Genomic DNA, 144,179 nt, shown 5'->3' with positions numbered 1-144,179 from the left:
TATCTAATCTCACTGACTTAAAAAATGTTAATTGTTTTAGTTTGCTGTCTAATATCTTCAATAACTTGGGACAGTCAGGAGATGCTTGCATCAATGTAAAACCAAAACACCACCCTGCTTCTTCCCAAGAAGAAAACACTTCATTTTGAATTAAATAATTCTGTTTTTTCATAAAGGCCAGTCAGCTAGAAACTTGTGCAGATAATCGTCTGTCTTTTCCCAAAACTGGAGGTATAAACCTCTGTAATATATTTCCTTATCTGCAAAACTTGGTATGTACCAGCTCTGAAAGGCTGTGCAGAATGAGAGTTCATGTTGTTATGTTGGTGTTTGAAGGTAGTTGGACCCTAAGAAGACTGGGAATGGCAAAACAGAAAAAGGCAAGACAAAATGATATTACCCTTCCAGGTGACCGTTTCACTAATTGTCAGTTTTTGAATGTTTGCTGTGTTGGCTTGATCACATCCTGCCTCAGATCATCAGCTGTGTGGTTTGATAAAATTCCAAAATTCGGTGGTCTGCAATTGGCCTAATGGATTTATTTATTCATATGCAAAATAAAGTATAAACTCATCACTGATGGTTGGAACAAGTACTGTAGGCTGCTAACCATATGTGAGAGCAAAGTGCGTGACTTTCATATGATTACAATGAATCAGAGGTAGCCCACTCTTGTGTATTGCAGTGACACTCGTATTAAATGAATTCGTAAAAGCTGAGGGTTTGGAGTGCTTTAGATGATATTAACCATAGATCTTTTAGAATGAGGTTGTTTCTGTTTACAGCACCTTGATTAATGTGTAGCATGTGGTCTGTCCCTTCAGATTCTTAGTGATTGCTGCATTTGAATGAGGCCATAAAGGAAAGAAAAGATACAGATGCTTTTCAAGTATATGGACGTCAAATGGAGCTGAAGTCACTGAACATGGCATTTCGGTATATCCACAGGCTTGCAACATAAGAATCTAAATATAGAAATAATTAAAGGCTTGCTTGTAATTTCACTAAAATAAGTGCCAAGGTTCCTGTAGTGTCTGATGGGAGCAAGATCAGACCCTTATTGTCCTCAGTCATTGTTACACAATATAGAAAGATATTGCTAGGTAATTAGGAGACTTGGGCTTTTCCCATTTTTAATTCTGTGAAATTTTTGACTATTATTATGTGTGGTATTTTTTTAACTCTTGATGCATGCATGTTGTTCTGTAAGCCCCATATCAAACATCTGCAAGAATTTGGAGGTCAAAGTGTTGTGAAAATACACCGGGTCTAGAATTAATAAACGTACACAAATTTATTAGATCTGTGAGTATTAAATGAATTGTGATTTTTTTTTCTCTTAGAAAAAAACAAGTGCAAATCATTGTCATGAAAGTAAGTAATTGGTATGTAACAACCCACCTCCTCATGAAGAGTAGTTTTCAAAAAGATGCCTGTCAAAAATGAGGTCTCAAATGTCTCCAGTTTCCCACTGAAAAAAGTGGAATGTATAGCTGTTGTCAAGTGATAGAGGAATAATGAATTCAAGCAAACAACAACTAAAAAATCCCTGCCACCACAGAAGCAGCAAACTAAGGAATCAAAACTAGAGCTAACTGAATGGCACTCAGAAAGCAAGAGGTAAAATTCACTATGCAGTCAACACAGTCAGCCATGCATTTATCTGGGGCTCATAATCCTAAAGCAGAATTGAATTAAAGAAGTTAACCTTCCAGAGGTTGTCTCTAAATTGAGAATATTTCAGTTTGAGTCCCCTTCAGGTGGTCTTTCTTTTTGTCTTCACCTCCTCTAATTTTTTAATCTTGTTTTCTGATGCTTGTCACCACATAGGTTTCTGCAGTGATCTTTTTTGTAAGAGAAGCCCTCCCATCAAAAAGTAGTTTTTCTGACTCATGCCATCAGCTTCTAGTTATACAACTAACATAATTTTAATTTAATATTAAGCTTGGGCATAAGACTCTGTGTACATTTGTATAGGCAAAACTACCCAAGCTCACACATTGCCTAAATCTTGACATTTGTCTTCAGAGCAGTCATTAAAAAAGAAGAGGCTGGATTGAATTTACTCCTGTTTTACTTTGTGTTATGGGAATTAGGTGGCAAGTAGGGAAGATACGTATCTTAGTTATAAAACAGCTGGACATCAGTGTGGTGTCACCACTGTTTTAAGCTGGAGTAGCCCTGGAAGGCATATTGCAGTGTACAGTCCTTGTGCAGGAATGCACCACTGGGATAACCTCCTTGTCTCACCCTGTCTTGAATCACAGAATCATCTAGGTTGGAAAGGACCTTGAAGATCATCTAGTCCAACCATTAACCTAACACTGACCATTCCCAACTACACCATATCCCTAAGCGCTAAGTCGACCCGACTCTTAAACAGCTCCAGGGATGGGGACTCCACCACCTCCCCGGGCAGCCCATTCCAACGCCTAACAACCCATTCTGTAAAGAAATGCTTCCTAATATCTAGTCTAAACCTTCCCTGGTGCGACTTGAGGCCATTACCTCTTGTTCTATTGCTTATTACTTGGTAGAGACTCATCCCCAGCTCTCTGCAACCTCCTTTCAGGTAGTTGTAGAGGGCGATGAGGTCTCCCCTCAGCCTTCTCCTCTCCAGACTAAACAACCCCAGTTCCCTCAGCCGCTCCTCGTACGACATGTGCTCCAGACCCTTCACCAGCTTCGTTGCCCTTCTCTGGACACGCTCGAGTAATTCAATGTCCTTTTTGTAGTGAGGGGCCCAAAACTGAACCCAGTAATCAAGGTGCGGCCTCACCAGTGCCGAGTACAGGGGCAAGATCACTTCCCTGTCCCTGCTGGCCACGCTAATTCTGATACAAGCCAGGATGCCGTTGGCCTTCTTGGCCACCTGCGCACACTGCTGGCTCATGTTCATCCGGCTGTGAATCAACACCCCCAGGTCCCTCTCTGACTGGCAGCTCTCCAGCCACTCCTCCCCAAGCCTGTAGCGCTGCTGGGGGTTGTTGTGGCCCAAGTGCAGCACCCGGAATTTGGGCTTATTGAAACTCCTACAGTTGGCCTTAGCCCATCGCTCCAGCCTGTCCAGATCTCTCTGCAGAGCCTCCCTACCCTTGAGCTGATCAACAGTCCCACCCAACTTGGTGTCATCTGCAAACTTACTGAGGGTGTACTCGATCCCCTCGTCTAGATCATCAATAAAGATGTTAAACAGGAGTGGCCCCAAAACTGAGCCCTGGGGGACACCACTTGTGATCGGCCGCCAACTGGATTTAACTCCGTTCACCACAACTCTTTGGGCCCGGCCATCCAGACAGTTTTTACCCAGCAAAGCGTGTGCCCGTCCAAGCTGCGAGCAGCCAGTTTTGCCAGGAGAATGCTGTGGGAAACAGTGTCAAAGGCCTTACTAAAGTCAAGGTAGACAACATCCACAGCCTTTCCCTCATTCAATAAGCGGGTCACCCTGTCATAGAAGATCAGGTTTGTCAAGCAGGACCTGCCTTTCATAAACCCATGCTGACTGGGCCTGATCATCTGGTTGTCCCGCATGTGTTGTGTGATGGTACTCAGGATGAGCCGCTCCATCAGCTTCCTGGGCACCAAAGTCAAGCTGACAGGCCTGTAATTTCCCGGATCATCCTTCCGACTCTTCTTATAGATGGGCGTCACATTGGCCAATTTCCAATCTGTCGGGACCTCCCTCATCAGCCAGGACTGCTGGTAAATGACAGAAAGCGAGAAGCATTAGTCGCTTGGACCATATTTCATATGTTACTGCACTTAAACCACAATAGATCGTGTTTGGCTCCACATATTCTATTCTTCATGTCTTCATAAAAGAACAGGATATAGCTGCAGCTGGCAAGTGTTTGGTTAATCACACATATTTTCATGTGATCAGTTTGCACCCTTACAAAAATGTAGTGCTTGAAAATGCATCCTTTAAGTAATGAGAGACAGAGACAAGGGATGTATTGGGAAGAGAAAGAAGGCTGTGGGGACTTAGGAGTGGGAAGGTAGGAGGAAGGGTGGTCTCTTGGGTAACCTTTATATCACACTTACAATCCATGCTGGTAGATTTTTGTTTTTTCACAGGTAGCTTGTGGGATATGCATGCGAAAATGTGATATTTTTAAACAGAACCTCACACTGAAAGCACTTTAGAAAGTCTGGGGGATATAGATGGAGGGATAGGAAACATGAGAAGGCAATACTCTCTAGGTACCATCTAACAGGTTATAGCCAGAGCCAGTAATAGATCTTAAATTTCCTGACTTTTATCAGGTGCCTATTCCACTAGATACCACTTATTTAGGTAATACTGACACATTTAATATGGACTGATATATCAGCTTCTTCTGTGGTCCTTTAGCGTCTGGCACATTTACTCATATTTACTCTGAGTCTGAATTTTGCAGCTTCAGAACAAGTTGGATATTGGTGAGATACATATTTGAGAAAAGTCTCTCATATTAATATTGCTGACATTAGCTCTAAGTCTTGTCAGGACATTTAACTTACTTCTAGGTTAAGAAATGAACTGTTTTTGGAAGATAGCTTAGGTATAATTTTCAAAGTTGATCTAACAGGAGATTGTTCTGAGCACTTTTACCTATGCCTGGCATCATATAGAGATGAACTAAACATCTGCAAAATCCTGCTGCATTCAATGGAAGGAGATAACATTAAGGTTCTACTGCTATGCTGCATCTCAGGTTATTTCCCCACGGATAGTTTAAACTGAGAAGGATTTGCCTAAAATAATCAGCATCTTTTTTTTTGGCGTGTCTACAGGAAGCAATTAGCAGTGATTGGATATACTGTTCTTGCCAAGGGGAAATAAGAAACTGCATACATTGTTTGTGGAAGATACTCCTCTGGAAGTCGTAATTCAATACTGTTCCTGTCGAGCAGGAAGACTCCCTGTAATTTTGCTTGTAATGTGCTTGTAAATTTTATCCATTGATAGAAAAGGCATCCCAGTGTCAATGGCAAGAAAAAGCAGCTGGACAGTGAAAGAGTGGCTGCCAAGCACACAGTAGAAGGCACTTCAGACTGTGCCACAGGAAAGAATTAAAATAAAAAATAAACCTAGTGTGGCAGGAAAATATTAAACTCACTGAGAAAGCTGTGGCTTAAGTCTCCATCCAAAGAAAACAGCCTTTTTTTCCCCCTCAAGACCTGCAGGGTTAATCTGTTTCTTTGCTTGTCAGCGTATACATCTTACAGTTTGCATGTATACTTAGACATGAATAAGATATTTTGAGAGTCTCTGTGTGCCCAAGTGTTGGTTGCCTGGAGTAGGTATGGTAGAATTTTGTGGGGAGAAGTAATAAGGATTGCTTATGTTTATACCCACTGGGCCTTGAGATGAACTTCAAAGATAACATGTAGAACATTGCTTTTTGAATTCAGTAGTTACAGATGTACTCCTAACGTCTGGGTTTAGTAGCAGCTTCCCAGGAGGGAATACTCTCTCTGATGCCTGGTTCACTTGGAGGCTTGAGGAAATAACTTTCTTGTTTCAAACTTCTCAGAAGCAGACATGACATAAAGAGGGCTTTTCTGACCCAAAGCACTCTCCATGCAGCCTGTTTTCTGATGTGTATTATTCAAAGTAGCTCAGGGATCTCAGTGATATGAAAATACAGAAATCACCATTTGTAAAGAACTCTGTATATAGAAATCTGTATACACAGATTTTAATTTTTCAGTGGTGGGAAAAATAATCCAATCATACTGGCTTTTGGTTGAAGTATCTCCTACCCTGCAACTAGTAACAGTGTTTACAAACTACTGTTGTATCTCATAGCATGAGATATTATGATTATTAACAGTATAAACACAGTATAGTTACAATATAGTCAGTCTGTTGAACTTCTGAGGAAAAATCTTGCTTTATTTGCAGATCAATATATTTTAAGGCTAAGTATGTCTCTAAAGTATAAAGCAGAATAAAGGTCAGCCCCACTTGGAAATTATAGAGGTGAAATTGTCTCGTATTTCACGTAGTTGCTGAGCTATATAGTGTACTCTGAGTACAGTAGTATACTACAGTACTTAGAACTGATGATAATTTTGCTTGGAATGTTTAATTTTAAATGCAAACCCTGGTCTTCCTCAAAAGGACAAGGAAAGAAGAAAAAGCTAAGAAAGGCAAAAAGCTAAGAAAAGAAGCAAATTTCACATCAGATAAAAATATATTTTTTCCAGTAGTTACTTAAATAGTGCTGTACTTAATGTTTTGTCTTTTCTCTCTCAAAAGAAAAATAGCATGTAAACAAGAAGTTTCACTTCAGTGGGAACTAATTGTTAAACTGATTAATACAGCTATGGTTGGTTGACCCTGTCTGGGCACCAGGTGCCCACCAAAGCCACTCTATCATTCCCCTCCTCATCTGGAGAGGGGAGGGAAAATATAATTAAAGGCTCATGGGTTGAGATAAGGACAGGGAGAGATTGTTCACCAATTACCGTCATTGGCAAAACAGACTCAACTTGGGGAAAAAATAGTTTAATTTATTACCAAACAGATCAGACTAGGGTAATGAGAAAATAAAATGAAATCTTAAAACACCTTCCCCCCACCCCCCTGTTCTTCCTGGACTTTACTCCCAGTTTCTCTACTTCTTCCCCCTGAGTGGCACAGGGAGATGGGGAATGGGGGTTGTGGTTGCTTCATCACACATTGTTTCTGCCGCTCCTTCCTCCTCAGGGGGAGGACTCCTCACACTCTTCCCCTGCTCCAGCCTGGGGTCCCTCCCATGGCAGAGAGTCCTCCACGAACTCGTCCAGTGTGAGTCCTTCCACGGGGCTGAAGTTCTTTGCAAACTGACCAGCGTGGGTCAGCAGGTGGAGATCTGCTCCAGCGTTACCCTCCATGGGTGCAGGGGCACAGCCCGCCCCGCCATGGGCTGCACCACGGGCTGCAGGGGAATCGCTGCTCCGGCGCCTGGAGCACCTCCTCCCCCTCCTTCTTCCCTGACCTTGGGGTCTGCAGAGTTGTTGCTCTCACATATTCTCACTCCTCTCTCTGGCTGCAATTGCTGTCACTCAGCAACTTTTTCCCCTTCTTATTTATACGTTATCCCAGAGGCGCTACCACCATCACTGATGGGCTCGGCCTTGGCCAGTGGCGGGTCCGTCTTGGAGCCGGCTGGCATCGGCTCTGTCGGACATAGGGGAAGCTGCTGGCAGCTTCTCACAGAAGCCACCCCTGTAGCTCCCTGTGGTGGTTTAGACCCTGCTGGGGTCCCAGACCATGCTGCCGCTGCCCCTCCCCCACCCTCCGACTGGACGGAGCAGAGTGAAATACAAAACCCCGGGGCTGAGATAAGGAGAGGTTTAATACAACAGTGCAACAGCAACAAACCAAACAACAAGAAGAACAGTAACAATAACAGTAATAACAGTAAATAGAACAAAAAATGTACCGATACAGCAGTGAGGAGAGTGACCGCACAACAGGCGCGTTCACCGATTCTCCCATGCTTGGGTGTCCCGGACGTGATGTCAGCATGGTATTGAATAATCCGGCTAGAGCTTCCCCCCCGCTGCTGAGGAAACTTAACCCTATCCTAGCTAAACCAGGACATAATCCACCCCTTTATTCTATACCATCTGTGCCACGTCCAGCTGCCATTTAGCAATACAAAGAAAAATTAACAAAAGCACAGTTTAATTCACGGTGTGTTTTCACCCAAAATCAAGTCCCCTTGTGGTACGCATTGGACCTCTCCATCCTTCTGCATCACCCACCAGGTGCACTCAGGTCCTTGAGCAAAAGCAATCCCATGGATGGGTTTTCCTTTGCCCGGAGCAGGACTAACCCAGACCATTTTTCCCAGCAGATCCCTCATGTGCACCACAGGGACTTTATCCCCGTCTACAACACGCGGAAGTTTTGACTGAGCCGGGCCAGCTCGATTGATAGATCCTCTTGTGTTCACTAACCAAGTGGCCTTTGTCAGATGTGTGTCCCAGTGTTTGAAGGTTCCACCCCCCATTGCTCTCAATGTAGTTTTTAACAGTCCATCGTAGCGCTCGATCTTCCCAGAGGCTGGTGCGTGGTAGGGGATGTGGTAGACCCACTCGATGCCGTGTTCTTCTGCCCAGGCATCTATGAGGTTATTTCAGAAGTGAGTCCCATTGTCCGACTCAATCCTTTCTGGGGTGCCGTGTCACCACAGGACTCGGTCTTCAAGGCCCAGGATGGTGTTCCGGGCGGTGGCGTTGGACACTGGATAAGTTTCGAGCCACCCAGTGGTTGCTTCCACCATTGTGAGCACGTGGCGCTTGCCTTGGCGGGTCTGTGGCAGTGTGATGTAGTCGATCTGCCAGGCCTCTCCATATTTATATTTCAGCCATCGATCTCCATTCCGCTGGGGCTTCACCTGTTTGGCTTGTTTGATCGCAGCACACGTCTCACATCCGTGGATGATCTCTGTGATGGTGTCAATGGTGAGGTCCACCCCTCCATCTTGAGCCCACCTGTATGTTACATCTCTGCCTTGGTGGCCCGAGGTTTCATGGGCCCACCGGGCTATGAACAGTTCACCTTTACGCTGCCAGTCCAAGTCCACCTGAGCCACTTCGATCTTAGCAGCCTGGTCCGCCTGCTGGTTGTGTTGATGTTCATCAGTGGCCCAACTCTTGGGTATATGGGCGTCCACATGGCGCACCTTCACAACGAGGTTCTCCACCTGGGCTGCAATATCCTGCCATACTTCAGCAGCCCAGACAGGTCTGCCCTTGCGTTGCCAATTGTTCTGTTTCCATTGCTGCAACCACATCCACAGGGCACTTACCACCACCCATGAGTCAGTGTAGAGGTAGAGCCTCGGCCACTTTTCTCGCTCAGCAATATCCAAAGCCAATTGGGTGGCTTTCACCTCTGCGAACTGGCTAGATTCACCTTGTCGCTCAGCAGTTTCAGTGGTTTGTCGTGTGGGATACCACACCGCAGCCTTCCATCGTCGATGTTTTCCCACAATGCGACAAGACCCATCAGTGAACAGGGCTGTAGGAGTCTGGGCCGCGCTGGGAGAAAGTTAGTGCAGACAGAAGAATGCAAGGACGAAGACAAGGCCAGCAAAATAAGGCTGGCAAAAACACACAAGACAGCAGATAAGTGAGAAACACCTGTGGTCAGCAAAAGCACAGAAGTCTGAGCAAAACAGGGTATGAGATAAGGGAGTTTTGGCAAGTTTTGGGCTTTACGTGCTAATTGCAATTAACCAATGCAAATGCTTGTAGAGGCGCGTGAACAGCGCGTGTAGATAACCTGTAGTCTATTAGAAGATAGATGAGTGCGTGTACGGAACTTAGTAGAATATAAATGTAACCAGAAAAGGAATAGAAAAAAACCAATAATATATAATAAAAAGATGGACGACCTGATCATCACATTGGTGTTGCGTCGTTTCTGTTCCCGCACGGAGAAATAAGGACCCCGGCTAATGGTGACTCTGACACAGGGCATATCGCTTCTTCTACTTAACTCTATCCTAGATAAACCAGGACACTCCCTCACTACCACAAGCTTGCCACACAAACCCAATACAGCAACAAATTACTAGACTGAGAACACAACTTCCAGCATAAGCTGGAACATGGATCTTTGGAAAGAATAAAATAAAGAATGCCAGAGAAAAAAAGATACATAACTCTGAAAAGATGTGCTGCCTACTTTCAAGCCAAATAAACCAAAGCAACTACAGTCACATTGATCTGGAAAACACTGCTATTGCCCTATCCTGTGGATCCCTTGTAGGTGCATTTTACTGTCAAATTTATCCATAGACCAAAACATTCAGTGTGGGTGGCTTGCATTTCTGCCTAAAAATACACATGCGAGATTCAGAGAAATAATCTGATTTTCAGAGTCATCTGAAATTATCATAAAGGTTATGTGGATGTAAAGATGCTCCTTCCTTGTGGAATTCAAGCTACTTGTTCAGGACACTAAATACAGGAATAGTAGCCTCTGCTTACATAATTTTATTTTCATATATTTTAATGCTAATGTTTAACCATGTAAAGTGGTAGCTAGTTTTTATGTAAATTAAAATTCCTCTATTCCTGTATGGTTTTTTCCATTATATTCTCTCATTTGCCATCATGTACTTCAGTTGCAACTGCTGTAAAACTTTGGCTGTTTCACTGCAGGGAGAAAAGATCTTTGGTCTCTCAGCAATGAACTGTGGAGTTAGTGACTTGCCACTAAATAGCAGTGGTAATGTATTGCATTTTCTTTTTCTGATTATGATTCTCAGGTATTCCTCAGAAGCATTTTTTTAATGGCAATAAATTTCATGTGAGGTTGTTCAGTTTCCAGTTGATGGAGTGTTGGGCTGTACCTCTCTGCAAAGACATGGCTGCAAAGAAGCATGGGAACATCCAGGCAAACTGTGCCTGGACAATGCTGTAAGCAGTGTCATTGGTGAGGAGTGTTTGGGAGATATGAAGGTGGTGGAACTGGTGACCTTACAGTCTGTGGAAAAAGAGAGACACCTGGGGGAAGGAAACCCCAGACTAGTGAGGGCAGACACATCCAAAATCAGACCAAGCACCCTGTGTTATGTCTGGTTCTTTTCTGTTATTCTACAGAGATTTTAATGTCTTTTGATGATTTTGCCTTGCCTAAGCTGGTGGAAAGGAAGAAGAAAAAACCTGCCTGGATGGGATACGTATTTTTCAGAGATGGTGCTCAAAATTTTATGGGCTGTGGGAAAAACTAGCATTCCAGAAATTTCTCATGAATAGCATGATATTACTGATATGTTAGGAGAGACTGTGTAAGGAGCATCTTCTTCCATTCATTTGCTTTCTCTTTGCCACACAGATGCATTTCTGGGCAGTTTCACTCTGCTGAAGGCACTTCCCAGTTGATGATCGGTACAAGTAGTGTGTTTCTCAGGTTGGTTTCACTGATGTTTGTTTCTCAGGTCAGGTGTGTGCATTTGTGTTTTTCCAAAGATCTAAAAAAATTTGATTTAGATTGAAAGTACATGACTGTTCTTTGTGCATAGATAAGAGGGAGGAGAAATGTGGGGGTAGGAATAGGTGCAAGGGAAATTGGGACTCATTCAACGTGTCTTTGGCACTTTATGGCATGTACTCTTAGCTTTATGAATTTAAACTCCTGTCATCTAAATATAGCCTGTAATTATTCCTTAGGGTACTTCAATTATTGAATGCCTATTTAAAGTAACTAATAAGCTATCTTTGACAGTTTTGTGATTCAAGTTCTATTGGCATTAATGTAAAGCTACTGATTTTTTTCTTCTGCAGTGAATATTTCCTAATAATTTGATGAAATAATATTTTTTCATTATGAAGTTGATTAATTATTTGTATATTTGTGCTTGACTTGAAAATATTTATCTGCACAAGCTTGCATAAATTTAGTACACATTAAACTGAAAATCAGACATGTTGTGCTTTTTTCTTTTAAGTTCCATTATTTGGATTCTTGAGGTAGGGCTAGGCACTGTTGCAATTTAAAATCATCACAAGCTACAAATTATTGATTAGAAATATTTCACTGCATTGAAAATTCATTTTCAAGATGGATACATTTAATACCATGTCTGTATTGTTGAGTAAGTAGTACTTTGCTACGATCATGCAAAACAGTTGTGCTATGTTTCATATAACTGCATTTGAGAAAAATACCTTATGATGAAGCTAAAATCCCTTACAGGTGTATGTGTTTATGTACTATATATCACATGTGTCGCATAAGCTCTCCCCTCCTCCCCCTTCCCTGAAGTAGGTCTTTCTCTAACCTTTCATCAGCCTATGACAAAACTAGTAATGGTCAAGGTTGTGTGGGCTCAGCTGATGGGCATTCCTAAGTATGGTAAGAACCACGTAACTGCTGAGAGCTCTAGGAAGAGATCATGGCACTTTTCCCCTTTTGGGTTAGCTTAGCACCTTGTGACCATCCCTCTGCAGGGGGAGGGCTTGTTGAGGCCAATCTGTGACCCATTTTCCTCTCAATTTTCTTCACTAGTCTTACTCTCATAAAAATACCAACCCTGTGATACCTGTGGTTCATCAGAAAATGTTTTGAAAACAGCTGTCTTCATTTCTGGAAAGCAGGTAAGGTATTCTAATTTGTTTTTACTTCTGGTTTCCTTCCCTCCCTTCCTTCAAATAGAATAGGATGAAAAGCTAGAGACTGTGATGGTAGCAAACAGGTTTGATTTAAAAAAATACCATGTAGGACTATGCTGGTGCGTCACTAACTGGCTGGCTGTGTGCTGATGGGAGGATATAAAACTAGTGGTGACAACGTTTAGACAGCACAGAAGTTGGAGTATCTGCAGGAATAAGTTCTGTGCTCTGGGATGAACTTGGCTGGCCAAGTTGTTTAACAGGGGCTCAGTGTTTTGGGACACTAGTGTCTAACTGTAGGACCTGTTCTGAAGCAAGCACAGTTGTAGAAATCTACAGGGCTCAGCATCAGTCTTGTGAGAGGAGATTGAAAGAGATGATCTTTCAGCCTAATGGTCACTGAGAAATTACATCTAGCACAGGAAAAGCAAGAAGCAAAATAATGCAACTGAACTTTAAAAATTCTATTGTAGCTTTTAGAGGAGAGTGTTTAATTATCTCCAGCACAAAGCAGCATTTCAGTCCTAATCATTTCCTAAGCAAGAAGCAAATTAAGTAAATAAGCATCACCTGTAATATTACTTGTGATGGTAGAGTTGGAAACTTTCAGATGTTTCTCATTTTCTGGAATTATAACAGGCTCTGAGAACTGCAAAGAGAAAAAAATATTAGACAGGTTTTTTTTCCCAGAGAATTGTGCCTCGGCAGACACCAAATCTAAGCTGTAATGAGCAACTCAGGTTCTTCTGTTTGTGAAAGGTAAACTGTCCATTCATTAAAGTTTTATTTTCTTTGTAGGGCAGATCGATAGTTGAATAATTGATTGGCTGACTAATTGAACAGCTGAATTATTGAAGATTTTAAATGTGGATTTCATGATGTGAGATGGTTAGAGACTGGGACAAGTGCCAGGGGAAGTTTTAAGTAAATGAATGGAAGTAATCAGGTAGAGTTGGTCAAGACCCTTTACTGAAGTTACGATTATGCCTGTCAATTCTTGTTCTGTGTATCTTCAACCTGTCCTTTCCATAACTAATAAACCTTTTTTCCCTCAGGCACTGGGGTCCTAGCTTTCCCATTTCCCAATAAGTCCAGCTGCCAGCACCTCTCAGCAAACACAAATTTATACAATGTCATGATTCTGTTCAAAATTATAAAACATGTCAGGGCCTGATTTTGCAAAAGTTTTGCTCTTTTGTGACTTGACTGAATCTTTCCTGAAATCAACAGAATTGGATTAGAAGCAGACTGCTCCTGTGCTGTTGGTTGGAGAAACCTTAAGTGTAGTATTACCATACTTTTATTTTCCTAATCAATCTATTTGTAATATATGTTAAAATGAGTGTCTTGGTGTTTGACTATGTCTTTAACATGCAGCCTGCTAGTAGGAGCAGACCAAGACTTGGAATGGGCATAAGAGCAATTCTGTAACTATTTTAAGCCATTTCAGTGATTCTTAATTTTTGTAACCCAGAGTCTGACCAGCATTCTCAGTGAACATGCATGGTTGTGTATCCTAGGAGAGGGTGAAAGGGAGGGACTATGGCTGAAAACATATGGACTTCTATTCTGGGGAACATTTATGCAAGATTTTCAGAACTCCCTCATGAGCATGTGTTAATGCCTCTGTTTTACCCATATGAGTTAGAGGGAAATTTTATGGTCTCTCTCGTATTTAGGTCAGCTCATGCTTTCCGCTATAAAGGCAATCTTTTATTTGAGAGGTCTCAAAGATGACTGTTTATAGGTCATCTTTGATGATCAGCAGAGGGATTTTCTGTTTTAAAACTCATTGTTTCTCGCCTCTCTCAGAAAAGATTTGTAGACAGAGAAAATAATTGAATATTGCAGTGTAAATGGTATACTACAAATATCACAAAGATGATAAACTAACAAATATACACACACAGCTAAAGGAATATCAAGTTTGCAAGCTCTAGCAGTAGACAGGAAATGCCATGTTTATGATGCATCAAAGAGTGTGCTGAGGAAGGGTAGACTCATGGGATGGCATTTGTTATTTAATTGTATAAAATAGGGTTTTTTTGCAGTTTAACAACTTTAAGCTTCTTGGAGCATATATACTTACAGTGCCTTGCAAAAAAAATAATGTTAAGACTTGCATTGTATGTGCTGTGGTCACAAAGGGCAGATCTGAATTCCCAAATTAAAATACATGAGATAATGATATGCTACAAAAGTAATATGAAGTGATGAACTTGCAAAGGAGTGCAGTTTTCCTGGTTTTAGTTAGTGATGTATGTGCTTCTGTGATAATTAGTAACAGATTATTTGCTGGACTAACAAGTTTGTTAATTAAAGTATGTGAAAAGTGAATAATTTTGTAAAATTCACTTCTCCATTGTGCAGGTTTCCCCATGGGAGCTTTCTAATTAGGGGATTAGAGACTAAAGAAAGCATAATTGAGAACTGAATTGTGTTGGGAAGGGTGATAAATATAATGGGGAGTCATAGTTTGTTTTGGGATGCTCTTAAATGGAAGTTTCATTATATTAGATAAGGGATCACAAAATCCCCATTTAATATCATGTAAGGGAATCTAACATAGTATTGAATGCAAAGTAGCTTTTGACATAGAAAAGTTGCTGTGTTGACTGTATTTTAGACATGAAGCTTGCTCTTATTTGGGCTGAAGACATGTAATTCTTTCTCCTCATCAGAGGCCAGAGTGCTGGCTCTCAATGAGTGATGAAGGAAAGGATAGAGGGTATTCACCTGGGTGCTCTGGCACCTCCTGATTTTTGAGTACTACTGGATAGCTCTTACCTGTAGTTTTGTGAAACTGCAGCTTCATGTGAAGTATGAAGGGTGTGCTGTAAGTGAGAAAGAGAAAAGAATACGTCTTCTGGGAATGGACACTGAATTTTAAGTTACAATCGAAGCTTTGTGGGGTTCTTTTATTACCCTGTACTGATGTGGTGCACAGCACATCAAACGTCTTGATCATAGGCACCATTGCAGTAATGGTGATGCTGCTGCTAATGACAGCAGAAACCCAAGAGTGATCTTAAGTTGGAATTTCTGCTCACTCTTTCTGTCACAGTGTGTTCTTGAACAGTCAGCTGAATTCCTAAAGGAGTTTTGTATGAAGCATAGTGAATTCCAGCATATCTTTTTTTCAATTTTTCTCCCTTATCAGCCCTCTAAAAGGCATTGCAAAAGCTACACAAACACTTAGCAAACACTGATATTTTTACAGAAAGTTTAACTTGCACAGTGCTATGATTTCCATTGCAATTTCTGGTCAGCAAAGTTATTGGCTTGCTTTCAGAGAATATTGACTCAGGACATAGTAAGATAAGGGTGAACGATAAGAAATCAGATTATTTCTCTGGGCTAACCCATGCTGGGGGTTCCCTTACTGTACACTAGGCATGCCTTTGTGACAAACGTGTTCTTTAAATCAAATTGCATATTTCAGTTTGGTTTCTGCTATCCTACTGAAAGGCATTTCAGTGCAGAAGAAGGGCATCCATTGTAGGAAGGAGCACAAAACGGCTAGCCTTGTTTAAGTTCTATACGTCCCAGCTAGAAAAGTCCTCTGAGGGAAAAATTCCCTCTCTTATATGACTTGGGTGTATGTTATGAGTCTTTATCTGTCTTGTATCTCACTATAGAACTCTGTATGGTCTTAATAAAGAGCATAGAATATTAAGTAGTTACAATGCCTTTCATTGTTGAAGGAAGCTCTGCTAGTAAACTTTGTAGTTTTGGAAAAGTTTATGTTTCATTCCAACACTGATTTAATAGTCCCTCAAGTAGATAGGTCATATCAAAATAAATATGGAAACCATGAATGATTGTATTAAGATTTATATAGGTAACTTCATAAACCTCAAAACCAGAAGCTATTGTTGAAGACTGCACTATTGGGATGAAGGCTGCAAATGGTAGGAAGTGTTTTCTTAGTAATGCTTTTCTCATTTTTTAAAATTCCAGTCATTCCCACCTCCTTACACAGTAGAAAGAATTAGACAGACATCCATAAATTCCCATGCATTGTGAACCTCAGTTCCTCTGTTCTCTCTGTTGTATGTCTTAAGAGACCATTGAGTGTTAGGCTGTTCTTCACCAGCAGAAGTCATAAAAAACTCTTTCATTTAGGATTTCAAAGAACAACATTCCTTCTACTCATCTCTCCATGGACACCTCTAAAAGCCTTTCTCTAGAATTTATGAAAATGACAAAAAAATCATATGTGCTCAATCATGGGTAAAAATTCTGTCCTTTGTCACTGGCCTCATAGAAACAAGCTGATCTTTGTCATAGAGCTGTCCAGAGGGCAAGAATTCATTCTTAGTGACTTTCAAGGTTTTGCATTTTGTTTTTATTCCAATGCATGTTGTTATTAGTGCATGACCAAAACCTTCCAAGTGCCGTTTGGAAACAGAATTATGATTTTACATTTTGGTTTGCAGCCAGGACCATTTAATGGAGGAGGGTTTCTTATATTCCCCTAGTTACTCTCTCTTGGTCAGCACTGGCTTCAAAACCCTTTCCTGATGACACTTCCATATGTCTGTGAAACATTTCATCTTCAACAAGGCCACCAAATAGTTCTGCTCTTTACAGTCCAGGCCCTTGGAACAGGATAAATTGTTATGTTGAAAAAACAAATTTATGGAGATGAGAAAATGTTGGATTGTTTTGCTATATTCTTAAGATGCAAAAGAAACTATGTGCAGAAATCTCTATAAGGAACAATATATGTGTTTCTGAGAGGCTGAATACTCCTCATTAAGGTGAAACATATATGCATGGAAAATAAAAGTCATTGGGTAAAAGAAGAGTCAGAGGAAGAACTGTATCAAAACTACTTTGTTACTGCTACTTTGAATGCTCTATTTCTAGATGCTTGCCAGAATTGCTAATTAGTCTGTAAATGCATGTCAAAGTACAGGTCTGTTACTTGAAACATATAATTATCTGTATTACCAGTATATCTAATTGACAACTAATAATTTGTAATATGTATAGGTAGATCATTTAGTTAAAATATATTACCTGTCAGCTTAGCAAGAAAATACTTCAGTGTTCTGCTATGCAGGTCCAGGGCTGAACTACAGAATAATACATTTGGACTGGAAACTACACTATTTCAGTAGTTTTATAAATATTAAAAAAATTGTTTAAAGTATGTTTCCATATTTCACAGAATACCCATGTTATGGTAATTCAGTTGTGGAAAAGGATATCACAGAATTATTATTTGTTGAATTGGGTGTAAAAATCATTGGATCATAAACAATGATGTCACATCATAATATGTACCCGAGAGCATCTCCCCAGCTGGTGTAGGATTATTACTTACTATATATTCTTCATGGTTTTGCTCAGTGTTTAGACGTCATAGGATTCTCCCACTCCTTTGGTGCGACAAAGCTTTAAACTTACAGATGTACCTGCAGGCAGAGCTGTGAGTGGAAATCTAGTATAAACACACTTGTGCTAGTTTTGAACACAGTGGCTCAGGCACTGGTAGCTGTCTAACTATAGGTTAGAGCAGGATACATGCCAGAGACCTGCTAGGTGAGCCAAGTTGTGTCTTGTGTTGTCACAGCTGGAAAACTGCTGTAGAGCTATTGTAGAGCCAAGTACAAGAGATGGTAGCTACCTGGGCCTGTCTACATTTCTTGGCTGTCACAGCAGGGGCGACAGTCTATTCCTGTGGTTTATGAACTGATGTTTTGGACTAAGCTTTGACTAAACTAGCCTGAATCATTTAGGTTATCTTTCCTCCATACGTTGTAATCCTTTGAGCACACCAGTTTTATCCACACTGTGTCCAGCTCTTGGGAATTCAGTGTATTCTTCAGGTACATGAGAAACTGTGGTGAGGTTTTTTCGCAATCTTATTGTTGGTGAAGCAGGTGATCGAGCAGGACCCCTGAATCAGTCCTGACAATGGGTACAGGCATTTTTCTTTCACTGTCAAGGAAAGAGAAGGGGGAAATGTGTGCCATGAGGAAATTAGAAGGAAATGAGATGTGGTGGCTAAAACTCATTACATTCCACTAACCAGAGCTATTTATTTATGCTGATTTTTATAATATTTTTATAATTTTTACTTAATCCACAAGGTATGGAATTCAGCCATTAAACTGTTGCTACCTATATCATTTCCACAATCATTGACACAGGAGTTGCATTCTCTTTCTGTGCTGATCTGAAGAGAAAGTCTTTCTATTCTTAATACTCAAGAAAGCTACAGCTTTGTTCTAGAATCTAATAGCTATATCCAGTTTTATTCTTAAAGCTTCAAGTTCCCCTAAGCTTTCCTTAGAGTCTTAGTTCTATCTCTGGAGAGACGTTCCCAGTGCTGCAGCCTTTAGACAGAAGTGATATTGTTATGTTCACTTAATGCTTAACCTATTATCAAAGAGTATGATTGACTTTCTACAGCACATGCTGGGATGGGGTCACTGGGTCACATGAAGAGCAAAGTAATACCTGCCAAGATAGTTTGGTGAGGTGGGTGTACACATACACATATAGGCTAGGATAGGGAACTGTGAGAGGGGAGTATTCAAGAATGGATTATTTAAGAGAGAGCAACTCATCCTGGCTCTCTTTGAACATCGGACTCTTTATGTCTCCTGCTTGCCTAAAGCTACTCCTTCATCACTTTTCTTGAAAATGTGCAGTGAATTGATAGCATCTGTCAGAATGAATCGGCAGGTATCAGTTAGTTGCTCCCTGAAGAGTTCGTGCATTAGAATTCATGCTAACGAGAGAGCTTGGCTGAAGATCCCTGGCTCCTGATAGATGTCTTTTCTCTGCTTTGCTCTCTACTGTGAAGAAAAAAAGAAACAGCATTGTAATATTGCTAAAGGTAAAGTTAAAATGGTAGCTCTATTTGCCAGAGCTACTGTGTGGTGCTTAGTTGCTGGCTGGGGTTAAACCACACCATAGGTCCTCAGGTTTAGCCTTAGATGTGTGTCAGAAAGTTCCATACAAAGCATTTAAAAAATTTGTTGAATGGCATCTTTTCAAATAATGTTTGAACAGCTCTTCTCTACTGACATCAGCCTTGTATGCAATTATATATTACCACAGAAAGTGCCAGTGTGACCCATGCACAAGTTTTCTACTAAATTATGTTTATTATCTTAAGTACTACCATAAATGGAATGTAATCTGAGTTCGTTAAGGTGGATAAAATTCTCCTGAGCATGAGTTTTGTGCTTAAATTTCTTTTTTGACTTTGTATCTTTATAAATAAAGGAAGACAAGATCATGTTTTAGATCGTCTTCCAGAAATCATGTGGTGTGGGACTCATTTTACCTAACCTTAGACATCTATAACATTAAACCTTGCCCTGAGCTAGATCATTCTGAGCTCTTTCCATAGTCAGTGCAAATGAACAAGTATTTGGAGGGCAGGGTTCATGTTGATGTACATTAGATATCCATCTTGGGCTGAAGTGAATTGTGTTCCAGAAATTCCTCTCTCCATAGGACCAAAGGAAATTAGGCTACTCCCTCAGATACAGACATCTAATCCTGGTCACATCAGTCTAGTCTATGTGGACCCACACCTTTCCTGTAAATGTCTACTAATTTGCCAATAGCTAGTTTTGTGTCTGATACTGGACTTATGCCCATATTGTGGGTTGAAGATATGTTTGGCTAACTTGTAGACGGTAGGTTTGGCCCAGTTACGCTGCATGAGATATCAGTCCACCTCACACAGTAGAACTGAAATCCACTTGGGGTTTTTCACATTTATTTAGCTGAAGATTATGTGCTTTCAAGATGAGGAGACATTTCCATGGATGCCATTTGTGCCCTAGAAGGGGGATGTATGTACCCTGAATCTCATGCTGTACAATATACTTACAGCACATAGAAAAACCATACTACAACAGCTGTAAAGCTTCACAGCTAAAACCTAAATAATTTTCCCTCAAACTGCTGTACAGCGTGTTGCTCCTCCTCCACGCTCCTTGATTGCTCTGTGTGGAATGGCACTGTTGGTTTTTTTTAGTGAGAGTTGCTGTGCTCCTTCTTTCCAAGCCAGACCTTGTAGTATGAACAGAGAGCTTTTATTGTAAAATTAGACAAGATCTTTAATGCACATCTTTGTCATTAAATAGTGAACAAATTAAATGATGTATTTTTTAAAAAACAAGTTTAAAAAAAGTTTTGATTTCTGAAAAAAAATCTGTCAAGGAAGCACTGATCCTCATCAGCAGAAAGTGTCACCTTTTGTGCAATGAAGGATGAATAGTTTGCATTTGGAGATAGTAAGTATAATCTCTGAATTCAGCTCCAGAAACTGAAGGGGGAAAGATGACTAAGTAAAACTGTTTTAGAGATAGACAAACTTTATTGTTACCTGGAGTCTAGGGTGAAATACTGTACAATGTTAACACTTGTTAAAAGTTCTAATCATATAAGCTTTAAATTACTTGTTCCTCAAGGTCTGTGCTTTTCAGTCTCATTTTTACAGTCTCATCCACTTTCCATTGCAAAAGGTGATGCTATAAGGAAGCAGAATTTGGTTAAAGATTTGTTTTTATTTTCTGTAAATTTGCTAGAACATTGGTGCAGCTGTTTATGGGTATAGACAGTAGTGAATATTTTAATCTTTAGTTGAAGTCTGAAGCACCTGAAGATACTTGGCTCCTCTTCTAATTAGGTCAAAGATAAATAATCCTGTTTTTATTCAGAAAGAATAATTCATACCTTTTCCAAAACAAAACGTAAATGACAACGCAAACAAGTTCTGATTTTGACCATTTTATCTATCCTCATTTTACTGGTCTTCTTATTGCACTTTGAAAGATGTATTTGGGTAAACACTTTCCCAGTTTCAGAAAGAAGCCATCCTGTATTCCCCTCAATAGTGAAGAGTACCATCTCTCTTTTTGTATGCTTGCCACATGAATTGCTAGATTATCTATATCCCCCTTGTGAATCCAGTTATTTCTCAACACTGTGGAGAAATTCCCTTTATGTTTTTACTATATGTATGGAACACTGAACTATGAAGCACGATTCAGCGAGGGGGCCTTGGCAAATCATCTGGTCCAGACTCTTGTCTGTTAAGTCTAGTTTAAACAGCCACCACTTTCTTTAGGTTTTAGGCATAGTTAGGGACATCAAGACAGTTCTTGAACTAATTGGCATGTTTTGGAAATAATGCTATGAAGATTTTCTAGATACTTGAATCACTAAACCAGTACTGTACCTAACACAGATCACCTTCATCACCTTGCTTACCTGGATAGGGAACTTTACTTGTTTTCATAATATCTCATTAATAACAACTGTTATGAAACGGTCTTGGGAGTTACCAGTCCACAACATCAACTTTTTCAGTTACATGAGCATCATAAAAATGGCAACTTAGAATCTGTTACATGCAGAAAACCTCTTGACCCAAACACCTTTCTCCACAAAATCAGAAACCCTCTAAAACACCCCAAAGACCCTGATTGTATCTGACAGTATGGATGTTTATCACACCTGCTCATGAAAAGGTGATCTTATCACCTGCCTCAGAAACTCAGAGAGGACTTATATCAAAGCCATTTCTCTGGGCAAATAATCATATTTTTGAATAAGCCAATTTCCTATCACTATGATGCAAGGAGAAAAGTTTTATATAAGCAAGGGTTGCACGGTGTCTGATGCTGAAATCTGTTTTAGAAGTTATCAGCAATTTATGTAGAAGGAAAATGAGACTTAAAAAACCCCATTTTCCTGGGTTCCATCTCCCACCTTCCAGCCTCCTAACCTGGCCAAACACATCACCAGAAATGCACTTCCTGTAGACCAACAACACTAAATGAAGCCAGACCTTGTAAGAGTGACAAACACATTTCCATTGAAGTGAAATTTCTGCTGTAAGGGCACTTGTATGAGTCATGCATAAGAGTGTTTTTTGTGGTGAATTTCCCTCACCACATTCTTGGGAAGTGTGAGTGAAAATGAACAACCTCTCTGCAGCAGAATACATTCACTTGATTCAGCTGATAAAGAAAAGAAATGAGTAGCTATAAGCATGAATATGTTTTTGACAAATAGCCTCTCCATCTCTGACTGCTCTGTCCTGATCCTTGATGAAGATTTGCAGAAAATAACCTTAAAAGTGAAGACTAAAATTTGTAATATGTATTAATAAAATTGAAAGCTCAATCAAGATACTGTTTTCATGATCATATATAATTTTTTTCATATACTATCTTTGCTACACCTTCACTCTTTTGTTGATGCAATCTACTCCCTCAATTTATCTAGTCAATTAGTTTAGTCTCAGCCTGCACTTAGTCTGATGTTTGTTGTGCTGTTATCGTATCTAAAGAAGGGCTAATGCACCCCAAGAGATGCCATTTTTTTTACAATAAGATTATAAAGAAATATAACCTGTCCCTGAAAATCTTCCATTAAAAGTGCTTGTTACCACCTAATGGCAACAACTTCATTTTCTCTCAGTGGTGTCTTCCAGTGTTTCACTATTTGTAGAATCAAAAAAGCTTTCTTCTAGATATCTAACCTAAATCTCATTTGATGTAATTTAAGCCCCTTAGTCTTCTCCATGTGTTCAGTGGTTAGGGTTTGGGAAAGCAGCTGTCATTTGCATCTTTTAAGAAGACAATGGAAAATAGTTTATAGTTAAGAAAATGAAATTTACTTCAGGTATTATGGTGCTTACTGTGAAATGTTGAAGGCTGCAAACTTGAAAGTAACTGTTTCCCAAAAGGCACATGTCTCAACTTTGACAGGTAATAACCTAACTTTCAGAGTATTGAGCAAACCTTAATCAACAGCCAATACGATTTGTCCTTTTGTGTATACCAACAAAGAAACAGGATCAGTAACTGTAAAATGCTGGATGAAAGGGAGACAGAGAGATATGGAAGGTTCTGCCAAGAAACTATCAATTCAAAGATGGACAAAGTGCATTGGGCACTCTATATAACGGGCACAAATGCATAGGTTGTAAAGACATATGTTTACTCTGCATTCTTTGGTAATTAGTAAAGTAGAATTGTATCTGATAATGGAGAAAATTACACTGTAATCCACAAGTGCATTAGTCAATGTTAGCTCATGAACATGAAGTATCTGCAGATTCTATAATGGTGAGATCTATTTATTGTTTTCCAAAACTAATTCCCTATTATTTCAGTAAATATTCTTGTTATTCAGGCACCCTTCTCTCCCTCCAAAAACCCTACTGCTGGAAATTAAAAGCTTGAATATGCAGATTGCTTGCCTATAGGAATTCATTCTGAGTTGACACTTGACATACACAATCTTCATATAATAAAAATCTACTTTGTCTTTTATTGTATAATATCAATAGATAAATTAAAAAAAAAAAGAAGAGAAAAATCATAAAAGAAGAAAAGGGGAGGGACAGAAAATAACAAATCTGAATCATTTCCTGAAATTCTGTCAGTGAGTTGTCCCACATACAGAATAGATTATTAATGAATCTGATCAAAGGAACTGCATTGTGAGAATCTAGTAATCTATAATGATTAGATGATATTTCATGTACTAGGAAGACAGCAGCGTATTCCACTGCACTGAAGACAATGAGAAGATATTACAAAATGTGATGGCAAAGATTAATTCTAGTTGATAGTCTAAATGATGTTTTTCAACTGTTGCTCTTTCTAAGAGAGAGTGATTCATTTTCCTCTATGGGAGTTAGAGTGGCTTTCTAATATGATAATGTCTGATTTTACTCTTGTTTCCTTAAAAAGCTATGGCTCAGATCTTCTGATAGTGGAAAGGCAAAATTAGTCTGCTTTTTTTTTTTTTTTTTGTGCAGTTAAAAAAAAATCCTAATTTTGTTGTAGTAGAAGATTTTAAAAACAAAGTTATTAAAGTTGCAATTATGCAGCAGCATGACTCAAGAGAGTATTTGGAGGGCTGAGATCTCCAGCTCTTGTGTTGGCCACTCACAACCATTTGAGTGGCCATTATCTGTTACATAGCTATTTAGGGATTGAGGCATTGTTTTCAGATCACATGTCGTGGAGGTGTTGTTTGCAAATGTGGTGGTGGAATTCATTAGGCAGTTGACAAAACTTTATTAATAATGTCATGGAGGATCATAGGCGAAAACTGCCCTCTGACTTTGGGTGCTTCTATTTTAAGATGCCCACCTGAATTTTGACTTTCTGAGTTGTTGAATGTTTGAGTGTCTTGAGTATTCATTTTGTTTATTTTCAGAAATACTGATCACCCATAATTTTATGTGAAGGTTGCAGCTCCCCAGGTGGTGGGAGGGCAGCATATTCTCAGAAGGGAAACCCACTGCACAAAGAAAACGAACTGTTCTCTACCAGAAAATTGAACAGCATGTGGAAAGCTCATGAAAACAAGAATTAACTGCAAATGAGGGGACAGATGGGCTTGGCAGCCTGTCCTTAAAATGTCATCCAGAGAAAAAAAAATACCCTTAACTTGGAGTGCATGTGAATGGGGGTGGGAGATTAATGGAGATTTCATGCCCATTATATTTGTTTTTGGAAAATGAAAACTTTATGCTGCATTTCCTTTATTTTTTTTTTTTGTCAACTCGTTGAAATTTTCTTGAACTTCTCCAAGTAGAGCTGAACATAAAGATTTCCCTTTTCTTCATCTTATTTAACAAGAAATAGGATACGTATATCATACCTACAGTTCTCTTAATCTAATCTGAAGAACAGAGCAACTGGTTGAGAAGAAGTTCACCTTCAAAGAGCCATTGATCAGCTCTGGCTGTTATCTTGTATATCTGACATTTGGTCATATGTCTGTGCCAGGCATTTACCTGAGCAACCCAGGACATAGGAACACTCTAGAAAATGACATTGTTTATTCTCATGGTTAATCTTATGTGGTGGGTAGACCTTGACTGGCTGCCAGGTGCCCACCAAGCCACTCTGTCACTCCCCCTCCTCAACAGGACAGGGGCAGAAAATACAAAAAATCTAATGGGTCAAGATAAAGGCAGAGACATCGCTCAACAATTACCATCATGGGCAAAACAGACTTGGAGAAATTAATTTAATTTATTGCCAATTAATAATAGAGTAGGATAATGAGAAAGAAGAACAAATCTAAAACCACGTTCCCCCAGCCCTCCCTTCTTCCCAGGCCCAACTTTACTCCCAACTTCAGTACTTCCTTCCCCCTTGAGCAGCTCAGGAATATGGGGAATGGGAATTGCAGTCAGTTCATAACACTTTGTCTCTGCTGCTCCTTCCTCCTAATGCTCTTCCCCTGCTCTGGTGTGGGGTCCCATCCATGGGATACCATCCTTCATGAACTGCTCCAGCATGGATCCTTTCCATGGGGTGCAGTCCTTTAGGAACAGACTGCTCCAGCATGGGTCATCCACAAGGTCACAGGTCCTGACAGAAAACCTGCTCCATTATGGGCTCTTCTCCATGGGCCACGGTTTCTTCCAGGACCCACCTGCTTTGGTGTGGGGTCCTCTGCAGGCTGCAGGGTGGATATCTGCTCCACCACAGTTCTCCATGGGCTACAGGGGTACAACCTGCTTTACCATGGTCTTCTCCAAGGGCTGCAGGGGAATCTTTGCTCTGGCACCTGGAGCACCTCCTCCCCCTCTTTCTTCGCTGATCTTGGTGTCTGCAGAATTGTTTCAGATATTCTCACTCCTCTCTACCAGCTGATGTTGCATAGCTTTTTCACCCTTTCTTAAATAGAAACAGAGACTCTACCAATATCTCAGACTGTCTCAGCTTTGGCCAGCAGTGAGTCTGCCTTGGAGCTACCCGGAACTGATTCTGTTTGACATGGGGGCAGCTTCTGTTTTCTTCTCACAGAAGCCACCCCTTCAGCCCTCCCACTACCAAAACTTTGCCACATAAACCCAATATATGTTATCTCTTATTCCATCCATATTGATACTGTCCACAGTCTATAGGAAAATTCCTGTAAGAATTTCTGTCAGATAGCGAAGTATAACAAAAGCAACATGCCGTTATACAACTGCTGTGATTAGTTCGTGTGCAAAAAGCAGTGTATTGCAAAAGCAAATCTATTAGCATGCATGCTGTAATGAAACCAATAACAGTTTTCAAATTAAGAACGCAATAAGCCCAGTCAAAACCCAAGTAAAGAAATAGAAAAAAATATACCCACTGCAAAAAAAAACCAAAACCACCCCACAATAAGAGAAAGAGCAAAAGAAATTTTCTTTTGCATTTCCAGGAATCGGAGATGAATACGAACTGACTGCTGAGGTCAGTTCCTGCTCTAGAGCCCACATCAATTTTGGTAATAACTAATAGATGTCACTGCTCGGTAAGAATTCATTAGCAGCACCTTCACAGTCAGATATCCTTGGTAATGATCAAAAGGCAATTTTCTATACTGGGAGAAGATGCTGTTAAGTTGGAGTAGCTGATGGTTAAGTTAAAGGTGGAGGAGGGCAGGTGCCAAAGAGGTAATTTCCTATGGATGGTCAGAGCTATATTGTGTGATAGGAGCCCGAAAAAGGGTGGGAAGCTGCATTGTGCTTTGCATGGAAAGGATCAACAGGTCATGTTCGTTCTTGACCTCAGGGGCACAGAGACCGTTTTGTCTGCATGGATAAGCAAGCAAAGCTATAGCCTATTCTTGGGACTCCTGTTGTCTTATTTTATGTTCCTCAAAGGAGGCAAAGTTACAGGAGATGCCATGGAACCTCCAATGGTAGACTGGCAATTCTGCTTGTCTTTCTTGATACTTGAGAATGATGTTGGTGGAGGAGAATGAATTCACAGAGATTGGGAGAGGTATGAACTGAAGTATTTGTTTTGGTGTTGCCTGTACAAAAAAGCTTTGAGGGTTATCAGAGCAATTCAAATCAGTGCTGAGTTCTCCCACTGCTTCATGTGTCACATATTAAGTTCTTTTCTCTGATTTGCACCAAGCTTTTTGCTCCAATTTGTATACCTGCATTACGATTGTGCAGCATCTGGCTCCTAATAAGGAATGAAACTTAAAATGAGACTTCAAATGGATATGGAATTGTTTAAAGTCTGTAATATTTATAAGAAATTCCCACCAGAGAGCTTCAAAGTAGTACCTACTGGCTGCATAGTGGCTGTCAATAATTATTCACACATAGGCTGCTTTTAACTTAAATTTTCTATTACTAAGAAAGCTAATTTTACATAAAATCAGAGATTTTCTGTGTGCTATAACTAGAACAAAAACTACTGTGTTAGTTAATCCTATCTGTATAGTAAACTAAAGTCAGCAGGAAAGGGATAGAAACATTTTCTGGGTTTCTCCTGTCTCCAAGTGGGAGAGAACCTATTGGGCCGTTTCATCATCTTCTTTCTTACACCTTAATAATGTACAACCTGCACCTAAGTAAATCCATACACCTTACTTCAGCAACATTTTTAATTAAAGGTTTGGATGGTCCATATTTAAATGTGACTAAATGTATGTGAAGATTTAAAAACTACAACAGCTCTTCAAACTGAGAATTTTCTAGATACTAGATTTTTCTGTGATAAATATAAAGCAAGACTAGTCAGACATATAATTTCCCATCCAGATTGTCAAATGATATGGAAAAGAGTTCATACCTGATAAGGAAGTAATTAAAAATGCATAATAATAAATGAAAGATTACAGCTAATGCAATGCACCAACTTCTGCATATTTCTTTAGGCATAGCTCTGATCTACTCATCTTACAGTAAGCATTGCTACAGATTGCTGTATGTTTATAAGCCTGATCAAAACCCTCCATATTAAAAAGGAAACATTCAATATGCTCCTTTAAATTAGTATAGATCATCAGTTTTTGCCCTGTCTTTGAAAATCAGTTGCACAGAATTTAAAGAAGTCTTAATTTATTGGAAGCTGTATCTTGAAGAGGAATAGGGTTTTTTTTGCAATAAATCAACAATTTCTTAAGACATTTTTCAGAGTATATTTTTATTCTTTAGTGCAAGACACTAACAGCTCATGGAAGGTGTCCTGGTTTCAACTGGGATAGAGTTAATTTTCTTCCTTTAAAGCTTGAAACAAAACAATTGAAAATAATTTACAGCTGAGATCTGGATTGCTGAAGTCCCAATTTAAAATGATGTTTTATGGTTATCAAAAAAATTGCAAGACAGAGGAGAAAGTACCTTGACTCCTGACTCAGAAACCTCAGTCTTGATAAGTTCAATTTTGCCTTACTCTCCATTATCTACAGCCAACCCAGTCACTGTCCAGAGTTGCTCAAGTTTCCTGATGGTTTGGATTCACTGATATGCTGATGGTTATATCGGTTTTGTTCCATTCATTTATACAGTAGACTCTGCCAAGTATGTTGAAGTTGCCTAGAAAGGGTCTCATTTCTAAGTGACCAGTTCAAATTTAGCCTTAACAACTGTGTTACGTGCAGCATGGAATGTTCTAGGTGTCAGGCTGGAGAAGGAATAACGTAATCTCTTTGGTGAAAATGCAGAAGGCTAAAAGCTGCTTGCAAACAGGTGTCTGTGAATTTTGATAACTTCTGTTTAAAGACCTTTTTCAGCATCTTCAGAAACAGACAAACTATTTTGCATCTGTATTAAAGAGACAATTTCTGCAGTGGGGTTCTACAAAGAGGTGGTGTGCACTGGTGGGATGTGCACTGATCATACTAAAATTTGAGGGGAGCTAAATCTTTAGTTCTCTTAGGCTCTTCAAAATGTGTGGGTTGTCTATCACCTGATGCCACTTAATGACTTCTCTGAAGTAAACAAGTAGTGACCTTTGATGGGTGGATTGCGTCTTAGGGGGATGTGGAATGGGAGTTGCAGTCAATTCATAACACTTTGCCTCTGCTCCTCTTCATCCCCTTCCCTGCTCTGGCGTGGGGTCCCATCCATGGGCTGGCAGAGCATTATCCTGCAGTAACTTCAAGTAGCAATGTTTTGTTTGCCATGGGTAGATGAAGTCCTAAAACCTTGCTGGAATATGCAACAGAAGGCTAGAGAAGGGAGAGTGACTGACTTAATAGCAAAATTTTTCTAAAAAAAAAAAAGCTTCTGCTTTAATGACAATTCATTTAATATCCTGAGTTCTGAACTGCCCTCCACTAGTGTCCTAATAATCCACGGTCTTTTAAATGAAGTTTTAAAAGTGAAGCTGAAATAGTTTTTCTTTTCTGAACTAAGAAATCAAGGAGGTGATACATTAGATGGAATGATGACAGCAGACTTCCAGTGAGATAAGTGAAGTGGTGGAGTCTAATGGCAAGAGTTAATATTGTTCCAACTTTCTATATCAGTGCTGAATCAGTTGTCTTCACCATGTTACAGACTGAAACTATGATCAAGTTCATTAATTTGATGTTCATTTTCAAACATAATTGTATTTCACTCAATTCCAGTATTAACTTTTAGATTTATACTTGTGAAATGGTCCCAAAATTTACATAAATGATGTAAGTCTGTGTATTGTTGGATTAAAATGTTAGGAATCTATGATAAGTAATGTTTACCATTATTTTACATTTACATTTGATGAATTTCAAAGAATAATTTCAGCTTCAAAAATCCATCTTTGAAAAGTAAATATTTTCTCCAATTAGTTTTCAGTGTCAGAGTTTAAATGTCATGATTTAGAGAAGCACAGTTTTATTCTTAATATAAGTGGAGTTATATTTAAATAAAAAAGACCTGTCTTTTATAGAAGTACTTTGACATAGTTTCACCTTCTTATGACATCTTAACTGATTTAGTCAAGTGCATTTTTCATTTTAACAACACTGGATAGGGAAGAGAGGGAGGTTATTTGTATTGTAAAAATGAGAGGACTGTCTTTCAAATATCTTGTAGTTTTATAAAGAAGACTTTTTTTCTAATCAGGTCACGGCCTTTTTCTAAGAAGACTTGAATAAACCTTACGTAGTCCTGAATTTTGAATTAAGAAGGAGAATCATGGGTGCTACATGCTCCACTCTTTGACATTGTTGAAAACAATGTGCTTTATCCTTTTTTTAAATGTTTATTTTGTCTGTGTTCTATATGGTAAGGTCATTTGTATTAAAAAGAAATATTTTTCCTAATGGATGTCAACTAGCACAATCCACTTGCAAAATTGCTGGCCTTGTCTATAAGTTGCAAACATACCTTTTACAAACAACCACAAGTATTTATCTTATGAGCTGTTTTTCAGAAACCTCCTACTATGTCTTAGAAAGCAATCCCATTCTTCTCTAAAAGCACAATACCTCTTCAAATGCTTTAATTTTTTCATTAACAGATTGGTCTCCTGGGAAAACTACTCACAGACGGTGAACTACATTGATTCAATTACATTGTTAATGGAAATGCAGTTGTCAAGCTGGAGATGTGGTAAATTGCAGGGGAAGAAGGGAGAATGTTGTACGTACTTTCTAGGTTTAAGTCCCTATCTCTGATAGCTAACACATCAACACCTCTTCCATAATCTTTCTTTGAAGATGTTTTCTTTGAGAAGCAGTGTTGATGCAGATAGTCCCTTGCCTTGGAGTTTTCCTAAATTTGGATAAGACCTAAGGTCCAGGGTGGTGCAGAACAAGGAAAATGAGGCAGATTCCTTCTACTGTGGCCCTAAAGAAGGAGGAAAACCTCAACATGAAACCCAACATTTTTTAACATTGTCTCCCATACCAGCCCTACACCTTTTCATCTCTTTAATCTTCACAATCCAGATGCAATCTCTCCAAGTAATGCAACAGGTACCTTAGTCCAGTATAGTGGACTATACAGCTGTGCACTTAGGAATTCTGTGCTTTGAAAACTCCTTTTAAAGAGCGGAAGAACAGGTGCCACTGATGCTAGGGTAGCAGTGACTTGCCCTGTCTTAAGATGGAACTTGATTAATTTACAGCTGAGATTGTACGACACAGTTGTTTGTGGCAGCCAGAGAGAAATCTGATAAGAATTTCACACTAATAATCTGTGACCTTTGAGAAATCCATCTGAAGACAGTTTCAGAATGGAGATCATTAGCACAGATTGCTGTGTTGCTGCCCTAGTAACACCCGTAGATGAAAATATATAACAAAGGTGCTCTTAGCTAAGCCAAAACAAAATATTTTTATAAAATTACTAGTTTTTAGCCAAACTCTTTCAACACATACTTTGAACCATGCAAACAGAGTTTAGATGGCAATGGTTAGAGCTTCACAGAGTACTGTCTTTGTGATTTTTCATCTAAAAGAAGACCCTGAAAAACATGAAGAAAATGATTGACTTAAAGCATCAGCATTCATCAGTTGCTTGACAAGTCAGGCAGATTATATTTGTCATTTTCTTCCACTTTAAATCAAATTAGGACAAATTCACATTTCCCTGTAGTTATGGGGTAGCACTTTTAGGTCAGAATGATGTTTAACATCGTCAGTCTCGGGAGATCACATTCAACTGATTTCATGGATGACACAGTGATCAGGAGGGAATACTGAACTTCTAAATATCCTCTTCTAGAACTCTGAAGTTCCTTGAGCCACAGTCTAGGTGATAGTTCACCTCCAGAGAGCTGCACTTTAGATAAGCCACTTGGCTTTTGTCACCTCCTGTGTAGCTCATAACTATTTATTTGATAAGAGCAGAGAAAACATAGATAATTTCAGCATCTTAAAAGAAAGAATGATGCTGTGATGCTGACTGAAGAAAGATTGATTTTTTCCCTAATCTTTTACTGGAAAAAAATCCAAATATGTGAGGGCAGTGTAGTAATTGTGTAAAGTAAGTAATACATGGCCTTTAAATATCTGAAGAAATTCTCTTATAAAGGGGGCTTAACATGTATAGCTGATGGCATTTTATAATAAAGAAAATAGGTGATGCCCTTTCTCTGACTAATTTTATTTATTAATAAATTCCTGTCATGCTCTTGTGTGTTGACATATTTGGAGTTTATAAGGATTATACACAGAGAAAATGTTAGGCAACCAGCTGTAATTTCAGTGTGACCTTAACTTGACTTATGCTAGTGAAATGGTAGTAAAAATGATTGAAGGGAAGAGAGAGAGGGAGGACTATGGAAACTATGTCCAAATATGATTTACTGCTACGTACACTGTAAACATCTCCAGAATCCATGCTTTCACTTGCCTATTAATTGAGGTGTATTCTTCAGTTCAAGGCAGCGTAGCCACTCCAAGGAAATCATAGAGCAAGGTGGAGGGCAATGAGAATCTGGTAGGTAGATGTCTCACCTGAGCTGTAGGAGATTTGCTTTCCCGCAGACTTGTGTTGTTTTGGACAATTTCACTTATGCCAGATTTTTTCTGAAGTCATGAGCTGATTTGGGCTATATCAGCCCAGGTCCTGGTTTGAGCCCAGAGGTCAACTGAGCACCATGCAGCAGTTCACTCACTCCTTCCCCCCCAGCCCTGAGGAGGAGAAAATGAAGAAAAAGGCTCTGGAATTGAGGTAATAACAGGGAGGGATGACTCACTCTGACTACAGGCAAGAGACAGGCTCGTTAGGGGAAGAAAAAGGTCACTTTAATTCAAAACACTAATGATAACAACACGTAACAGACAGAATGCAACAGGGATTACCACATCTTAAAAACACCTCCAGCCCCCCCCCCCCCCCTTCTTTCTGGGGCTCAGTTTTGTGCCCAATATCTCTACCTCCCCCAGTATCTCAGGGGCAGGGGATGACGGGTGCAGTCAGTCTGCTGCTTCTTCCTGCAAGGAGGCGGGAAGCACTCTTTTGCATTCTTCCCCCTGCTCCACATGATGTCCCTCTTCTGGGATACAGTCCTCTACAAACTCTCCACCGTGAGTCCTCCCCATGGGATGTATTCTCCTTGAGATGCTCCAGTGTGGGTCACTTACACGTGTTGCAGTCCTCCTAGCGCCGAACTACAGCAGTGGGGGCTGCTTCTTCCCACAGAGTCCTGGGGGTCCTCCACAAGCTGCAGGTGGATCACTGCTCCTCTGGTGACCTCCATGGATGGCAGGGAGGGCAGCCCTGCTGTCTCACCACAGGATACAGGGGGACTCTCTGCTGTGGTGCACCTCCCTCCCTTCATCCTCCTTCTTTCCACCGACCTCAGTGTCCACATAGGTGTCCTTCTCATATCTCCTCCTCAAAGTCCCCACCCCCTCTTCCATTCCCCATCTTAAATATGTTATTGCAGAGGTGCAGCCACTAATTGTCTCAGCCTTGGCCAGAGGCAGGTCTGACTTGGAGCTGGGGGTGCTTCAAGAAGCTTCTCACAAAGGGCCGCCTCTCTAGCCCCCTCCCCCGCTACCAAAAAACCCTGCCACACAAAACCAGCACACCAGCTTTCAAGGGGAAGGTGCTTACCACAGGAATATTTTTGGATCTCTCAAGTGGGTAAACAAAAAACTCAAGGAATTCAAAATTGATAATCAGTTTAAGAAAAGTGTGACCTTGCCTTGTTGAGTTGAAGTTGCACGTGTGTGTGCACAAGGGTTACACATTCTTCCCCTTTTCCCAGAGATGCTGTCATGATTAGTACACTGAAGGTTGTGAGGGACCTGGGAATATCGTGGGAATGTGGCCTATTAGGTAGGATTATTATACCTGAAGTTAATGTTTTGAGCTTTGTGATCACTGTACCGGTATCATACACTCTAGTACTCTGGGAATGATTGGAGAAGTTTGCAGGTTTTGTCAGAAACCTTCCTTTTGCAAAAGAAGAAAAAATTATTATTTTGCAATGTAATGTTTCCCAATGCACAGTATTCACCAAATTACTGTCTGTGCATAGATCATCTTTGGGCACCTACAGTACTGCAGAGTTTCTGTAGGCAGAGAAGTCAAAAGCTCTAACTTTTTGCCATTCACTATCCTGCTCACTCCGTAATGAAGGAGCACAAATAGGAGCGTTTCCAGGAATCTCATTCTTCCCTTGTGAATTGTGGCCAGTATTTCAGTCTGAATAATTCGACTCTGGTGTCCTTTGGTTTCGCACATGCTGTTGTATTGCTCTGCACAGAGAGACTGTGGCACCCAGCAAGGAAGCAGAACCTGAGACCCAGTGAAACAGTTGCATTACTTGCTGATAATATAACCATCAAGTTTGCAGATGAAAAAGCCAGCCATTTTCTTATCCTTTCACATGCTGAGACAGTAGCAGCTGCTGGTTGGAAACAGAAATTAGTGTCACAATATGCTCATATACAAAAATAAATGGCTGTGCTCAAGAAGTTTATGTTCCCTGTTTTCAGTATGGGGAGTATTTTACAAACTGTAGCGTGTTTTAGAATGGAAGAAATTTTCCTAGTACAAATCTCTGTATAAAATAGTACCTCCTGTAGCTGCAAACTGACGTGTTGAGTTTGTTATTCAAAGCAAATTAATGGCAACTGAAAAAAGAAAATGCAAGCATGCAATATCTTTGCCATATCTAAATACATTTACTTGAGTTTTGTCACTGTAATTCAGGGATGGTAACCTGAAGGCTGTTTTACAGCTTTTTAAAAGATCTGACCCTATAAATACTTCCTGTCTTTGATTGCAGTGTCATGGGATTTGGGATTTGAGCTGATCAGTTTTATATTACAGCCCTTAATTTCATAGACTCTGACTGTTCTAAGCTTTTGAAATATGCACATGCTGAGTTTTTGAAACATGCACACTCCCGAGCACTGGAAATCTCAGACCTAGACTGAATTTTTGGGTGATGATTTTTCCTGAGCAGGGACTAGAAATTATTTAAAAAATATATTCCACCGAGATCTTTATGTAATTTTATTAAAAGCTTGATAATATTATTGGAAAGCCTAAACTGATTAGTTTCAGCAGGATAATTAGAATAATAATTAGATCTAAAAAAATCTCTGATGATTATGGTAAACTAGATTTTATTTTTCTTAGCTCTTGTTAGGTGGTAAAAAAGTCAAGGTAAGTTGTCTTACAAAGCAGCACATGAAGGCAGTTGATACACTGTGCTTGACTGCAGGTTGTGGTTCACACTACACCCTTGTTTAAACTGTTACACAAGTGGTTCATCTTTTTCAATATTCGCTCTTTAATTTACCTCTCTATATATAGGAATTTTCTCCATGCAGATATCTTCAAGCCTTTAGCATACCCAGAGGAAAGGGGTAATATTTAGGAGGCCTTTCCTGTAACTATTTCAGGCAGCCCATTCACTGGGGCTTTGGGGAGTTCAGAATTGCTGAAGCTGTTGTAATCTAAGTGGAAACATAGCAATCACAAAGTCTAATTAAATTAAAACTAATACTAAAAAAAAGAAAGAAGAGAGAGAAAGAGAGAGAGAAAATGTTTTTATGTCATCTTGTTCCTTGTTTGCAGTGGTTTCAGGTCTCACAAAGTTCAGGATGTCCATTATGAAGTACAAAACGTGCCCAGAGCACACTGACCAATATGCACAGATGTTCTGCACGCACTTTTGCACAGCTGTGAACCAATGCACATAAGGGCCAATGCAGTGAAGAATCAGGCTGTGTCCTGCAGTGTCACACTGCAACCACACTTTTAACCTATGCGGGCCTTAGGCTGAAAAAGGAGCTTTGCTTTTTCATTTTAGACATAGTGAAGAAATTAGCAATTTTTTAAACAGTGAAGGAATAATGCAATTTTTTAAACAGTATCACATTGGAAACTGATCAGTCTACTTCACATTCTTCCGAGTGAGATCTAACCAGGATTTAGTGAAGCAGAATCACGCCTAACTCTTTGGTGATGGGACACCTCAAGTAAACCTGGCAACTGTGAGTGGATTAGTGGCTTCATCCTGAGCAATGTGGCAGTCAGAGTTGAGAGGGTGTAAAACCTAATGACAGGCTTATTAGGGTGTTGAAAGACTTTGCATAGGAGTGGAAGTGCTAAACCCTGTATCATGTCAAAATATCACTGAGATAATTATTTACCACCTACTTTAATTCCTCTTGCAGTTGTTGTTCTTCACTTTCTGTCCTAACCTGTTGTGTACTGTTACTAGGTACTCTTAAGTACTTGTTATGTTTCACTCCAGTGGGGAACTGTGGAAGTGGTAACTGCAGAACAGTGGTGGTGGTTAATAAAACTGTAATTCTAAAAAGAGACCTGCTTTTGCTAGCTTATTACTTTTTCAGAAATTCTTCCTTTGGGATAAAAAACTGTTGAGTCAGAAAAGGATAGGGACAAGTGATGCAGGTTTAGATACTAAATGAGTATGTTAAAGGGATATCACCTACCAAAGAAGTCATTCCCTCCCTAATTCATGTCTTACCAGGATATCCTGCCTGTCTTTTTTCTTTAGCTGAAATGAGGTGCACAGCTGCAGAGAAGGAGAGTTAGGATCTAATATAGACAGGTGGCCCTAACAATAATAATGTGAAAGAAATGATACCTGCTAAAAGTGTAATTTTTCTAAATTATTGCAAAATCTCCAGAAATTCTCTCACGTGGGTTTGATTCAAAGATAGGTAGCATTAAACACTGAGAAAACCATAAGTACGTATTGAAATGCTTCAAATGTGTGTCTAAAACTTCTGTATACAAGTCAGTATCTAGATGCTGTTTATTTACCATAAAAAATAATGCTGTAGATCTCCTCTTGCATTTACTGTTATGAAGAATCACAACCAAGTTAATATGAATAAGAATCAGCCAGAGAGATATGAGAAAAAAAAAAGATGTTAAAAATGGAGGCTGTTCCTCTCATTGTAGATAAGAGCAGGCCAGATAAGAGAAAAAGCACTTAAAAGGAGAAAATAAAACAGTAAGATAATTTATTTAACTGTTACAAGAAACTAGAACAAAATACATGAGTTTACAGTAAAAAAAATAAGGAAAACTACATGCCAAAATACCTCTACTATCATTTGGAAAGTGAATTGATGTTTTGTAACTGCTGACTGCTCATCTTGGGAGAGTTTTCCACTTTGATTTTTTTGGGTGTTTTGGGTGTTAAGAACTCAAGAAACTAGAGACCTCAGGCCACTCAACAATATTTCCGGTAACCAGCTAAAACATGCTTACAAATACCTCTTTGTGGAGCGCTGACTGCTGCAGACTGGTTTGAGTGGGGTCCCACTGGTGACAAGTTGTGTGTATCTTGTCATTTTGTTGTATTAAAACTTCTGTGCCAGCAGCTATCCTTGTAAAACTGAAAGAAGGCAAAGCTGTATTCATTCATAAACATGGCTAAAAGTCCCTGGTATTTCTTTATAATAAAGCGTATACAGGTTGTTTCTCATTGCAAAAGACTCAAGGATTTGGAGAGAAATTGAACAGTGAGCCAGGGAAACATTGCACAGCATTTGACTGCAATCCCAGGGGAATGCTGGAGGGCCTAGATGGGTAGCCATGAGACAGACACGGGTCAGTGGGAAAGACTCTGACCTGAGAAGACTGACAGCAGGTACTATGTATGAATGCACACTAGTGCAGGAAACTATTTTAATAACTAATGATGGCCATAAAGCACAATGTGGCCCTGTTACAGCACAAAAAAAAGTAATTATGTAAGCTCTACTGCAGAATATTGATTGACTGATTTGATGTATAGTTTGGGCTTTATTCTTTGAGAAATGTTTTATGTGGCTGTATTTAAAAACAGTTATGTTTGTGCTTTTGCCCACTGTGGACTTTAGAAATTATACAGCTTGCCAAACCCATTAAAAATCCAGTATTGAAAGAGAACAAAGATTTAAAACTAAAATGGAAGTTAAAAAGGTGTAAAGACCCCAAAAACCTGATGTTTGCTGAAAATGCCAGATAGGGTATAGGGTAATTGCATAACTCAGGCCCTGACTGTAACTGTACGGTCTATAAACCCTTTCCTTCTTTCACTGGCCCAGTCCTGTGAACGGAGAAATATTTTTGAATTGTGGATAAAAAATTTCTGCCAAGTGTCAGTTTTTTTCCCCCTCTGTGTTATTTGCAAGCATGCTTCTCAATAGCTGTGAGTATACATTCTTTTTTTTTTCTTATGGGAACAGTCTAGAAATTAACTTTGGAGGCCCTGGAATAGTGTGTGCAGATCACTGTCTATGTAAGTCCCATTTAGTTTAATTGAGCTCCATTTAAACTTGAAAATTGTTTTCTGGAACTGTCCTCAGAGTATCTTGGAAAGGTTTGCATGCTTGAAAAAAATCAGTTCAGTGTTCCTAAAACTCTGCCTATGGGAAGCTAACATGATTTTTAACCACTTCCCAGGGCATTTTTCCCCCTACTTTTTATGCAGTTTTAAGGAGCTGCCTTTGTTAAGAGCATCTCAGAACTCATTATGAACAAGTTGGGTAATACTCTGGTTTCTTTGCTCAAGTGGGTCCAGAGGAGGCCATGAAGATGATCAGGGGGCTGAAGCACGTCCCCTATGAGGACAGGCTGAGAGAGTTGGGGTTGTTCAGCCTGGAGAAGAGAAGGCTCCAGGGAGACCTTATAGCTGCCTTCCAGTACCTAAAGGGGGCCTACAGGAAAGATGGGGAGAGACTCTTATCAGGGAATGTAGTGATAGGATGAGGAGTAACAGTTTTAAACTGAAAGAGGGTAGATTTAGGTTAGATATAAGGAAGAAATTCTTTACTGTGAGGGTGGTGAAACACTGGGAACAGGTTGCCCAGAGAAGTTGTGGATGCCCCCTCCCTGGAAGGTGTCCTTGCCCATGGCATGGGGGGTTGGAACTAGATGATCTTTAAGGTCCCTTCCAACCCAAACAATCCTATGATTCTGTGAAACTAGAGCAGAGTTAAATCATATTCTGCTTCAAGGAACTTCAAGTTGCTGAGGAGAGGGGCTCCGAAGAGGAGAATAGCGGCGGGGGACCCTTCTGAAAGCATCAAAAACCTGTGGCAAAACTGCAAGATGTGAAGGCAGAAGCCCAGGGAAGAGGAAGAGCCTCAAGTCACCTCCCCCCTGAGTGGGAAGAGTGAGCTGCGAACGAGGGCAGCGGAGACTGGAGTGACGATGCCCAACGCCCCTCATGTACAAGAGCAGCCCCCAGGGAGCGCAAGCGACCAGGAGCGTGGTGAACAGGGCCTGGCGCGTCAGAAGGGTGAGGCGCGTCAGTTCGTGCGGACAGGGCACAGTCCATCTGGGTCTAGAACTTATTTGAGTTAGTTTCATCTTATCATCCTCCACGAGCAGACTGAGCTATAGTTTCCACTCGCGTCAAAACCACCACCAGAAAGAACGTGGCAACCCAGCCAGAGCTGCCACGCAAACATGCAGCGGTCCAGGTCCCAGGCTGCAGGGAGTGCCTGATCCTGTCAATCCTGCCGGAGGGCAGCAGTGACAACACCTGTGTGCGCTGCGATCAGCTGGATGACCTGCTCAGCCTGGTGGTAGAACTCAAAGAAGAGGTCAAAAGATTAAGAAGTATTAGGGAGTGTGAAAGGGAAATTGATTGGTGGAGTAGCACCTTGGCACCCATGAAGCAACAGGAGCAAATGGAGGCTCCAAACGAGGCAGGTAATCCCTCATCCTCTTGCTACAAGAAGGAGGGGACCTAAGAGATGGGGGAGGCTGGAAACAGGTCCCAGCTCACAGAGGCAGGAAAATCCTCTCCCAACCTCCCTCACCCTTCATGGTGCCCCTTCACAATAGATTCGGGGCCCTGGAACTTTTGAATGAAGAAGAGAAGGAGGAAGAAAATGAGACAAACAAGGAGGAAGACCAAGATCCACCAAGACCTGGTCGTTCTGGACCAGGTATTAAAAGCAGTTCTAAAAAGAACTCCAGAAGAGTCATTGTAGTGGGGGACTCCATTCTGAGGTGTGTTGAAGGCCCAGTATGCAGACCAGACCCGCATCATAGGGAAGTCTGCTGCCTCCCTGGGGCCCCGGTCAAGGACCTCACGGCAAAACTCCCCGCTCTAGTGAGACCCAAGGACTACTACCCTCTCTTAGTTTTTCAGGTAGGTAGCGACGACATTACCAGGAGAAGTCCTAAAGCAATGAAGAGAGATTTCAGGTCCTTGGGGAAACTAATTAAGGGGTTGGGGGCACAAATTGTGTTCTCCTCCATCCCTTCAGTTGGGGGGATGGATGAAGAAGAATACAGGAGAACTCAACAGATGAACTTGTGGCTACAAGACTGGTGCTACTGTCAGGGCTTCAGATTTTTCAGTCATGGATTGGTATACAGGACACCAGACCTTTTGGCGTTAGATGGGATACACCTGTCCCAGAGGGGGAAGAGGATCTTGGGGCAGGAGTTAGCTGGGCTCATTGACAGAGCTTTAAACTAGATTTGAAGGGGGAAGGGAGCAAAACATCAGCCCATCTGAAGTGCATGTATACCAATGCACACAGCATGGGTAACAAACAGGAGGAGCTTGAAGCCGTGATGAAACAGGAAAATTATGATGTGGCTATTACAGAAACATGGTGGGATGTCTCCCATGACTGGAGTGTGCCAATTGGTGGCTACAAGCTCTTTAGGAGGGATAGACAAGGAAGGAGAGGTGGTGGGGTGGTGCTGTATGTTAGGGACTGTTATGATTGCTTTGAGTACAAGTGTAATGAAGACAGGGTGGAGTGTCTTTGTGTTAGAAGCAGGGGGAAGGCCAACAGGGCAGATGTTGTAGTGGGAGTCAACTATAGACCACCCACCCAGGACAGAGAGGTGGATGAAATATTCTATAGTCATTTAGGAGAAATCTCACGATCGCTTGCCCTTGTTCTTGTGGGAGATTTAACTTCCCAGACATCTGCTGGAAATACAACACAGCAGAGCGGGACCAGTCCCGGAGATTCCTGGAATGTGTGGGGGACAACTTCCTAACACAGCTGGTGAGTAAACCGACCAGAGAAGGTGCACTGCTGGATCTCCTCTTTGTGAACAGAGAAGGACTGGTGGATGATGTGGCGGTCAGAGGATGACTAGGGCACAGCGATCATGAAATAATAGAGTTCTCTATTCTTAGGGAGGCCAGGAGACAGGGCAGCAGAACAGCCATCCTGGACTTCCAAAGGGCTGACTTTGTCTTGTTTGGGCACCTGCTTGACAGGATCCCTTGGGAGACGATCCTGAAGGGTATAGGGGTCCAGGAAGGCTGGGCACTCTTCAAGAAGGACGTGTTAATGGCTCAGGAGCAGGCGGTCCCCAGGTGCTGTAAGAGAAGCCGGCGACAGAGAAGACCACCCTGGCTAAACAGGGAGCTTTGGCTGGAACTCAGGGAGAAAAGGAGAGTTTACAGCTTTTGGAAGAAGGGACTAGCCACTCACAATGATTACAAAGATGCTGTGAGGCTATGCAGGGTGGAAATCAGGAGGTCTAAAGCCCAGCTGGAAATTAATCTGGCTTCAGCAATCAAGGACAACAAGAAATGTTTCTATAAGTATGTGAGCAGCAAAAGAAAGACCAAGGAGAGACTCCATCCCCTGCTAGACACAGGAGAAAACATGGTAACAAGTGATGAGGAAAAGGCTGAGGTGCTTAATGCCTTCTTTGCCTCAGTCTTTAATAGCAAGATTAGTTGTATTGAGGGAATCCAGCCTCCTCAGCCAGAGGACAGAGACTGGGAGAACGACCTCCCGGCATTCCAGGAGGAGACAGTCAGTGACCTACTGCATCACATAGACACACACAAGTCTATGGGACCGGATGGGATACACCCGAGGGTGCTGAAGGAGCTGGCTGGGGTGCTCGCTGAGCTGCTTTCCATCATTTACCAGCAGTCCTGGCTGACGAGGGAGGTCCCGACAGATTGGAAATTAGCCAATGTGATGTCCATATATAAGAAGGTTCGGAAGGATGATCCGGGAAATTGCAGGCCTGTCAGCTTGACTTCGGTGCCCAGGAAGCTGATGGAGCAGCTCATCCTGAGTACCATCACACAACACATGTGGGACAACCAGATGATCAGGCCCAGTCAGCATGGGTTTATGAAAGGCAGGTCCTGCTTGACAAAGCTGATCTCCTTCTACGACAGGGCAACCTGCTTATTGGATGAGGGAAAGGCTGTGGATGTTGTTTACCTCAACTTTAGTAAGGCCGTTGACACTGTTTCCCACAGCATTCTCCTGGCAAAACTGGCTGCTCACGGCTTGGATGAGCACACGCTTTACTGGGTAAAAAACTGGCTGGATGGCCGGGCCCAAAGAGTTGTGGTGAACAGAGTTAAATCCAGTTGGAGGCCGGTCACGAGTGGTGTCCCCCAGGGCTCGGTTTTGGGGCCACTCCTGTTTAACATCTTTATTGATGATCTAGACGAGGGGATCGAGTGCACCCTCAGTAAGTTTGCAGATGACACCAAGTTGGGTGGGACTGTTGATCTGCTTGAGGGTAGGGAGGCTCTGCAGAGAGACCTGGACAGGCTGGAGCGATGGGCTAAGGCCAACTGTAGGAGTTTCAATAAGCCCAAATGCCGGGTGCTGCACTTGGGCCACAACAACCCCCAGCAGCGCTACAGGCTTGGGGAGGAGTGGCTGGAGAGCTGCCAGTCAGAGAGGGACCTGGGGGTGTTGATTCACAGCCGGATGAACATGAGCCAACAGTGTGCCCAGGTGGCCAAGAAGGCCAATGGCATCCTGGCTTGTATCAGAAATAGCGTGGCCAGCAGGGACAGGGAAGTGATCTTACCCCTGTACTTGGCACTGGTGAGGTCGCACCTCGATGACTGTGTTCAGTTTTGGGCCCCTCACTACAAAAAGGACATTGAATTACTCGAGCGTGTCCAGAGAAGGGCAACGAAGCTGGTGAAGGGTCTGGAGCACATGTCGTACGAGGAGCGGCTGAGGGAACTGGGGTTTAGTCTGGAGAAGAGGAGGCTGAGGGGAGACCTCATCACCCTCTAGAACTCCCTGAAAGGAGGTTGCAGAGAGCTGGGGATGAGTCTCTTTAACCAAGTAATAAGACTTAGGACAAGAGGTAATGGCCTCAAGTTGCGCCAGGGAAGGTTTAGACTGGATATTAGGAAGCATTTCTTTACAGAATGGGTTGTTAGGTGTTGGAATGGGCTGCCCAGGGAGGTGGTGGGGTCTCCATCCCTGGAGGTGTTTAAGAGTAGGGTCGACATAGCGCTGAGGGATATGGTGTAGATGGGAACTGTCAGTGCTAGGTTAACGATTGGACTAGATGATCTTCAAGGTCTTTTTCAACCTAGACGATTCTGTGATTCTGTGAACTAGCTCATTTTGTGTCCTCTTTGAACAAAGAGAGAGAATAAAGTTGTTCTGCTTGGGAACTGTGTACACTGGAGTCTTCACTGTGTACAGTTTGTGAAGACGTACCTGAGCTAACATTAACCTAAGCAGCCCCAGTGCTGACAGAATACCATTGAGTGTTGGCTGCAAATTCCCAAGAAGGGGAGACTGTGAGTTAATATTTTGCTGACTCCATGTTATAGTGACCATGCCTCACTGATCTTTCTGGGGTGGAGCTGCTGTCATGGCTGTGACCACATGAGATGCCATTCACGCTTTGCATTGTGGTTTTAAATGAAGCTTTAGGATGTAGGTCCAAAGCTGTCTTCCACTCTTGCTGAAACCTGCAGTGCTTGTTTCTTCAAGCAGGTGAATAGAGCCAGTCCAATCTCTCTTTTCCAGTACAGGAGCAAAGCATTTGTAACAGGAATATATCATGCCACAACAGAAGGAAAATGAAAAGAAAGGAAGGAGCTGGCTGAAAGTGAGTCTGTTGCATGGATGGCACCAGAGGCTTTTCTTTTAATGAGGCAAGCGCTCCCCAAGGATTGTGCTGGGGACCTCTTGGAAAGTAGCATGGTGCCCCTCTCCTTCCCACTTTTTCCCTGTCCTTCTTTTGCATGAAAAATAAAGTATAAAATGAAGAATAGAACTGGGCCAATTTGTGGTCAGCCCTAGTCCCACCATGAGACAACCAAGGCATATGAGTGGCCACTGAAAACTGGGAAGCAGACCTTTGTCTAATAATATAGGCTAGGTTAGTGGTACAGAACATAGCTATAAACTCCTTTGGTTTCCTTTGTAATTAATGTTGAAAAATAGGCAAATTTGATGAGCTTGTCTGAACTACTGTTTTGGAGGTGCCTGTCTCTTTCACTGAACATAAAAGGAGTTTGGGCAAATGAACTCTTATTGTAGGTACCAAAGTTAGGTAGGATGATCTGAGATCAGAGAGTCTTTCAGTAGGGCCTGGGCAAGTGCTCTGTCCTTTGACAATTTCAGGATTCTGAAGACCTAAAGTGATGCAGAAAGACTAGATCCTGGGAAAGATCCAGTCATACATGACAATTAAGAAGAATGATTCACTCATTAGTTTTTGAACAGAAGGGAAAAAGGGAAACAGATGCAGTCGTCACTGAAATTGCATATAAATTGTATTTTCCAGTGCCTAAGTAAATAAATACTTTTCTAACTTGCTGGTGGTGTGCTGCTATGCAATCTTTTGTGATATACAGTTTTAGCCAGAGGGGACAGGAAATTAATCAATTCTAGCATGTGAGTGTCAGTAATTGTTTTTCCTAATATGAATTTAAAATGAAAAGTACTGCAAAGAACGTTTCAGTTATGGGAAAGATCAATCCACTCCTGAAGCCCCCATCCTTGTTAATAAGTTGCTTCCTTGTGAATAGAATCTCAGTGATCCTTAAAAAATCCAGAGGCTTGTATTTTAAAAACATTGATGGTGCTGCCGGGCAAGGTGATTGCAGCCATTAGTTCCTCTTTATATCAGAGGAGGATCTGCATCAAAAACCCAGAGGATTCCTAAACTGCTTCACCAATGCCTTAAAAACAGAGTCTTTACTGCATTCACAGGAGGAAAATCACTAAAGTGGGAAACTTGCCCTTCATTAATCTGTCAGATGAATTGGAAAAATCAAGGCAATTGTAAATGAGAAATATTATCTAGTTTTCTTATTTTTTTTAAGTGTTTTGCACCCTGCATGCTTGTTCATGTTTCATACGTTGTTCCTGGTAGCCATGAAAAGTGAGCTGGGAGACGGCTAAACCGTGATCAACGCAACTTTATGGTTTCTTTTTTAGTCATCTGATGTTTTATGTGGTGTCAAAGATGTTTATAAAATGGATGTCTAACCTTTCTGAAGCAGAGCCAAACTTTTCAAACCAAACAGATGTGCTGTTAGTACTAACTATAATTATCAAGTAGTAATTACATTGCCTTAAGCTTTAATAATGTCTAAAATAAAAATTGTCAGGAAAACTACTACCAACAAAACTTACTTCTCATATAGCGGAAGAGTCTTTAATGCTGAAGTTACAATACAAAAAGCAATATCCCCAGCTAATCCACACTTAAGGAAGTAAAAAATTCACAGCTGATTTTCTGCTAATTTGCCCTCGTTTATTTGAGCTAACACAGTGGAAAAGATCACTCAGGCAACTTCAGGACCTGTCATCTGTGTTAACAGTTTTAAAGCAATTCTTAAGAGAAAACCTCATCAGGGATGTGGAAGAGAACAGAAACGAGTATAAAATACAACACGTGTTTCTCAGAGAAAGACTATTGCTCACTATTCTAGTCATTTGAGGACAACACCATGTAGAAAAGTTACTAAAGATGGAGAATTTGGGTCAAGAATAAAAATTCTCCCTTCACAAAGAAGAATGTGTTTCAGAGCAACTGTAGTTCAATGAACTTTTGCTGAATTTAGAGGGGTATTCTGGACAGGTCTGAGGTTCTTGGTGGATCTGCCTGGATCTTGAAGAACTGAAGAACTGGAATTTCCCAGCCCTGTGACTTTGGGAACAGTTCATGTGGCAGGAGAATGCAGGGGCTTAAGATCCTATACACATGTAGCAACTGCTCATTTACTCTGTTTCTTATCACATTCTTAGCTTTTGCAGGTGGTGGTGAAACTGACTGCCAAAACACTACGTTTGCTGTTTGACATTGCTGGCTTTAACAGATTTTAAGTGTTTGGTTCCAGAACTGCAGTGAGACACTTGGGTGATGAGGGTGTACCCCCATCACCAGTTCTGCTTTGCCTCACTCTTCTTGTCCCCTGCCTCTCTACAGCCATTATTACTTGTTGAAGGTAGCATCTTTCTTCCCTTCACCTTCTCTTCCAGTTACTTAGAGTCACGACCTCACTTTCCCCTTCCTTGAAGCCTCCCCTGGTTGCTGGATATTGATGATAGGGGCTCTAAGTGGCTGGAGAAAGCTGCAAGAGCCATGAAGTGGGGAGGAGGCAGATGGCTGTGGTAGTGAAGGCAGCAGAAGGTGCTTTGCAGTGGTTCTCCACTGTGGTGGAGAATCCCTTCTCCTGTGGTAGAGGGACCTCTTGTCATGACTACAGCTGCATTCTTTTGTCAAGAAATAAATGCAGACTACAAGACCTCTCTCTCGCTCACAGCTTTACTGCCCAGACTGTCATAGTAAACTGCTTTGCAGAAAGGCGTTTTACAGGCGAATTCAGAGCACTGGGAACAGGCTGCATCCTGACCCCTCTTCATCACCAGAGACATATCTCCATGGGCAGATGGAAACAAGCTTAAGCATTTTCTTACTGCTGTGGTCCAGGACCTACAGAATTTTCTGAGCATGGGATGTGCTCAAACAAATGTTTACTGGCCTGTAGACAACTTGGTCTGTGGGCAGAGTGAATTTGGGTTTGTCTGGCATCTTTCTACGTAGAATGCTCAACTATAGTCACATTCATTTTCCTGCTAATGTAGCTAAGAGGATGAAGAGGAAAAATATAGGAGATGCTGGAGCACTGTCTACATGAAAATCTTTTTTAGCATTAACACCAGTGCAGTTCAAGTGAGAGATTAAGCCCAAGTATTTGAGAGGACACATTCAGGGTCAGACAGATGGGTATGTTCATGACTCCTAACATGATGCATTGAGAGCAGATAGAAATACTGTATTACATGCAACACTTTTCCCTGGTGTATGAAAGGTTCTATACCAACATGGGGGAAACAGAACATCTCTGAGCAAAATGTAGTGCCAGAAAAGCAGGTGTTCACACAAAATGGAGCTCTGTGTCTTGCCATGCCCATAAGCAGGATTCTTCAAAGACCAGTGTATCGAGAATGATGTTAGCAAGGCAAACTACAGCTTGGTTTCACATGCAACATCTTAAAGTGTTGTCAGACTTATTTCTAGCTTGGAAGAATAAATGTGATTTAGTATCTTTCATAGGGGTGAGCTGCTGAGTGTAATGGATGCCTTGAGAGTACCGCTTCCCTGTGTAACATGGTACACCAGCCCCACTATTGACTGTCTTAGACAGAGCTTTGTGAGCAAGCCAAAATGCAGAAGATGTTACATTAACAATATATCTAAAATTCAATGACATTTAAGAACTGTCGTCATGATTGCAAGTCTTTGGATGTTATTTCTGTCTGTCTTGCTAGTGTCTTATATTTTCTTCCTTTGATTAGTTAGGATTTGCCAGAATGTTGTAGATGAAATCGCCTATCCTTTGTACTCCTTGCAACTCTACTGGTTTATCTTGTCAGATGCATCTTCTTCCCCATCTTCCCCAACAGCCTGAGACAGTTCACCAGGTTTGGAATGAGGCTATTCCTGCAACTTCCAAAATATGTTTCTCATGTTGATATTGCCCTGAGAACAGGACCGTGGAAACATAAGTGTGCATGGCTATTAGTAGTGATTAATTAGTACTCTATACCCAATTTGAAGGTCAGTTTAGAGTTCAACATCACTTTCTCCACAGTTTTACCTAAACTTCTTTAAATAAATCGCAAGTGAATAGGTAGGTTTCAGCAGAATATATTTGGGACACAGCTGAGACAGGCTTTCTGTTCAGAGCAAATGATGAGTGGTGTGTTCTTTGTGCCTCCTAGAAGACCAAATTCATTCTCTTTTACTGAAACTTTCCCACCCTGTCTGCATAACTAAACATTCATTGAATGGGGAATGGATTCAGCTGTCCTTTCCATGGTGAGAGCCCTGAAAACTGGACTGAGGAATCTAGCTTGCTGTCTCAAGACTATATTTTTAGGGCAAATGAAAAGACTGACAAACCCCACTACAAAGGCCATGTAGCCAGGAGCAAGGACATTTAACTAATGTAGGGGATATCAGACTGGTAGTCTTTCCCCCATTACTGTTTAATTATTCATGCAACTTCAAGAAAGTGGACTAAGACTGCCATATAAGTCACTTTTGTCAGAGGAGAGATCCCTATGTTTTTATATAAGAAGGAAGTCGTCCCAATCACTTTGATGAATAATCCAGTTGTCTATTTTCTTTTCAGATTTTGACAATTACCTGAAATGAAATGTTTCCTGTACAATATGTCCTGGTTTTGGACATATAGTCTCTAATTTTTCTGTCCAGAAGGCAGTGTCAGTACTTACTGGTGGGTCTGTGAACCAATGTATGCACTAGAAATTGGTTCAAGTCACAGCTTAAAGATGACTATCTTGTTTAAAGTTTCATATTGTACAATATTGAGATCCTAAATCTAATTCTAAATTAAATAGTCCAGTTACAGATTTTGTGTAATTTCAGTACCTAATTATTCATAGAATCATAGAACCATAGATTATCTGGATTTGGAAGGGACCCATAAGGATCACTGAGTCCAAATCCCTGCTCCTTTCAGGACTACCTAAAACTAAACCATATGACTAAGAGCATCATCCAGACACTCCTTGAGCTCTGACAGGCTCGGTGCTGCGACCACTTCCCTGGGGAGCCTGTTCCAGTGACTGACCACCCTCTCTGTGCAGAACGTTTTCCTAATGTCTAATCTGAACCTCCCCTGATGCAGCTTAATTCTATTTCCTCTTGTCCTATCGCTGGCCACCAGAGAGATGAGATCAGCACCACCCCCTCAACTGCCCTCCTTGAGGAAGCTGCAGACTGCAATGGTGTCACCCCTCAGCCTCCTCTTCTCCAGGATAAACAAACTAAGTGACCTCAGCTGCTTCTTGTAAGTCTTGCCCTCAAGACCTTTCACCATCTTGTTTGCCCTGCTCCTCTGGACACACTAATAGTTTGATGTTCTTCTTATATTGAGGTGCCCAAAACTGCACACAGTACTCACAGTGGGGCCACACCAGTGCAGTGTAGAGTGGGACAATCACCTCCCTCGGCTGGCTAGCTATGCTGTGCTTGATGCACCCCAGGACACAGTTGGCCCTTTTGGCTGCCAGGGCACACTGTTGACTCATATTTAACTTATCATCAACCCAAACCCCCAGATGTTTTTCCATGGTTCTCCAGCTTCTCGTCTCCCAGTTTATATGTATAACCAGGATTGCTTCATCCCAGGTGGAGAATCCAGCACTTTCTCTTGTTAAATTTCATACGATTGGTGATTGCCCAGCTCTCTAGTCTATCCAGATGTCTCTGTAAGGCCTCTCTACCCTCAAGGGAGTCCAGTGATCGTCTTGGTTTAGTATTGTCAACAAACTTAATGTGCATTTGATTGCTGTGTCCAGATCATCTATAAAAACACTGAAGAGAACTGGCCCTGAAATTGAGCCTTTGGGAACCTCACTGGTGACTTGCCTCCAGCCTGATGTAACCCCATTTACTATAACTCTTTGAGCCTGACCCATCAGCCAATTGCTCACCCAAGATATTATGAACTTGTCTAGCTGTGTGCTGGACATTTTATCCAGAAGGATACGGTGAGAGACATTATCAGAAGCTTTGCTAAGATCCAAAACTACATGTACTGACTTCCCTTGGTCAACTAGATGGGTGACCCTGTCATAAAAGGAAATTAAAGTAGGACTTTTCTGCCATGAACCCGTGCTGATTATGACTAATGACTGTGTTGTCTCTCAAGTTTTTTTCAGTAACTCCTAGAATAACCTCCATATTCTAGTAGCTTTACATAGTTCACAAATAAATGCAGATTTTTAAACTCAGATTAGCACATATGTAGTTAGTGCAGATTTTTTAAACTCAAAAGCTAGGTGGAGAAGGATCAACATTTCTTATTGTTTGAAAAGGAACTATCCAGTGTTTTCTAGTTTAAACAGAACCTGACCAAGTTCTGGTCAGACTTCCAGCCCAGTAGCTTTTCTGCAGCAATCTACCATTATACCTGAAACTAATCTCTGATATTTCTTTTCTAAACTAGAAAATTCCTCATGGAAAATATCCTTTGAATCTGCATGCAAAACAAAAATATCAACTAGCCAGCTTCCCTCCATCCAAAGATGATCCAAAGTTCTGAAGTATTAAGCATCGTAGAGCAAACTTTAGAAAAGGTAGCTGTGTCTTTATTTACAATGGGTTTTCATTGCTTATCTTGATTTTATGCAGGAATAAGTAAAGATAGTGCCAAATATATTTAGTTTTCAAAAAATTGATGGAGTAGAAGTATGCTTAGGACTTTATTAAAGAGGGTATTTCATCTGAACTGAGTGTGTGTGTTGGCACAGATGACAAAATGTTACTTATGACTTCAGTCAGAGTTATTGAAGCCAGGCTGAGCAAGTGTATTGATGAGGAAAATTCTCTCTCAATAAATATGTAAATGTGTGTGTGTGTGTGTAGTTGAAGAAGATGGGCAGAGATAGTCTGTGAGCTAATAGCCGTTTAATTTTTACAGGTTCCAACTCAAGCATAACATTTTCCTTTCGGCTAGCATGCTAGAGATTTTGTGTGCTCTGACCTTTACCTGATCTGACTTTATGACTAGGCATCTCCCACTGGTGTTAGTGGAAAGAAGCACTGCTAATGGTCTCTGTCAGTGTGTTTGCACTGGAGAGACAGCCAAGCTAGCTGTAATTAAGACAGAGTAGCAGAAGCAGTCTAGCTGTGGTCATAAAGAAACTCCATGCTTTTGTGGGATTAGTGCTTTCATCAGGCTGTCCTGCTGATTTAGAAATAGCTTTTATGCTTTGCTCCACCAGTGCTTCCTACCTGGTGATCCAAAGATGCTCCTTGAGACACAGACTGTGGTCCATGAAATGATTGGAATTGCTTTATTTTCTTAACATAAATGTGCATTTCTTTATAAAGCAGTGAGAGAAGATAAAAGGAAAAAAATAAACACTCATAGTTTGTTCTAATTTTTCCTTGGTTACACTCACAGTTTGCTTTAATTTTTCCTTGGTTATAAAGGAATAATTGCAACAATACAGCGAGTTGCTGTGGCACAAAATGGGCAGTGACTTCTCAGGTTAAAAGAGGCTGAGAAACACTGTTCAACTCCATGCTTTTGCAAATGGCATGTATCATATATCCTCCCAGAAGGAAAACGTATTTTTAAGCCTAGCTGTGAGGGAGGAGGCATGACTGGATAGTGGAAAAGACCTCTTCATACAGTTTATAACAAGGAAGAGCACTACTTGTAAAACTTTTCAGAGGTTTTACTTTTGTGTTAAGGACCATACAAATCTAAATGCAGAATGGCAGGTTGGAGCGGAAACAGTAACACTTTGTGAGTCATTTCTGTCTGTCCTTAGTCCTCTTATCATTCTCCACTGAGCTGTGAGCTCCTGCAACATTGAACTATCATTTCCAGGACTTCTGATTTGGTGGAAGAGCAGCCGTTCCTCTGAAGGAGAGTAGGATTTATGCCAATAGCTCAGAAAGGACCACAGAAAATTGCTGCCTACATCAATCTAATTTGCTGCCAGGGCTTTTTTCCCTAGCTACTTTTTAATGGGGTGTGTGATTAGTGGGGAAACAAAGTTGACTTACATTTACAGATTGCATCGTCTCTACTGAATACCAGAAATCTCCAAGGCTCTGGCACTGCCCTTGGTGAAACAGCAGGCTTTTCTGAATGGCTTGCATTTCTCCTGCCATTAATTCTCCTTTAGCTTTTTCTGCTTGTCTGTTTCCCTTTGCTCATCCGGTAAACTGAACTAACATTATTTACCTCCCTCAGGTCTTTTTGATTTTAGATTTTTCCCTGCGATTAGTCATCTGTGTCAAGAGAAAACTGAAGCAGGTTTACAGCATTGCTAGTGCAAATGTTGCTCAGGTAAAAAAAGAAAAATCTAGCTTCCTGATTCATTGACAGTATTATGGAAATTTGTCTGTTGAGAAGGTTATTTGCAAGGCTTTTTGTTGTATTACTCTCTCTTTGCACCTTCTCTCAGCTTTAACCTGAATATGTCTTCTGGTGCTATATCATGTGGGTGAGTGCAGCCCATTGCAGAATATGTCATACATTGAATCCAGGACACAGTGGTATTTACGCACACTTGTGCAGATCCTGCAAAAGGATAAGAGGTCTAAACAGCTTAGAGTTTTTAATTTTGAGCCAGTAAATCGCATTACTATTTACTGTTTATCCATTTTCAAATTTTAAAGGCAGAGAGTTTTCCTCTAAATGTAAACTTTAAGTAATGAACTCTGGGAGACTGAAACGTAAGATTTTCCATGGTGGATCAGACTATTTTGCCATTGTCTCTAGTATCCTAACACTGTCGGTGACCAGTAGCAGAAAAGTAAACTAGAAAAGAGGGAACATGGCTTATTTTATTGTGACTTTTTAAAGTAACTTTATGGTGACCTGCACAAAGCAATCTTGACTCATGCCTGGAGCTTCCAGACATATAATAATAACTTTTAAAGATTATATGATTTTTCTTTTCATTTTGTAAAATTCAGATGTATAAAAACTTTCCCCTTCATCCCCATCCATGCTATTAATCTTACTCTCAATCCGGACATGTTATTTTCTACGTGTTTCAGAGGAGGTTATGAGAAAGTGAAAGCACAGAAATGGTGCTTGGCTTGATGACTCCTACATTTAACATACAACTAAGCCACTCACAGCACACAGTACCTGATGACTGGCATGTATCCTTTATGATGTTAAAATGGGGTTAACACAGCTCATATTTTATAGTTTTGGCAAACAGTCAGCAGGGCACAGGACCTCAGCAGAGCAGCTACCTTTTTGTATAAGCTTTACTTTCCATCTTTTAAGCTCTTTACTGCTATTACATGCTTGAAGACAGCTGCCCCATCTCCATGATATACTCAGTGGGCTCCTAAACCTAGGAGAGAACTGTGTTGTTTTTGCAAAATAAATACAATTTATTACCATTTGAATCACTTTTTGGTTCATATGTAAAATGTTTAGTGTACTGTGCAAAACTATCCAATAATTTCCTAATCAATTAACATGACCAAATTTCCTGCCTTAAACTTAAGAGCCTATGCTACATAATTTCAGCCTAATGAATCCCATAATATCCTGTGCCTTGACCCAAAAGTTCCTCTTACCCTACTTTGCTCTGAATTCCCATGTCCTCTGATGCCCAGGACAGAATGTCATTTTGGAAAAAAGAGATAGCACAAAATAAATGGAAATTGGAGGAGATGATGGATCCAAGGGCATGACAGCATTCTATTTCTGTACTTACTGAAAAAGGAAGTAAGCAAGACAACCCAAAAGTCCTTAGGGTTTGAAAGGATAACACCAAAAATTTCACAGCATGGAGAAAGTGGTATTGCAGTCTGGTGATGCTCAGGGCAGGCAGCATTGAATGTTGTAGGAAATAGAAAGTCCACAGCAGCTGCTGGAGTTGTATCTACTGCTTTTTTGCTGAGGTGAGTGAGTTAGGGGATGGCAGCTGAGATTTCCTGCAAGATGGTTCTACTTATGGCTGCAGCTGGCAATGTCATAGTGTCAAAGATAATAGAAGATTTAAAATCTGGGGGATGGATTGACACAATAACAAATGGGTGCAAAACTCACCCTGAATAAATTGAGATGGATAAAGGTTCTAACCAGTAGTGGTGTCAGGTTCTGGAGCAACTCTCAAGGAGAGGCAATGAGGAGGGGGAAAGGAGATGTCAGTGGGTCTGAATGGGGTGTTGCTGCCATTTGGTGGATACTGCAGGGTGTTAACAAATGGGTTTGCAAGTGGTGGGGCTCTAAGGCAGTAGCTGGATTCCCAACTTGTCTCCTGTGTTCTTGTCTGTTTTTCTGATTCTGACCCTTTCCCAGTCAAGATAACAATAATGATCAACTTTTTCTAATTTTTAACAGGGCAAGATACCTGAATTGTAAACCAGCATCTAAGTCTTAGGCATTCAATGCTGTAACAATATAATGGCAAGCCACTCTAATAAGATCCTGTCTGACCCTGAATCATGATCGTCAATTCTGTTGTGTAATAAATGTTGGAACAACACAATTTCCTTTCTATCTGCTTACTCAGCTTTCCTGACAGGCAGAGAGAATAGGTCTAACTGGCCAAAAATGTGGCTTGTGTCTGACATTTATTGTGATAAAATGTGACATTCCAAAATCCACCATTCAGATCTTGTAGAAATGCAAAATTCTGTGGGTCTGGCCACCCTGGAGACTCAAAGTATGAGTAAATATGCCCATACTTAGATGGGATGTTAACAGCTTCTATAAAAATTCAGGTGGAAAAACACTTCAGTTTTTACTATGATTTTGTATGTCCCTGTATTTCTGAAATACTTATTTTTCAGTTGTAAAGGAAAAAACTGTCTGTATTCTTTGTCTCTTCTTAGAAAATTACAAGTCCCACTCATTTTAACTCAATTTTGCTTAAGCCAGGGAGACTCAGTGGCCTCCAGTATGGCATTCAAATGCTGTACTTTCAGATGAAGAGCAAGACTTCTATCAACTCAGTAGAAGTCAGTATTCAACAATAGCTCTTTTTCGGAACCACAATGAAATATGCCTACTGTGTCTAAAAAATGGGTTATTTTAGCTCCAAATTGCCACTTGCCTCCTACTCAGTATTCTGACACTTGGGATTATTTCTGCTTCATCCTTGAAAGCTTTCCCAGTACGTATTAAGCAAGCTGAAACTCATAACCAAAGTCCTGTCCTTGCATGACTTTCTTCTCTCTTTTAAAAAAAGCCAAACAAAAAAACCCCAATGAAATTTGTTCCTCTTTCCTGATGAAGGTCTTTGTAGCTAGCTCCTTAATGAGTCATCAGACTTTTCAACTGATAATTTTTCAATTAGATTTGTCTCTCCCTACATTTTTTTTTTACACATGAAGTATAAGTGATCTATGCTGACAGGTCAAAGTTTTTCTTTAGTATTTGTGCCACTCCATAGTGTAAGTCAGGTCACCTTAATACCAGTTACTTCATAAAGTCCAACTGCTTTAATGCGTGTACTTCTGGGAGTGTTATGGTAAATATGTTTGTCATTCAGGCAGTGTGCCATATAATATATATATATTTTTAAATCTCTAGATTTGTGCCTGTACTCAGACTTTTCTCTTCTGGTTTAAAACTTGGTTTTGCCTTTCATCCCTTTGTGACTTTCCAGGGAGAGTTTCCAGAGCTGTAGTTATGTCAAGTCTTTAGGTTTGATGCCTCAAGCCAAGACAATCTAAGAACAGAGATGGAAGAGTTTTACACATCAGAGCAAAATCCCATTTTATTTGTTGTCTAGCATGCCCATTTGTTTTCAAAGGTCCTTGTACTGACTCCTGTGCTATTAGGACTATAAACCTTTATTGTGGCTCTGAATTCAGAGAAGCTTGGACATACTTGAAGAATTTAATTTACAGTCATATGAAGACACTTAAAAACTAATTTTTGTTTAGTTTGGTCTCAGATAGTGCTGCTGGTCTACATGAGAACATAGAGGAAGGCTGTCTCAATCTGATATAACAGATAAAGGTCTTCCCAAACATTAAAAATTTTCAAAATCTTAACATTTCAATATTAAGAAAATGTTTAAAAATAGCCATACTGCTATTTCTTATGCTGGCCTCGCAAACTGTGAGTGAAACAGTCTTGTAAACATTAATATGCAAATTCTCAGAGTGATACAGCTGGGGAGAGATGAGGAGGAGAGAAGAGTTCTATGTCTGCCTAAATAGAATTTAAAGACTCCTTCTTAGACTTAGATAAAAATAGAAGCCACTAGGTAGTGTTTGGGAGTTTCTTTTTTTTCAGATTGGACTTACAGTAGAGTGTAAGAGAGTTAGGGAGCCACCTCTCACTGAAATTCAGTGTGAACTGACAGCACCAATTTTTTTAAGCTCTTTTGAAAAGCCCAGCTTTAAGTCTTCTTTTCTTTTCACTGCTGGATTCAGAAAGTCCAAATAATTATTGTCTTCCTCCTCCTACACCTTCCTACTTTTTTTGAAGAGGCTGATTTGTACTGTCATGGAAGTGCTACATTTTTGTGAGTTATGTTCTCTGCCTGTGCATGTGTGGAAAGGAAGGGAGATCATCTGGGAGAATGCATTACTTGTTTTCTCACAGTTGCTCCATTTCCCTTTCTTAAAACTCTTTGCTTGGGCTGCTCTTTCTTATTGTGTGTTTATAATCCATAGTAAATTTCATACCAATCATTTTGTCTAAAATAAAGATCCTGAAGAAATGTGCAGAAGTTTAACATAATTTCTAATCTCTTGCAGTTTAGGTAACACACCTGAGGAAACCAACCCTGGAAGCCTCTGTGTTTGATTGAGAGCCTGGGTTCTTTTTTTCTGTTCCCTGGCTTTCATTTTAAGCAGTAAAAGTCTCTCTATAAGTAGACTACAAGAGCCAAGATTCCCTATGGCAGAGACAGACAACTGCATACATTTGGGTAGTTCAGGTTTCTTAGCTGACTGTTATTCTTCTCTTCCCCCAGTCAAAATAAAGAATGAAAAGATTTTCAAGATTAAATCCTGCCCTTATTTGAAGGCCACTGTGAAGCTCTCATTGCCTTTAGCTGTGCTAAGATACCTCTCCAAGCATTTTTAATCATTTACTCTCTTTCTGATGTTTTCAAGCAGGAGAACATAAGAGTCATTAAAAATATGCCACAAGACTAGGAAACGGTCTGGGACCAATTAGATCCTGGAGGCTGTTCCAGCCCTACTACAGGCAAGTCTGAGAGGGCTTTTTAACCCACATTTATATACATTAAGTGTTGAGCACTGGCCTACGTTTCAGCCTGTTGTGAGTAATAGCTAGTCAAATAGTAATTTGTCTCTTAAAAAATGTTAGTTCAATTGAAACAGTGATGTGACTGCTAACAACACGCACAGAGGTGTACATGGTCCTCTGCTATACTCACCTACTCTAATCACCATTTATTTGTATCTGCTTTCTTCTGTCACAAGATAATGAGATTAGGACCAGTCACATGATGTAACTTAAGGTTTGATATAGTGGTCTTCCATAACACAGCTACTGCCTTGTTCTTCGCAGATCCTTTTGCTATAGAGAGGTAGGGACTTAGAGGGAAGGTCTGACTAGTCACAGGGTGATGTCCTGGTGCTGCAGCAATGATTCATGGCAAGTAAAGATAGCTGCTGTGGGTGACAGATCCTTGAGATCAGGCTCTGAGAAAAAAAGAAGTGATTGGCAGGAATTATCTTTAAAATAGGGATTTTTTTCTGCTCTCTGCCTTACTGTGAATCCTGTTATAGCCTAAAAAATGCAGCCAGTGCCTGTAGCTGTTATTTCCCAAGGGTCCTAGCAATTCTAGCCCTCTGCAAGCAGGATTCAAATTAAAAAAGAATGAACACAGGTTGTGAAAAAATTCTGGTGTCAGTGGAAACTATTGTTGTGCACCTTTTGGAGTCGTATTGACAATTTTTCCTTAACTAACAAAAGATTAATATGAGAAGTGTGCTGGTTTCAGGGACTAACTAATTGAGAGATTTTCTGGAAGAATAAAATATACTTTCTGCTTTAACCAATTGAATCCTCAGTGCAGAGATATCAGGATTGTCACAGAGAACTGGAATTACAGAGCACGCATGTTGTCATGCTCATGGTTGTGACCTGAACTCAAACCAGACAAAGGAGGCTGATTCTACTAATATGGGTTTTCTTCTTATGGAATGTTATTGGACTGAAAGTCTGCGTATGCTTCACATGCTGTTCTTCATGGCCAGAAGGGGAGTAATGGATGGAGGTCAGGGAGTTCAGTCAGTAATTCCTTTGTGATAGTGCAGCTAATTAAGCTTAAAAAGAGCAGGGGAGTTCCAGGCATGACAGTTTCTGACAGTCCCACTTGTGTTTGTCACTTCAAGAGCGCTGGACGTATTTGCAGTTGAACTTTCAATAGTAGGTAATTCAGTGCTGAATCAGTCACTAAAGCTTTCAGAGCAGTTGGGCCTTTGGAAATGAGGAAGCTGAGGAGAGAAGGACTCTGAAAAATAAAATAAAGGAGGAAGGAATTCTCAGTGTCAAGTCCCTGGCAGAATTAAAATTTCCATGTGTGTGTGGCAGTTTGAAATGAAGCGGACTAAAATGTCTCCTTTTCCTGAAAACTCCTTACGGTGAATCCCAACCACGTGCTTAAGACTTAGTGTTCTCACCGGAAATGAAGCATCAGAGAAGGTCAAAAAATCTGCTTGCAGAGAAGTATTTTAATTAGTCACTTTCTGCATCCCCACGGCACTACTCTTGCAATGACATTGAGGCAGGAGTCAGGACTGTCCAGCAGCATCTCGAAACATCTGCTTTCATATGGCTGGTTCAGCTTCATTTATTTTTACCCCTCTGCATTCCTTCTGACTTCCAATTTCGTCTTTGGCTCTGGCTAGCCAAGCGCATGTCTAGACGTGTAAGTGTGCTCTGGTAATGACGCATACCTTTCCTTGGTGATGATGTAATTTTTCCCATCAATCTTAGTTTTGGTGTAGAATTTAGTACTAGCAATCATTCAGATGAAGCATCCGTAACATCTGCTTATCCTCTTTTTTCTTAGTCTTGTCTCTCTTTCCAAGGACCATCTGTTTCAGAATACTTGCACTCTTCTGAACGGCCCTTTTCCTTTTAGTTTTTATTTCAGAGTTCTATTCCTGTCTTTCTATCAAGCTCTGTAAAGCTATACGTTATTCTGGTTCTGATGACTATTTACCAGATTTGGGTCTTTCCAAAACATCATGTTCTCGTGCTTCTGTTGTGCTTTAATTCTCTTTCACTGCCTTGCCTCTGCTTAGCCTTTCTTACTCTCTGTGCTCCCAGAAACTCTGTTCAACACTGTTCTTGAGATAACTGATCATAATGTTTTGGTCTAAAAGTGACACTTGCAAAGTCTGTATGCTGACAGATCTCCCCAGGGTAAAGTGTAATCTATATATGCTGTTATATTCAGTTAACTACAGTGTTATTTTGTTTCTTTTTTCCAGCTCTCTTATATTAAACTAAATACATATTTGTCTAATCACTACTGAAATAATTAGTGCCATTCCACAGGATGCAGAGGCTTTTTGAAGAAAAATAAAAATTGAAAAAATCTGTTCTTCAGAAATATTTTCAGAACTGCCTAAATGGCTGTTAAGATTTGCTAGACATATCCTCCTAATATAACCTTGATTAAGCCAAGATATGATGCTTAAAATATTTTCATTTACCAGGAAGTTTGTTTTTCCTGCTAAAAGCTATGTGTTAAAGGCTCTTCATTTACCAATGTAGGTTTGGATAGAGAGAAAAGCATATATTTGTTTCACATTTCACATTGATTTTGCTCATGAGAGTGAAACTGGGCTTCGTACCCAAACAGCATGTTTGGAAATCAGGAGAATTAAGGCTCACTCTCGGTGTAGCCTGAAATATGCTTTGTGATCTTTGGCATGCCATGCACTAGGTACAACAATAATACTATCTTCAGTCACCAAGTGTTCAAAGGTTTGTTTCCTAAACACTCGTAGATTCTACAGTGGAAAGTTCTTCATGAGGCTTATGGTTAATGATGTCCAACATAAAGAGAAGATATTGTAATTCTACTTCAGTTTTTTTCATCTGTTCCTGTGGGTAATGTCCTGGTTGCATCCCAGTGCAAAATCCTTTCTGGATTTCTCCTGTTCATTTCAGTTGTAACAAATGCCATGAGTTTAGTCACACAGGGGAAGTATTCACAGTGTTCTTCTTCAGTCAATTCATTCAGATGATTAAGTCAGGAGACTGGTCTCCTTAAACTCCCTCTATAATCAGTCAGTGGAGTGGGAGGTTCCTCCAGATGACAGCTGATAGCAGGAGCTTAACTAATGTGTCTGTAGTTTTATCTGTACTGATAAAAAGGGGAAGGTAGAATAGATTTTGCACCCACATTGCTTATGACAGATTTTTTCTAGGACCAGCTAGGCCCCTTTTCATAACATTTGGGCATGGCTGTATTTTCTTCTAGCCAGCATACAATGGCTAGATAGTCTTAAGACATAAGAATTACCCCCCCAGTTCAAATTGCCTTAAGTACTCTGATAGGGTGTGACTGACTCTAATACTGATGCTTTCATGGGCATGTAGTGTTTAATGAATGTTTGGTGGTGAACCAAAGTGTTCCAAAATATTATGCATACTGTCCCAACACAGTGACCCCTAGCTAGAGTGAAAGAACACTGATCTGCAAGTTGGAGCGGTCTAGTAAGCTCACTACAGAGCAAGCCTGGGAGCAAACCAAAATACATGAAATAAGAAGGAACAGAACACTAGTGTGCAGAGGTAAACACCAGATTATTTTTTTTTTTTTCCCCAGGGGAGAACAACTGAATTAAGTTGTGCTCTTTTTACTGTTGCTAAGCCATGCCCAAGTCACCAACCCCCCTGGCTCTTTTCCTTTGGTTCTCCACTGGAGCACTGAACATCAGACTTCAGCTCTGAGGTACAGTGTTGCCCTGTTCTGGGTGAAATGATTAATGTGGAAAAATTACAAAATAATGAGGAAGACATATGGAAACATTACAGGATGCTTTTTATTAGTTAAACCAAGGCTTTGTTTCCTGACTGCCAACTTCCCTCTCTCTGGACTCTTGGCTGTGTCTCACCTCTCTTCCCATCTGGCCATGTCCTGATTTCCCTCTGGAGCTGCCAAATTTCAGCCTAAGACTAGGCTGAGACTTGAAGCTCTTTAACATTTGCAGGCTGCCATGTGCAGGCGTAGTGGTGGGAGTAGGCTTTCTGTGGGTTAATGTCTACCTGTTGGAAAGTTAATCACCTCTCTGCTCCTTCATCTTCCTCATACGTCTTTCTCAGAAGTGGTGCCTTGGTATGCAATGCTAGGGCTTGTATGACACTCTGCAGTGATGGCTCTGTACCAAGTAGCATGGAGGGGTAGTATCTACAAACACATAATGACAGTTCTGAGCATGCATGTGATTACAATGACCAATCCTAAATATCTGTTTGCTATTTACATATACTGTAGCTCTTGACTAATACGACCGTCTTGGAGAGTACTCCATTGTGCTAGGCAGGAAATGCAAATGGTTCCTGCCATGGAGAAGTTACAATCAAAGTACAAGATGGGAGACAAGAAGTGGCTATTTTAAGCAGATAGTGAAAATACATGCTAAAAGTAAAGATGTGCATTTGAATATATTTCTTTCTCCTCTTTCTTTTTTAGCCAAGTGGAAGGGTGAATCAGTCCCAGCATAGGGTCATTACAGTGTTTCTGAGTTCCTTTAGGTAGCTGTGTTATTTGTATTATTAAAACACCTGATTTGAACAGTACTATAGCAGGAACTTTTTTGCCCTTCACAGTATAACTTTGCAGTTGGTAACTGAAGAAGAGAAAAAATGTGTATGGAAAAGCCAGTTAGGTCTAAGCACTTTTGGAAACCCAGACAGGTTTTTTTACAGTTCGCTAGTTTCTTGACTCTTCCATGTTCCAAGCTTCTGTTGCAGTATCATAACAGCAAATACAGATTTCATTGAATTCTTTGTTTTACTCTGTCTTCTTTCCTCCTCCAGAATTCAACTACTCATACACACTCTTATCCTTCTCTTTTTCCTTCCCTTTCCCCCTTCCTTTCCCTGTTTCTTGGATCTAGTTTTAACATGCTGTTTTGGTCAAAATTGATGTGGAAAGCAGAGTGCTTTTCCTCTCCATAATAATCATAATATAAGATATATTGACATGGATCCCCCTCCCTCTTGAGAGTTTGCTTCATTGCATTTTGCATGAAATATGTGAGTAAACATTCAGTGGGTCAGAGAGAGAGTCTATCACTCCTTTACTCTGAGAGTGACACTGTATCCATATATGTCAATGGGAAGAAATTCCATCTCAGTTTATGCAACAAAACAACTATTTACAAAGATCAACCTGTGGTAAATGATGTTCCATTTATTTAAAAGATATCCTGCCTTTCTGAGCAGCTTAGATGTGAACACTAACACGTTATGGACCAGATGGAGCCCTCAGGTGAATAAAACTGTATGTGTGTATAACTTGGAAAGGAAAGGGAGTACAATACCACCTTTCCATAGAGGTGGAAAGTGGCTATATTCTCTGCCTAAAGCCACATTATTAACTTTACATCAGAACCAGGAAGTTTCAATGCTTTTTACTCCTAGTCTTGTACTTTAGACACAGGAGCATCCTCTGACCTTTGCTGGTATTATGCCCTGATATGCAGCAATGCTAACATGAAACAGAGGCTCTAATTCTGGATCCTCCTAGATCCTCCTTTATGCTGTAGACTGGGTCATAAGTCCTGGGTCAAGCTCTCAAAGGTTAAGACCTTAGCCAGCTGAATCAATGATGCAAAGCAAATTTATCCGTGTGGCTTAATTGTCGAGGAATGGTTTTCCTTCTCTTCCCACTGCATTCCTTATCTGTTTACAATTTATTTTCTGTCTCATATAATGTAATGATTTCTGCTTTATGTTGTACAGAGCAGGAAAATTTAAATTTATTGTGTAAAGTTAACAGTGACCTCATTGTCTTTTAGTGCTCTTGTACACTTTTCAGTTCCATGGACATAGCATAAACTTGTCTTCAGGACCAGAGGAGAAACCAGTTTCATTCAGCTGGCTGACCTGAGGCACTGCATGAAGGCCTGTGATGCCACCATGTTGAGTTTCCCATTCTTGTGGGAAAATGTCTCTGGAGGAGGACCAGAGGATGGCAGTTCACAGAAGACTTCCCTCCACAATTTGCTTTTACACTTTTGGCTGATGGACAGGTGATGTACATCACCGACTCCGTGCAAGTCCTAGAGCTTATTTGTTTGGAAGGCCTTTTTCACTCCAGCAGCTCTGCATCTAGGTGACTGTAGGGCCTGTTTCATTGTAAATTGTCTCCAATTCTCTAAGGAATGTTTTGTAAGAAGAAGGTATTCTCACAGTGGGAATGATTCAAAGCAATAACAATGACAACGCTTTTTCTTCATAGGGCACCCTGAGGCAGTTTCAGAGATACAGTGAATAGGGGGCACACCAGGACGTCTGCTGTCTCCTCTATATGACCTTGCTTTGGAAAACTTAGGTATTTGGTATGATACCTAGCTCAGGAGAAAAGAAAGAGGGCAAACTTAGACCTGTGCCGAAGTGGAAAGGAACCTCATGGACTGTAAAGATTTATAAGCTGGGTAATTCCCACCTTGAAGAGGAGCTGGTTCCATGTTGAGTTAAATAAGATACAGCTTTTTCTGCAATTTTCTCCTATAACAAGATAAAGAAATACAAAGATTCAGTGAAGTAGAAATTACGCTTTTCAAAAGGCTTAAACAAATTAATGTTTAAAACAAGATAATAAAATTTATATGAGATGTTTTGACATGTTTTATAATGTAGCTGATACCTACCCCCCGCAGTTAAGCACATACATATTTTAGCTTGGAGGCTTCAGTCCATTCATGGTAAGGATTAATAGCTTATAAAGCATGTACTTTCATATTGTTATTGCTTAAATGGGCTTTTTCCAGGGAAGTTTTGTCAATATTTTTCTGAGATAGCACTGATTTACTCCACTGGCTTATGGTTGAAGAAACTTGTCAAAAAAAGCAGGGCAAATGGTGGCATAAGCAGGAATAATTTCAAAGGAAATAAGGCATGTGCCTTTATGGGGACAATAATAGATAGACTAATGCATGAAAAGATAATGGTGGTTTAGTCAGGTTCCTCTGAGTATGAGGGAAGAGTGAAGGCTCAATCTGTTGTAAGTTAGATCCAGCTGCCCATTGCCCAGGGGCCTCTTCTAGCAGTTGAAAGTTAATGGGACACAGGAGTGCTTCAGCCCATGCCCTACTTACATAGTCTTGCTTTGAAGGCTGCCAGAAATCTGTTGAGGAAAACATTCTTCACAACCCAAGAATATCCTTCAAAATGAGTTATTTTTTGAAGGACACAACCTTCCCAGATGCCTTGCATTGCTATTTTGGTTTCTCACTACCATTTGCTGAACAACTGTATATGCTGCTATTCCTGTCACCCTGTGGGTACAGTTTTACCAGGGCTGTTAAGAGGGCTGGAGCTCCCTTGGCCAGGCACATGGTGTAGGATCACCTTCACATTTCCTCATCCCTCCTCAGGTTTGTGGCTTTTCCAGGTCATTTCCTACTTGGTCTCAATCTTGTCCTCTAGGCAGGAGGCAGCAGACTCTCTTCTTTGTGATGGCTGGCCCTCCTGAAGTGAGTCCTTCATAGCTCTGCTGTATTGTGAGCTCTCTGGGATCAGGGAAAGGGACAGAGGATTGTTTCACATTTGTATATCACCAATTACACTCTTGAATCTTCCTTAAGATCTGTGAACCTATGAATCTATGAAGGAAGGAGGCATTAGAAGAAAGGAAGATAGTGAAAGGAAAATCAGAAAAGAAAGGAGATGATTCTTGTGCCAGTAGAGCAGGTCTGACCCTCTGTCACTGCTCTCTACAGATAAAGAAACAGGGAGTTGGGGCAAAGGGAATGTAAGGTGGTCTTACCTAGTATGGACAAAACACTTTGCTAGATGTGGGTAAAAAGGTTTGTAGAAGGGAGTTATTAATATATATATTAAAATATACACTGCTTCATTAATTACATGTTTACCAATAGCTCTGGAGATAACATCAAGGCATCCTCTTATAGCAGTGGACAGGAGCATTATTCTTTCTGAATGTAGCTTTTAGAATTGTTTTTAACAGCTATAATATATTTCTCCATGCTCAAATACAGCTATACTTTACATGAGTTCTGGAAAAATGTGGTTTTATAATCTACTAGAAAAAGTGTTTGTGAAAAATCAGCTTTTTTTTTACCCCAAATATTACTTTTATGGGCATTCAAAATTGAACTTCCTTAGTGTGACCAACTCTTGCCTGCCCACACACACACTCTCCCAAGTTTTTAATACTTTACACTCTCTAGCACTCCAGTCTCTGTGAGCGGTAACTGGTCTCTTGTTTTTTCCATTGTCAGCAGAATGGTAATGAAATACATCTTATAGAACTTTCCTTTTTATTAAACGTTAGGAATAACCTACTTCAGATGGCAGGTTGAATAATCAAGAAATCAAATACAAAAATTAGGAAATGTTCCTTCCTATGTAATTTCATTAAAGTTCTTGCATGACTGAACTTAATAATGAAACTCCAAATGACTTCAGTAGGGAGAGGTTTGTACACAGTCTGGAATGTATTCGAAGAATAGAAACTGTGACGGATGCATTCAACCCCTTAACCAAACTAGCGGTAGTTTGGTTCAGGCTCCAAAGGACGTAGAGGCCTAAACTGTAATCCGGCCAAGAATTCCTTTAGTTCCAACCTGTTCTCTGAAAGCTCACAAAGGAGCAGAGTGACATGGTGAGCATCAATGCATATAAGCTTGGAACACCAATCATGCAATTAACACATGAATAGCGGGTGGCTTTTTCAAGACTCATTTATTGAGGAACAAAGAAAGTTTTGTGTACAAGGAGTGTTCTGCATACCTTTTGCATTGCATGTAATTTGACTACAAGCCAACCACTTTATTCCATAAACATGACAGCCTAAGTGAGCCTTCTTTGAGCTCTCCCTGCTGTGCAGCTGGCTGCATGGCGGTGATCTCCCCTTGAGCTGGGACGCCTCTCAAGGCAGAGACACTTCTTACCAACTGCAGGTCTTGGGTAAGCGACTGATATGGTGCATAACCTTGTATTATAATGCACTAAGATTTTGTCTTGGTAACTTTGATTTTTATCTTGTTAGTTTTGAATCATTGTTATATCCTTTGTGCTGTACAGTAATAGAGTGAACCTTGCCATCAAACGTTGTTAAGTCACACTTTTAAAACATCGTATTTCAATAAAACCACTTCTGCTGATACCTTTGACAGTGGTTCTTTAAGCGGTGTAAATTAGCCATTCGTGGCAAATTGGTGTAGTCGGCAGGTCCCTAAATCACGATTTGTGACAGAAACTTCCAAAGATGTTCTTAGAATCTCTTCTTCGGGAAAAATGAACTTTAGGGATCACAGCTTCACTGCAGTCCTATGTGTTTATCTTTTTTTTTCTGTTGCTCAAAAGATCTGTAAGCAGTGGGCCTTTTCTAGTCATGCAGAGTAAAAGTCATCAGATTATTTGGTTCACTTCAAGAACTCTTTACAGAATCATTATATTATGAATATATCTAATATCTATACTATATAATAATATATAATCAATATTATGAAATATTATCTGAACTAAAAATGGGAAAGTTTCTAAAACTGGTAATCACTCTGGAGAAGACACTTTTTAGGAGTCTCCAATTTCAGCTCAATTAGAGATGCTTCAGTGACCTTGCTGTTAGGTCAGTGTTTAACTGGCATTTGGAGGGGCTTGCATCTATCCTTTATATACAAGTTGCCATTTCACTTTCTAGTTTTCCTTGTATTAATTTCTGATCAGAAAAAATGTTAATGGTTTTGCAAAATGTTGAAGGACTTTTTATTTTGTGCTTTATGCCCTTTCTGATGATAGTGTTTCCATATGGATAAGAAGGGCAATTATGGAAGTGTTCTATATGTTTTGTGATTTTCTTTTGAAAATCATTTCACTTGAGGTGAGCTCTTTCTTGATCAAAAGAAGCTGCAGGTTTGTGCATGATGCTTGTACAGCAAACCACAGCCAGTATTTTTACCTGTCTTTCAACCCAGAACGTTTTTTTCAACACCGTACTACTTTGTCTTTGAATAAGGCCTTAACCTGAGAAGAATGTCACAGCTAACCTTTATTCATTCTTTCTATTTTCATTCACAGATCTCTCTTGCATTTGCTCTTCATCTTCCACGCCCATTAAATCTCTGAAACTAAGGTGAAAGGTGCTACTTACAGCTGAGCAGCACATCATCTCAGTCTTGTCTATACCTATGACCCCATTTCAAAACTGTTTTTTTCTGCGTTGAAAGATTTTGAACCATTGGCTTTCTGACAGTTTCAAGCTCTAACCTGAAATATGCTGGGGCAGGCCTTGAATTATGATTCCTTTTTGCATTACAAATTTATTACTTGTGGATGCTTGTCATGTTGTAATGCATCTCCACACGGATGACAGGATTCAACTTTTGCCTTTTTTCATTGGCTTCCAGTGATGGACTGAACAGTGGGGTTTTTTTTGTTTTCATGAAGGGCATGTGAAGTGTGCTGAGCAGAAACAAACCGCATTACTCTGTAATTCACTGGAGTATGGTGTGCCCTTCATGCAAGTTGTGTGACAGCCACTGGCTTCTTTCTACTGGGGCACTGTTTGAATCTGTGACTCCACTCCCCTGGGCATTTCTTACTTTTGTTCATAAAATGCCAAATTTATTTGTAACTGCAAAACATTTTGCATTCTTGCTAACTGGGATATTCATTTTTCTTTCCTTCCTCCCTAACCCATTCAGGACACAAGTTTGTTCTGCAGTATGCTTTCCAGTAATATGTCTCATTCAATTTTAAATGTCTTATATAAAGGAGCTCTGCTTCAGAGATTACTTAATACTATTTGAGAGCCAGATTGTGACTTGGATTTTACATACCTATAAATCACACAGGCTATCTGAATCTTGGTTTCAGGCATGCAGAATTTCGGCTACTGTATTCAAAGAGCAAGTACAAAAGCAAAGTCAGAAATCTGTAAACTTTTTGCTGTGTCAATTTAGATGCCAGAACATTGGCACAAGTGCTAGGTAGTTGCTGCAGGTCGGCAGTAAATGTGAAAAAGAAGTATGCTGACAAAGAGATGAGCATGACTTCTTTTACCCCCTGTGGCTTCTGTGAGGGTCTTGGTCATTTTTCATGTTCAGTCTGTGTTAAAAATGACAGCTGTGGTGATAAATAGATGTCCCTACCTATTTATCCTCTGAATATCATCATCTGAGTCCTGTAGAAAAAATTTTCCTCTTTCTAGTTATACATTTTCATCTTAGCTTGGGCATTTGCTGAATAAACAAAGGTCTTTCATGTGTGTCCTAGGTTAAGTTGGGAATGAGACCTCTACAATGTTTTAAGCAGTCATGTTATAAGATACAGATGGACACTGTATAACTGTGAGGTGGAAGCTAGTGTCAATTTTTTCTTTTATTAAAATGTTGCCAGCAGCTGTGGATGGGCTGTAAGCTAAGCAGTATCATTATGGTTCCTAGAATGATGCTGAAGTTTGTTATACATAAGGCTAAGACTGATCAGTTCTGTCAATATATAGTCAACATGGCTTTGTCTCCAGGGGCTGGATAATGTGTTACCTCATGGAATGCAGTGTTTGAAACTGGACTGCAAGATCTCAGCTAGACTTTATTTGTGATAGGCTTTAAAGGCTAGAGGCCAAAGCTGACTAAACTTTGTTAGCTTATGGATTATGACAAGTAAGACTAAAATAAAGCATGGTATAAATTTATATGCTATTGGTCTGAAGGGGGAAATAGTGTGTTCGCTGTGTGCCACTTGACTGTTCCTTCATCTTCTCCAAATGAAGCAAATAGGACTCACAACTTGTATTCTACTTTGGGCTACCCTTTTTTGATTTACCTCATCATAAAACTTGCGTGTCTTGTTCTCATAGTGGTTTGATCTGGTGAAAAAAAAAATAGCTTTTTTTGTTCTTTAGCTATGAAAACAAGGCTATACAGCATTAACAGTTTCATTTGCCATATGTAGTGTCAGCTTCCCTTGTTTTTAGATATTCAGCAAGATCATAGAAAGTCAAACATCTCAGTAAAATCTATTTTTATGACTATGAATACATCACACCAGTGAGATTTCAAACAAGCCCATAGGTAAACCGAATTTCTTCATATGGACCATTACTTTTTTCCTTCTGCTACAGGAGGCTCTTGTGTATTTAAGGTCTCTTAAAGGCTGTTTCATCATTGGTGTTTCTTTTGCCAGTAATAACTCCACAGAGCAGCAGATAAATTAATTCTTTCCAGGTGGAATGAGAAGTCCGAGTGCTGATTATTGCCATTCTGGATGTGAGTGTAATGAGGTGTCAAGGAAAGATTAGGTTTGTGGTGTTTATTCTCAAGTTGGATGTATTCAGTTCAAGCATAGCTTCTGCTGGAATGAAACAAAACTGTTGATGAGGCTTTCATAAATAATGAAAAACTGTCTCACCTACTATTTTCTATATAGAAGGCCAACAGACTTCTGCATTCAAAGAAACTGTGTTGGGAACCCATTTGTAAGAAAGAAATAGTGTAGTGGTTGTGTTTTTATGTTTCTTCATCCCATTTAAGCATATCTAATTTCAGATGTGAAGACTTTTCTTCTGTCTTTAAATGTAGTTAGTGGAGGCTTGTTTATCATCAGCCCAAATTACTGCCAAAAACTTTCCCGAGAACCAAAAGCTTTATTTTAAGAGATTTTGAAAAATGATCTGACTGTCTGTGAGAATTAAAAAGGAAAGGTTTGATGACATTCAATTGCTGTTCCTGAGCCTGTTTGATTCATAAGACTCCATTTGACTAAGGAGCACAAGTATTCAACAGAGGGTTTGTTCTTTGTAATGAAATTATAAGATGCCTGTTAGCATAGCTCTTTTCCATCTGGCTTCCTATCATTAGACCAAGCATGATGTCTGAGTCTTTTTTGCTTTTTTACTTAGGGTTTTGTTAAGTTCTAAAAAACCAGTTGTTGATAGCAAATAGAGTCAACTAGCCATGGTAGCTAACTCTAAAGACATAATGCAGTATCAATGAGCAGAACATCTTGAAATTTTTTATGCTTCCTGGTCCACAAACTCTTTTTTTCTTCTTTAAATAAGTTGCTTTTCCTAACAAGTGATGAGACCAGCAAATGATCATACTGGCCTGTTTCTTCTTTATTCTGTACTTGCTTCTTCTCAAGATGATGGTTCTGCTACTGAGTTCAAAGGAACAGGTTCAGGATCTGTACAAATAGTGAATAAATCATCATTTGTATGCTAATACCAAAACCCAGAAGTGCTTTGTCTGTTCCTCTAGTTTGATTGGTTGGGAAAACATGTTTTGACCATGGGAAACTGCTGTGATGAAGACCCTGGCAGCATCTAGAGGAATGTGAACAATAGGGATGCAACATCACAACCTTTTTTTGTACCTGGTGAGATTAATCAGTCTCAAAATGTATTAGAACACCAGGCAGACACACCGTAGCTCAGGGTAACACTGCTCTTGCAGATGTTTATCAGTAAAGCGGACATTCTATGAGCTGTGACTATGATGTTTTGGTCTACCTTGATAAGCTGTTTCTAATTACTTTTATTAAAGACCTCCCTTAATAAAAATATGAAATTTGAAATTTTAATTTCCTGGGATTCCTGCACTCATTTTATTGGCTATACCAAATGTTTTGTGCTAGCATGCCTCGACTTTGGCAAAGCTTCAATATATTGCACCTACAACACAGCTGAGCATATCTCTTTCTCTTCCATTCTCTCTTTTTTTTCCTATGTAAAATATTAGAAATTAATTCTGCATTTGCTTGATCAGTGATAAACTGCCTTTATCCAATGAACTTTGAGTCTGTTGTATTTAAATCCCTACAAAATTTAAATTCCAATCAGTACAGTAATTTACATATATGATAAACTCCAGAACCCAAGGCAGAGTAAATTTTTCACTTGCATTTTAAAGGCAACTCTTTCTAGGACCATCTTAAATGAGTACCTTGACAATAAGGAAAGACAATTAAAATGAAATTTAGCAAAGGCACTTGATTACTAGAAGAAGGCTATCTCTGATAAGATTCATGATAGGTAAAGGTTTAAAGTTCAAAGCTAGTATAACTTGGATTATGGCATATGATGTGGTCCCTCCTCTGACTGAAATGGTAAACTGAAGTAGTCTTTTTGAATTCAGCTTCAAGTTTGGGAAGAAAGCTAGTAAGATTGAATGAGGTTTAGGATTTAGAGAAGACCTCAAACAGCAGCTAAATTTCAGAACTTATTCAGCATAAGAAATACATCTGTGCTAATTCCACCAGATCCAATAAAACTATCAGTGAAGTAAAGTAGGCTTCAAAGTATGTAAAGATGGCCATTGAAACTGAACGTCAAAACTTGATACAAAGTTTACTGAAATCAGTGAGAAGACATATTCACTATTTTGATTCTGTCTCATTTTTGTTATAGTATTATTCTTACACGTATTCTTCATTTTTCTTAGAACACACGTGTGCACTTATTAAAATACACCAGTCTTTGATAATTATTTTCTAGATACTCTATTCATGTGACCTTGAGCATACCTGGATCTTGGCAGTCTCGAGATTCGGATCTGAGTCTTCCTGCCTAAGGTATCTTTAATATGTACTGGGACACAATCAGAACAGAGGAAAAATCAATGTCCAGTGAGGGATTTGCATGTCATATGAATGATGTTAGCAATCATCTCATCTCACTACAGGTCACTGCTACAGGACAAACACAGTCTAATGACCTCTCCTTGTGAGTGTCTTGCCATTGTGTGCCAAACGCCTGGTAAAAAAAGGACATAAAGAGACTTGGTGACATCTCTTATTGTTTATGATCATATCCTCACATCTTCTGTGTCCATACAGCAAAATCATAGATCTTTTAGGATTGGCATTTAAAACTCTTTCTATATCTACAAATAATGCAGACTTCTCACAGCACTATCTAATGACTGGGAGATATGGACGTCAACCAAAAGTGAGTGTCATATCTATTTTAAGGTGCATGAATACATTCAATAGTAGAACAGCAGTAGATCTTGCCTTTTTAGAAGCATTTAAATTCTTTCCGCACATGCTATCAAATGCTTTTTTATTTTAAGCTTAGATAAAGATACCAACTGACTACTGATCCTTGAATATAATGGATATTCTACATATGTGTTTCCTTGATTATAATGGGAAAGAACAATGTAGGATAGTGCAAGAAAGCACATCTATTTGGTCTTGGTAAGTAAATATGAATTTCCTGCAAATAACTGTATTTTTCTCACATGAGATTCTCCCCATTCAGGGTCAGGATTCAGGAACTTCCTCTTTACTAAAAGCAAAATTAGTACTGTAATGCGAAGTCATGGATTAATGGGAATACATGTACAATTGCTTTTGTACCTGCACTATTATTCCCAGGCCAATGAGCACTTGCATAGATGATGGGAAGAATATATTCTTCAGATAAAATGTCAGTTCAGAAGAATACTGCTGATTGGAAATGGTTACATACCACCGCAATGTATAAGGAAAACTGCAATGACTCAGAGAACTGGAGGACATATTCCCAGGGAAAAATTTTCCTTCCTGATATGACCTGTTGATAAAACATTAGAACTTCAAAAATGTTGCTGAGATTGAATTTTGAAAGAAGTAACAAAAAGATTTTACATTTAGAAGAGTTATGAAAAAGTTGTGTTTCCCAAAATTTTGAAATGAGATTTTGTTTCTACTTGGGTATTACTTGTGGAGACTGTGGATTAAGCTCATGCAGAGAATGACAACTGGGGCTAATCTTCCTGGTTTATGTGCATGGCTTGATTTCTTTAAGGTTGGCTTGAGTCCAGAAAGAGTGTAACGGAATAGCACCAATCTCCACAGTTTCTGCCCAGGTATCATATAACCTACATTCTTAATTCTGTTCCAGCTATCTGAGAGCTGACTCTAGAAGTGTCAGCTTTTGTTCGTACTGTGGTAGACTGTAAAAGGGTTCAGTCCTTGGTTGTATGAGGACTGTGCATGTAGGGGGGAAAAAAGTTTATAGCCCAAAGAATATGCAGCTCATCTCTCCTAAACCATGAAACTTGGCCAAAGCACTTCCATTTAGAGCTGAGATGCCTCAGTCGCCGTCTATAATTACTGTGGGAAGAGAGAGGGGCAGCCCCATGGGGAGAATGAGGTCTTAGATGTGTATGTAGATGTGGGATGGCAGACACTTGTTCATAACCCAAACAAGTGAAGGAGCACAAGTGAGATACCAAAAGGGACTGCAACAATGATGTAATTGAATATGGTGATATCATCAGGGTGTTTTTGTTTGATTGTTTGTCTGGAGGGTCTTTGGTATCTATTTTTGGTATCTGTATTTCCCTACAACTTTGTGTCTTTGGCTAGGCGTAGAGTTTCCTCCTTACATGCTCTGTCATCATTGATAGTGGGTGAGGAGGATCTGAATCAGTGAAAGATGTGTTGTGTGGCATCCCAGTAGTGAATGTTCACCCTGATGAAGAATTTCCTCAGTGACTCCATTTTTTGGGGTAGCCGTTTTCTCTGTACCTGATATATTCACCCTGCATCAGGAGAGTAAGGGAGTGGGTAAGTGAGATGCAATTTGATGCATTTAATTGGTCACCATGACAAAATTGCTATTACACAGTCTAGAAGTTCCAAACACAGGGCAGCAGAACAAAATTACCTTTTCTTTCAAGGAGGATGGGACATTGCCTAGAAGATCTTGCAATTATATGGTGTCCCATGCTGAGCTGTTTCTGCTGTCTTCAATTTCACCTAATTTTTGTTTTCTGTGACCCAGAGACTGTTTCCTTAATATAGGTGCTGAAGCTCTGTTCATAGCTGTACAGTCCCTGATCTCCCCTTTGTTACTGTTCAAATTATACAACTCATTTGGCCATCTTGCTTTGTTGCAGTCTCTTATCTTTCCCTGCTGACATTTGAATTTACTAAACAGCTTCCCAGATTTGACCATCACATGTTTTAGTATAGCATCTTCATTAGCTTGTAGATTGCTTTTATCACTTCTCTGAGAGAAAGGATTATTAACATGCTAGGGTGTATGTTCCACATTTCTAGGCAGACTAATTGCCACTTAAGAGAACATAAACAACACCATAATACACCACTCAAGATTGCAGCAGTGCAAGCTATCATGGACAAACAAGGTCCTGTCACCACTGTGTGTTACATTCTGTTGTTTCTATTAAACCAGCCTGTAAATTAACAATCCATAATAAAATTGAATCAATAGCAAACCTTTTGTTACTGGTACAGAAACAACTTGGGGATATTTTACAACTCCAGTGCTCAGCACTTTCTCCTCACAGTCTGATGGAAATTATAAAAACAAGACACGTGATAATGAGGTGGCTGTTGATCAGTAAACTTCTGGGGTTTTTTGTTATTATTTTTATTCTATTGTTTGAAACAGCAGTTGGATTTGGAGTGTGGAAGGGGCACTGTGAGGAAAGTTTGTTTCTATAACAACACGGTATACGTATGGAGTTCCCTTTCTTAGCTTCTTTCTTGAAGTGGAAAACTACCAGAGTCTATTTCAGATACAAGGTACTGGATAGCACTAGTGGTGTGGGAGACAGTAAGTAGAGACAAAAGGAGTTTAAAGCAATGCTTGTGTGTGGGGAATGTTGCTCTAGGGAGATAAAGCTGGTATTTTTTTCCCTAAGCTTTTTTAAAGCTTCACGTCTGCACGCTCACCTGCAACCCTGTTTCAGGCTCTGCTTTCTAACCCCTCTTTCTGCTGTTAATATTTTAGGAAGGAGTCACGTTAGAGTATTGTACCTGAGCACAGACAAGTCACTGCCACCTTGACTTTGAACATCACTGGAAAAACATGTCCTAAAAGTGAATGGGGCCACCTGTCTTCCCAGTGTCAAAGAAAGAAAGAACCAGAAAGGTTTGGGGGTGCCTGGGTGAATATGTCCAAGTCAGCTGAATTTATCACCCACCACAGTGCCCCTCACAGATGAACAGCTCTCACCTCCACATTGACTTCTGCCTCTGCATGCCTGGGAGTGCTTCTTCATTCTGTTTTTACCTGCAATACCCCCAGGATTATTCAGTCAGAGCCTGGATTAGTCCTATTCCACCTGGTATGACTGTGAGAGAACTACTAGTAAGGTTCAGGAAGATTCACAGTATTGCTGATTTGATGTTACCTTTAAAGCTGTCATCTCTTCTTGCACGTATACTGGCACGTGGGTGTCTAACTTTCATTGAAATGTACACAAAATACCAATTTAGAGAAGCTTTTTGCTGGCTGCTGAAAAGCTGTGGTTTGGTGACTAAGTTAGGCTTTGTTTTTTAGCTGTTTTTGCATGGTTACTCAAATTCATGAGAGATATTTTAGGTGATGTACTCAAAGATTGCATTTCCAAACCAGATACTCCAATATATTAACTAACTTCCTGTCATTGCTCCCATTACATTTTAATTAGTTTTTTCTGATTTCAGCAAGGAACTGCCAAATTTATTTAAACTGTCAAAAATGCAAAATAGAATATCCTAACTGTGATTGCTACCTATGGATATCTCTGTTCTCTTTCAGGTCTCCTGCAGTACCTCTTTTTAGGTTATAATTTTTCTGTCTTTACCTGTTGTGCATAAGACTGCATAATTTTCAGTCCTTGCAATTAGTCCCTGTGGGTCAAACCTGTTCTAACCAGCTTGCAGCTTATCCCATCAGGATTCATTTGCCACCATAGAACAGATAACCTTAAAACCAAGTTATGTTGAAGAGGAAAAGGGGAACATACCACAGCACAGAGGACAACAGCAGGCAGCAGTGGGTCAGTGGGGTCTGTGCTAGCATGAGGTGTGCAGTGCTGGGGCTTCTGCTGTCCCCATCAGCATCCTGACTGGGTGAGCTGGGTCCTTATTTCTCCTTGGCAGGGAAACCTGGGCAGGAGGGTTGTGTGGAGGAGGTGGTCAGAGAAGAAGAAGCTAATGTTCTTGGGGGCTTTGCACCAAGATGCAGTGGGGCTGTGGCCAGGAAACATCTCCAGGCCTTGTGAGAGGGAACAACTCCTTGGCTGACAAACAGCCAGAAGCACGTCCGGGGAGGAGCAGGTGCCTTTTTGGTCTTTTCTTCTTGTCTCTCACCTTCTTTGTGGTAGTGGGTGTGCATTTTATCTAAGTGGTGAGGGAAAGAAGTGTGCAAAAGGTGGGAGCTCTTTGGTGTTGGTAGGCTGAACTCCATTCGCCTATCTGGAAAACCATTAAAATTCTCTGCTCAATTAAAAAAACATATATTTGTTCTCTATAGAAAGAGACCTCAAGCTTAGCTTCACTTACTTAGGCACCGTCTCCAGAGAGAGAGAATAACACTGGATCACAGAGAGAGCTCCTTATGGGGGGGACGTAGTGTGCATGCCCTCAGGAAGAAATGGTCTTCTAACCCCTGTATCTTCTCATGAGGAAGTGCAGACAGCAGTACCTCTGCTGAACTGCATGCAGGGCTCAATACAAATAGAGGAGTCTTTTCCCTTCCACTATGGGGAAATGAAGAAAGGCCAGGTATCTGGTAGGTTTGGAGGTTTTTTTTGCCACAGATGGGTTGTACATCCCCTCTTTGGAATCCTAATTCTAGCTGAATGGTAACATAGGACTGCATGTGGTTAGAACAGTACAGGCTTGCACACCGACAGACCAGCTTGTTCCTTCCAGATTGCTAAAGCTTATTTTCAAAGGTCTCATTATTGGAGATCTTCCATTGTGTATTTTAAGCCTCTGATATCTTGCTGTCAATTAAATGAAAACAAATTGCTGTTACTTTGTAATTTAAGGGGGACCTCTCAATAAAAATATGTTTACCAACAGTTACACATATGGAAGTGTTTTAAAAATATTTTAAGTATACTGCAATTAACTAAAGGTGTGAAATGAAGTTGCCTGTGTTCACTGTTTCACAAGCAAGACCTTACATTCAATGACTATCAAGGTTGCTGGGCTGCTTTTTCATATACATGGCCAATAAAATTAGAAGCCTTATCTCTAGGCAAAGATGTTTATATTTTCTTTGGTTTAGGTAATTCTTTCAGCTAGGAAACACTGATATGTGAAATACCGATGCATTGTTCTATGCTTTTTAGCGATTACTTTATACAATATACCAGTGTATAATGCAGGAAATTTTGAAAAACGGCTGTGGATTTCTGAGAATTACCTTTACTTTTAGCTCAGAAAAATGTTATTGTGGTTTATGCAGTCAGCATAGAGCAATAGATCTGGTTTTGGTGGAAAATGCATTCACATTAGGACATGTGAGTCTATAATTATAAAAGTAAGCCTCCTGTGGTTCATGAAGCTAAAATACTCGTGGGTGCACAACTGCAAGAGTTTTGTGCAGAAATAGAAGTGCTGAAGCACATGTACATTTCTGCACGTGAATCTTGGTTTCACATCAGAAAAACCGGTTAACTTTTTCTGTAACATGTGTCTGTGTTGTGGTATTGTTATTCCTCTCCTGATATTTCACAGCACTTGGAGATGGCTGAGGTGATTCACTGGCATAAAACAACCCATATGGGACTTTAAGTATTTCTAATAATGGAAATAGTGACAAAGGAAAATGATTATTTCCAGATCTGTTTCATTGCACTGCTCCTAAAGTTGCTTTTTTATAATGTGCTGGAGGAAGATAATTGCAATAGAGGGGTCACTTACTTAGAGTATGTGACATCTACTACATAAATTAGCTAAGTCTGTCAAAAGACAATTCAAGTCATATAAAGATGCATAGTATTGGTGGTGTTATAGCCATGGGCTCTACTTGTCACGTCAGTCATCTCACTTCAGCTGTATCTGACTTTTTTATCTGAGAAGACTGAACAGACTCTGATGTGTTTGTACAATCACTTAAATACAAGTTAGAAGGAAAAGACTTTGCATTCATGATATTTCAGGATATGCTGGAAGCTAGAAGTGAGGCTACCAGAGACTTTGTTCCATAAACAGGACTAGATGTATGTAAAGACACCTCCTGTATCTTGTAATGTTTCACATGATCTACAGGTATAGCGTTATCTAATATTTCTTAGAAAAGCAGTAATCATGGGAAGTTTCTTCCTTGCTGCTATTGATAGCATGGATCTATGGTTCATTTTGGCTTGCTGCCAACTTGTTGCACATATATTTTTGTACATCGTCCTCCTCTTCTTGAGATCACTTGGACAGCTGAAGCCCTGTGCATGGGGCTCCACTAACATTTGTCAATAACTCTGTTCCAATTTGCATTGACGTTGGCAGGTGACTTGGGCAAGTCAGGTGAAATATTATCCATCTCTAAGAGTTATTTTTCAGATACCTCTCCTTGGTATAAGTGAAACAGTGGTCTTGAGGAACCTGATTCTTTCGTGCAAATTCAGAGCTTGCTCTTCTTTTCCTTTGCAGTGAACTCATTGCAGATGCAGCCAGAAATTTCTTAGTACATCTGGCAGAGCCTTGTGCTTAGAAAGTACTGCTTGGAGTTGAGATAAAGGCACTCAGACACTTTTCTAAGTCTGTTTCTATTATATTTCTACTGGGAAATTATGATAAAATGCTCAAGAATTTAGGGACAGTTTGCTGCTCTTCCCCCATACTCAGGGTCTCTTTTATTATTTGTGTTGCCACATTGTGTCTACAGACCCCAGCTGTGATCAAGTTCTCATTGTGTGAGGCACCATATAAATGGATTGTATGTCACAGTCCTTGCCACAATGACAACATAGCTTAGTATGGGAAGACAAAAAGGGGTAGCTGAGGTAACAGAGACATGCTGTTACTTGTGTAAAGTCATCCAGTGAGCAGCAGGAAGGAGCAGGAATAGGACTATAGTCTCCAATTCCCAATTCCTCTTCAAAACTACTGACAGATGTTTCTTTTTAAAGGAAGACTCTCATTATAAAAAGAAAATGTGATTTTGGGAAATTTTCTTGCTAAAGGACCTTTAGAAATGCCAGATAGAAAAGGAGCTGAGAAATCCTAGATGGATCATTTGAAGAAGAATTAGGTATAAATTTCCCTGAAATTGATTGGAAATAGGACCTGGAGCACCTTTAGTGTCTTCCTCTCAATTATCAGAAGATTTAGTGCAAGCTTCCCATTCTTTTCCTACATTTAGATAACTTAACAAACCGAGCTCTACACTGATACCCTGCTCCTAAATAAGGTATAGAAAAAAAATTGCACTCACAGCCACTTGTTTTTAGTAAAATGTCAGTATTTTTATTAGAAACAGTGTTTTCAGTTGGGCTGGGAAATGTATTCATTTACATCAAAGAGAATCTGACCCCATATAGTAAATTTCAGTCTGTTTAACTCTTATCAATATGAGAATTTATTAGCAGATTGGTAAAACAGGAGAAAGAAACACAAGAAGCAGTCTTGGAAAACTCTTTTATGTATGTGCTACAAGTCCACAGCTTATAATGATGTTAAATAGACAAGACAGTGAAGAGAACAGAGGATGACAAAAGCAAAATGGTGAACAATGTGAATGAGTCTCAAGTAAGTCTTTATTGACTCCAAACTCTGGTATGAATAAATGTCCAAATATCTATATACTTTCCCAGTAATCTGATTTGTTCCCTAACTAGGACTTCCAGAACAGCTGGGAAGCCTGCCTCAAGAAACAGTTCAAAGGTCTTTGCTCATTGTCTTCAAAAAGAGCAGGTATTTGACTCATTTGCAGGTAGTGTCTTTTTGAGATATCCTGGTACAGACAGTGGACCCTGTTTTATAGCACTAAATTCTAGGAAGTTCTATTGGATTTGAGTAAATCCATTGTTCCTCATACTTTACATGTAACTTACACATTACATAAGATAGATACGACATGTAATAATGTTGTACATAATTTCTGTTGAAAAAAATGAATCTTACAGACTTAGTGTTTCACTGAAATGTGTTGGCTGCCTTAATAATTTCAACTAAAACTAAAAAGCCTTACCTGCTGCCTTACCTTTAGAATTATATTGTATTTTTATCAATACAAATCAAAAAAATATTAATAGAACATTGCCAGCTATGAATGTCAAGTTCTAAACTTGTATTCCACTGGCTGCTATACCACCCGTCAATAAGTAAACCAAGCAGCAGTTACCAGATTATTGAGAATGACCCATTTCTATAATGATTACCAGTTAGGATATCAACATATTCAATATTCTTATTCAATATTGCTATATTATTGAAAACTCTTTTAAAAGTTGTGTCATAAAAATGTTTATTTTACAGATCAGAGAGAATGAAATAATAAAAAAATTTCTATCTTTTGAAAAAATAGGTCCATGTCTTCAAAATGAAATGAGTTGCTTAAAAATATATATCTTTCCAGGGCAATACTAACATTTTGATTCAAATTTTCTTATTCAGAATGCAAAAATGAGATAATTTCCCACCATATGTCAGTGCTGGCTTCTGACCAGTTCTTGTGCTAGGCACTTTACTGCCTCTCCTATTCTGTCCTGAAGATGTTACAGTTCAGCAGAACCCTACTTATATTTGCTCCTCTAATTTTAGTTCAGATAAACAAGAAAGGCAGGTAGCACAGAAGAGGGATAACAAAGTCTTGATATAAAAAGGTGGGGGAATATTCTATGTGAGAATTTTTTTTCACTTGCCCAGTTAGAGTCCTCATTGACATGGACTATGGAAGAGAATAAAATAGGATAATACACTGGCCACAAGCTATGTTTCCTCAAGGTACACGCTGTATTGCTTACGGTGGTCCTCCAGACTACTGGTGAGCAGGAAACAGACATTCACCCCATGGTGACACTAAAATTCTCCATATCATGCAGTGTGGTGGCTTCTCTACTAGGCTTCATCTGTGCTAGAATGGATTTCACAGAAAGTGAGTCAGGAGGCCATCTCATGCCCATGACAGCTCTGCTTAGGACAAGATCTGGCCTGGAGTATGCATGTAGTTATATACCTGGCAACAATGCATTTTCATTTTGGGTGCTGGGTCAGATCTTTCCTTTGCCTCCTTTCAGTTTAGTAGTTTTGCCACTGAAGAGGAAGGACATGGTTGTTCCAGGATTTGAACTTTGTATATTTTCCCTTTTTCTGGGGCACCTCTCTTTCGAACATATTCTATGATTGTCATCATTTGTTTGATTGCAAACTTAAAAAAAAAAAAAAGTGATATTTTTCAATATGGTTTCAATATGTGAAACCATTTAAATCCTGTGTATGGTGCCATGCATGTAGACAAGGAGTCCAAGGACCCCCAGGCTTCTAATTAATGAGTAGAAGAGGTTTGTCTTTAGAAAGCAATAATACCACCTAGTCTAGCTGTCTGTTTTCCTTCACCACCTTCTCCCCAGTGGTCCCTGGTGAGATGATCAAGCTGCTGAATTGCTGCTACTGAGAACCTGAGGTAAACGGCACCATTTTGGTGCCCTGTAGTCTACTAGGCTGTAATTTCTGGTCATTCAGTAATGGCATTACAGGCAGTTTACGAGCTTAAAGTCCTTCAGGCTTTTGAATCAGAGATGTTAACCTGGCTGGTGTCCTGTTAGCAGTGAAGCTGAGGTAACTTGGAGCCCAGAGCAAGACAAGAGCTGGAATACATGCTCAGGAAGGATTTATAACTGCACTGCACTCCGTGTTATTGCTGACACACTGCTGGAAGTGCCCGGGCTCCCCAGTTTGACTCCCGTGAGCCGCAAAGTAACCAACATCTGACTTGCAGAAGAGCTCTTTCACAAGGCCAAGCTTTCCAAGGTGAAAATAAATTAATATTTCTGTCTAAAAGCACTTGTCATGATGAAGACTCTAACTTGTAGAAAGTATAGATAATTAGTTTTTATACCCTAAAAATGCTTTTGGGTGGAGTGAGCCATTTCAGAGTCATGTACTAAGTGATGGCAAACTAGAGAATATGTACTTCATGTGTACTTACTGACGTACCATGAAACTCTTGATTCATGTCAAACATTGTGTCAGTTTCCTAGCACATAAAAGTAAATATGATTCAACTTCACACTGGCTTCCTGAAGCTTCTACAGATCCTGAAATAAAGATCATCTTCACATTGCACACAATGCTGATGTGCTCGTGTAACAAGTACTTATGCAGCAGAGAGCTATGTACAGTTAAGCTATGTAGAATCCTCTTAAACTGATGAAGGGTACTCAAACCTCTCTGATAGCAAGCCTGTCATCCATGGTATTGCTTCAGGATGAACCTCTACAGAGAACCAAAAGGAAATGGTGGTTGCGTGTTCAGTAAAATGTGCATAGAGAATATTCCCTGTGATATACAGCTTTGCAGAATATTCTGGCAGTATGAACTGCATGAAGGCCATTTAAAGTGAAGAAGAATAGTATAGAACTGTGCACACAAGAGCTGTAAAGTCAGGAAAATTCCCACAGCAAGAAGTGTGCTCATGTGCTGGCCACACTGGGAGCCAAAATGGTGAGAAAGGGCCTCCAAATCCAAACAGATAAGGGGAAAATAAAGGCTCTGTATGTTCCCAAATGCAAGATTATTGTGGGACAAAGAAACCAGATCCCCTCTAGTGAGAAGGTATATCTGCAATACAGCTCACAGTTAGGCATAGTCCCAGTGTTTGACTTATGCAAACAGAGAATTTACAGCCCAAGAAGATTTATTTATACTTAGAAGAGACTGAATATACGTCCACAGAAAAAAGTTAGTAAGTTTTCTTCAGGAAAATACAAATGATATGTGAAAATATTATTAACTTAGTGCTTACATGCTATACCGTAAACAGCAAATGTAGATTTTACATAGATAATATGGGTGATATATTTATTATTTTTAAATGTGTACATGTGAACAAGAACATAAGAATGTCTCTTCTAAATATAAGCAAACTTTATTTAAAGAGTCCTGTGAGGTAAGTGATGTTCAAATAGAATTTTTTCTAAAGAAATGAGAAAGGACTGGCTTTATAGTCAGGTGACTATAAAGCTCCCTCCCCATGAAGAAGCTTGAGGTGTCAAGAAAGCAAATGCTGAGGTTCCTTAGTAATTATTTCCTAAGTTAGACTTATCTCAACAGGGGTATTCTGCTGGATCTAGCAGTAGAAATGGATCCGGGAAAACAAGTCAAGTTGTGGTTTTGAACACCCTAAGCTTCTCTGCTATGCAGAAGTTGAGTTTGGGTTGAATTTTGGAATTCTGAATGACATGACTTTAACAGAGAAATGAAGGAGTGCCATCACAGAAATCTCTCTTTCTACAGAGAAGTGCTCCAGGCCCTTAAGAGATGGAGAACTGTGCTTATCCTTGAGCAGAGAGTCCCTAGAAGGCCTATCACAGAGAAGAGATCATTGAATTGGTGGTGGTTTCATTTGAAAAGGATAAACTATTAGGGAATCTATATTTTTACTTGAGACTTAATTTTATTTTATGTTCAATCTCTAATTCAATCTCATTTTTAACATTGTAAGGATATTGTGACTAATGAAAAACAAATGGTCAAATGAAAAGGCAGTATTTTCTTGCTTTGTTCAAGGTTGAACATGGTCAGTATACTACTGATACGTCTGGACAGTTATAGTACAAAAATCACAACATTGATTACTTCGGAAATGTAACTTTGCATTCAGACTGTGATCTGAGTGGTTTTGATTTAGCTGAACTACCCAAGCTTGGATCTGAAGTTGTCTGCAGCATAATTCAGCTATCTGATTACCCACCATGTGTGTGGTTAAGCTACCTGATCTTCTTGTGCTGTTCCTTCTTTTTCTACTCTGAATTGGAGTAGGTTCCATCATGCAATTCATTCTCTCATTCCTGTTTATGATTTCCAGTCTAGTAGGGTAATAATAATCAATTTATTTCATTACTTCTCATTCCATAACTGAAAATAATTCTTGAGACGTGTTACTTCAAACAAAATTGATCAAAGCCATTGTTCCATCTCCTTCACTCACAGAGGCAGTAAATTCGGTGTGAACCTTGTGTTAAAAACTCTTCCACAATGTAGCTGTTATGCTTGAGTTCTGGTTCATGCTCCTCAGGCTTTGGTTTCCTTTGTTTTAGCAAGTGGGTTTTTTTAAATGTTCCCATTTGGAAAGTGAAATATATTTTGGTGAAATGTGGGATTTTATCACTTTGTCTGTGGCGTGTCTACACATGGGGCTGTTTCAGTGACATGCATTCATCAGCCCAGTTCTGCTACAGGTAGCCCTTCGCCTCAAAGCATCTGCTGATGTTAGCAGTCGATCAAACAGCTGGTGTTGCTAGAAGATCATTTCAGTTCACCCTCTAGGATGACAAAAATTCTTGCCTGCTATGCAAACAGACAAAGATTTGCTGTTAGTGCATTCTAGATACCAGAGTTTTTTAGCTTTCAATATTTTAATTCAGTAGAATTTTTTATCAAAACTAGCTAGTTGTGAGTGTGCATTAGCAAAACTGTATCTAAAATGTAGATGATATTTTAAGCTCCCTATGTATTTTATTAATGCTCAAAAAAAAAAAAAAAAGAATTCCATGTGCAAATAGTCTGAGTAATTTTGCAATGAACAAGCTGTTATTTATGTATTAACATTTCCTGAAGAGACAGTTTCTATAGAACATCAGGAAGCAGCCATGAAAATGAATATGGGAAAAAACTGGGACAGAAACAAGTAGATGCATTTTGCAATTGGCTAAGCAAAAACATTCCACAGTAAAGGTAGGATCACACAAAGTACAAATTGCTTGCTTTTGTGAGTTGGCAGAAAATATAATTAAAATAAAGAAGTGACATCTTATGTGACAGAACCTGAGTAGGCAGCACAGCATTTATCACCTCCTGTTCACTAGCTTTTCTTTTTTAAAATTAGTGAGATTTATCTTATACGACTCCTACTCATGGTCTTGTTGGCATGAACGAAAACAAAAAAAGAAATGTAGCAATGTAAAATAATACCGTGAGTTATTGCAGCCAACGTGAAGGGACAAATTTGTCCCTGATGCTATGAAAACGAACTGTACAAGGGTAGATACAGGCCCCAAAGTGTATTACTTCCTGGGGTTATTTTTGTTTGTTTTTTGGTTTTGTGCTCATAAATTCTACTTCTATCTAGGGAAAGCTATATATTGAGCTATTTTCTACAAATGAGGATTGGACTGAGATCTTGACTTCAACTGTGTAAATTTGGAGTTATTCTGACAAAGTCAGTGAAGTCATTCTGGGTTTATACTTGTAAACCTTTAATCAGAATATGTCAGTGAGCAGGAAGAAGTGACACATGAAAATCAATGACTGATGCTACTGTTTTTCTTTCAAGCTGAGCATTTTGACATCTTGCTTGTTTGGTTTTCTGTGCTGAGTTTTCCGTTTCAGCCAGGCTATGCACTGAGACCAATAATATTCTCCATTAGGAGACATGGAATCTGGGAAGTTTCTGAAAGCAAAACTGAACCAAGTCAAACCGAACCAAACCTGACTTAACGCAGTTTAATTTTGGAAGACTCAAACAATCAAATATTTGGAATTCTGAATGACATGACTTTAACAGACAAATGAAGGAGTGCCATCACAGAGATCTGCATGTAAGAGGAGGAGCTGAGCAGGGAAGAAGATGAATTATTTTATGAATATATTTATTAAACCAGAGCTTGTAAAAGAATTCAAATAAAATTACATAGAGTGGGTGGAAGGAGTGGAAGCACGATCCATAGAGTAACTATGTATAAAGTTTTAAAATCCTGCTTTTAGGAAGAGGATGAGGTGAGAGAAAAGGGTGACCAATATTTAGATTTTAATTTTTGTTGTTTCTGATGAGTCATTTTCCAATACCCACACTTAAAAAATGTCTCTAAATGTATCCCTGGGGTGCATGGAAGCACACATTTAATTACAACCTGGTGCTGATGTAGTGGGTCCTCCTGGGAAAATGGGATGGAGCCCATTATCCCTTTTCCTCCCACTGTCCTTATGTTGCCAGTTACTCCCCAGAAGTAGAGGCAACCATTACCCACAGTCCAGAGAGAGATAAATCAGCTGTTCTCCCTTTCCCCTTTCCTGCCTGGTCACCCACAGCACCTGACCTGCAGTTGTTTGACAACAAACACAGCAAATCTGTCCTTGAATTTGTGTGAGCTTTGCAGAGCCCTTACATGGAAAGTAATGGCTTGGGTGGTATATGGGTTGTTCTTTTACAAGTTCTTTATATTCTAGCAACAAATATCTGTGCTCTGAGTGTACTCAGTTTGCTTGCATACAGTATCATGTATTGCACACTGTGTTCTTTTGTCTTTCAGTAGAAATGTTAACATCACACAGGCCTAGAAGAAAGAAAGGTACAAGAATATAGCAATGTACCTTGTACATCTCAGTGCACGTTTCACTGTGAAAAAGGAAAGCAGCTCAGGTGACAGACTTGGTGCTGAGGAGCTAACTGTGTGATTTCACTCTGCACTGGACACAATGAGAGTTTTGGATGACTGATGACTGTTCTGCTGTACAATTCCATTACCTTTTGCTCATTATCTCACCTGTCCTTTCTACTTATTTAGTGAGACATCAGTTCATCTCTTTTTGTAATAACACCTTGCAGCCTCGAATGTAAACCTCATAAAAGTGTAGTAAAACACCTGTGGTTGTTTGCTAGCTATCAAGATATTTTAGGACATTAAACACCAGATTGTGTGGATACTATAAGGTACACCTATGACAAAATTTAAGGTGACTGAGTGTCTACAAGATCTGTTGTATAGTGGTGCACTCTTTTAATGGGTCTCCCTAGCAGTGATCTGTGTGTTACGTATAGATCCATGATACACAGCACTGCTGCGTTCCTGCAGGTTACTGGTTGTACAGTCATTCACATTTATTCATGTTTTTATGATCAGGGTATTGGCAACAACAATGAATTTGCCAAAAGAAAAGAAAAACAAAAGAAAGAAAAGAAAAAACATTTGCGACTGCAAGTTATTAACTGACACTTCTCCTTTAAGCAGTGACACTTACAACCAAATATTTAGACTCTAAATCAGGATAATGAAAAAACATTTTCAGAAGTGTGATGGAGTTTCTGTCTAATCGACACTTGTACTTCCCTGCAGCTGAGGAGGGTAAAGTTTCACAGAAGTATGAGCAAGTTAACAGCCTGAGTTCCTGCAGCCTTGACATGCTTTTGTGGACAGTATTTAAATCAGTAATGTCCTTTAACTGCTTGCTAAATTCTCTGCTTTTGCTAATAAGGAGATAGGTGAATACATAGTTTGTCACCTAGCAACCTCAGATGCGTGCTCTGAACAGTTTTTGAATGAATAGTTGCTGATGGATTCTTAAAAATAGCTAATTTTTTTGTTTTGTTTTGTTTGTGCAAGTGGAAGGTGTGGTTCCCCATATGTGCTTGTGTGAAATGATAAGCAGGCAACTGAAGAGAGAGTGACACAGAAGAGGAAATAAAAATGGAATCATGCGGTGTAATTGGCATGCATATATATAGAAATTCTGTTTCTATTCTTTTAAGTCGGCTCTGCATAAATTTGCATGACATACCTCAAGTTCCCTGTCTGTTCCATGGCATGCTAGTCAAATTCTTTCCTACAGAAGAAATGGAACACAGATCATCTGGTATATTAAACAACAACACCCCTCATTCTCCAGGGTAGAAAAATTAGTGCAGGGACTCATTATTTGCTTACAGAAGGTTATAAGATTGTTAATTCTTGCCTGCATTAGACTTCATCCTTAGATCTTAGACTTAAAGAGCAACTGGTAGCAATAATTGAAACTGCATTAATGACAGAAGCTGGGTGGATGGGACAAGGGTGGATGTGGCCAGCTGCAGTCGGGATGAAGGGGTGCAGCTGTGGGCAATGACAGCTTTTGTATTATGTTCTCCAAACAATGCTCACAGGGAGGGGGCTAGAGTCCCTTCAGCTTGTCTAGTAAAATTGCACCTGGACAGGGCAGAGTCACTATTAGCCCAGAGCAGATTGATGTCCTGCAGCAATTTAAAACTCTGTTAGGCTTTGCTGACTGGGTTTCCTTAATACTCTCTCTACAATGACCAGCCCAATCATACAAAGTGCCTACATGACCACTTGAACTGACCACCAGCGATCCCCTTTCCAAAGAGTAGTCTCTTGGTGACAAAACTAATCGAGCACTTTTACATGGCCCTGTTGCCAGCTTACATGTCAGGGGATGTTCCTATGAGAAAGGAGCATGGTCATACCATAACCAGCTTCTATTTGTATCTGACTACTGGAAAGGTTTGTTTGGGACAGTGTACCCCACCTCAACAGCTTGACAGGCTGCACTAATAAATTAGAGTCTTATTGTAAGTTGGCCCTGTGCTGAGGGTGTAATTTTGGATGATTGTGCCTAGCAATGAAGAGAAAGGTTGATTTTTTAAAAAATCAAAAGCATCTGATTTCCCCAAGCTTAAAAGCCAAAAGTATTGCAGCAGCTATTTATTTTTGTAAGTGGAGGTACTTCTTTCATTCATGCGATAATTTAAAGCACATTATTTTTGTTTGGTGTAGGCACTTTAAGAATAAAGACAGCACTACTGAATGCTTCTGAGTTCTTTAAAAGCTTTTTGACTTTTTCTTTCAGCTTCCAATGTTTTGTTTAAAAAATATGAAACACATTGTTGTGATAAAGCCCATAGTATGAAGCCTAAACTGGAGGATAAAGGAAATCTTTACAGACAGTGTGAGAGAGATCAGATGGGTTGGTTAAAAACAAGCTGTCATTAATGGTTTTTAGCTCACTGTTTCTGGGATTATCCTTATCACAATGTGGGGCTTGCTTTTATTTAGTTAATTTAATCACTGAATAAACCCATTGCCAGTTGGCTTCAGCTTGTGCCCCTATCTGAAAAGGCCACTCTGCATGTTGTCCACATATTTATTGCAAGCTGCGTGCATGTTACTGTTGGCTCTTATAACGGTGATGGCTACCTGTGTGTGAGGAGATGTATGTGGCTGTGCATGCACACGCCTGCTGGGGTCCCTGAGCATGGAGGCAGAAGCACCCATCTTATGCATGGGGAAGGGCAGGAGGGAGCTCAGGCAAGGCTCGTTGCAAGGCTCAGGCAGGATCTCCCCAGAGCTCACACTGGTCCCACACCATGGCAGAAGCCTAAGAGTGCCTGAGGTTTGGGACAAAGCCTTGAGGTGAAACCCAGTGACCCCTTACGGCACATTTGCTACCATCAGCAACTTGCCTGAGTAATGGGAATGTGGCCACCTCCAACCTCATTTTCGTTGGAGGGAAAAAACCTTTGGCTAGTTTGTGGCAACTATTGGGAAGTAAAATCTCAGCAAGGTTTAGGCAGTTTACAAAAGGCTTTTAGCAAAATTATCAAAATGAAAGAGAACTTCCCGTAGAGGCAGAAAATACATCAAAATGTATGTCTCAAGTTGTTAACTGGGTCCTTTTGTACATTAGAGACTGATAGTTTCTTCTGAAAATTATGCTGGGCCTTTCTAATGTACATTTTAATGCCTAATCGGTTACTATCCCATAGCACAGTGTGTACCTGGCAGTACTGAGGTGTTACATTTCATCTAAGATAATAGTAACAGGCCATCTGTAACCGATTGATATCAACAGTGGAAAATGATAATAGTAAGCAAGTTAGTGTGGTCATTTAAATGGTGACCTTATGCTGAAATATATTTATATTTTCATGTAAATGTGAAAAGAAGAAAAGATGTAACAGTGAGAAGCTAAACGTTTCAAGATGTCTGGTATAATAATTTTGTGCTGTCTTTTGGGTCATGAAAGAGTGATGGATCATCTTCATTCTTCTTTTCCGTTGCATATTTTTAACACCCACTTTGCTCTCCATTTTTAATTTTATTTTTCCATATTTATGTTGTTATTATTCATTCTTCTAACTTACGTAAGTGCTAGATTACATTTTCTCTAATTCTGCCCTGTTATTTCAGATTCTTCTAGTTATTTTAGATTTTTATCTTTTTCCTCCTCCGCTAATACTTTCAGAAGAGAATTGAACTTTCATAAACTAACAGGTCCATGTGCAGGGTCAGAAGGTTTTTTCACATTATTTTTCCCCTTGATGATTTGTGCAGACTGCAATCAGACTTTCCATCACAGTCACTTGACAGTATGTTGTCAGAGACATTGTACTGACAGTACATTGTGCTCATGCGTGTATGAATGGGGGTATACAATACTACACTTAAGGCAGGGGCTTCAGTCCTCCAGGTTGAGAGGGCCCCCAGTAGCAGCCAGTGAAAGCACTGCCAAATGTCTTATGCAGTATGACCATTGTATGACATTTTCCCATATGAAAAGCATGTGGAACGTCACGTTTTTTCCCTGCAGCCCAACTTTGGTCATCTATTACTTGGATGGTGAGCTGCTCAGGCTGCCTAGATGTTGGAATAACACTGATTACATATTAAAGTATCACGCTTGTGCAGTTGGTTTGCTGTTGTGCAGTGTTTTTCTGTGACATTGCCATGTATATGACTGTCCTCTCTCACTGAGCAAGGGATGTGAAACCTCTTTTTGGATACAGTTTCTTGCTGTGTGGTTGGGGGATGCCTCTACATGGAAGTGTGCTTCTGGCCTCCAAAATCCTTACCATGGCTGTGGTAATGGTGTAGCATTTCCGACTTTTGTCCATGTGTCCCTTATCCTAGCTATGGTTGATGCTTACCATCTTCTCTCTTTCATGCATGCCAATTAATTAATCTCTGAAATCTGTCTCCTCAACATGTGAAAATTCTTCAGTTGCTAATCCACCAAAGAAGCTAACTGTATTTTTAGAAATCCCAGAATCTTACTTGTTCCACCAGTGGCTTTAAATTTTTAAAAGCTAGCTGATGTCTGTTTTGAATTGTGCAACTAGGTCTTCCTCTTCATAAAACACCATACCAATATTAATTTTTTGTTGATATAATGTGGAAATAATGTTAATCCAATATTTTGACAGTTATACAAGGATAAAATTTATAGAAAGGAAGAGCTGAGTATTCATGTCTGAACAACAGGCTGGAAGGTAAGCGTTTAGTTCTTTGAAGCATGTAGTGGATGAAGTAACTTGAGTGCAAGAATGGCCTTACTGATTCAGACCAGAGGTCCACCTAGCCAAGCAACCAATAGAAAATCAAGAAAGAGCAAAACCCAAGCATACTCCCCTGGGTATTCCTGCTGAGCTTCCAGACACCTATGTCTTAGGCATTTCTTGAGCTAGAGTGTCTTTTCATGCCTAGCAAACCTCTGTAGGTTTTTCCATCCAAAAATGTGTCTAAAAGTTTCTTGATTTCATGTAAACTTTCCTGTACATGGTACCCAGACACAATGAGTTCTGAGGTTGAACTATGCATCATTCAAAAAACTACCTCCTTTCTCTTGGACCTGCCCTCTGGACCTTTTATTTGATGCTCCTACTTTGTAAATTGTGATTTTGTAGACTTCTCTCACATCCGACTTTGATTTGTTCTTCCAGAACCAGAAGACTTCTGGTCTATATACTGTTTTCTTGTCCAGATGCTGTTTCTGCCTTGAGTGTTGTTACTCTTCTCTGCATCCTTCCCTGTATGTGGTTCTACTTTGTCCACCTGGAAACAGCATACAGTTGTGATGAGTGATTGCTCTTTGAGGAAAGATTTCTCATTCATACATGAAGTGATTCCTCTTCATTCTAATGAGTGCTTTTCCATCTTTCTTTGTGGCTGTCATGCATTTTTCATGAATAAGTTTGAATCTTAATCTTTCCTACCATTTATAACTTTATTTATTTTCTATTGGGTTTGTTTGTACCTGTAATAGCTCTTGGCAGATTATCACAGCGTTTCTGAGAAAGGGAAGCTTCTTCCTTTCCTGTGACTCTTTCAATCTCTGTGTCTGAATCCACCAATGTTGAGCTAGAGTTTAGTATTACTTCCAGAGTGTGTGTGAGCCATAATCAACAATTTTGAACTGCAATTAAGAATGGTCCATTAAGTCCATTAAAAAGAAACAAATGCAAAATGGATGATAGAAATACTATAAAATTATATTGCTTCACTGAGCGGGCAAGGAAGCTTATTGCTGAAAAAAGCTGATGAATGTACATTAGCAAACAGGTAAGTGCCCAAGACATAATGAATAAAGAATTTTAGACTTGGCAATGTGGATTTTCTTTGTAATGAGTGGTAGTGATCTGGATGGAGAGGGAGCTAGCAGCAATATTTGACTTCATTTCTGTTTTGTGGTTTGTGATGGTTGTTAGAGAATAATCATAATTCAGACTGGATCAAAGATAAGTCTAATGAACCAGGGACTTCATTAACAATTTGCATTCCATATCTCATCACTGGATTAAAAGGACTTTCATGTTCCTTAAGAAGAAAATGTGTCGGCCCTCCATAGGACAGCCTCAGAATCCCAGTTGGACTTGGTACCGTAGGGCCAAGATTATACAAAGCAACAACAATCTTTATCCCTTCCACTTTGCCTGCATCTCCGCTTAAAAAAGTTTAATGATTCTCATATTCGTACTTAGCTGTGCAAACTGATCTATGTTTTTATCCTTTTTTCCCCTGTACTCTGTAACTGCTGAGTTTGAATGTGCTTCAAATTTTCTTTCTCTTACACCCTTGCAATAATAATATTAAAGCATTATAGGTATGTGTGTATATATGTATTCACATACATCTATATATATGTGTGTGTATGTGTGTTTTTTCTTTTTGCTTGAGAGCTTAAATAGTATAAAACATTTTGTTCTACTTCTTCTGTCAGGAAACAGCTGTTGTTTTTACTTTGCAGTCCAGCCTGATTTACACTGGTGTGCAATGGAGACTTTAGGGAATGGGAGAGCTCTGGGACAGTAGGCACGTTTTGCTACTGCTTACAGAGGAATAAGAAGGGTCAGAAGGGAGACTGCTCTTTCTGAATGATAATATCCTTGCATGAAGTACCTCTTCAGGACTAGTTGCCACCCAGTATTTACCAGTCAACCTTTGGTGGCAGAATCAGCAGCCAGTCTGGCTTTCTGGAGCTCTGTTGAAGGCAAGGCAGGATGAATGATGAGCCATTTTCACCTTCTACAACCTGTTACCCTTTGTGAGAGTTCAAGTTGCCTACAGTTCAACGCTGCAACACCTTATCAGAATACAAGTATTGTATTCTGCAGCCCTTCCCCAGCTGATCTAGATCACCTGAAAATATAAAGCCAGTCAGATCTAGGATTGTTAGTGAGGAAGAGCACATTTAAGTTTCTAGTAAAAAAATGTAATCTCATGGAAGCTAATACAAATTACTCTGGACTTCTGTTTGACTTTAAAAGAGAAACATCAAACTACTGCATTTCATACACTTGTTTGGGTGAAGAAAAGTGAACTAAGTGATTGGATGGCTGCAGAGAAGCTGCTTTCATGCCAGTTGACAGTGGAAATTAGCTAGGAAATTGCTCAAAGGACTGGAGTTTAGTTACACAAACTTAAAACTAGAAGAACATTCTGTACTGTATGAAGGAAAACATATCTGTAACATTTGGTACAAGCTAACATTAGTCAGGGTAATTAAATTCAATGTTTTTTAAAGATTAATAGATGTTTTACTTCAAGTGCTGTAGTAAGCACAGAAATGGGAAGGAAATGAGTATTGCTCTACCACGTTTTCTTCTTTCATGTGTTCTGGTACATTAATCTGCCAGTATCAGAGAAGTGGCTAGCTGGGTGGATTCTCTTGATTTCAGGTAGCTTTCAAAAGCAAATTACTGCCCTAGGAAGATAAGCCACTTTTTTGAAAGTCATATAAGTATTTAAAAATAAAACTGACTGAAAAAGGATTTTCAGTTCCAAGAGAAGTATTGATTGATTGTTTACTTTGGAAATCATCAGGAAGATTAAAAAAAAAAAAGAAAACCCACAATCCTCCCCCATGCTATTACCAGAAGATTGACATTTTTCATCGCAAGGCAAATTCTTGACACCTCCACATAGGGACAATTGAAAGAGAAGCTGTAGAAAGCTGTTTTCTTGTATTTCCCTGTCCTCCTTAGAGAGTCAGATACCCATTAAAATGCTGAGGCCAGCAGGAATGGTGTCATGCCTGCTTGGTCAGCCAAGCTCTTCAGCCTGCCGCCTGAGGATGAGACTGTGACCTCTGAGATAGGTGAGGCAATTCTTCCAGTCAGTTTTGGGAAATGGGGATTTAAGTACCTTTTGGAATCTTCAATATCTGTGTCCTCTGTGCAACCAAGCAGGACTCTGCAGCTGCTTGACAAAGCCCTTATGAGCTAGTCTGCTTACACCAAATCCCCAGCACAATAGTCAGCACAGTTACAGTGAAAGCAATAAGGTAACCCACACTAAGTATATGGCCCATGCTGCATGTGAGATAAAACAGTTTCTCTGCTGTTTCGTTTTGTTATTTTAAATCATGGCTGTATTTTTTATTTAGTTCTTATTTTTATGAAAACATTGTGTAAATATCATAGTTTTGTGATCATCAACATTTTGAAAATGCTGAAAAATACTTTGGTCTTTGTGGGACTTATACTCACTTGGTCAGCTCTTGTGGTAGCATCACTTTGGCTGATGCCTCACAAAATCATCTGATTACATGAAGAAACACTGAAACCTGTGATATCTCATTAGATGGCATCGAGTATTCCCCTCAGCTATATGGTAATTGGCCAGATCTCTCCTTTTACTTAGGAGCTTGTACTATTTCAGGAAAACTCCAAAGCAAAGCATTTCACACAGAATTTGGAGATGCACGATAGCAGACTGGCCTTTTATACCCCTCTCTTCAGGTGTTTGTAGGAGCCAAGCACAAGCTAGCCCACAGAATAGCAGAAGTATGTGATATTTATTCACATAGATACATAAGAAGAAAAATTTCTGCTCTACAAAATTTACTATTTAAATTAGACTAGTAACAGTATGAATACTGACAATAGGTCATGCTAGATAAAATGGGGTGATTGTGGTAAGTGCTTTTGAAAGTAATGTTATTAAAAGAAATGGATCTCATAATTAATTTTCTGTTGTGTGGCATATTCCTTTTTTTGTAAAAGCAATTATTCTTTACCTTTCTGTTTTTAATGGGCCGGCAAGAGAGTGGGAGTAGACTGTGCTATGGTAAATGTGAGTGGAAGGAAGCTGGTTCGCTGGAAGTGGTAGTTACAGGGGGATCAAGTGAAGCTACAGAACTCATCTTTGCAAGTGGAGCTTGTTCTCATGCAACCCAGTTTTGCGAGTAAAAAATCTTTGCATTGGAATATTGCATGCATGTTGTTAGAGGGTTAGCTGACACCTTCTATATTTGGCCCTCTAACAGTACACTGGTGAATTCAGAAAAGAGTCAGGAGAGGTGTGTGCAGCAGTCTTGTTATAAGGGCAGTTTAAAAAATCAGGTTTTCCAGCCAAGAGCCTCAGCAAAAGAAGTGACAACAAATCATTTGATAGAACGTATATAGTGTTACTTAGGACCATCTCTGTTAATCAACTAGAAAGTGAAAGAGACACATCATTTGAGATTGAAACAGCAAAATCACAAAAGAGAAATAATTTTTTTGGGTACTCCCTGGGTACTGGGAAGAAAAGCAGGTACTTGGTTAGTAAGCACTAGTCTATTAGAAAAATATAGACACTGTAAGTAGCAGTTCCAAAGAGATGAATCAGACAGTGTCAGCTAATGAATACCTGCAGATATCATCTCTAGCTTATATTTAAAATCACCTTAATAGAAAATGTGTGTGGACCTTGAAAAGATTTTTATGTAGACAGTTCTGAGAGTGAAATTGAAACTGTATGCCCCTTACCTGACACTATATAAGGCTAATCACTAAAAGAGGTAAAAATTGATGTCTCTCTCATAATTTTGGATATTAACATTTTTATTATAAAAGGTTTTATAGGGATTTTAGAAAGAAATACTAATGTGAGTATGTAAGTTCACACAAATAAAAAACTGACAAATATTTAATGATGAAAAATGAAAAAAACAGACATGAATTTTCCCAGAAAAATAGAAAATGATGGTAGCAAAACTCAATCAAAGAGAGATGTTTCAAAATCACAGAGCATTTCTAAAAGGAGGAATTTTAATGAAGGAGCACAATAGTGAAGTGAGCATCACTGTGGCTGAAGATTTTTAAGACCTGTGAATTTAAAGCAGCTTCTGGACTTCATTGTATTCTTGCTGTGTTCAGTAAATTTATTTTGGCATTCAGAGCCAAGGGGTGGGGGAAAAACTGTTTGTAAAAATTATTATTATGGAGAATCAGAAATGACTACTCATTACTGAACTCTGGGAGAAGATTAGTCAGCATGCAGCTGTCTTTGACCTTGAAATGCAAAAAAGACACAGGACTGTGTGGGAGTTAGGGAGAACTCTATAATGACTTGACTGACATCCACCTACTCCTGTAGATGCGTTTTAGATGCACGTTCTGTCTTCCTTTGGAAATCAATCTTTTGGGCGGCCTGCTTCCTTAAAATGCAGTTAAATTGCTCTGCAGGAAGGGAGTATGCTATGATGAGCACATGGGATGTTTATAAGATCATTTGTGTTACACAGCAGTTAGGAGACAGGAAAATACCCATGTCAACTATTGTGAGTTTATTAAACACCTAATGACTGACTGTGACATTGATTTTAATATGCAAATTAAGGTACAGATGTTTACTGACAGGAGACAAGAATGACAATGAAAATCAACGATGATTAAAAATCCTATACTATGTCTGGGAAGGAAAGGTATTCTGCTCTCTATGATAGGTATGGCTGACAGAAAATGTGTAAAGAGCACAAATGATGAAGAAATGTGTATGCTGTGCTTTTTGAAGAGAAATGAGGCGTGGTATGAATATAAAAAGAAAAATGTAAAAATTTTTGCCTTTGGACTAAGATGCATGGTATAGGTCTGTGAGTAAAATAACCCTAGTATAAAGTATCTGTAGCCTCATTACATTCTATAGATGCCAGTATTCAAGTGACAGAATAAGTCACAGTGGAAAAAAATTACATTTTAATTTTCTGGTCTACGTACTGTAACTATTCATATAAATGCTATTGGTTCTTATTAGAATTTAGATATATTTCCTGTGGTGATCTGAATTTATTATGTTGCCCTGTAAATTTGCCAGATACGATTTGCTGTAAAGTGAATCTGAATTTGATTGCTTTCAAATATCTCAAAAAGTAGAAATGTTTTGAGTTATATTTTTTCTGTGCTTCTAACTGGATTTATGTTGAGGAACTTTAAGCAAATATATGTAAATGTCTTTTATGATGTGATTCATAAATGAATTACATAAAGTATCAGTGTTCAATATAGGTTAATTAAGGTTAATTTGGATCATAGTCAGCTTTTACCCTTCTGCATATTGGAGCAGAGACTCATACATTCTGTGATGGGACAGTCCTTGTGCTCAGGGTGCAAGGGCTATGCACCTTCCTAGCAGCAAGTCACTAACATGGCAGTGCCCTGTTTTCAACAAGCTGAGCATTTGTATAGGACAGGTTTGATTTCCTCCTCCTTCAAGAGTCAAGGACATAGACATCACCTCAAGGACAACTGGGAAGTCAGGTGAGACAGAAGAGCACTTCTACTCCCTCCTGCAGGACCCTGTGACTACAGTGCTTATTGCAGTTTGTGGCTAAATACCACAGTCTATTCCTGAGAAGGCGCTCTGTACATTTGCCAGGCAGATGGTGAATGCTACAGTTAGAGAGATGATTCCAGCTAGGATATTTCCACAGATGTTTGTGGGCAATGCAAAATATGTTGTACTTTTCATAGGGTTTTTCTATTACCCAGTAAAAATTGCCTTAACTGGTTGCAGGGTGAGAACAGAAATATCTCTTTCAAAGTTTTTAAAGACTCAACTGCTGTATTGTTCTAGAAAAAACATATCAAAGAGAAATTTCATGTTGAAGCTAGGATGAGGAACATCTGTATTTAGACTGTGTATTTTCAAGCAATTTCTTATTATTTCATATAAAGTATCACTGTTAGTGATGGGCTGTCCATCACTAACACATTGCTGCACATCTAACATATCTAGGATTTATAGCTTCCTTATGCCACCAGTGGGACTCCACATATTCTGTGGCATGCCTTTAATTAATAGTCTTTATCCATCCTATTTGGGGACAGACAGAGGAACTTAATATATTATTACTAACTAATGAGCAAATTCTACTTTCTGATGATTAAATTTTCAAAAGTAATTTGAAATATAGATTGCATGTCCTTCACAGGGATACATCATCAGATGGACTTCATTAATTAATCAGCAACATTCAGTGCATAGCATAGCTATGCAGGTGCTAGAGTAAAATAACCGTTATTTGAAGTTGTTTTTCACATTTTTCATTGTTTCATAGGAAAATGGCCCAGGGCTTATTTTCTCTGTGATGTTAGCTCCATTTATAACTGAAATCCCATAGAGAAGGAAAATGCCTTAACCTTAATGTAGTGTGTTGGTACTTCTACGTTGAACTGTTAATCTGGATAACCCAAATTGATCTTGCCTCAAGTTAGTACAGTTTATTAAGCTGTGTGGATGTGGACTATATCTGTTTTGGTGCTGCAAGCCATATGTCAGTTTCCTGTAATTTCCCCCTTTCCCCATACAACAAGATAGACAGGCAGTTTCTCTCACAATTCATTCCTGGAAAAGAAAAAGTTGTGGCATAGCTTATTGCAGCAAAGAAAGTTGTGTGTTATCCCTTTAGATATCTTTGTGCCAGATGCAACCAGTGGTAGTACCTTGTATGGGCTCAGCTCTCTGCGTACTATCCTGCAGTGCAAAAATGACAAGCTATCTTCTGCAGTGAAGGCACACTCCCCACATAGTGCTTCCTCCCACGTCTGAAAAAGTAAGGAACCAAACTTCCTTCCTTCCTTGTGAGGCTGGAGTAGGCGTCAGGACTCTGGTCTCTGTGTGTGGTACAGTGGAGCTACCTTGCAGAGGCTGAGGCATAAAAGCAGCACAGAGTAAGGTCAGACACTTCTTTGCTGTGCTGTGGTCAAAAGAAAGGACTAATCTTTACAGTATAAAGCATCATCTCAGATGTCTGATCCCCATGGTCCTTCAGCCCAGAGGACTAGGACTTCAAACCAGCACTGAAATGATGGCTGAAGTTCACACCATGAAGTCTTGCCTGCTTCATTGTTCTGCAAGGGTTCTGTTGACACAGAATGCTTCAGGACTATTTCTAGGGAAGCAGCCACAAGATTGGTAAAGCTCTCTCCTTCCCCTGAAATCCCACTTGCTGGTAGGGAACCTCTGTAGCTGAACGTGAAATTCGTACTGCTGATTATTCATCTGTGTACTGTTGTTGAAAGTCAAATTTTAAGGGACAGAAATGAATAAAAACATGCTGACTAAAGCAAAAGCTTCGAATTGGGAGATGTGAAGTTTGGTCCTGGCTCTAGACTACTTATAATCAAATAAGGTAAACAAGTTAAATCCATTGAGAATTAACACAAAGTCTCTATGGATTGAAATTCTCCTCTGAATTTTGTCCAATTTCATGACAGTGACAGAGACATTTTCATGGAGACAACAGAGATCACACTGACAGAAAAGGCTAGCATCATGTGTAGCCTCAAGAGGGAAGGGTGAATGTCATGATGGGATGTGTGCTGCAGAAAATAGTTTTTAGACCCTGGAAATGACTGCTTCTTAAAGCAGTCATTGCAGCACCAGGAGAAACAAGTCTTGAATTACCCTGATCCAGGACTGAGTAACTGAATGTTACAGCTAAATAGCCACAATAAAATCATTATCACAATACACTCAGATTTAGCCCTTTCCCTGCAATAATGCAGAACTATATAAAACCCAAGAAACTCATTCCAAGAAATGAAAAGGAACAGCCAAAAGAAAGAAAAAATGTTTGTGGCATAAGATGGAGCTTGCTTAAATATAATATACTGGAACCTCAGAATAAATGTATTTCACTTATGGAAAAAGAAAACTTGGAAAAGAACTCCAAATAAATCTTTAAAATTAAACATCAGAGTAAGGGGGATTACTAGGAGTTAAAAGACCTAAAATGAACATCATATTCAAATGGAAAAAGAACATAAACAAGTTAAATGTAAAATTAATAAGGCAGGACCAAAAAAAAAAAAAAAGACTTTGGGGAACAATTTTCTAAAGGCATAAAAATTAAAAATATACTTATTTGTCGAACATATTAGGAAGCCTGCCAGAAAGACTGTGGGGCCAATAGATGATCATGGTTTAATAGGAGTTCTCACAGGGCAAAAATGCAGAAAAATTAAACCAATTCTTTTCAGTGAGCGTCACCACAAAGAAGACATTGAAACCAGAGGGCTTTGAGTTACATGGACTGGAGTTTAAAACAGTACTTTCTCAAACAAAGGTGTCAAAATAATAAGATTTAGAAGAAATAGGTGGAGTGAATGCAGACAAATTACCAGAATATGAAAATGGAAACTTTCAGCTATGCTATGACATCTATTGATTAAATCAGTTGTGGTACTAGATGAGAGTGAAATAGCAAATATAAATTCAACTTTTAAAAAGGATTTAAGTGGAATGGCAAATTCAGAAAGCTTAAGACAATTTATAAGTTTGGTAGTGTGTGAACTTCTTAGAAGCCATCCTAGAACTAATAGACACAAGGGTAACTACAATATAATGAGGAAGAACCAACACAGCTTTTGAAAGGACATTAGTACCTTGCAAATCTATTAGAGTTGTTTGATCATCACTGAATATACAGAAGTGATCCAGCTGATACTCTGACAAAAATCTTTTTGACAAAGTCCTTTGCTGAAGGCTCTTGAAGAAATTAAGTTGTGGTAGGATAGGGGACAAGGTTCTCTGCATATTAATAACTATTTAAAAGGTAGGAAATGGAAAGTGGGAATAAATGGTCAAATTTCACAAGGCAGGAGGGTGACAATGAAATTTCTTAGACATCTGTGCTGAGATCCTTACTGTTAAATATACTAATAAATAATTATACATTATATAATTAAAGTGTGTGTATGTGTGTGTGTTGGTATAATATACACATATGCATACTCATATTTATATTTTAATATACAGATGAGATCAGGACATGAAATTTATATTCTGTCTCTACATATACAAAGTAATGCACACTAGTTAGATGCCCACAGTGAGAGGATCTAAATCAGCATTACATTACCATGCAAGACAGAGAGCCTGGAGTCACTGGAGATTGTTCTGTAAACACTCTGGCTCAGTGCTCAGCACTGTTCAAAAAAGCAGACAGAACATTAGGAACTATTAGGGGGGAAAAAGTGATGTTTACTGTTTTACCTTCTATGTCACTGTGAATAATCATAGTTCATCTACATCCAGAGTACATTAGTGGAGGTCTGAGCATCACTCGATGCATTTTAAAAAGAGTATAATAGAATTATAAAAAACATTATAGCTGTCTCTTTTGATAGATATATACTACATCTGTTACATGTCTAAGGTGGTAAGGATTGTCAGGGAATAGAGCAGCTCCTATACAAGGAAAGATTAAATAGCCTGGTGTGCTTCAGGTAGGAAGGGAGAGGGTTGGGAGAACAAAGATGGAGTCAGGCAGCTGGTTTCAGACATGCACTTTTTCATTCAGGACAGAATTTGTCTTGGAACTCACTCATATCCATGGAGTCCAAAAGTATGGATAGGTTCAAATAGTGATTGCAAAACAGGTATTATGGAGACATGGCAGTCAGCAGTTGTGTCTACAGCCTCTGGCTGAGAAAAGGCAAACCCCACAGTCCTGCAGCAGTGTGACCAGCAGTGACCAGACTGCTATGGTCCGAAGCCAGATGTGTCCTTCAACCCCACAGCCCTGTTGTGCTGGCATCAGCATACATCTGATTGCTGTGATGAACTGCTTTAGGTCTCTGAAATAAAGGACGATAATGTTTTAGTTGTAGGGTTAGTTTTCTGTCATCTCTGTGTGCTGAAGTGGTTCATCACAGGGCTGGTATGTGTCAATGCCTGGACAAAGGGGTGGGCAGGACTATGTGGCTGAGGAGCAGGGTGGCGTTCAGGTTTATATTGGCTTAATCTGCTTTATAACTGCACCCTGAGCTGGGAGCAGGATGTGGAGGAAGTCACTCTGTCTGTTTTTACACTTCTAGCCTAGGCACTTGGCACAGGCTGTTATCAAGAGCAGGATGGATGGGGTCCCATTCAGCTTGCTTATGTTCTTATGACTTGTATTGGTTTGTTGGTACATCTCTGTTAGGTTTTGTTTCCCTGCTGCCAAGGAGGCAAGCCAGACTTTTCCCATTTTGGAGGGATAGCTGCAAGTCTTACTCCAACACAAGTAAATTAATTCTAGGCCAGTGTAAATATAGGACCTAGAAAGTTTTCCAGACAGTTGGCTGTACTTTCACCCCTTCTAATTGGTTTTAACTGTGGCCGGAAGGGTCAAGAACCTGCAAGATGTTCTTATGCTCTTTTCTAAACATAAGACTACAGTGTTCCCTTTTGTGGCCTTCATTCTATTAAGGGTAATTTATGACATTTCAGGACTGATTTAGCTGGTCTTAGGAGTCATGCCTCAGAACTGTTAAGTAGTATCTTGAATCCCCTCTCCTCTGAGAGAGCCATTCCTGCTTGCTTTGTACCCAAGTGGGACATAACAGACCTGCAGGAGTCTGCTTGTCAGGACAAAGTATCTTACCTAAACTGAGATCCAGGCTATGAAGGCATGCACCACTGTGTGCCACATGCAGGCGATGGTGGACCCAGCCTTACTTATTGGCCCATTTGTGGTCCAAAATAGTGTAATCTTACAAACAACACCCAGAAGATATGATTTGTTGACTAATTGATGGCTTATGATAAATGCATTTAGGAAGAAACCACACACTTTACATACAGGTATTTCTGCAATTAAAAAAAGAAATGAGAATGCATTGAAGAGCTGCTTGTTGCAAACTATTCTCTCATCTTTTCTGAGAGCCAGGAAAGTTCAGAAACCCTCTGCAATTTCTAGATTGCAAAATTAAATGAATAGAAGGGTTAATTGAAAAGATGATATGGTAACTGTCTTGGTATCACTTAACTATTATGATCTTCTTAGAAAGGCTGATGTCTCTGAAAGGAAATACTGCTGCTTTGCATGAAATATAGTGGTTTAACATCAATGTTAGCACTCTATCTGTGTTAGAGCCAAAGTGTTAATTTCCCAACCTTTGGAACATCATAATTTTGCATCATTATGTGGTATTCAATGCAATAAGCATCAATTTTTCAATAATAGAGAGGTTTTAAACAGACTGAAGGAGGAAATGAGTGCACAGGCCACAGATATGTCTGAAACCATGTGCACCTATTTCTGGTCTCTTGTTTCAATAAATAATAGATTGACAGCTTCATGTTTTCCAGAGGATACATGGTAGATATAAATGTCAGACAAATAAATTCAAACATTCTATTTTTATGTGATGAATACCTCAGTGTAATGTTTTTTTTTTCTAAATAGAACTCATAATTTAATTTGTCTGGTGCTTTGAATGAGTCTGAGGGTACTGTGACAAAGTAGGGGAACAAAAAGGAAAAAGGAAAAAGGAAAAAGAAGGTGAGTCTGTTCATCCCTCCTGCTACATGTTTAACAGAAGGTTCCCTGAGTAAGACAGGGTTATTTGATGGAAAAATTTAACTGATTTCTATTATTTATTTTATCTTATACCAAGCCCAAGTGATGGTTTTAATATATTTCTGTATTTTTTCTGACTGCTGAGTGTGGAGAGAGAAGGACATGGCGCTTGAATCTTGCTCACAGAGGACACAGCTGGGGTATAAGGCATACTAGGATGAAGGATAAAGCAGGAACCACGATAACATCATCTTGTCTTTGTGCATTAGTAATCTTTGGGAAGTAGTTTTCTTTTTCTGATCTACTACCCCAACTGTTTTTCAGCAGAGGTGTGGACTCCAAGCTGACAGTGAAAGCCGGACTGAAAACAGACGTGTTTTCCTTATCTTATGGATTCTTATGGATATCTTATGGATTCTTATGGATTTGTGAAAGCCTGTGCACTTGATGTATTTCTTCATACTTTTTAATGCTAGTTTTTAATGACTAAATAAGATGACTGGCTTTCTATGAATCTCCTGGAAAATGGGGAGAGGGACATGGGAGACTGCTCAGGGAAGGAAACAGCAGGGCTGTCAGCCAAGGGGATCAGAGACCATGACTGGGGTCCTGCAGGGATGCCAGTGCAATGGAGATGTGTAAGGAGCAGATAGACCTCAGAAGGGTCCTTCTGGGGGACTGAAGGGCTGTGCAGTGCTTGGGGCACCTCAGAGAGTCACTGTGTTTGCTGAAACTAGTCCTATAAGCAGAGATACCATGGACAGAGAGAAAGTGGATTATAAACTTCCATTTGCATGCTGAGATGGTGGCTTTGAGGTTTTTTTCTGTTAAAAAACCTCAAATTTCTGCTCTAACAAAACACATTTTTTTTTTTTTTTAAATTTTTATTTTTTTTATTTTTCTAGCTGAAAAGTCTTTTAATCTGTTTTGGGGAGTTTATCTATGGGAGGGATGATCTATGTAGATCCCTCTCAAAGTTCTAGCTGACTTGGGAGTCCTTCACACACTCATCTTTGCATGCTACAAATTGCTGTGCTAGTTGGCATTGCTAAATATGCCTCCTACTTAACACACAGGTCTGATAGTTGTGACTGATTAGTGAACTCTAGAAAGGAGACATGCAAGATTATGATATCTAGTTGTAATCTGTGATTTTTGGGTAATGTAGCATTGCAGGATGTAGGAGTGTTTGGAAGAACTGGGCCTGTACAAAGCAGAGGAACTGTTTAAAATCCTCTTAGACAGGCAGGAGTATTAGTAGGAAAGCATGATCCTAAGAATCTCCTTCCTTTTTTGGGAAGTGTTTGCTCTGAGCATTTCCTTAACTCAGAGAATTCATGGGGTGTTCTGTGAATGGCCACAGAGAGAAGGTCTCTTGTTTTCTTCTTTGCCTCTTCATATACCAAAACATGAAGTTTTGGGACAGAGTAGGGTTAATGATGAAATATTGCCATGCTTGTTGTAGACCAAGAGATGAGAAGTGAAAGCCTGTTGGTGAAATTAAAAAAAAAGGCATTTAGAAAAGAAACTAATCAACTTTTTATGCATACACAGAAATGTTTCATAGAGCAAAACTCTCTATGCACCATCTGCTTTTCATTTTTGGACAAAACTCTCAGTACTGCCTAGCATTCCTAAACCCAGGCCCTCTGAGAGTTCACTTATAAAAGCAAATAAACCAAATTTCAGTGTACAGAATCCTCTCCTTTATAAATTATGTGTAGGCCAAAACATTTCCATGGAGACTAAAAATGGGTCTCCCCTCCATGTGTCAAAATGAGCTCCAAGTGTTACCCACAATAAAGTTTGTGATGACACCATCTTTGGCATACTGGCATGTTACTCGTGTAACAAAGGCACAGCTTATTTATAGTAAATTTATTGTAGAGATTCTTTCATTACTGCTGACAACACTCTCATCTGAGTTATATCTGTGGAGAAACATCTACAGGTACCTCTGATCTCATATGTTTGTGAACCTAAGATGGATGCAACCAAAGTCAGAAACTGTAGCTTAGCATTAAATGAAAATATTGTCTAAGAACTTTCTAAAAGCTGACACTGATGAAGTAGAGTGGTGTTTGCCATCCTGTCTTGTACAGTATTGATTGATTCAATAACAGATACTAGATCTGCATGAGTTGTTCAGTGTAGATTAAACATGTAAATTGGAGGAAATTTTGAGGCTAAGTCTGAGACACCTTACAAGTATGTCACCGTTGAGTTGGTGACAGTAATAGCTGAATAGTTTTGGCATTTTCTGCCTCATCTTTTAAGCAATACCTTTATTAGAATAATTTTATATAACATATAAGAATAATTTGTACCCTTTGTCTCTGGTACTTAGCAATGATGATTCTTCAAGAGAGACAGATGAATATCTGGCCTCCTACTAGTGAGAAGACTGCTTTCAGAACATACCTTGTACCTCCTATCTTATTTATCTCTTTTTCTTGTATTATTTTATTCATCAAATGCATGTTTTGCATGATTCCCAAAGTCATGACTGATTTACATTTTGTATTTTCTCTGTCTCCGGAGTTTAGGGTGCTTGGGCCAAAGTTTGGTATACTAAGCATTTCCAGGATTAAACAAAGACAAAAGCAAATCTGATATAACAGTAGCTAAGTAAAAACCACTGTCCAGGAGGTAACTCAGAACTTCAATGCATGAAAATTAAGAGCTTTCCAAGTGAGAAGTTAAAAAACCTAAACCCAACTTTGGTGCACAAATTAATGTTAATTGATACAGTTTTTTAATGATGTGATTAAAAGTTGCATTAAGAAAGAAGATTTAGTAACTCTGGAAATAATTTTTATGGGGGTTTTGTAAGAAATGGATATAGAAAGTATGAGGGTGATTGATAGACCGTAATCAGAGCATAAGATATCCAACTGACAAATACCGAAGTATTGTGGAACTTAACTATGAATGCTAAGAATATTAGGAAATGCCATTTAATACTCTTAGTAAATACTAAACTAACTTTGCATTAGGTGCTTACGGAGGAAATGGGTAAGAAGGTGTCCTTTATCTTATCTGGAGAATCTCCTGCTATGAACTATTGAACAATTTTTAAGCATTTGTGATTTTTTTGCCATGGAAGTATGTTTAAACTGAATTTGTACTAAGGCTTTGAAAGTTTATTCTGACCTATAAAGCATACTGCAATCCTATTAAAAAGAAATGTTAAATAGATTTCAATTGCCTACTGAGGGATGAGGAGGAAAATGGGGTTTTCCCGTTTTCCAGTCTTGTATTCAGGTTGAAAACTGCCTTCACAAGCTAAGGATATTAGTGGAATTGTACCACAATATTTACAAAGCCAACTTTTGTCTAGCACCCTAAACTACAACCTACTTATCCCAAAAGGTTTACTGGAAGTGTAAAGAATTATGTGAAGGCACAGCACAGAAAATGGACACTGGTCCAGATCATATTGTCCTCAGCTGGAGAGAAACTAGGGTTTATGTTTTCCAATATTATGGCTGCAAGAAAGGAAGCAAAACTATCCAGAGATGCTCAGAGATCTATACACAGGTGTTCTCAGTGGTGGTTCCAGCCTAGACCTTTGGAAAGATACTTGAGACAGAGCATGATGAATCATGGCTAAAGCTCAGGAATGTTGAGAGCCAGACCAATTTTCACCTCCTTGTTTTAATTTCATAGAGATGATGTTTCAGTGGCATGTTGAATAATCACCCAAACTGATAGGCTATTTGCCAGCCAAAAAGAGACCTTACACTGTCAAGCTACAGAGATTCAAAGGTGCTACATGCATATTTTACATGCCACTAGATAACTATATGTTAATAAAGCCATCAAAATGCTATTATTATTACTGTTGTTATTTGTAGATACCACATAATGTGCTACTTCGTGTCAGGTAGCTGCTGTTAAAGAGCAGTATAACTTTCAGAAAGATTATGCCCTGAAGGTACATTTAACAGCAATGCAGTGTATTGTAAAATTAATACAGGCAAAACCAAAATAAAGGCAAATAGAGCAGGATGAGATTGCTGTGTAGAAAGTGCTTTGCAGAAGAAGGGCTCACACAATGCCACCCCTTCCTAAGGCAAACTTGATTACTGCAAATGATGTCTCTTGGGGAGCAGAATCATGAATAACAACTGAGGCTGATGAGGATGAGAGTCTTGCTAGGGCTTTGCAGGATCAAGCCTCAGGCTTGTAGCAGTTTTGCAAGCTGCAGCGTCTCAGATCATTGCTGGGGACTACTGTCAAATTGCTGTACAGGGTGCCACTGCTGGGAGGGTGGGGTGGAGGAGATGAAATCCTTCCATTTAATAAGCTTTTTTGACATTAGCAATTATCAGCTGCCCACTGTCTGTTAAGTATTTCCTCTATTTCAGCAGCTGGGGTGGTGTTTTCCCAGTTTGCTGCAGTGCAATGATTAGGTTGCTATCTCTTGTCAGCTAGTGCGATGCTGCAGGCTGAATGATAACCATGGCAGACAGAAAGGGTTATTCCTAAAGTGCTCCTGAGAGTCCAGTTGATTTATTTATTTATCTCCCCTCTCACTGCTCGCTAGTAGGAGGCTTATAATGGGTGCAGCATCAACAATCACTCTAGGTCAAGCTGTATTAGCCCTAGTGCTAACCTTCTAAAAGATTCAGATTTATGAATTCAATTATGGGAGTTTACAGCCTGTTTAGCTTTGTTGTTGCTGTTATTATTGTTATTTATTCCTGTCTGTGTTTAGCTGCCTCCAACCCATTTCAGGGTAATTAGGGAGGTTCCTTTTGATAATGTTTAGGCTGAACAATATGACAACAGGACTGCAACATAAATCTTTCCTTCTGTCCTTCCCCATCTGACAGCTGTTGGTGTGAGCTTATGGGCCCTGCATGTCTCGGCATTATATAATTTTTTATTTATTCTTTTTCCAAATAATTCTGACACCAAGCAGTAAAGAAAGCATTTGTTTTATTTAATTGTTATCTTGATGTTATAAAACAGATCTTATCAGAAACAAGATGAGAACCTCTACACATATTCTTGTAAAATACTGCAGTTTCTTTTCTCTATCCAAGCTCATAATTTGATAGCTCAGGGCTGACTCATGATATTCATACGCTTGGGACTGGTGAGAGAGACTATGTCTGTACAAAGGGCAGAGAAACAGATAATCAGATTTGTGATGTGTGCAGAAAAAGTCTGTGGCATTTAAGACCTTTAGCAAAATACCCCAGGAGTCCAAGCAAGTTACAGTAAGCAAATTATCTTGGAACAAATTATCTGATATCTAACTGAATTTTCTACCATGGCTCCCATCAATCTTGTGTGCTGAGGACTACCTGTAGTGTGTTCTGTGCTTGATAACAATTACAGCTGGTGATTAATTGTCAGACATAAAGCAGCTGAAAGAATATATGGAGGCATATTATAGACAATATTGCTAAGTTCTTCTTGTTGCAGTTCTAATTGTTACCAAACAGTCATGTAAACTATTAATATTCAAGTCAGAGAACATTATTAATCTGTCAGAAAAACCACATTAAGGAAGTTTAGGTAATGAAGGGCTACTGTTAGAGGAAAAAAACAGCTGGGATTTTTTTCAGTTTTTAAAATATTTATATGGTTATACCATATAAACTTTTCCTCTCCTTGGTCCCCCTTTGCATTATAAGTATTTCTAAATTGCCACTCTGATGTTTTCTAACTCACTGAGATATGTTCTTGATGTTATCCTCTGCCTTCTTGGTCAAAATACTCTGTACCTATTTAATGAAATTCACCTGAGTACTCAGTTCCAACGTTGTGTGAATTAGTTCAGTGAAAACCAGGACTGCACCAAGTTTCTCTCCCAAATTAAAACCAGTGGGTTGAAGTTGAAAGGTTGGAGATAGATTGTCCTTCACTTTTGCATTTTTTCATTCTTTTTTTATTTTGAATAAGAAAATAACAAGTCCAAAGAACAAAATAGCTAAACCTTTTCTGTATTTCCTTCCATATTCATCCATGACCCTGTGAATTACAAAACATCTAATGAGAGATCACTTTCTTCCAAGATCTCCTCGGTAGAGTCATGCACCTTGGATATGTCAGAACAATATGCTGACTAACATGACAAGACTAGACTTAGAGGCATGGACAATCACGTACTAATGTGTCTAAACTCTTAGATTGAAGGTGATTCACCTACTGCAATCCTGGAGAGCTGACAGCTAAGACATAACCATCTGCTGCTTTTTGCATAGAGATGCACAAAAGATCAGAGGATTTCTTGGACAAAGCTTTTCTTTCATCTTATGGAACTAAACACTTAATGGATAAAACACTTAATGGAGAGAAAGGCAATTTAAGACAGGCAAAATACCACATACTCTTTTTCTGAAAAGAGGTATAGAGTTCATAGGAGAATCATACTAATTTTTATTTTGGTAAATAAAACATGAGGTAAAGAAATGAAAGATGCTTTGGAGTGTTTCACTAAATAAGCAGAGAAAGGATTATGGAAGTATATAGCCATAAGTTGTCTTCTCTCTTCAACCTGGGTTTCCCTACTTCTCCATGGTAATGTGAAGGTGGCAGTATTGTTGACACAGGCATTTGGTAGTTCTGAGCATATACACCAAAGATCCTCAAGCACAATAAATATCACTGTTTAATTTCTTCTTCTTCTTGGAGAAATAAACTCCATTTACAGAAAAGCAAAGTCCTTTCTCTTCGTTATGAGCATAATGCAAAGACTGGTAATGTTGGTGGGGTTGGTTCCATGATTTCATGCTAGAGATTCTTTTGTTAATATTTATTTAACTTTACTTTCAAATGAATAATTGTTCAGCAATAGCTCTCCAAAGCATAATGAAAACAGTCTTCTCACAGTTCTCTGTGAGCACTGTTTTTACATGTGGCAATCAGCTTGCACCAATTATTTGAAATTGTCCCTGTTTTCAGAACCAGTATAGTTAAAACAGTGTGATTACCATGACAATCAGCACTGCTAACAAGCAATGACTCCAGCATACCAATCCTTGTGCTGTAAGTCATTTGCAGATCAAGTTTAGCTAAAGTTTGTCTGATACAACATATTATAAGTCCAGGAGAGTACACTTTCAAATGCAGGCTTGTGTTTCATTTACAATCAGCTCCCAGACCTCAGGAGATTCAGCTGCAAGTCAATTACCTCTGCTGGATTTCCATTGCAGGTTTGTTGGTTTTTTATCTTGAAGCACAATTTAGATGAAAGACCTTAAAAAAAAAAAAAAATCCTGAGCAACTGTTAGAAACAAAGAATGCATTTGTGAACTAGTACCAGTTTCATAAGATGGCTTTTCAACAAAAGATGTCATTATCTTTCTACTAAATCCAAATTCAGCATTATTTCTTGCAAGGCATCATTTCCTTAAGTTATTTCTTCATTTTTAAGGCTGACATATCTTGACACGATGGCAGCTGACGATAGGATTTAGAAGGATTAGTCAAGACAGTCTAACATCTGAATAAAGCTTTGACGGGGAGCCTGGCCCCGCATACTGATATTGCACAAACCATCTTGTTACGTATTATGTTATGAAATATCATTTTTGTTACATTTCTGATAAATATAACAATTAAAGACAAGCTAGGTATTATTTAGTGCTTCTTCTTAGCAACTGTTCTTCACAGGGTTTCAGCTGAAACATGTTCATCCTGCCAGCAGGGAAGCAGGCCCTATTTCTGCGTGGGGGAGATCACAGTTTCACTGTGCTGCCTTCCAGAAATAGCAGGGAAATTCGTCAAGGTTTTCTGTACATTCTCTCCTTTTCTCCTACATACAACCCATGCAGTCTTCTGAGGATAGCGAGCAATGCCAAAACGAACAGGGTGATGTAATGGTCTGTGATGCTGGGCTGAGGCAGGACTGACCCTGCATCTTCTTATGGCAGTACATGGTCTGCTTGTTACATGATAGACCTGTAAGCGTAGCCCAGTCACGATCAAATACATATGGCCAAATACCACACCATACATAGGGTATCTGATGACATACAGACTCTGCTGGTTGTAAAGGATATCAAGATATCTGCTGTCTCACAGCAGAAATGACCGAAAATAGAGTATGCTTGGTCCTAGGTACATGGCACAGAAGATGATGAACGGAGATGGTGAAGAATCTAAAAATATGAAGGTGATATCTCCTATTGGAAAATATCTCCTCACATGACTATCTGGAATTCCACCAGTGGGAGATATAGTTTAAAACATAAAAATACCTGTGTGCAGAAAATTAAATCCATGTCAAAGATAAGCTAGAAAATATGCTTGTGTGTGCAGTACAGGATGATAGTCTTTGTGGGTTTATTTTCAAGTGTATTTTATTGTAAAATAAAATGTTGGTTTGGTTTTGCTTTTTTAAATTGGGATTAGTTAAATGATGAGGCAATGGCATATTAAAGCCAGTATCAGACTGGCTTACTTATCTTAATTTCTGCTGAGATCTAATTACATACTGCCCTGCTGGACTTTGCTTGAGTGAAGAATTTCCTTGTGTGTTGTTATGGATAGGGAGTTGTGGTTAAGTGTCAAGTAGAATGTAAGCCAATCATCAGGCTTTTTTCTACCTAGTTCTCTGGGTTAGGCAGCAACCCTGATTTCAGTAAGTGTAAGATGCTAAACCTTGGGGACCTTCTGTGGTCTGTGGACTTCCTCAAAATCTCCTAGAATGCATTCCTCTCCTCCATATGTGTCAAACTCTGTAGAAATGTGTGGCATTGTCCCAGCACTGTGGCTCCTCAATAAGTACCGTGCAAGGCAGTGAATTTGATCAGAGTGAGTTTCTACCAACTGAAGGTAAAGTAAGGTTAGGAACAAGCAAGCAGTATTTTTCTTGCTGCCCCTAAATGCCTGGAATTGATTAATGTAATGCAATGAGGGTGCAGGGCCTTCTCTTCTAGGAACCTCAGTTTAAGTGGGAGCATTGCATGGAGGTGTCACTGGACTTGGAGCAAAAGGCAGTTTGAATGTCTGAGAGCTTCAGGGATGTCTGAAGTTAATGTCAGACTGACCACTTACCTGAGAGGCCAGTGTTTCTCCTCCCTAATCATTATCAGAGACAGTTAAAACAGAACTCCACGGTATGTCATTGTAAGGGGGAGTAAGGGAGACAGATACAACCTTTGGTGAGGTGAGAATCCTATGTAATTTTGTAACACGAGCAAGGTCTGAGGCATGAAGATGTAAGGTGCCCAGGACATGGCCTCTAATATTTTACTGCAACGTCTTAACATTTGCATTGTTTTCTAAAATGTATTTGTGTATTTTTTGAAGTTATCATTAGAAGATGCAAATTTTATATAGATTTAACTATAAAGCATATTGTCATTTATTATTTGAATTACCATAATAGATGTTTTCCATGCTGTGGTGGCAGTGCACATTTTATGTCCTTAACACATACCATGGCAGCCATAAATATTTGTACAGCTATACTGTTGTTCATATGCAGCTGAGGAATCCAAAGACTAAATTTATTCTTCATTATCCACAGTCTGTATTTGTAATAGTTCACAGCTAGATTAGTGGTCCGAATGGCAGCCGTATGCAATGCTGTGTTTCTTATTGGGTTATAGATTACTTTAGAAACAAGTTATGAAAGACAGCTGATTTATCCAACAGCTGATGACAAGCACAGACTTATCAATTTACTTCTAAAATATTTTTCAAACATACCTGTGGCTAAGGTACATTCTCAAAGAACCAACTCCTTCTGTAATTATAGGATTTATGCTTCTATTTGCAATTTGGTATTTTGGTTCTGCTAAACTTGCAACTTGCCCATGGTTTCATGTTGCCACCGTTCATCATAAAAACTGAGCAATTTTCAGACAATAACAGACAATCATAAATTCCTAAAACCAAGAACATTTGTAGGTTGTTGCATTACAAATAGGATCTTGCTTTACTTTAAATCACTCCTCACTAGTCTTTTAGATGAAATTCCAAAATCCTCAAGGATCCATGGGCTGCAGGCTCACAGCTGTCGACTAGGAGGGCTGGTTAGAGTTTTTGTCCCTGACTAAGGAAGTTTGTTTTTCCTTTGCAGGCAGGGGTTAAATATTTGCAAAGTGAAGTGATGTAGATGTCATTTGAGATAAGTTTAAAAGATTTTCCAATAAGAAGATTATGAGCAAGCTTACTGATGGTGAGACTCTAGGTTTGTCTCAGTTCTCTGGAAACTGTTTGGGAACAGCTGTAAAGTTTTGTGTTGACCTCTCAACGCTTTCATTTAAGGTTCAGCACGAACCCTGACAAACCTCATTGATTTTGTGTTTGCAGTTGCAACAGTCTAAAGTGCACCAAAAAAAGCCCCTAACTGAACTTTGTGAGAATGTTATCCTGCAACAAATCACACAGAGAATTATGAGATATACGTAAGTAACCAAGATGCTAGTAAAAAAAATTACTGCTGCCAGAATATTGTTTTCAAATGTTTGTGTGCAAGCTGGGAGGCAAAGGAAATAGGTCTCAAATGCCAATAGTTTTTTTCCTACCACTATTCCAGAATAGAAAATAATGAAAAACAAACAAACAAACAAAACCCCTGTCAAAGAAGTGCTATTCAGAAATCAGAAAGGAAAGAAAATCCATCTGGAAGAGCTGTTTTGTAAAGGAGATGTGTATGTTAGCAGAATTTTCAGGGTAAGTTAAGACTTGTGTGTGTTTTTAAAGTAGAATATAGAACAGAAATCTGCAGCACCGGAAAGCTACAATGCTTTCTTAACCATATTGTAGCTGTGTTAAGAGTCTGAGTCAGAGGCTGTTGCAAACCTGAAATTTAAGGCTACTTCCTGTCCTGAAGAATTTTGGCAGGTTAGAAATCATTTTAAGGTTAGATAAAAGACATGGTCTTTTATTGAATCTTTCTAGCTTCAGGAGAAGATTTTGAATACTTCATAAGTATATTAAGACCCACACAAATAAAAAGAAGGTATGGGATATCTTTGCTTTCTCAGAACACCCAGGGGTTACACCTGTACAGTCAGAGGTATAACTTTGTATTATGTAAACTACATTTCTTAGAAGTACGTCAGCAAGTCAGTATTGAACTATTTCCCACTGACTACAAAATCCATTGTTTCATCTAGCTAAGAAAGGATGTCTGCTCCTTGACAAAGACGTTTCTTGTATGCATGAGGCATCATTTTTAGCCTCTTAATCTTTAGGTGACTCTAGGGAGGCAAAGTGACATTCTGCGTCAATAACCCTTCACATTAAATATCTATCAAGAGTGGTTCTTCGTACCTGAGGTGTTTGTTCCTTCTGCAAACATTCTTTAGTTTTTCTGTCCTTGACTTGAATCTCAAGGTCCTTCAGCTGGCCCTCTGCTCATCTTTGCCCAGACATAGCTGTTTTTGTTGACATTTCCAAAATTATGGTTCTGTAATAGGGCTTTCATGGAGGTGTGTATGGGAACGGTGCTTGACTTCATGTTTGTCCTCTGATAATAGGCTCAAGGTTTGGTGGATGTGTGATGGAGCCATGCTATAAATTAAAGGGCTGTATTTCTGCATAGGGTTTTTCAGTAGGCATGCTATGCTACTTAGCAGTGCAAAGTGGAGGCACAGCTGTGACCCACCACCTGTACTTGGGGAACATGATGGTAAATGGGCGCTGCTCAAAGAGCAGTAAGCTCAAGTACAGAGTAGAAGGGTTGCTAGAGGACCAAGAAAATCCATGATGATCCTGAACTTCCTCCGATTGCTCTTGGACATGTTTATGGTTCCCCTTGGGGGACTTCAGGGGCTAGACAGCAGGGGAAATAAAAGAGGTCAGTCACCAAGGTACTTCAGGAGGCATTACACCAGGACAGCACATGCAAAGCCCATATGTCTGAAGGAGTTTCTGAAGGCCTTCTGCAGTTCTATGAAGAAGCCAGATGCTTTCCTGTATCTGTACAAAAGCTACCATGGTATATCTTCATTTCTTAAGATAGCTACATTCTAGACAGCTTCTATTTTAAGAGAACTTGCCTCCACAGTTTTATTCTGTTCTGTTCATATGAAAGCTTATGTGAATGAAGCCTTCCTCCCATCTCCCTGCCGTGATGCCATCACTTTTCTTGTTATCTCTCTTTCTGTTTTGAAAGCGTATTGGTTTTCAATTCTCTGCCTGTAAAAACTGACTTTGTTTTATTTTTGTCTACAGGGTCTAACAAAGAAGAGGTAGTACGACCACGGAAAATGCAGATTATTGGCTATAATAACATCTAAGCATTCATATTCATTAAACTCTACAAGAATAAAATAAAGAAAAAATGTTTTAATGAATTAAAAAAACAGTAAAATAATATTTATTCATTTTGCTTACAACACTTCCGATGCTATCCATATTCATGGAAAGATACAGCCTTGGATCCATTAGATCATTAGCAAAACTAGTTAATTGAGGGGATCCAAGATTTCACTTTTCACTCATTCCAAGCAATCAAAAAATGAAATTTAGCAGAAGTGGGAGAAAGAGGATTAAAATACATACATATTTTCCTTTAAGTTTGTAATCAAATGTAAGGATTTAGTCATGAGTGGTTAGATTGCAGTGTCAATGAAAAGAGCACTTTTGTTTTAGCTCCTTTAATGGTCATTAATGTTTGTCAACTAAAATTCCAACACTGGGAATTTGTTGTTACAAAAGAAGTCTATTCAAATAGATCACCTACAATGGCATATTTCACAATAAGTAGTAACAGATAATATAATTTCAGGTGTTCAGGAATGTGCAGTTATTAGAATGATAGAAGGAAAACATTCAAGGGGATGATGTACAGTCCATGGGTGAGAGATAAAACTAGAACACCCTTTAACTGGATGTACTCATACATTCCAGTGATGAGAATACCTTCATTTAACAGTCAGATGATCCACAATGCTTTATATCTTTAATTTATTACTTACACATTCCTCAATGCCTTGTTACTTACTTCATTATAAATAATTAGACAAGCAACACTAGTGAAGAGTTAAGTAAATTGATTATATGTAGAAAGATTTCATTTTGTTGGATGAAAAATTATTCACAAGCAAAATAGCGATGAATGGATTTGCTGCGAGCTTTATGGTCCCAGTCATTATTGCCCCTAAAACAGTTGAAGAGCACTCTTTGTGGAAAAAAGATGAGTTCTTCTACTTCTGTGTCTGAGTCTGCTATATCATCTGGGATTTAGATGCCATTTCTCCCACTTTTTTGGCATGGGATTGATTTCCAGTGATTTGCGTGAATGTGAAGTTATTTGGAAACTTTAATTTTACTTGAGTTTTTTTCTTAAGTGAATGAAAAGCATTTTTTTTTATTTGGAGGCTGTGAAAATACATTGTGTAAATACAGTCAGTGTAGTCTTACTAAGCATCCAAGTATTCTTTTGCTGAGACATTTGAGGGAGGAAAAAGTGGTATTTATTTCAGTTTGCATTGGTTGTTCTAGGACTACAGTTTAGGTGCCATCCAATTTTTCTATTCAAGAAAACAGTTCATGCTATTTTATACTCATGCAAGTCCACAGAAGCCATCTGTATGCTATCCTGAGAAGACCATCTCAGCTGAAGAAGAATATGAAGACTTTCTGAGACTGACTTTGTGAAGAGTGCAAGGTACATATAGAGAATTGCTTCAGTGGCAAAACATGCATTCATTTAACTATTTAATTAGGGAGACCCCTAAAGGTTACATATATGCGCACACACACGCACACACACAAAAAGCAGTTATATTTAAATTGCATACTTTCATGAAAGAAATAATTTGTGTATGCTTATTCATTCCTAGGGCTGTGGCCTTGAATCTTTGTTATACATCAGCCTTTCTCCATAGACAAACAAGGGTGTTGAGACAACACCACTAACTTACCTTATGAACATTCCACTTGTGTTGCAAAGCACTGTGAAGTTTGAGACCTTTTGATACTGGATGAGGTACCGGCACATAAAAAGTTTTGCATTCTAATTAGCAGAAACTATGAGTGGTGAGGATGACAAGAAAAGGATGAAAGAGCAACACATGTAAAGGATGCTGTGGTGAGCAACTGAGAGGTTCTAAGTAATTTCATGGGCTGTGGAAAGTTTTGCTGTTGACTACTGTTTGATACTAATAAATATTACAGCAAAACAACCTGAAGAAACAATCCTGGAACAAATTGAAGAAAGAAGAGGTAGAGGACAATTATCCACAATGTGGAAGGGAATATTTTATTATGCTAATGTTTCTTTGAAAAATGATTGCACTAAATAAGCTATTGGTTGAAAAATAATGACAGATAGAAATGAATGTTCAGACTAAGTACACACAGGATGTAAGGCAGCCATTAGCAGATTTGCATGTCAAGTCTTCAAATCTTCCATGTGACCTGGTAGGAGAGACCCTCTAAGAAAACGGTTACTGTCCATGGTAAGGTAGCTGTGGAGCATCAACCAATATGGAAAAATGTCTTCCTAGTTATCAAATTATAGACAAATCACACTCCAGTATCTTCTATTCTTTCAAGCTGAGGACTTCACAGTGTGGGCAATAATAGATGTTCTTGATCTGTAGATTTGACAGTCAATATTAGAAAACTACAGATCACTTCCAGACCAATCCATCTGTTGAGATAAGAATTTGTGCTTTCAGTGGTGCACTGGCTCTGCCATAAACAACTGCAGTAAATTTCAAACTTCATTTTGAGCCAAACTCAAATCAGAGGGTAGATCAGACCTCCCTGGAAGACTGAACAGAAGAAAAAGATTCTGTGCTTAACTTTCTTGTGTAATTTTAAGATTACTTACCTGCTACCAAAGACTGTACACATCAATAAGTATTTTTTGTCTTAAAGGATGATGTGATTCTTGTGTCCAGTCCTGGAAGCACGAAGACGCCAACAGATATATGAGAAATGTGTGAAATAAGGACCTCTGTGCAAAGTAATCTACTGAATGAATAGGACTGGCAATGAGGCAGCAGAAGTTGCCTTAGGAATGCTGTCAGTGCCTAGGGAAGGAGTCTGGATTCTCACTTCCGGGATGCACATAGGCTCCCTGGTTTGTCCATTGAGAGCTTTCTGGAACAGATCCAATCTGGAAGGAAGGTGATTACCATGAAGAAAAGATTCTTCCAAATTGATCCCAAATCAGTGAAGACTGTAATTTTGAGCTTTCACTCAGACAAGAATTATTTTAAGTAGAAAAATGGCCCAAATTGCAAAAAAGACCATTTTATGTCCAATTTTTATGTTAAACTTGCAGGCTTCAGTTCATGCCCTAGTATATACCTGTGGTGAAATACTGTCTCAAGTACTCAAAAATAGTATGTAGGATGTTACGAGTGAATTATTTATGGCCTTTCTTTTAGTCTGTTCCAAGAAGTACTTAGATTATCATTCCTCTGTGCTTGACACAGTTTTATGAAAGTGTCTGACAGATAATTCCAAACATAAATTTTATCCCATGTTCGAACATCTATGTATATACCATACTGGTCACACATCAACAGTCACTTGCCAAGGAGAGCAGCTCCAGTGCGGGTAAGCCCGTACTGGGGGGTTTTCGTGGCAAAAGGGACTGGAAAGGAGCTTTTTTTGAGGGGACTTTTGAATCTCTTTGGAGACAGATAGGCGGCTAGCCGGCTTTAAGGAGACTGGCAAGCCGGTGGGCGGGCAGCTGAGGAGGCGTGGGCTGTGGGCAGAGCCCAGGGCCAGTGGTGCCTGTTTCGAGTGAGGTGTAAACACACCAATGATCACTCGCCAGGGAGAGCAGCTCACACCCACCCCTCGGTAACGAGCTGGGAGGGCTTCCTAGTTAGCATGGGCGGAACCACCACCACCCACCGTTAATTCGGTGATAAGAACCCTGTGGGAGGGCAGGGACCTGGTCGCTGCCCACCGAGCTCAGGGTGATCAGATAGTACCTGTAAACCACCGGTTGATAGTACTTGTCAACCACCAGTAGCCTGAGCCATGGTCTCCACTCGCCTCAAAAGCACCACCAGCAAGAACGTGGCGACCCAGACAGAGCAACCACGCAAACATGCAGCAGTCCAGGTCCCAGGCTGCAGGGAGTGCCTGAGCCTGTCAGTGCTGTTGGAGGGCCGCGGTGACACCGCCTGTGTGCGCTGCGACCAGCTGGATGACCTGCTCAGCCTGGTGGCAGAACTCAAAGAAGAGGTCGAGAGATTAAGAAGTATTAGGGAATGTGAAAGGGAGATTGATTGGTGGAGTTCCACCTTGGCACCCATGAATCAACAGGAGCAAATAGAGGCTCCAGGCAAGGCAGGTGATCCCTCACCCTCATGCTACCAGGCAGAAGGAGGGGACCTAAGAGGTGAGGGAGACTGGAAACAGGTCCCTGCTCAGGGAGGCAAGAAAATTCTCTCCCAACCTCCCTCACCCTCCAGGGTGTCCCTTCACAATAGATTTGGGGCCCTGGAACTTCTGAATGAAGACATGGAGGAAGAGAATGAGACAAACAATGAGGAAGACCAAGGACCACCAAGGCCAGGTCACTCTAGAAAAGGTATTAAAACCAGCTCTGAAAGGAACCCCAGAAGAGTCATTGTAGTGGGGGACTCCATTCTGAGGGGTGTCGAAGGCCCCATATGCAGACCAGACCCGCATGATAGGGAAGTCTGCAGCCTCCCTGGGGCCCGCGTCAAGGACCTCACAAGAAGACTCCCCTCTCTAGTCAAACCCAAGGACTATTACCCTCTTCTGTTTTTTCAGGTAGGTAGCAATGACATTAGCAGGAGAAGTATTAAATCAATGAAGAGAGATTTCAAGGCCTTGGGGAAACTGATCAAGGGGTTGGGGGCACAGGTTGTGTTCTCCTCCATCCCTCCAGTTGGGGGGATGGATGAGGATGAACACCGAAGAACACAGCAGATGATTTCGTGGCTTCAAGACTGGTGTCACCGTCAGGGCTTTGGTTTTTTCGATCATGGGTTGGTATACAAGGCACCAGACCTCTGGGCGTTAGATGGGATGCACTTGTCCCAGAAGGGGAAGAGGATCTTGGGGCAGGAGTTAGCCTGGCTCATTGACAGAGCTTTAAACTAGATTTGAAGGGGGAAGGGGGCAAAACACCAGCCCATCTGAAGTGCATGTATACCAATGCACACAGCATGGGTAACAAACAGGAGGAGCTTGAAGCCGTGATGAAACAGGGAAATTATGATGTAGTGGCTATCACAGAAACATGGTGGGATGCCTCCCATGACTGGAGCGTGCCAGTTGATGACTACAAGCTCTTTAGAAGGGATAGACAAGGTAGGAGAGGCGGTGGGGTAGCACTGTATGTTAGGGACTGTTATGATTGCTTTGAATACAAGTGCAGTGAAGACAGGGTGGAGTGTCTTTGTGTTAGAATCAGGGGGAAGGCCAACAGGGCAGATGTTTTAGTGGGAGTCTACTATAGGCCACCCACCCAGGACAGAGAGGTGGATGAAATATTCTATAGGCACTTGGGTGAAATCTCACGATCACTTGCCCTTGTTCTTGTGGGGGACTTCAACTTCCCAGACATCTGCTGGAAATACAACACAGCAGAGCATGACCAGTCCCGAAGATTCCTGGAATGTGTGGGGGACAACTTCCTAACACAGCTGGTGAGAGAACCAACCAGAGAAGGTGCCCTGCTAGATCTCCTCCTTGTGAACAGAGAAGGACTGGTGGATGATGTGGTGGTTGGAGGATGACTAGGGCACAGCGATCATGAAATAATAGAGTTCTCTATTCTTAGAGAGGCCAGGAAAGGGCTAAGCAGGACTGACATCCTGGACTTCCAAAGGGCTGACTTTGTCTTGTTTAGGCACCAGCTTGACAGGATCCCTTGGGAGATGGTCTTGAAGGGTATAGGGGTCCAGGAAGCCTGGGCGCTCTTTAAAAAGGAAGTGTTTATGGCTCAGGAGCAGGCAGTCCCCAGGTGCTCTAAGAGGAGCAGGCGGCAGAGAAGACCACCCTGGCTGAACAGGGAGCTTTGGCTGCAACTCAGGGAGAAAAGGAGAGTTTACAGCCTTTGGAAGAAGGGGCTAATCACTCACAGTGATTACAAAGAGGCTGTGAGGCTATGCAGGGCAGAAATCAGGAGGTCCAAAGCCCAGCTGGAAATTAATCTGGCTTCAGCAATCAAAGATAACAAGAAATGTTTCTATAAGTATGTGAGCAGCAAAAGAAAGACCAGGGAGAGTCTCCATCCCCTGCTAGATGCTGAAGGAAACTTGGTAGCAAGTGATGAGGGGAAGGCTGAGGTACTTAATGCCTTCTTTGCCTCAGTCTTTAATAACAAGATTAGTTGTATTGAGGGAATCCAGCCCCCTCAGCCAGATGATAGAGACTGGGAGAACGACCCCCCCGCAATCCAGGAGAGAGTCAGTGACCTGCTACATCACATAGACACACACAAGTCTATGGGACTGGATGGGATACACACGAGGGTGCTGAAGGAGCTGGCTGGGGTGCTCGCCAAGCCGCTTTCCAGCATTTACCAGCAGTCCTGGCTGACCGGGGAGGTCCCGACAGATTGGAAATTGGCCAATGTGACGCCCATCTATAAGAAGGGTCGGAAGGATGATCCGGGAAATTACAGGCCTGTCAGCTTGACTTCGGTACCCGGGAAGCTGATGGAGCAGCTCATCCTGAGTACCATCACACAGCACATGCGGGACAACCAGATGATCAGGCCCAGTCAGCATGGGTTTATGAAAGGCAGGTCCTGCTTGACAAACCTGATCTCCTTCTACAACAGAGTGACCTGCTTATTGGATGAGGGAAAGGCTGTGGATGTAGTTTACCTTGACTTTAGCAAGGCCTTTGACACCGTTTCCCACAGCATTCTCCTGGCAAAACTGGCTGCTCGAGGCTTAGATGATCGCACGCTTTCCTGGGTAAAAAACTGTCTGGATGGCCGGGCCCAAAGAGTGGTGATGAATGGAGTTAAATCCAGTTGGAGGCCGGTCACGAGCGGTGTCCCCCAGGGCTCGGTTTTGGGGCCACTCTTGTTTAACATCTTTATTGATGATCTAGACGAGGGGATCGAGTGCACCCTCAGTAAGTTTGCAGATGACACCAAGTTGGGTGGGAGTGTTGATCGGCTCGAGGGTAGGGAGGCTCTGCAGAGAGATCTGGACAGGCTGGAGCGATGGGCTAAGGCCAACTGTAGGAGTTTCAATAAGCCCAAATGCCGGGTGCTGCACTTGGGCCACAACAACCCCCAGCAGCGCTACAGGCTTGGGGAGGAGTGGCTGGAGAGCTGCCAGTCGGAGAGGGACCTGGGGGTGTTGATTGACAGCCGGCTGAACATGAGCCAGCAGTGTGCCCAGGTGGCCAAGAAGGCCAATGGCATCCTGGCTTGTATCAGAAATAGCGTGGCCCGCAGGGACAGGGAAGTGATCTTACCTCGATGACTGTGTTCAGTTTTGGGCCCCTCCCTACAAAAAGGACATTGAATTACTCGAGCGTGTCCAAAGAAGGGCAACGAAGCTGGTGAAGGGTCTGGAGCACATGTCGTACGATGAGCAGCTGAGGGAACTGGGGTTGTTTAGTCTGGAGAAGAGGAGGCTGACGGGAGACCTCATGGCCCTCTAGAACTCCCTGAAAGGAGGTTGCAGAGAGCTGGGGATGAGTCTCTTTAATGAAGTAACAAGCGATAAGACAAGAGGGAATGGCCTCAAGCTGCGCCAGGGAAGGTTTAGACTAGATGTCAAGAAGTATTTCTTTACAGAACGGGTTGTTAGGTGTTGGAATGGGCTGCCCAGGGAGGTGGTAGAGACCCAATCCCTGGAGGTGTTTAAGAGTAGGGTCGACATAGCGCTGAGGGATATGGTGTAGATGGGAACTGGCAGTGTTAGGTTAATGGTTGGACTAGATGATCTTCAAGGTCCTTTCCAACCTAGTTGATTCTGTGATTCTGTGGTAAAACTCCCATTGTCTTCTATGAGAGTAATGAAATTCTTTGTTTTGAGGAAATCTCAGCTTCAGAATCATATTCATGTAGATTAAAATCTTAAACTCCCAATAACTCATTAAATGTAAAATCAAACCTTCTCAGAGGCTTTTGAGTTTTTTAGACTCATAGCATGTATACATATGCTTATGGGGGTGAGCCAAATGCTCTAACTTTTGAATATTTAGAACAATCTTACTCTTGAACTATGGAAAATTTTGACATTTAACTTTCATGTTATTTAAGAAAAATATAAAGAGGGAAAAGTAAATAGAAACAGAAAAGGAGTATTAGATGTGCTGTGCTGTATGAAATGCATGTATGTACCTAGAATTTTGTGCTGAAAACATTTGACAAAACCACTGTGGAAATTTATGCCAGTGACTTTATGCTCTTCCAGCCCCTTGGAGTCACAGAAAGAGCACTGTCACATAGCAGAAATGTCATGCTTGGTATTCAGCAAATACTATTTTACTGTCAACTGTAGCTCAGCTTTGTTTATTTATTTTTCTGAAGAAGCCTGGAAAAACTTTCTGTTGGGAATGCATGTGTATGGGAAAGTTTTACTATTATTAAATTCACTAATTTTGGAGTTACATAGAAATTTATACAACATAATGGTATCTTAATTAGTGTAATGTGGGTTGGGGCAGTTGCTGACCTCTGCCAGTGATTCACAGGTGAAACTTTCGATCTGTTTGTCACTTGAAAGACAAGTCAGCCAAGGTAAATTAATCTCATTCTACTTATCCACAAGCATCCTCCTTGGAAATGACTGTTTTCTCCTGCTTGAGGCACATTTTAACCTTGTCTGTATTTTTTGATTCCTCTGCTAAATTTTACAGGCATATTCCCAGATCTGTGTGCCACATGCCACTTACTTTCTCAGCCCTAGAACTGGCAAATAAAATACAAACTCAGTCATCATTTCCCCAGGGCCTTAAACAGCTGAAAAAATGCCTGCCCCTCTGTTTTTGGTCTTTTATTTTCAAAAAAGTGTGTGACTATTTGAAAGAAAGCAGGCTGCCATTTAGCTGATTTACTGCTCACTTCCAGTATAATGAAGGAATCTGTTACCAGCATCACTTATCTGCTGAGAAGTCCTCCCAGCCATCTTGCACTGGGAAACCCCCTGGGTGCCTTTGCTCCGCAGTGACAAGCCACATCAGCACACGGCTGAGCAAACCCAGGCACTACTGAACACCCTGGGACCCATGCTGTTGAACAAGACATGGCTTATTGGTATGTTTGTAGACGGGTGGCTCCCAGGTGACAACCTGAAGTTGCAGCTGACCAAGTTTCTCCATCAGATTCCTTTTGTCTTTGTGCCTGTGGATGGCTTGACTCTTCCTAGTGTGAATGGTCCTGCTTTTTCTTCTGGAAAAAGTTCTGTCATTCCTCCCCTTCTTGTTCTTCTTTTCTCTCACTTTCTCTTTCCACTTCCTCCTTCTGAAACCTGTAGGTTTTATATTATTTTCTAACTTTTTTCTCCTTTTTCCTATTTTTTTTCATTCTGCAAAATATATGCTTAGATTCTCAGCTGTTTGTTCTTCTCTTCCTCCATGTCATAGTGACCCTTTCTGAATAAAAAATATCACTGTTTATTTTCTGTCTCCCTTTTCTCTCACACTCACACATTTCCCTAGGTAACTATTGTTTCTTTCCAGGATTTCATGCCCATAGAATCATCTTAATGTTCAGGTCCAGAACAGATGCTGCTGTGCAAAGCCAGATCACAGATGCTGGTGTAAGATGTCAGCAAAAGTGACTGAATGCTATAACTTGTTTGGTCACCTCAGGCAAGTCATCTCTCTTCTTTGTTTCATCTCTAAAATGGCTCTAATGATACTTAATACCTTTGTGATTTATGGATGGAAAACTCCATGCACAATCTGGCTGTAGTATTTTTTTATTTTTTTATTATTATTATTAGTTATTTCTGCAGCCTAATTTGCTCCTTCCAGTTAAATTAATGAGTATCTCAAGATAGTACATAAAAGATTATAAATAAAGAATAATTAGTAGTTATGAGGCCTATCTTTCACAAAAAAAATCTGAAGGGTTAAAGGGAGAACTAAGTTTCCAAGACTTTGCTTTTAATGCACATAGTTAATATTCAGAGGTAAGCTATGTAACCTGCTCATTGGTCAGCCAAGGTTTTATTCTGAGAAAGCTTTTTGTATGTAGTTAGGAAACAATAAAACACATAGAGGATATTTGGAATAATAGCACCAGCTGAATTCTTTCTCGTATAGTGGTAGGTTGTTTCTCTTTCTAATCTGATGAGATAGAGAGCTGTACCCAAGAGGAATGACCTAGTTACAGACTACAACTGACAAACATTTTTTAAGAGAAAGGAGATCCTCTTCCATGTCAGTGATGGGCATTGAACTGCACTGAAAAACTGAGGGTGTAATTCATACAGTTGATGCACTGAGCAATGGTTTCAATGTACTGAGGATTGGGTATTTTCTTTTAACAAATTTGTACAGCAAAACCACTAAAATCAGGCTAGATATTGCTTAATGGGGTCCTTCTGGTTTTTGTTCATTTGATTTATCCCTGCTTTCACAAACAGCACCATTTGTACTCTTGATTCCTGGCTGACTATTTGGGAACATAGGGTGAGGTCCAAAAAAAGCATTTCTGAACAATCGAGGTGGTATTTAGGTGCCTACATCAAGGCCATAATTCATAAACAGATGGGCGAAACTACTGAGGCTTCAGAGAGCTTTTAGCCTCAGAAGAACCTGCAGTTCTGCTACTGCACATGTACCTCATCTGCTGACTTACTGGTGAGTTCCAGGTGGGACTTGCAAACTGGAAGTACCCCAAAACCCCTCTGAGTGGCCTAACCTGTGATGTGAGCCCCCCTCCCAAATAATTCAAGGTTATCACAATGGCACAGACCACTCAAAACTTACATCCAAGGTATAAAGTCTAACTGCCTACTAGTGTCAGAGCATGAACACCCAGGGAACGGGAGCTGCGGATTCTGATCCCCACTGCTCAGGGTACACTCAGCTGAGTTAGACTTCCCCTTGGTCTCCTGGTTTAATAAATATTGCATTCTTGAATGCACACCTTCAAAGAAGCTTTTAAAGGTGGTTTCTGTCTGGATTTATTCTAGAGGAGCTGTGGATCTGAATGTTATTAAGCTGAAGACTAATTGGACTTATGTTTGACGTATATCGGGTAAGTGTTTTAACCAGCAGGTCACTACCTAATAGGAAAGGAGTCACCGTCACTTTCAGACATCTCCTGAAATGGACATATAAAGCTCACACAATTATTTTAAGCTCCATGTCTGAGTCTCACAGAAGCACATCATAAGGCTGCAAACATGTATCCTCAACCAGGAGATGGACAGATTTTCATAGAACTCCATCTGTTTGGATTTTTCTCTGTATGTTAACTTGATTTTAATTTTTAGGTATCTTCCCCCTCTCACTATGTAACACACTTCGGTGTCTAATTTGTTTTTTCAGGATACACTCCTCCTGGATTTCATATCCTGAAAGAAAGAGTGAAGACACTGTGCATCACCCTGCCTAAATACCTTTTCTATATTTGGTTCTTTAGTCTGAACAACTGAGAATATATCTTTAAAGCAGTTTGTTACAAACCTCTTAAAATCTACATCCCACATAGTTCATTAGATGCTGAGTGATGAACACATCACACATTTATCCAAAATGGCCTGTCTAATTAACAGCTGTAAAAGATAATAAATGCAAAGAGCTGTCTGATCTCCTCTAGCCATCTAAACATATGACAGTGTGTGCTGTGGTCTTGTGCCTCGTTAGTTCTGTTCAAATCAATTTCTTCAGTGATCAGTGAAGTCAGCAGGAATGATGGCAGCTCAGCATCTTGAAAGATCACACTGCTTCTTTAGGTGTTTAGATGTGGCATGAACCCATGTTTGACCCAAATTCTAGAATGAAAGCCCTGCTAGCCAGTCCTCTTAACCCTCGTATATACCATTAGAAATAAGGCAGAGCTTATCAGTGCTCATGAAGCTACCCTTTAGATTGCTTGTAGCATTGGGCAGTCCTCCACCTGCCTTTATGAATGTTAATGCAATGACACAACCATTAACATTTATTGTAGAAATGATAAATCTGATTAGAAAGGAGGCAGTGAAAATCACATACATGGCAATGATCCACATGAAAGGAACATGTATAATATACTACTTAAAGAAACCGTGGGATGAAATTAGCAGACCCATGCATATATTTTTGAAGAAAATTTCAGATCATACTTGGCTGAACATGAACAGTCAGAACACACTGCTATTCAACAGGTAAATATAGACATTAATTGTCATTAGAAGATTTAAATACATTTACTGACCAGTGTAAAATACTGTTGGTCCCTTAAATGTCAATAACAAGAAATGATTAACTGTTGGCCTTTTGAGTTTTTTTCCCCCACAACTTTGATTAACTCAGAACATCTTTAGCCCAAAATGTTTTCTTCTCTGCAGAAGCATTTACTTTAGCTCTTCTAAATTTATCTGTTTTGTTTGTCAGATAATATTTGGAAATATTTTATCCATGCTATCTTAAAGAAATAAATTGTAACTAGTACAGATGGTTTGTACTCTGGAAATGCTAAGCACTCTTTCTTCAGATAAGAGATGGAAGAGGTAGATTTTAATCCATGGTTAAAAAGGAAAAAAAAATCTGATTTTACTTCTTCCATTGATCAGACATTGAGGTGGTGTTCATTTTTGTGAACCTCAGCTGTTTAAAAGGCAGATGTCTAGTCTGGATTGCCCCTACAGCCAGTGGAAGCAAAAGTGAAAAAGGGCTCCAATGGATGATATACATCACCTGTCTTAAACACTGGACTCACCTTCTGTAAGTGCCCATATCTTTCCACTAAAAAACAAATAAATACCTAATTTTGGACTGTTTAAATTAGGTAAAATAATGTTATCACAAGGCTTTAATCCTGTACTGATCTCAGAGGCTTTGTATTTCTATGTGCTAGAAATAAACAAGGAGCTATCAATGGCTAGAGAGAATACATTTTATTCTTCCTGTATGTTTGCCCAACACTTTGTGTCATTCTATATGCATTGTTCAGTCAGTTTTAAATAAATGGGGAATATTACTTAATTTATTAATTCATCATGTTCAAAACTCCTCAGAAATGGTGGTTTTTTCCTCTGCCCACTGACTGTCACTTTTGATCAAGATTACTAAATCGTATGAGGTAGATATTGAAACTTCTACATACAAACCTATGATTATTTTGGTTTTCCATGGTAGTATAATGCTAGGTAGCATATTTATAATCTCAGAAGTAGGCTCTAGTTCAGTAGCTCACTCCCTCTCTGTTTAGCAGTGTTTATTTTAAACCCACGGTTAAGTTCAGTTGAGCACATTTATTGGGAACTTTGTTAGCATCTGTCAGAAAGATGTTGCTGGATTTAGCTGGACTTTTGATCTGACGCAGTAAAACCATTCATATAGTTTCAAGTACTTTTCTAGATCAGAGCAATGAAATATATTTTATGAAGACTATATGGACCCGCTATTAATGCCCCACAATTCTTATTTAGTAAATACAAAGTAGTTCAATGGCTGCTTTTCTTAGAAGAAACATTTCTATTCATTGTTTTGCAATTTTCTTTCTTCTATAGAAGTTTGCATTAAGTAGTCTGTAAAATGTGTTGTTGAAGGCAGATGAAATGATGAATCCTGCAAATCTGGCATACAAAATTTCTCTTCTGTTTTTTCATGTTTTTGGTAAATCTGTGACCAATGTTTTGCCATGATATACTTCATGTGTTTTATATGTAAGTAGCGACTGGATAACAACAGGAGGGCAGCTAACCAACTCAAATGACAAGAGCTAAATTGCACTAGACATTCAAAAAGTGTGAATACAAATATTTTGGTTCAAAGTTTAATTTATCAAAGTATAATACTTGGCAACAAAAGCTTTTTTAAATCATTTTCCTTACTCTGCAGTCATGAATCAGTCCAGCGGTGGGTATATGCATGAGTGATTCCAGCTACAAACTGCTGAAATTCGATGTTGGCTGATGCAAAAATGTAGCTATTACATTGATTTGACATCTAGCGCCAAATCTTGAGGAGACATCACTACCCTATTTAAAACTAATGCCTCAGGAGTGACATCTCTTGCACAGGGATTATGAGTCATTAAATAATCATTTGGTTACACAGTGCACCCCTTGCCTCTGGAAGTGGTGTTCAGCATGGTGCATACTCAATTAATCAACCTTAAAATAATACTTTCCACTCTCCTAAATTACACTTCCCCTCCTAAGTTTGTAGAAAAGGCTCATTTAACTAGAACGTGATTTTAAAGGTAGAAATGAGCCTGGGCAATGTAACTGGGATTCAGATCTGAACTTTGTCAAAGGGCTGAGTGATTGAATCTGGTGTCAAATTCTACTCTATGGCTGATTTGAACTGCTCTGCTGGTACAAATCTAAAGGAAAATCGTCAGATGCAGCTCCGTGATGACTGACTCCTTCTGCAAAAGGAAACCTGTGGAGCATGGAAATGGCTGGTGGTTTGGGGAGCTTCAGCTATCCTCATTTGTTTTAGTGGCCTTTTGGGGCTCTGAACATCAGTGTGATGCCAGTGCAGTTGGGGTATCTCTGATTGATGACTACTTCTGGACAAGGCTGTGCTTGTCCCTGAAGGAGGAAAGCACTTAGTTCCTACACCCAGTCTGCTTGTAACAACAGCCTAAATCACTTAAAGCAGAGATTTACAAACTATTTTTATAGGGTACCATGGTAATGGGGGTGGCAGGTGTTGGGAACAGCAGTATGAGTAACAATAAGGGCAGATCTGGCTCTGTATCAGCTTGTGTATTGCTCAAAATAGCTCATGCACTATTAATGACACATGTATTACAGCTGATAACTCCTAATAGCTTCCAATCCACAGCTGAAAACTCCTGCAAGTCTGGCTCGTAGCCCATGACTATTTAAGTCATGTTCTACAAATGTAGCATGGTATTCAGGGCTGTGTAAAATTCCTTCAGATTTGGGGTTTTGGCCTTGACTTGGCACTGTTAATAATGAAAATACATGGAATTATATATTTTGTACTGAATTGACATCATACATGTTTGAAATATGAGAAAACATTTTTGTTAAAAATTATAATTCTATAGATATATTTCTAAATAAAAGAAATATGCATTTGTAACTCTATTTATTAGCTGTTTTTAATTGTATTCATCATCCTATGATCTTGCAGGAAATAGGGGTGATTTCAGTAGAGCTTTGTTGCTTTATCTCACCCAAAGGCTTGGCCCATAGGCTGAAAGAGTGTAAAACCACTTACGTAAGTGAAGTTACAGGATGTGAGCAAAGATTGCTGTTGCCATAACAATGAATATTGTCTTGTGATTGAACAAGACTAATGACAAAATCTTTTAAACACTTTTTTTGCTAATGAAATTTTGAGTGGTGTCAAAGTCTTGTGGACGCTGCTTCAGCAGTGTTTGATAACATGAACATAAAGGAAATAAGAGATTATAAAATGGCATAATGGTAAGTGGTCATGGTAAGTGGTCATGAAAACTAATTTTAACTTATTCAGTTATTTTGGCCTTTATGAATTATTTCATGCAATGAAGTTTTGTAAAATTAAATTTAACAGGAAATAACAATAATTCAGATGTGACCTATTGTTCCTTTGCTTTTATGGTGGTACTCTTTTTTCTTAATTTATCTGCTTAAAAATAGTTATCTGTTTGCCTATGCTTACTCTATAATCAAGGAAAGAGATAGATGGGGTGAATGCTCCTCTGGTGACATTTATCTTTTTTTAAGTGACAACAGAGAAACCTGGAGGAGCCAGCTAGTTTAGGCTACCTTCTGGCAATTAAGATAGGAAAGATAAACCACACTGTAATGTACAGACCATATTCCATCTGCTTGTTGGCATTTTACTCTTCCAGTGGAACAGGGCAGAATTATGACTGAATGATTTTCATTCTAGAGATGCTTAATTCTTCCTGTACCACTTGTAATCTCTAACACTGTCATCAGCTGTGACCTCCTCTACAGGAAGGACATGGGACTTTGCTAGGTGAATTTGTTCAAGAACTAGACCATACCTCTTGAAAAACCACCCAAACTTGAGTTAAAGGTGTTAAAAATATGCACCTGACATTTTTTGCCTGAATGACTTGAGTCTCAGCTTCAGCTGTAGTATCTTTCCAAATCTTAGTCTGTTAGTTTGGTTGTTTCTCCATTATCGACTTGTTTTCCCTTATAGATATATTAAAGACTGTGTTCAGCTCAGCTCTTTGATAAACTTAATCAATTCAGGTCTTTGAGTCATTCATTATAGGATGTGTTTTCCAATCCTTTAATATTTCTCATGGTTCTGGTCTGATTCATTCTCAAAATGTGGATACTGGCACTGGACCGTATCCTAGTGGCAGTTATGCAGATGATAGAGCTTCCCCAGTGTGTTATCCCTCTTGGCTACGACATTTTACTGTAGCTCATATTCAACAGATTATCCACTATGGTTTGCAAATTGATTTCAGAATTAACATTTTCTAAGATGTAGTTTCCTATCTTATGACATCTGGCTTCTTGTCCTGTTCCTACATTAGGCCATTTTAAATAGCACAAATTTTGCCTTCACATTTTTTTACCAGACTGTTGTACATGATCCATTCCCTGCTTCATTTGAAATTCTACTGGTATCTGTACACCCACATGCTTTATCTGTAACACTTTCATACTGAATCATCAATAAAAGTGTCACTTGGTATGAGGACAAAGACAAATTCTGGGAAAGCCAAACCAGGACACTGCAACTTAGTAGGTTCTTTGTTTACAATCCAAATCCTGACTTTCAACTGTTCCTGTAGTTTCAGATGTGTGATTTATGAAACAGAAGTGACAGAATAACATGAAGTTCCCACATTAAAAGTTGTATCAACTTCTCTTTGCATCCAATTAGTCATTCATGGTGCATGGCTCACAAGGTGGTCCTTTGTCAAAGGGGCATTCAGATATTTCAAACGAGCAGTCACCTGCAATGGATGGATGTGAGGGGTGAATATCTGGGTATGTGCAGGTTATGGGCATGAAGCTTTGTGGCCCTTCTTCTTGCTATTCCTTGGGATGCTATGCATACAATATAAGTTACTGGGCATACCCAGTTGCAAATAGAGCATTTTTTTTCCACAGAGGATGATGGCTAAGTACTTTTTTGGTATTGAATCAAAGTCTACTGTGAAGTGATCCCCAAGCATCTTTCGGGCTTTGCTGCAGTGTCCTGGTAGTGAAACGCAGTGGGCTCTTGTGTGGCTCATATAGCCTCTCAAATAGACACACAGGGAAACTATGTTTAAAGAGGTGCCTGTCTTACAGATGCTATGTTCACATTTAAAAGGTCACAAATCTCAGAGGTTTTGAGTTTTGGGTGCTGTTTTGGGCTTGATTAGCTAATGTGTATACTCCACTAGGGTCATAATCAAATCTGTTTTTACTGAATGAATGGTGGGACAGAAACATTCAATTCATAGAAAGGCTGACATCAATTCACTACAAACTCCTTCCTTATTAGTGACATGATAAAAGATCAAAGGGCTACTGCTGTATGTTTCCCTTGTCAGTTTTTGTTGTAAGAAAGATAGATGGTCATACTGTTGTGCTAAAAAATGTCTGGCTGTTATACAAAATTGTTAAAAGGAACACTTTGTGTAAGTATGTTTTATTGTGAAAGATCTGTCTTTGAAAAATAATAGAAATCCCTCATTATCCAGAGAAAGGAGGAACTTTGCAGCCTGCAGTGTCTTACATTTAATCTCTCTGTTTAAAACTCCACACCGGTGACTGGTGACATTTATTTTGCTCTGTTTTAACACATGCTTCCTTTCAGCAATGCTATCTGCCCATCAGGAATCAAAGCAAATCCAGATGGCTCAAGAGCAGATGGCTTATGGTTTAAGAAGCATGGGTCAGATTCAGCCATACAGCATACCAAGTTCACAGGAGTGCTCTTCTAACTTCTAGAGATTTTTAGTTGCTGAATAATGATTTTTCTTTGCTTTGCTATTGTCAGCCTGTGAAAGTTAGCATGCATGAGAGAGTGAAACCAGAAGGTGCTGTAAGAGGGAAAGTTCAACATGCTCCACTCGAGGGAAAGAATGAATTTCTCAGACAGTAAAAAGGCACAATGAAGCAGTTGCAAAGGCAGAGATCTGAGAGTTATTTCAAAAATCTGCTTTGCTTTGAAATTTGAACCAGGTTCCTGGAGAAAGTCTGACAAGCAATGCAGGAGAAGCCATGGTGTTGCCAGGGGAAAAGAGAAAGGGGGATCTAGAAACATCACAGCAACTTCCCTGTTACAAGACCAGAAATATGCGTCTTGCAGCTACAGGAGACAAATTAGTGCCTGATTATGTCTAAATGCAGACCTGTTTGCAACCATATAACTGTGATACAGAACATCAGGAGCCATTGCAGGACAATACAGTTACATATTACAGTAATGACGCAGGGCAAAGTTCTGTTTCAGAGGTCTAGAAGGCATCTCACACAGACCACAGCAGACAAACTCATTCTCTTACCCTGAATTTGTAGTGTGATAAGTCTTCAAGGCAATGTTCATCACTACTCTTCACTGTCTCCACTCTAGAGGGAGAGAAAAGAGCACAATGTCCACACGTGTTTCAGGTGTTTCCACATCCAGGGGATAATTAAAGAACAGGACTTGATTAATACAAGCAGTAAGACTACTATAAATGATGCATGTACATACTGCCCATAAAGTGCCTTGTTTTTGCAATACATGTAAGGATGGAGTCCACATAGTCTTTTTTTTCGGTAAATCCCAACTGTAATACAAACAAAGTCAGAGGTATTATCCCTATAATACAGATGGACAAAGAAGCAGAGGGAAGTAAAACAATCTAGTCTTTCAAGATCATGCAATAGAACAGTATTTGGAAAAGAAGCTAGCTCTCTTAAGTCTTACTTCAGTGCTCTGTTCATAGGCCATAAAGGGGAATTAATGCAGTTTTTAAATTCTCAATACCTGTTGTAGAAAGGGAGAGTTTTGACAGTGGTAATATTGAAAGGTAATCCTACTGAACTAAACTTTGCATATATTTGGCTTCTCTCCTTTCAAAGACTTCTTATCCCCTTCATTCTGGATCCTTCACCTAAAGATTGGAGTAAAAGGAGAACTACTGAAGGATTTCAGAGACGGATATCTGTGAATCTATCTGTATTCTTCCCTCATTCTCTCATGATGTGGGAAACAACATAAATTGGGACATATCAATGTGGTATATCCCTCCTATGCTGTATATTCTCTTGTCATGTGGTATCACAGAATCACAGAAGAATTGAGATTGGAAAGGATCTTTGGAGGTCATCTGGTCCAAGCCTCTGTTCAACCAGGGCCACCCAGGCTGTCCAAGACCATGTTCAGGCAGCTTTTGAATATCTCCAAGGTACCCTCACAGTAATACAAGTGTTTCTTGATGTTTAGGAGGAACCTTCTGTGTTCCAGTTTGTGTCCATTGCCCCTTGTTCTGCCACTGGGCTTCACTGAAAAGAGGCTGTCTCCATCCTCTCTGCACCGTCTATTCAGATATTTATATACATTGATGAGATCCTGCCCTGAGCCTTCTCTTCTCCAGGTTGAACTGCCCCAGTTGTCTCAGCTTTTCCTCATATGAGGGGGTGCTCCAGTTTCTTAATCATCTTCATGGCCCTTCACTGGATTCTCTCCAGTATGCCCATGTCTCTGTTGTACCGGGGAGCCCAGAGCTGGACAAAATACTGCAGGCGTGGCTTCACCAGTGCTGAGTAGAGAGGAAGGATCACCTCCCACAACTTTTCTTAATGATGCCCAGGGCACCATTAGCCTTTTTTGCAACAAGGGCTCATTGCTGGCTCATATTCAACTTGGTATCCACCAGGACATCCCAGGTCCTATTCTGGCAAGCTGCTTTCCAGCTGGGTGGTCCCCAGCATATATTGGTTGCCTGGGGTTGTTCCTCCCCAGTTACAGGACTTTGCACTTGCCCTTGCTGAATTTTATGAGGTTCCTGTCAGCCCATTTCTCCTGCTTATTGAGGTCCCTCTGGGTAGCAACCTGACCCTCTAGTGTACCAGCCACCCCTCCCAGGTTTGTGTCATCAGCAGACTTGCTCAACGTACACTCTGCCCACTCTGCTGCATCATCCAGATCCTTAATGAAGATGTTAAATAGGATTGGACCCAATATTGTCCCCTGGGGTACACTGATAGTTACTGGCCTCCAACTAGACTTCATGCCACTGTGTCATGTTTTTGTTATGTCCAGATTACTTTGCACACTTACCTGTAGATCTTGCACTAACATGAAAGACTTAAGAAGATAAAAGGGGTGGGGGAAAAAAGCAGCTCCCATATAGAAATTGAACATGATAATTTTATCCTTTATTGCATTGTGTTGTTATCTGCTGGACATTACTTAATATCTCCGTTTGGTCCCTGCCTTCTCTCTCCCATTCCAGTCCTGTAGCAGAACAGACATAGTTGGAGGAATACTCCCTCCAGGAAAATCCTTAGGGATCAGTATAAGCAGGCATAAATGAGGCGGATCTTTAAGTTACTATATTTTAGAATGAGGGCCAGGCTAGCCCATGCCAGTACTAAAGACACAGTGGGGATGATTTAGTTGCATCAGAGTCTCAGCTGAGCTTGAGGCCCAAGCCTCTGATGTTAGTTCTTACACACAACACTGCCTTGCTACAGCCTCTTATCTGACTGAACTTTACCAAACCACCTATCTGGCAGGAAATGCAAGGAATAATATGAAGCCTCTGATGGTTCGGTTTCAGAGATCTGGTTCTTATTGTACATATAATCAACACAAATGTGACTACCTGCCATTGTCCTGACTGCATATTTTTCTCCCAAATACATAACCAGAACAAATGTTCATCTGCTGGAGAAAGGCTTGATGGTGACATGACATGGATTTACAGGAGCAGAGCTGGTAGAGCAGCATGAGAAACGTGTTCTGCCTCGCTCTAGCTAATATTCTCAGTCTCCTGGTTATTATAAGATTTCTAAGATTTTTGACTGTCATCCCAACTGTAAGTTAGACCATTGAGTTACAGATCCCTGTAGGTTCTCCCTTCCTCTCTGCCAGTCATTTTCAGTAAGCAAAATTAAATCCTTCCAGGTAAGAGTTGTAACATATTGCATCCACTTTGCATAATTTACTACAAAATATGTAGGGCAATGGAAAATAAAAAGTTCAATGGTGGCATCATCCAAAAACCCTCCAAAACTTATACTACAAGCTGATTTTAAAGTATTCCCTTTGTCTTTGTAGAACTTTAAACCTTTTTTGATGAAATAGATCTACTCAACGAACACTTTTTTTCAGGCCTTTGGTATGTCCTTAAAAGCAAGTGAAATATTAATAATAATTTTAGTCACAGATAATATAGTCAGAAGGACTCTTGTGATGAAATAATCTGACCTTTTGGATGAACAAGCTGTGGAGTTTTCCTTGTAAATTGAATCAAAACATTCCTTGTGTGGTAAATCTACACTGAAAGAGTATGTGCAGTGCAAGGCTACCCAAACCAGCTCTAAACAAATTAGCCTGAGTACCAGATGCTGTGTAACTATGTTAGCCGAGAGCTCCATTGAGGCTAATGAGTTCTGCTGAGAAGTAGGCAGCATTAACTCGGGTAGAGCACTCTGCTACTGTAGTATTCTCTCATTCCTAATTTCATAATTTGTCTATTGTTCTGATTTTCAGAAGCTAAGATCTGTTACATATATTTTAAGTATTGTTTGTATGTATTCAGTCTTTGGAATAAAATAATTCAGAATCAAATTTAACTCTACTCTGTGTATTTATGTATATGGGGTATAATGAACAGAATATATTTCATTTTAACAGCTATCCCAGTGAACGTATTTGTGCTTCATATGAAGGGAAGTATGGAACCTGAACTTACCTATCAGAATATTATTGAAGATAATGTGGAATTCTCTGGTAAACTCATGGCTTCAATAAATACACTTCCTAATATATTTCCCATTGAATGGCTATATTTTTTTTGGGAGGGAAAAGACGAAGTAAAGCCTTTCTCATTCTAATATTTAGCCTGACAGGGAATTGAGCATAGTATGTCATAAATTACTTATAAGCAGATGCATGTTGTAACCCTGCTGTACATCCAGCTTGGAGACATTGTAAAAAGCCAAATTTTCTGCTGGATGTTCTTGGATAGCCAGTGAGAGTAAAATAAGTGTGTGTCGTGGTTTGAGCCCAAAGAGCAACTGAGCACCACACAGCTGTTCATTCACGGATTCCTCCCCAGCACTGGGAAGGAGAAAATAAAGCAAAAGTCTAGGGAATCAAGGTAAGGACAGGGAGGGATGACTCATCCATTATGGTCACGAACAAAAGACAGATTCATTTGGGGAATTAAAAAACCATCACTTTATTTCAAACACTAATAAAAACAACAGTTAACAGAGTGGAACAGTGAGAAGTGTTACCACATCTTGAAAACATCTCCCCCACCCCTCCTTTCTTCCTGGGCTCAGTTTTGTTTTGGATATCTCTACCTCCTCCCCACAGCAGTGCAGGGGGAAGGGGATGTGGGTTACAGTCAGTCCAGTGCTCTTTCTTCCTCGTGGCGGAGGAACACTCCTCTGCATTCTTCCTCTACTCTATGTGGTTCCCCTCACACCAGAGACAGTCCTCCACAAACTTTCTTCATCATGAGTCCTTCCCACGGGATGCATTCTTCCCGAGATGCTCTGGCATGGATCCCCTCCCATGCTGCAGTCCTCCCAGTGCCGAACTACAACAGCCAGGGATTCTTCTTCTCAGAGTCCTGGCCTTCTTCAGGTGCAGTCACCTGCTCCAGTATGGGCTCCTCCACAGGCTGCAAGCAAATTTCTGCTCCTCCGGTGACCTCTATGGGTATCAGGGGGGGCGGCCCTGCCCTCTCACTGTGGGATACAGGGGGGCTTTCTGCACTGGCACACCTCTCCCCCTTCCTCCTCCTTTTCTTCCACTGACCTTGGTGTTGACACAGGTGTACTCCCTGCAACTCATCCTAACAAGTCCCAACCCCCTCCCAGATTCCCCTTCTTAAATACATTATTGCAGATGTGCAGCCACTGTTGCTAGTTGGCTTGGCCTTGGCCAGAGGTGGGTCCAACTTGGAGCCAGGGGAGCTTCAAGAAGTTTCTCACAGGGGGCCACAGCACCTCCCCGGCTACCAAAAACCCCGCCACACAAACCCAGCACAGTGTGCTGCAGACGTTCCAGGCTATACTTTGGGTTTCTTTTGTGGCTTGTTGTATCACATCCTAGCTTTTTATCCCAGTTGAATGGCAAAAGCCAGAACTGTACCAAAGATCTAGCAGAAATGTCTTTTTTGAACTTCTGCTAAAAGGTGGTAAAATCCATTGGGTCCTATATCCTGTGCAGGTCACAAAAGAAAGCCATTTAGTAGAAATTTTGTGGAGACTCATGCACACATAGATGCCATTTTTAAAAGGAAGAGCCTTTAAACTATAAATGTTCTACAACAATTTTCTTGGTATTTGCTTTCTCTGACTTTAAAGTTTTTGGCAAATGTTCTGTAGGTCAATAGAATGGAAACATATGTATGGAACATGATTTGTCCTGGAGCTGGACTAGTCTATAGATTCTTATTAAGTATATAGATCTAGGCTACAGATTCTCAAAGAAAATGTCACTGACCATAGAAATGACCAATATAAAGGACTTTCCTTTAATATCATCCCCTCTTAAACACACACATCAGAAATAAAAAGCCTTCCTATAACAAAATATATACTCTTCTCAGTAACAGGAAAGTAAGGGTTAGGCCATGAGAAATATTAAGTTATTCCTGTTTTTCACTAGGTGCACAGAGATACTACAGTGACAGTGGTCAAACAGGGGCCCCGCTAGATGTAACTGCGTAGTTAGAGACAGACAGACTTCTCTGCCAGATGGCTCAACCCCCACAGCTACTAAATGTTTGGCCTTATGACAAAATCTAAAGCTGTATGGGTGTTATATGCAGAAACATAACACTCCATGTCTTCTCTGCCTCAAAACAAAAAATCTACTTATATCTGAAGACAAAAACACATTGACATGCATTTGAAATTGAGTGCTGAAAATCACTAGTCTTTTGGAAAATGCAATTATGTGCATAGAAAGTGCGTGGGGGTATAAGAGCTTGAGAGACAGAGCCACATGGCATGGCTGTTTGCAAGTTCTCCAAGCTTTTTTCATTTGAATCCCTTTTACTCCCAGAAACTGTTCTCCATAGTAAGCGTCACCTCCTCTGGGTATTTCCAATTTGTCAAATTGAAAACATCACCAAGATTTCAATTTTTTGGCTGATATTCAAAGGATGGGAGTTGCATTACCTTCTTATCCAGGACAGTCAGCTGAATAACAAATTTCTGTACTGTAGCTTTTTTAACTTTATCACAATAAACCCCAGTGAAATATTAGAATTCTTTTCTTGAGCTCAAGCAATTTGTGTGTTATGCATTGAAGTGTTGAGCATAGATTAATAATTTTTGGGAGAGCACCATAATAACTAGCCATTCAGCTGGGTGAACTCTCAAATAGCACAAGCTGCAGAACGCAACCCTGCAGTCCTTTGTCAGGTTAGGTAACACCAAGTTAAGCTAAAGCATACCTTTTAGAAAGGCATCCTCTAATAGGTTGAAGATTTTGAGTGCAAAAAATGCCATATAGTCCTTTTTAAAGTCTTGTGATGTTTAATTATGGTTTCCTTTCCCACATTAAAGGTTACTGCAGTGGAATTCCTTTAACCACAGTGTTGTCCCCTAGGATAAAAACACCTTATAGACTAAGGAAAAATCAAACTATTTCTCACTCCTTCATCGTCAGTTCTTTAAGTTCTGCACAATTTTATAAGTGCTCAGATACTCATAAATATCCAGAGATTGTTTCCAAGGTACATCCATTATATCTGTATATATGACTGCAGCATATGCTAGCAAACTTCACCGCCTGAACGTAGGTAGCACAAGCAACAGTAGCAATGTAAATACAATGGCACAGGCTTTGTCCAGGCTTTGACATTACTGAGAACACATTCCCCCAGGCTCTGCAGAGCCCCTCAGCTGGATGCCAGCCCAGACACTTTAAAGCCTGTGCCACTTTATCTCACTGCTGTTCCTGCAAATGCTGTTTAGCTGATGGTGAAGGGATGGAGGGGCAGGCTAAGGCTGCTCTGCACTTTGGGCAAAAGTCAGTGGTAACATAGACCTTCAGAGCACAGACAATGAGCAAGCAACCTTGTCCTGGGAGCCTTGCTCATTGCCTGTACCAGCATGGCTGAAATAAAGACCACTGTTGACTGGAGAGACAGCTGGGAAGTGACCAGCTTCCTCTCCCTCCTCTTCCTCTCATCTGCTCGCCACATTTTAGCTTTCTCCTGGTGAAGGAAAAACATGGACACATGAAAGGGCCCTCTCTTGCTGGGGTGACTGGTGAGCTGACTGCTCAAGTGGTATGTGATGCTGCTGGTGCTGCCCCTTAGGCTGAACTTGGAGTTGTGTTAACTCTCATGAAAATTGGAGGAGCTCTTGCGTTCAAGACTGACATTTGCCCTAATCTGTTGCCCACTGCTAAGGCATACCTTGCCCAACTCTAAACATGCTGCATGCTACAATCACATCTTATTTTGCTTTTTGTGGCAAAATGAGGTAGTGTCATGCTTTGGAGCAGAGACCTGTGCCTTTTGCACAAGAAGATCCTTATTTGTACATTGCATTGGAGGAAAATTAGATTCACAGTGTTGGTTACATTAACCATTGTGAATGTAAGGAATGTTTGAAGGGAATTTAATAATTAAGCTGATTTCAAGGGCCTATCAACAAGACTGTCTGCACTTCAGCTCCATAGCAGAGCCACTTGAGTAGAGAGTGTTCGCAAATATACGATGAAGTTGACAGATTAGAACATGGTTGAAATTACTATAGATTAAAATAAAGTAGGCAATAAAAATGCAAACACTCTGAAGCATTTTAATAAGAGCACACTAAATCACCCTCAAATAGCATTCAGCAACACATACCACAGTGATCTGGGGCCGCTTATCCAAACTGTCCTGTGGAATATTGCCCTTCCCTCACCTTTTTATAAGAATGTTTAATCTTTGCTGAAAGATTCAGATTTGCCACTCTAACTCCTCCTGTATGTTGCCTTAGATTACTCTGAAGAAGCCTTATATATTTAGACCTTATTAGACATGGAGCTTGACCTCAAGTCATTTGAAATCAACTGCAATCTGTGGAGCTAGATGAATGTTTGGCGCCATGGAAGTCATTATGATTAAAATGCTGAATGGAGGCTACACAGATAAGTCACTGTGCAATGAGTTACATGCACACCACCTTCTTGTCAAGGAATTAAATATGTATTGCATAGATAACCATGGGATTTTTATTTTGGGTGGGAATTTTAACAAATTATTTTGCATTTTGAGCAGTTGCCGAACTCTCCTTTGGCTCAAAACAGTGTAAGATTTTTGGCTTTGTTTATAGGCTCTTTGGCAGAAGGGTTTTTTTTTTAATTTATTTTTTTTTACTGAAGGCAAAACCTCATCAATTTATGAACTTTAACAACAACAGTCTTTGAACAGATTTTGCTCTTAATTTCTCTAACATCACTGCGAGGTGGCAAATTATATACAAATAGTTTCCCTTGATTTCTAATACCTGTTGCACACAATTATTTGTGCACACATTAATTTTCTAATAGTGCAGCACAAATACGGACAGCAGTTTTGTCAGAAACGATCTCACCATTTCTTTACTTATTTATTTGTTGGGGGCTTTTGTTAACACCTGGAGGTGAGTTGCTTCAACATATTATGCACCAGCAGTCATGCTGAGCAAAGTGATAAATCAGTCAAGCCCTGAAAGGTTCCTGCATGGTGATCATATCTTCTCACAGCCATCACTGCTGTTAATGGCAGAAAATGAGCTAGAAAATGCACAGGCCAGGTTCTCATGCCAGCCCGTATAGGGTCTTGCCACCTGTCTCAGCCTTTAGGGCAAGATTTCTCAAGCAATAGCTAAAAGGTGGACTGCAAAAGGACTGCAACATTTGAAAGATTTCATCCCCACTGTTATTCCCATGCATTCCAGAAGGAGGTCAACATTAAGCAGTGAAAAACAGAAGTAACAAATTCACTTTCAGCATTCCAGCTGTTAAATGATGGCCACTGTCATTACAAAAGATGAACACTGGGATTCTTTAGACTTTTTTTCCCCTAGAAGAAATCAATGGTCTTTGGAGTTTAGAGTTTAAAGATTAAATCATAATGTCTGGAGAACATATCTCTAGAGCAAATACTTGGCAACCTGTTTTGGCCAAATGCTTTTGAAATATCACAAAAGTATCCTAAAAAATCCACTGTCCCTCAACAGGTTTATGACAGCACCTGGTGCACTGATAGCATTACTGTATTTCAGGTGAATCTACAGCTGATTCAGACTGACCTGAGTTGCAAGATCAGTTACATGGTATAAAGCCTTAGCATCTTCTTTTGCTGATGTAGCAACTTCCAAGATCATATTTGTCATAATCTATGAAGCACAGATTTTTTTCTCCATTTGTTTTCCCAAGAAGCCCAAATCTCCCTGTTTCCAGTTTGAATGTCTTTTCAGGTTGCAAATAATTCAGGTATTTGTACTTGTAGCACTTTCAACATTTAGAGGTTCTGATGTAATGCACATGAGTCATGTATCTCAAAGTCTTTTTTTCTGGTGATTTAAGCCAAACAAGGAGATCTTTCTTTCTTCTTCTCTCTTTTTTTTTTTTTTTTTTTTTTTTTCTGGTAGTGTGCCTTTGTAAAAAGATAAGTCACTATCTGAAGAGAAAACACCTTAAATTTGATACTTTACCCTCAGGTGAAGACATTCCACTATTGAAATGTGTTGTGTTTTTAATTGTTTAAGTAATAGATTATCTGAAGGCCTGCATGTTTCTTAGAAACTGAATGAAAAATTTGCATGTCAGCACTGATTGCAGAAGTTCCAGAGCCTGAAATGACTCACAAAAATATAGATTGAAGAGACACCAGCAGGGACAGGTAAGGACTGTGAGAGCACTCCATCATAACACAGCAGATCACTTCACTTGCATGTTGTTGAAGGACACTGGCTGAAAAAAAGAGACAAAATTCCAATTTTGTTCTGGAATACTATGAAAACCAGTAGTTATTGTTTACCTCATATTACAAACAAATATAATGGTGACTTCCCTGCCGCCGTGATAATGAATCTTTGGAAAATATCAATTAGTCAGAGGAGAAAGACAGGCTGAAGTAGTGAAGGCAGAAGATGAATAAGAATTGCTATGCAAAGAACATTTCACACCTAATAATCCTGTTTTGTTCAATATAAGTTCTTGTGGTATGTCCATTGTCATGTTACAATGGGAAGACAAGTCAAAGGGGAAATTTCAGGTTTGCAAATACCTAGTAAGTCTTCCCCATATTTCTTGATAAAACAGTATTTTATTCTCTTTTCTTAGTTTCTTTATTTATATAGTGTAGTTATGGTACATTTGAAAAGAAGATAAGTAGCCAAGCTTTTAACACTTTAAGTACATGTTTACTTTTTAATAACATCCAGACCTTATTTAACAGTACATAGAGAAAGATACAGAAAGAAATCATGTTGGACAATTTAATGTAGTCACATTAAGAAATGAGGAGATCAAGGCTGGATGTATACTTGTCTTATCTGTATATTGTATACTTATCTGAGCCAAATGTTTACTGACATTAATATATAGATGTGAATTTTTTCATCAGTTTTCATGCTAAATCTAAAATTGGGAAAGGATCTATTTTAGGCTATTCTTGTCAACAAAATATTATTAAATACTTGAATCTCTGAATAAGTTTTGGAAGCATTACCGATTATATTTGGTAATTTGCCAGATCAGGATCTGTGTGTTTCATTATTTGAATTAAGTTCAGCAAACATATAAAATGGTAATATATCCTATACTTACAAAAGATGGATTGCCACTAATCAT

The 144,179-nt window shown here is 39.8% G+C and overlaps 1 long non-coding RNA gene across 1 annotated transcript; it reads left to right on the top strand.

Annotated features, from left to right (window-relative positions):
* The first annotated feature begins 50,101 nt into the window (after nt 1-50,101).
* Nucleotides 50,102-113,552, top strand: LOC141920190 (uncharacterized). The gene is made up of 3 exons (XR_012622247.1): nt 50,102-50,139; nt 51,771-51,866; nt 113,457-113,552. It is a non-coding gene; the product is annotated as an uncharacterized LOC141920190 (long non-coding RNA).
* Nucleotides 113,553-144,179: the final 30,627 nt, after the last annotated feature.

Source organism: Strix aluco, chromosome 2 (assembly GCF_031877795.1).
Source record: "Strix aluco isolate bStrAlu1 chromosome 2, bStrAlu1.hap1, whole genome shotgun sequence".
Classification (NCBI taxonomy): Eukaryota; Metazoa; Chordata; class Aves; order Strigiformes; family Strigidae; genus Strix; species Strix aluco.
The sequence above is the reverse complement of the archived record's forward strand: the minus strand, read 5'-3'. Positions and strand labels throughout refer to the sequence as shown.